Raw genomic sequence first — 124,446 nt, 5'->3', positions numbered from 1 at the left:
TGTATCAATTCATTCCCACCAACAGTGCAAGAGGGTTCCTTTTCTCCACACCCTCTCCAGCATTTATTGTTTGTAGATTTTCTGATGATGCCCATTCCAACAGGTGTGAGGTGATACCTCATTGTAGTTTTGATTTGCATTTCTCTAATAATTCGTGATGTTGAGCAGCTTTTCATGTGCGTCTTCGCCATGTCTATGTCTTCTTGGAAGAAATGTCTATTTAGATCTTCTGCCCATTTTTGTATTCGGTTGTTTGTTTTTTTTAACATTGAGCTGCACGAGCTGTTTATATATATTGGAGATTAATCCTTTGTCCATTGATTCGTTTGCAAATATTTTCTCCCATTCTGAGGGTTGTCTTTTCGTCTTGTTTGTAGTTTCCATTGCTTTGCAAAAGCTTTTACGTTTCATTAGGTCCCATTGGTTTAGTTTTCTTTTTTATGGCATTACTCTAGGAGGTGGATCAAAAAAGATCTTGCTGTGATTTATGTTAGAGTATTCTTCCTATGTTTTCCTCTAAGAGTTTTATACTGTCTGGTCTTACATTAAGGTCTCTAATCCGTTTTGAATTTATTTTTCTGTATGGTGTTAGGGGTGTTCTAATTTCATTCTTTTACATGTAGCTGTCCATTTTTCCCAGCACCACTGATTGAAGACACTGCCTTTTCTCCATTGTATAGTCTTGCCTACTTTGTCATAGATTAGTTGACCATTGGTGTGTAGGTTTATCCCTGGGCTTGCTTTCTTTTTTTTTTCCTTTTACACCTTTATTGGAGTATAATTGTTTTACAATGGAGTGTTAGTTTCTGCTGTATAACAAAGTGAATCAATTATACATATACATATATCACCATATCCCCTCCCTCTTGCATCTCCCTCCCACCCTCTGTATCCCACCCCTTTAGGTGGTCACAAAGCACCAAGCTGATCTCCCTGTGCTATGTGGCTGCTTCCCAGTAGCTATCGATGTTACATTTGGTAATGTATATATGTCCATGGCACTCTCTCACTTCGTCCCAGCTTACCCTTCCCCCTCCCCGTGTCCTCAAGTCGTTTATCTACGTCTGTGTCCTTAATCCTGTCCTGCCCCTAGGTTCTTCATAAACTTTGTTTTCTTTAGATTCCATATATCTCTGTTAGCATACGGTATTTATTTTTCTCTTTCTGACTTACTTCACTGTGTAGGACAGGCTCTAAGTCCATCCACCTCACTACAAATAACTCAGTTTTGTTTCTTTTTATGGCTGAGTAATATTCCATTGTATATATGTGCCAGATCTTCTTTATCCATTCATCTGTCGATGGACACTTAGGTTGCTTCCATGTCCTGGCTACTGTAAATAGAGCTGCAATGAACATTGTTGTACATAACTCTTTTTCAATTATGGTTTTCTCAGAGCAAATGCCCAGTAGTTGGATTGCTGGGTCGTATGGTACTTCTATTTTTAGTTTTTTAAGGAACCTCTATACTGTTATCCCTAGTGGCTATACCAATTTACATTCCCAGCAACAGTGCAAGAGCATTCCCTTTTCTCCAGTAAATGCCTCTCCAGCATTTATTGTTTGTAGATTTTTTGATGATTGCCATTCTGACTACTGTGAGGTGATACCTCACTGTAGTTTTGATTTGCATTTCTCTAATGATTAGTGATGTTCAGCATCCTTTCATGTGTTTGTTGGCAATCTGTATATCTTCTTTGGAGAAATGTCTCTTTAGGTCTTCTGCCCATTTTTGGATTGGGTTGTTTGTTTTTGTGATATTGAGCTACATGAGCTGCTTGTAAAATTTGGAGATTAATCCTTTATCATTTGCTTCATTTGAAAACATTTTCTCCCATTCTGAGGGTTGTCTTTTATTATTGTTTATGTTTTCCTTTGCTGTGCAAAAGCTTGGAAGTTTCATTAGGTCCCATTTGTTTATTTTTGTTTTTATTTCCACTTCTCTAGGAGGTGGGTCAAAAAGGATCTTGCTGTGATTTATGTCATAGAGTGTTCTGCCTATGTTTTCCTCTAAGAGTTTTATAGTGTCTTGTCTAACATTTAGATGTCTAATCCTTTTTGAGTTTATTTTTGTGTATGGTGTTATGGAGTGTTCTAATTTCATTCTTTTACGTGTAGTTGTCCAGTTTTCCCAGCACCACTTACTGAAGAGACTGTCTTTTCTCCATTGTATATCTTTGCCTCCTTTGTCATAGATGAGTTAGCCATAGGTAAGTAGGTTTATCTCTGGGCTTTCTATCTTGTTCAGTTGATCTGTATTTCTGTTTTTGTGCCAGTACCATATAGTCTTGATTACTGTAGCTTTGTAGTATAGTCTGAAGTCAGGAAGTCTGATTCTTCCAGCTCTTTTAATTTCCCTCAAGACTGCTTTGGCTATTGGGGGTCTCTTGTGTCTCCACACAAATTTTAAGATTTTGTTTGTTCTAGTTCTGTAGAAAAAGCCACTGGTAATTTGATAGGGATTGCATTGAATCTGTAGATTGCTTTGGGTAGTATAGTCATTTTCACAATATTGATTCTTCTAATCCAAGAACATGGTTTATACCTCCATCTGTTTATATCATCTTTGATTTCTTTCAGCAGTGTCTTATAGTTTTCTGAGTACAGGTCTTTTACCTCCTTAGGTAGGCTCATTCCTACGTATTTTATTCTTTTTGTTGCAATGGTGATTGGGATTGTTTCCTTCATTTCTCTTTCTGATCTTTCATTGTTAGTGTATAGGAATGCAAGAGATTTCTGTGCATTAATTTTGTATCCTGCAACTTTACCAAATTAATTGATTAGCTCAAGTAGTTTTCTGGTGGCATCTTTAGGATTCACTATGTGTAGTATCGTGTCATTTGCAAACAGTGACAATTTTACTTCTTCTTTTCCAATTTGTATTCCTTTTCTTTCTTTTTCTTCTCTGATTGCTGTGTCTAGGACTTCCAAAACTATGTTGAGTAATAGTGGTGAGAATGGACATCCTTGTCTTGTTCCTGATCTTAGAGGAAATGCTTTTAGTTTTTCACTATTGAAAATGATGGGGCTTCCCTGGTGGCGCAGTGGGTGAGAGTCCGCCTGCCGATGCAGGGGACACGGGTTTGTGCCCCGGTCTGGGAGGATCCCACATGCCGCGGAGCGGCTGGGCCCATGAGCCATCCGCTGAGCCTGCGCGTCCGGAGCCTGTGCTCTGCAACGAGAGAGGCACAACAGTGAGAGGCCTGCATACCGCAAAATAAATAAATAAATAAATAAAAATTTAAAAAAAAGAAAATGATGTTTGCTGTGGGTTTGTCATATACTGCCTTTATTATGTTGAGGTAGATTCCCTCTATGCCCACTTTTTGGAGACTTTTAATATAAATGGGTGTTGAATTTTGTCGAAAGCTTTTCCTGCATCTATTGGGATGATCATATTTTTATTCTACAATTTTTTAATATGGTGTGTCACATTGATTGATTTGTGTATATTGAAGAATTCTTGCATTCCTGGGATAAACCCCACCTGATCATGGTGCGTGATCCTTTAAATGTGTTGTTCAATTCTGTTTCCTAGTATTTTGTTGAGGATTTTTACATCTATATTAATCAGTGATGTTGGTCTCTAATTTTCATTTTCTGTAGTATCTTTGTCTGGTTTCGGTATCAGGGTGATGGTGGCCTCATATAATGAGTCTGGGAGTGTTCCTTTCCCTGAAAATTTCTGAAGAGTTTGAGAAGATTGGGTGTTAGCTCTTGTCTAAATGTTTGATAGAATTCACCTCTGATGCCATCTGGTTCTGGACTTTTGTTTGTTGGAAGATTTTTTTTTTTTTTTTTTTTTTATTTATTTTTGGCTGTGTAGGGTCTTCGTTTCTGTGCGAGGGCTTTCTCTAGTTGCGGCGAGCGGGGGCCACTCTTCATCGCCGTGCACGGGCCTCTCACTGTCGTGGCCTCTCTTGTTGCGGAGCACAGGCTCCAGACACACAGGCTCAGTAGTTGTGGCTCACGGGCCCAGTCGCTCCGTGGCATGTGGGATCTTCCCAGACCAGGGCTCGAACCCGTGTCCCCTGCATTGGCAGGCAGATTCTCAACCACTGCGCCACCAGGGAAGCCCTGTTTGTTGGAAGATTTTTAATCACAGTTTCAAATCCGTTACTTGTGATTGGTCTGTTCATATTTTCTATTTTTTCCTGGTTCAGTCTTGGAAGGTTATACCTTTCTAAAAATTTGTCCATTTCTTCCAGGTTGTCCATTTGATTGGCATAGAGTTGCTTGTAGAGGTCTCTTAGGATGCTTCGTATTTCTGCAGTGTCTGCTGTAACTTCTCCTTTTTCATTTCTAATTTTATTGATTTGAGTCCTCTCTTTTACTTCAGTCTGGCTAAAGGTTTATCATTTTTGTTTATCTTCTCAAAGAACCAGCTTTTACTTTTATTGATCTTTGCTATTGTTTTTATTTCATTTATTTCTGCTCTGATCTTTATGATTTCTTTCCTTCTATTAACTTTGGGTTTTGTTCTTCTTTCTCTAGTTCCTTTAGGTGTAAGGTTAGATTGTTCATTTTTCTTGTTTCTTGAGGTAGGCTTTTATTGCTATAAACTTCCCTCTTAGAACAGTTTTTGCTGCGTCCCATAGGTTTTGGATCATCGTGTTTTTGTTGTCATTTGTCTCTAGGTAGTTTTTGATTTCCTTTTATTTCTTCAATGATCTCTTGGTTATTTAGAAACGTATTGTTTAGCCTCCATGTGTTTGTGTTTTTTACGTTATTTTCCCTGTAATTGATTTCCAATTTCATAGCATTGTGGTCGGAACAGCTGCTTGATATTTCAATTTTCTTATATTTACTGATGCTTTATTTGTGACCCAAGATGTGATCTATCCCAGAGAATGTTCCATGTGCCATTGAGAAGAACTTGTAATCTGCTGTTTTTGGATGGAATGTCCTATAAATATCCATTAAATCTATCTGGTCTCTTGTGTCATTTAAAGCTTGTGTTTCCTTATTAATTTTCTGTCTGGATGATCTCCATTGGTGTAAGTGAGGTGCTAAAGTCCCCTGCTATTATTGTGTTACTGCTGATTTCCTCTTTTATATCTGTTAGCAGTTGCCTTATATATTGAGGTGTTCCTATGTTGGGTACATATATATTTATAATTGTTATATCTTCTTGGATTGATCCCTTGATCATTATGTAGTTTCCTTCCTTGTCTCTTGTAACATTCTTTATTTTAAAATCTATTTTATTTGATATGAGTATTGCTACTCCAGCTTTCTTTTGATTTTTATTTGCATGGAATATATTTTTCCATCCCCTCACTTTCAGTCTGTATGTGTCCCTAGGTCTGAAATGGGTCTCTTGTAGACAGCATATATATGGGTCTTGTTTTTGTATCCATTCAGTGAGCCTGTGTCTTTTGGTTGGAGCATTTAATCCATTCACGTTTAAGGTAATTATTGATATGTATGTTCCTATTATTATTTTCTTAATTGTTGTGGGTTTGTCTTGGTGGGTCCTTTTCTCATCTTGTGTTTCCCACTTAGAGAAGTTCCTTTAGCATTTGTTGTAGAGCTGGTTTCGTGGTGCTGAATTCTCTTAGCTTTTGCTTGTCTGTAAAGCTTTTGATTTCTCCCTCAAAGCTGGATGAGATCCTTGCTGGGTGGAGTGCTCTTGGTCGTAGGTTCTTCCCCTTCATCACTTTAAATTTATCATGCCACTCCCTTCTGGCTTGTAGATTTCCTGCTGAGAAATCAGCTGTTAACCTTATGGGAGTTCCATTGTATGTTGTCATTTTTCCCTTGTTGCTTTCAATAATTTTTCTTTGTCTTTAATTTTTTCAGTTTGATTACTGTGTGTCTCAGCATTTTTCTCCTTTGGTTTATCCTGCCTGAGACTCTCTGCGCTTCGTGGACTTCGGTGGCTATTTCTGTTCCCATGCTAGGGAAGTTTTCGACTATAATCTCTTAAAATATTTTCTCAGGTCCTTTCTCTCTATGTTCTCCATCTGGGACCCCTGTAATGCGAATGTTGTTGCGTTTAATGTTGTCCTAGAAGTCTCTTAGGGTGTCTTCATTTATTTTCATTCTTTTTCTTTATTCTTGTTCCATGGCAGTGACTTCCACCTTTCTGTCTTCCAGGGCACTTATCCGTTCTTCTGCCACAGTTATTCTGCTACTGATTCCTTCTAGTGTATTTTTCATTTCAGTTATTGTATTGTTCATCTGTTTGTTTGTTCTTTAATTCTTCTAGGTGTCTGTTCCTTAATTCTTCTAGGTCTTTGTTAAGCATTTCTTGCATCTTGTCGATCTTTGCCTCCATTCTTTTTCCAAGGTCTTGGATCATCTTCACTATCATTATTCTGAATTCTTTTACTGGAAGGTTGCCTATCCCCAACTCATTTCGTTGTTTTTCTGAGGATTTATCTTGTTCCTTGATCTGGTATAAAATCCTCTGCCTTTTCATTTTCTCTATCTTTCTGTGAATGTGGTTTTCCTTCCACAGGCTGCAGAATTGTGGGTCTTCTTGCTTCTGCTGTCTGCTCTCCAGTGATTGAGTCTATTTTAGAGGCTTGTGCAAGCTTCCTTATGGGAGGGACTGGTGGTGGGTAGAGCTGGGTGTTGTTCTGGTGGGCAGAGCTTTAATCTGCTTGTCTGTGGATTAAATAAAAGTTTAATAAATTTGTCGGCTGATGCATGGGGCTGGGTTCCCTCCCTGTTGGTTGTTTGGCCTGAGGCGACCCAGCACTGGAGCCTACCTTGCTCTTGGTGGGGCTAATGGTGGACTCTGGGAGAGTTCATACCAAGGAGTATTTCCCAGAACTTCTGCTGCCAGTGTCGTCCCCATGGTCAGCCGCAGCCACACCCCGCCTCTGCAGGAGACCCTCTAAAACTAGCAGTTAGGTATGATCATTCACCTACGGGGTGACTTGTCCTTGCCCTGGGTCCTGATGTGCACACTACTTTGTGTGTGTCCTCCAAGAGTGGAGTCTCTGTTGAGACTCTGAGTCTCTGAGTGCAGTTGAGACTCTGAGACTCGGCGTGGAGTCACAGACTCTGGGTCCTGTGAAGCTTCGATGCTTTTTGGTTCTAGAAATCCTATAGGAGACAGTCCACAGCAGGTGAAGCTAATGCTGTCATAGAGGTGGTGAAGCCAAAGATCTGCAGTTCCCACTAGAGGTGCTGATGTACATACAGGACAAAGGTCATCTCGTGTGAATGTAGTTCAGGCACGTTTAAGATGAATGCAGTCATGTTAATGCCTAACATCTTCTATCTTGTGCCTCTCCTCAGGGACCCCCTCCTCAGTTCCTGAGGCTCCTGTAAGTCATGTAGAGGGGAATGGAGAGTGGGCTCTGTCCAGTCTGAGCCCTGAGTTACCCTGTGTGTATGTTAGGATACTTTGTATTTCTGTGGTGGCTGTTGTAACATCATCTCTTTCATTTCTGAGTTATTTGGGCCCTCTCTTTTTTTAAAAAAATGCTACTGTTGTCTTGTTCTTTACAAAAGTTTAATAAGTGTTTGATCTACTACCCTTACTCTATGTATTCTTTTTGCCGTGAGATTTTTACTTTTGTTTTCTTGTTACTGTCAATAATTAGTGAGACTTCTTTTAAGCTACATTCAACCTTGCTTATAAAGCTGCTATATTAGTAATGACAGAGCTTTAATGGAAGTCGTGTTCTGGTTGTAAATTAGAATGCAGTGTGCCAGCAAAAAGGCCCTTAAGTGTATGTCTCATTACTTCTTGTTCTTTTTTTTCTTGTTCTTTTTTTAATTTTAATTTTTTATCAGAGCAAATTTGATTAAAATGTTTTGTTTGTTCTAGGTGTGTACGATATGGTTCTTTTACACATATACATGTATCTATACTTCTTCAGATCGTTTTCTCATGTAGGTTATGACAGAATGTTGAGTAGTCTTCTCTTGGTATTCCATAGGTCTTTGGTGATTATATATTTCACACGTGTTTCTATATCTATGTTAACCCCAATATCCTAATGTATCCAGTCCTCACACCTTTCCATTTGGTGAACCATAACTTTGTTTAATGAATCTGTGATTGCCTTTGTGGAAATATCTTCATTGGTATCAGTTTTTAGCTAACACCTATAAGTGATATTATAGGATATGTGTCTTTTGCTGTCTGACTTAGTACAATTTGCCTGATTACCTCTAGAATCACCTACGGTGCTGCAAATGGCTTTGTTTTATTTTTTTCCGGAGCTAATATTCCATCTGTATATGTACCAGTTCTTCTTTGTGCACTCACCTCTTGATGGACTTTTTGGTTGCCTCCATGTCTTGGCTATTGTAATACTGCTGCACTGCACATTTGCCTGCCTGTGTCTCTCCAATTCTGTCTTCTTATGTTATAGGCCCAGTAGTGGGCCTCCTGTATCATATGGTATCTCAGGGTTTACCGTTTAAATGCACCACGATTCTGTGCTCATTAGTGGCTCTTTCCAAGTTACATCCCACTTAAAGTTGAGGGTATGCATTTCTCCACAACACCTTCAGCATTTATTTATTTATTTTTAACATCTTTATTGGAGTATAACTGCTTTACAATGGTGTGTTAGCTTGTGCTTTACAACAAAATGAATCAATTATACATATACATATGTTCCCATATCACTTCCCTCTTGCATCTCCCTCCCTCTCACCCTCCCTATCTCACCCCTCCAGGCGGTCACAAAGCACCGAGCTGATCTCCCTGTGCTATGCTGCTGCTTCCCAATAGCTATCTACCTTACGTTTGGTAGTGTATATATGTCCATGCCTCTCTCTCCCTTTGTCACAGCTTACCCTTCCCCCTCCCCATATCCTCAAGTCCATTCTCTAGTAGGTCTGTGTCTTTATTCCTGTTTTACCCCTAGGTTCTTCATGACATTTTTTTTTCTTAAATTCCATGTATATGTGTTAGCATACGGTATTTGTCTCTCTCTTTCTGACTTCACTCTGTATGACAGACTCTAGGTCTATCCACCTCATTACAAATAGCTCAATTTCGTTTCTTTTTATGGCTTCAGCATTTATTGTTTGTAGTTTTCTTGCTGATGGATATTCTGACTGGTGTGAGCTGATACCTCTTTGTGTTTGAATTTGCATATGACTCATAATCCTTTGACATTGAGCTTTAAGGCATGTCCTTTTTATTTTTCAAACTGTGATTACAGCTTAGCTCTTCAAAGTGTTTTCTTAAAGTATGTGTTACATTTTGAAATTTATTTGCCATTACCTCCCTCAAAACATTTTGAGGGCAGGTTTCATTTACAGCCCTGCAGTACTTGTTCACATGAAGTGACCATTAGCACAGGCTTTAAAGCTGCTTTTGCAGGTAATGGCCAGATTGCAGCAGCCTTTCTTTGTTCCCCATGCTGGTACTAGGGAAACAGACCTTCCGGCCAGTGGTCTTCCTCGGTTATAAATTAGCCTGCCATGTGCCCGGATAAACCCCCAAAAGCTTATGTCTCCTTACTCATGTTTGTTTTCTGAATTCATATTTTCTAGTGGAGTAATATTCCATTGTGTACATGGACCACTTCTTGGTGCATTCCTCTGTTGATGGACATTTTCGTTGCTTCCAAGTGTTGGCTATATTAAATATTGCTGGAGTGCAAGATTGTCATCCTGTGACTTTTTGATTTTTTTCAGGTGATAGGCCCAGCAGTGGGTGTGACTGATTGACTAGTAGCTCAATGTTTACCTTTTCAAAGCACCTCCATTGTGTTTTCATTAGTGGCTCTTACCACGCCCCCCTTAAAACCAAGGATATGAATTTCTCCACAATCCCTTCAGCATTTATAGTTTGCAGCATTTTTGCTAATGGACAGTCTGACTGCTGTGACCTGATACGTTTTTGTAATTTGGGTTTGCATAACTTTAAAAATTCCTAAAATTCATCATTTGCCACGCCTTTTTCCTTTCTGTTAAAAATAAAGTGTGAGTACAGTATATCTCTTGAAGCTGTCTTCTTGGAAGGTTGCCCTCTTTTGAATTTTTGGTTGATATTCGAACCCAGGATTTTTTTGGAGGGCAGATGTCATTACAGAACTGCAAGTTTGGTGAATATTTAGCGACCATTAGCACTGGGTTTAAAGCTGCTGTTGTGGGAAACGGCCACAAGGAGGCAGCATTTGTCCTTTCCCAAATCTGGGTACTAGGGCAGCAGAGCCTTTCTGGAAGTCCTGGTCCTAGGTTGTAAGTTAGAATGGAATGTGCTAGGAGGAATGCCCATAAGTTTATGTCTCATTACTTCTTCTTGGTTTTTAAAATTTATTTAATCGGGGTAATGATTATTGTTTGTCCAGATGTACACAATCTAGTTCATTTGTACAATATATACATCTATTCATGTTCAGATCCTCTTCCCATGTAAAATATTACAGAGTGTTCCGTAGACCTCCCTTGCTATATGGTCCGTCTTTTTGATATATGTTTATAATATGTATTTGTATACGTATGGTAACGCTAATCTTAATTTATCCATTCTGCCCACCTTTCCTTTTAGATTAGCATACTTAATTTCTAAGTGTGAGTGTCTTTCTCTGTGAAAATATGTTCATTTGTGTTAGTTATTAGATAACACCTATAAGTGATATCATAGGATATAGGTCTTTTGCTTTCTGACTTACCTCATATTCTGTGATTATCTCCAAGCTCATCTATGGTGCCTCACATAGCAGTGTTTCATTGTTTTCCATGGCTAATATTCTATTGTGAACGTGGACCACTTCTTCTTCATCCATACATCTGTTGATGGACAGTTTGGTTGCTTCACCGTCTTGGCTATTGTGAATAAGGCTGCAGTGCAGCTTTTGCAGCCCAGGTCTTCTCAACTCTGGTCTTCTCAGGTGAGAGAGACCCAGTAGTGTGACTGCTGGATTGAATGGTACCTTAATTTTTACTTTTAATCGTAGCTCCTTTCTGTTCTTATTGGCTGTTACCACTTTACATCTCACCAGCAGCTAGAAGGTACACAGTTCTCTAAAACCCCTTCAGAATTGATTGTGTGTAGACCTTTTGCTGATGGTCAGTCGACTGGTGTGAGTTGAAACCTTTTTGTTGATTAGATTTGCATGAGTCTAATAATTCCTGAGGTTGAGCTTTCACCCATTTTCCTTTTTTTAAAACAGAGAGTGAGTCAAACTTACCTCTTCATACTTGTCTTGAAAAATTTGCCAGTTTTGAATTTTATTGTCCATTCCCTACCTCAGCACAGTTGTTTAGGGCAGGTGTCCTTTGCAGCCCTGAGTCCTTGTGAATGTTAAGAGACCATTAGCTGTGGGCTTAAAGCCGCTCTTACGGAAACGGCCACAAGGCAGCAGAATTTCTACATTTCCAACTCTGGGTTTTTGGGCAGCAGAGCCTTCCTGGAAATCGTGTTAGTAGGCTGAAAATTAGAGTGGAATGTGCCAGGGCACATCCCCAAGGGCTTATATCCCCTTACTTCTTGTGTGTGTTATAAATTTAATTTTTATTAATTATCAGAGCAAACTTGATAAAAATATTTTGTTTCTTCTTTGTGTACAGAATCTGGTTCATTATATCAATGTATCTGTCATTTATCTCTGGATTCTTTACCATGTAAGTCATTACAGAGTGTTGTGTAGACCTCTCTTGGTATTCCATAGGTATTTTGTGATTATATATTTCATAGGTATTAGTACATGTCTGTTAACCCCCATATCCTAATTCACACATTCCTTACACATTTCCATTTGGTTAAACATAATTTTTTTTAATCCATGCTTTTCCTTCTCTTGGAAATAAGTTCATGAGTATCAACTTTTAGGTAACACCTAGGAGTGATGTCATAGGATATCTTTCAGTTTCTTCCTTACTTCAAGTGGGGTGGTTATCTCTAGGTCCTTATATGGTGGTGCAAACGGCACTGTTTCATTGTTTTCCACGGCTAATATTCCATTGTTGACATGGACCACTTCCTCTTTGTGAATTTTTCTGTTGCTGGACATTTTGGTTTCTTCCAAGTCTTGGCTATATTAAATGTTTCTGCCGTGCAGGATTGCCAGCCTGTGTCTCTTCCATTCTGCTCTGCTCGGGTGATAGGCGCATCAAAGGACCTACCAGATCACATGGTAGCTCAGTTTTTACCCTTAACCGCACCTCCATTATGTTCTCACTACTGGCTGTTAACCAGTTTACATCCCCCCCAGCAGGTAGAGGGTACACAGTTTTCTGAAACCCCTTCAGCGTTTATTCTTTGTAGACTTTTTGCTGAAGATCATTCTGACGGCTGTGAGGTGAACATTTCTGTAGATTGGATTTGCATGGCTTTATTAATTGCTGATGTTGACCATTTTAAAATTCCCTTTTATCTTAAGGAGAAAAAAAGAAAAGACAAAATGTGCATAAAACATGCCTCTTGAAATTGTCTTCTTGAAATGTTGACGTCTTTTGAATTTTCTGGTCGATTTACGACCTCAGGACATTTTTTGATGGCAGGTGTCATTTACAGGCCTGCAATTATTTTGAATATTAAGTGACCATTACCGCTGTTGTGTGAAACGATCAGAAGGCGGCAGCACTTCTTACCAAATCTGGTTACTAGGGCAACAGAGCCATAATGGAAGTTGTGGTGTAGGTTGTAAATTAGAATGCAATGTGCCAGGAAAAGCCCCTTAAGATTATGTCTCATTACTTCTTGTTCGTTTCTTTAATTTAATTTTTATTCTTTATCACAGCAAATTAGATTACAATGTTTTGTTTGTTCTAGGTGTACAAGATGTGGTTCTTTTACACATATACATATATCTATTCTTCTTCAGATCTTTTTCCCATGTAGGTTATGACACAATGTTGAGTAGTCTTCTCTTGGTATGCTGTAGGTTTTTGGTGATTATATATTTCACATGTGTTTGTATATCTCTGTTAACCCCAATATCGTAATATATCCAATCCTCACACCTTTCAATTTGGTGAACCATAAGTTTGTTTAATGAATCTGTGGTTGCCTTTCGCTCTGGAAATATCTTCATAGGTATCAATTTTTAGGTAACACCCATAAGTGATATGATAGGATAGGTGTCTTTCGCTTTCTCACTTACTGCCAGTTGCATGATTACCTCTAGACTCCTCTATGGTCCTGCAAGTGGCATTGTTTCATTTTTTTCCTTGGCTAATAAATATTCCATCTGTACATGTACCAGTTCTTTGTCCACTCATCTCTTGATGGACGTTTTGGTTGCTTCCATGTCTTGGCTATTGTAATACTTCTGCAGTGCAGATTTGCCTGCCTGTGTCTTTCCAATTCTGTCTTCTTAGGATTGATCCAGAAGACCCACCCCCGAGAAGTGGACCTGGTGGATCATATAGTATCTCAAGATTTACCTTTTAAAGGCACCTCTATTCTGTTCCCATTAGTGGCTCTTAGCAGGTTACGTCCCACTTCAAATTGAGGGTATGCATTTCTCCAAAAGCTCTTCAGCATTGATCGTTTGTAGTTTTTTTGCTGATGGTTATTCTGACTGGTGTGAGTTGATAGCTCTTTGTGGTTGGATTTGCATGTGTCTCATAATCCCTTGAAATTGAGCTTTCAGGCATGTCCTTTTATTTTTCAAGCTGTTATTACAGGTGACTTCTTCAAATTGTTTTCTTGAAGTATGTGCCACACTTTGAAATGTTTTGGCCTTTAGCTCCCTCAAGACATTTTAAGAGCAGGTTTCATTGGCAGCCCTGCAGTACTTGTGCATATGAAGTGCCCCTTAGCACAGATTTCAAAGCTGCTGTTGCAGGTATCGGCCAGAGGTCGGCAGCATTTCTACGTTGCCCACACTGGTACCTAGGGAGACAGACCTTCCTGGCAGTGGTGTTCCTCAGATACCAATTAGACTGCCATGTGCCCTGATAAACCCCCAAAAGCTTATGTCTCCTTACTCATGTTTGTTTTTTTAATTCATATTTTCTAGTGGAGTAATATTCCATTGTGTACATGGACCGCTCCTTCTTGGTGCACTCCTCTGTTGATGGACATTTTCGTTGCTTCCAAGTGTTGGCTATGGTAAGTATTGCTGGAGTGCAGGATTGCCAGCCTGTGCCTTTTGATTCTCATTTTCTCAGGTGATAGGCCCAACAGTGGGTATGATTCATTGACTGGTAGCTCAGTGTTTACCTTTTGAAAGTACCTGCATTGTGTTTTCGTTAGTGGATCTTGCCACGTCCCAATTAACACCGAGGGTACACATTTTTCCACAACCCATTCAGTATTTATTGTTTTTAGAATGTCTGCTCATGGCTATTCTGACTGGTGTGAGCTGATTGATAGGTTTTTGTAATTTGGATTTGCATGTCTTTAATAATTCCTAATATTCAGCATTTTCCCACAGCTTTCTCTTTTATTTAGAATAAAACGTGTGAGTACAATATACCTTTTGAAATTGTCTTCTTGGAAGGTTGCCCTCTTTTGAATTTTGTGGTCGATTTTCGACCCCAGTATTTTTTTGGACAGCAGATGTCATTTATAGGCCTGCAATGATTGTGAATATTTAGTGACCATTAGCACTGGGTTTAAAGCTGGTGTTGTGGGAAACGGCCACAAGGCGGCAGCATTTCTCCATTCACAAGTCTGTTTACTAGGGCAGCACAGCCTTTCTGGAAGTCCTGTTACTAGGCTGTAAATTAGAATGGAATGTGCCAGGAAAAAGCCCCTGAAGTTTATGTCTCATTACTTCTTGTTCATTGTTTTAATCGGAGTAATGATTAGAATACAGTTTGTCCTAGGTGTACACCATCTGGTTCATTTGTACATCTTATGTATCCATGTACAGATCCTTTTCCCATATAAAGGATTACAGAGTGTTCTGTAGACCTCCCTTGCTATGTGCTCGGGCTTTTTGATATATGTACTTAATCTGTATTTGTATAGGTATGGTAAACCTAATCTTAATTTATCCATTGCCACCACCTTTCCTTTCAGATAAGCATAGTTTGTTTTCTAAGTCTGTGTGTGTCTTTCTCTGTGGAAATACGTCCATTTTTGTCAGTTGTTAGGTAACAGCTATAAGTGATATCATAGGATATATGTCTTTTGCTTTCCAACATACCTCATGTTCTTTGATTATATATAGGCTCATCTATGGTACCTCAAAGAGCAGTGTTTCATTGTTTTCCATGGCTAATATTCCATTGTGTACATGGACCACTTCTTTATCCTTTCATGTGTTGATGGACAGTTTGGTAGCTTCACCGTCTTGGCTATTGTGAATAAGGCTGCAGTGCAGCTTTTGCAGCCTCTGTCTTCCGGATTCTGGTCTTCTCAGGTGAGAGGCCCAGCGGTGGGCCTGCTGCATCGAATGGTAGCTCAACTTTTACGTTTAAACGCAGCTCCTTTCTGTTCTCATTATTGGCTGTTATCACTTTACATCTCACCAGCAGCTAGAGGGTACACAGTTCTCAGAAAACACTTCAGCATTTATTATTTGTAGACTTTTTGTTGATGGTCAGTCGACCTGTGTGAGTTGAAACCTTTTTGCAGACTACATTTGCATGAGTGTAATAATTCCTGAGGTTGAGCTTTTATCCATTTTCCTCTTTTTTAGAAGGCAGTGAGTAAAACTTACGTCTTCATACTATCTTCTTGAAAAATTTGCCTGTTTTGAATTTTGTTGGCCATTCCCTACCTCAGGACAGTTTTTGAGGGCAGGTGTCCTTTACCGGCCCGAGTCCTTGTGAATGTTAAGTGACCATTAGCTGTGGGTTTAAAGCCGCTCTTGCGGGAAATGGCCACAAGGCGGCAGCATTTCTACATTTCCAACTCTGGGTTTTTGGGCAACAGAGCCTTCCTGGAAATCGTGTTAATAGGCTGCAAATTAGAGTGGAATGTGCCAGTGCAAACCCCCAAGAGCTTATTATCTCCTTACTTGTTTGTTTCTTTAATTTTTATTAGGTATCAGAGCAAATTTGATAAAAATGTTGTTTCTCCTAGGTGTACAGAATCTGGTTCATCATATCAATGTATCTGTCTATTCATCTTCGGGTCCTTTCCCGTGTAGGTTATTATAGAGTGTTGAGTAGACCTCTTGGCATTCCATACGTATTTAGTGATTCTATATTTCATATGTCTTAGTACATGTCTGTTAACCCCCATATCATAATTCATTCATTCCTTACACCTTTCCAATTGGTTAAACGTAATTTTATTTTCTTAGTCCATGCATTTCCTTCTCTTGGAAATAAGTTCATGGGTGTCAATTTTTAGGTAACACCTAGAAGTGATGTCATAGGATATCTGTCTTTCAGTTTCTTCCTTACTTCAAGTTGGGTGATTATCTCTAGGTCCTTATATGGTGGTGCAAACGGCACTGTTTCATTGTTTTCCATGGCTAATATTCCATTGTGTACATAGACCACTTCCTCTTTGTGCATTTTTCTGTTGCTGGACATTTTGGTTTCTTCCAAGTCTTGGCTATGTTAAATGTTCTTTTAGTGCAGTTTTGACAGCCTGTGTCTTTTACATTCGGGTCTGCTCAGGTGATAGGCACATCAAAGGACCTACCAGATCACATGGTAGCTCAATTTTTACCTTTAAATGCACCTCTATTATGTTCTCACTACTGACTGTTACCAGTTTACATCCCCCCGGCAGCTAGAGGGTGCACAGTTCTCTCAAACCACATCAGCCTTTATTCTTTGTAGACTTTTTGCTGATGGTCATTCAACTGGTGAGTTGAAACCTTTTTGTAGATTACATTTTGCATGAGTCTAGTAATTCCTGAGGTTGAGCTTCTATCCATTTTCCTTTTTTTAACAAGAGAGTAAGTCAAACTTACCGCTTCATACTACCTTCTTGAAAATTGTCTTTTTTGAATTTTTTTGGCCATCCCTCACCTCAGTACATTTTTTGAGGGCAGGTGTCCTTTACAGCCCTGAGTCCTTGTGAATGTTAAGTGGCCATTAGCTGTGGGTTTAAAGACGCTCTTGCGGGAAACGGCCACAAGGTGGCAGCATTTCTACATTTCCAACTCGGTTTTTGGGCAACAGAGCCTTCATGGAAATCGTGTTAGTAGGCTGCAAATTAGAGTGGAATGTGCCAGGGCACACCCCCAAGAGCTTATATCTCCTTACCTCTTGTTTGTTTTTTATCAAATTTGCTCTGATAATAAATAAAAATTAAATTTAAAAATGTTGTGTTTGTTCTAGGTGTACAGAATCTGGTTCAGTATATCTATGTATCTATCTGTTCATCTTTGGTTCCTTTCCCGTGTAAGTTATTACAGAGTGATGAGCTCAATTTTTAACTTTAAGCGCACTGCCATTCTCTTCTCACTACTGGCTGTTACCAGTTTACATCCCAGCAGCAGCTAGAGGGTACAGAGTTCTCTAAAAGCCTTTCAACATTCATGTTTTGTAGACTATTTTGCTGATGATCATTCTGACGGTGGTATGGTGAACGTTTTTGTAGATTGCATTTGCATGGCTTTATTAGTTCCTGATATTGAGCATTATTCCATGCATTTTTTTTAAACAAAAAGAAAAAGACAAAATGTGTGCAAAATATGCCTCTTGACATTGTCTTTTTGAAATGTTGACGTCTTTTGAGTTTTCTGGTCGATTTACGACCCCAGGAATTTTTTGAGGCCTGGTGTCCTTTACAGTCCTGCACATATTTTGAATATGAAGTGACCATTACCTCTTGGTTTAAAGCTGCTGTTGTGTGAAACAGCCACAAGGCGGCAGCATTTCTCCTCTACCAAATCTGGTTACCAGGGCAACAGAGCCTTAATGGAAGTCCTGTTCTAGGTTGAAAATTAGAATGGAATGTGCCAGGAAAAATTCCTTTATGTCTCATTATTTCTTGTTCATATTTTTAATTTAATTTTTATTTTTTATCGCAGCAAATTTGATTACAATGTTTTTTTTGTTCTAGGTGTGCAAGATGTGCTTCTTTCACACATATACATATATCTATTCTTCTTTGGATCCTTTTCCCAGGTAGCTTATGACACAATGTTGAGTAGTCTCCTCTTGGTATTCCATAGGTCTTTGGTGATTATATATTTCACATGTTTTTGTATATCTCTGTTAACCCCAATATCGTAATGTATCCAATCCTCACACCTTTTGATTTGGGGAACCATAAGTTTGTTCAATGAATCTGTGATTGCCTTTCTCTGTGGAAATATCTTCATTGTTATCAATTTTTAGGTAACACCTATAGGTGATATACGTTAGGTGTCTTTCACTTTCTCACTTACTACAAGTTGCATGATTACCTCTAGACTCATCTATGGTGCTGCAAATGGCATTGTTTCATTTTTTTCCTGAGCTAATATTCCATCTCTACATGTACCAGTTCTTCTTTGTCCACTCATCTGTTGATGGACTTTTGGTTGCTTCCATGTCTTGGCTATTGTAATACTGCTGCAGTACAGATTTGCCTGCCTGTGTCTTTCCAATTATGTCTTCTTATGTTATAGGCCCAGGAATGGGCCTGCTGGATCATATAGTAGCTCAATGTTTACCTTTTAAAGGCACCTCCACTCTGTTCCCATTAGTGGCTCTTACCAGGTTACGTCCCACTTCAAATTAAGGGTATGCATTTCTCCACAACCTCTTCAGCATTGATCGTTTGTAGTTTCTTTCCTGATGGTTATTCTAAATGGTGTGAGCTGATACCTCTGTGTAGTTGGATTTGCATGTGTCTCATAATCCTTTGAAATTGAGCTTTCAGGCATGTCCTTTTATTTTTCAAGCGGTTATTACAGCTTAGTTCTTCAAATGGTTTTCTTGAAATATGTGCCACATTTTGAAATACTTTGGCCTTTACCTCCCTCAAGACATGATGAGGGCAGGTTTCCTTTACAGCCCTGCAGGACTTGTTCATATGAAGTGACAATTAGCATAGGTTTTAAAGCCGCTTTTGCAGGTAATGGCCAGAGGGTGGAGCATTTCATAATTCTATGAAATGTAACTGAACACACAATATATATTTTTTCTTTTAAATTTGCATTGTTACTTTTTAAAAGTACAATTATAATTCAGGTTCTTTGTAACAAGTGAAATTTAAAAAATTAAAGGAAAAGATAATACTTTACCACTTGCCATCCTTTCCCACTCCCTGAAACGACCAGCATAATGTGTAGCTTTCTCGTTTCATCCAGGTGTTCCTTACATCTGGAACATCATGTTTCTCACTGTAGAAATACAGATTTAGCTCTCACACTTTTTATAGGCTACGTAACAGTCCATGGAACGTAAGTACCAAGTATTTCAGACTTAGCTTTTTGAGGGACACACAGGTTACTTTCTGTTTTATTTTGTTGTTCTTTTTGCGGGGGGAGGTAGGAGTTTATTATTTATTTATTTATTTTTGTTGTGTTGGGTCTGAGTTTCTGTGTGAGGGCTTTCTCTAGTTGTGGCAAGTGGGGGGCCACCCTTCATCTCGGTGTGTGGGCTTCTCACTATCGCGGCCTCTCTTGTTGCCGAGCACAGGCTCCAGATGCGAGGGCTCACTGGTTGTGGCTTATGGGCCTAGTTGCTCCACAGCATGTGGGATCCTCCCAACCAGTGGCTTATGGGCCTAGTTGCTCCACGGCATGTGGGATCCTCCCAGACCAGGGCTCGAACCTGTGTCCCCTGCATTAGCAGGCAGATTCTCAACCACTGCACCACCAGGGAAGCCCCCTATTTTGTTGTTCTGCTAATTTGTTTCAACCCAAGAAAATATTTTTTTTAAATACAAAAAAAATTAAGCTAGGGGTAAGGATTAGGGTTTAGGGTAAGGTTTAGGGTTAGGATACGGGTTAGGATTATCGTACGGCTTAGAGTATGGTTTAGGGTTAGGGTTATGGTACGGGTTAGGATTAGGGGATGGGTTAGGGTAAGGCTTTGGGTTAGGGTTAGGGGATGGGGACGGTTTAGGGTACAGGTTAGGGTACAACAACAGTTTAGGGTTAGCGTACGTGTTAGGGTACGGGTTAGTGTTAGTGTACAGGTTAGGATTAGGGGACGGGTTAGGGTAAGGCTTCAGGTAAGTTTTAGGATTAGGGTTAGGGAATGACAATGGTTTAGGGTTAGGGTATGTGTTAGGGTACAGGTTAGTGTTAGCGTACGTGTTAGGATTGGGGATGGATTACGGTAAGTCTTTGGGTAAGGGTTAGGGTTAGGGAACAAGGACGGTTTAGGGTACAGGTTAGGGTGTGACAATGGGTTAGTGTTAGCATACGGGTTAGGAGTAGGGGACGGGTTATGGTAAGGCTTTGTGTAAGGCTTAGAGTTAGGGTTAGGGGACGGGGACAGTTTAGAGTACAGGTTAGGGTACGACAATGGTTTAGGGTTAGCATATGTGTTAGGGGACGGGTTAGTGTTAGCATATGCATTAGGATTAGGGGACGGGTTAGAGCAAGGCTTTGGATTAGGGGACAGTTTAGGGTACAGGTTAGGGTACAATAGTTTAGGGTTAGCGTACGTGTTAGGGTACAGGTTAGTGTTAGTGTACGGGTTAGGGTTAGGCGACGGGTTATAGAGTAAGGCTTCAGGTAAGGTTTAGGGTTAGGGAACGGGGACAGTTTAGGGTACACGTTAGGGTACGACAACGGTTTAGGGTTAGTGTTACGCGTTAGGATACGGGTTAGTTGTAGTGTACGGGTTAGGATTAGGGGAAGGGTTAGGGTAAGGCTTCTGGTAAGGGTTAGGGAACAGAGACGGTTTAGGGTACAGTTTATGGTACGACAACGGTTTAGGGTTAGCGTACATGTTAGGGTACGTGTTAGTGTATGGGTTAGGATTAGGGGAGGGGTTAGGGTAAGGCTTCGGGTAAGTGTTAGGGTTACGGTTAGAGTTAGGTTTAGGGTTTGGGAATGGGGACAGTTTAGGTTACAGGTTAGGGTACAACAAAGTTTGAGGGTTAGTGTACGTGTTAGGGTACGGGTTAGTGTTAGTGTACGGGTTAGGATTAGGGAACGGGGACGGTTTAGGGTTAGGGTATGACAACGGTTTAGGGTTAGTGTATGGGTTAGGATTACGGGACAGGTTAGGGTAAGGCTTCGGGTAATGGTTAGTGTTAGGGAACCGGTATGGTTTTGGGTACAGGTTAGGGTACGACAACGCTTTAGGGTTAGCGTACGTGTTAGGGTATGGGTTAGTGTAATGTATGGGTTAGGATTAGGCTACGCGTTTGAGTAGGGCATCGGGTAAGGGTTAGGGTTAGGGATAAGTTTAGGGAACGGGTACGGTACAGGTTAGGGTGTGACGTTTTAGGGTTAGCGTATGTGTTAGGGTACAGGTTAGGATTATGGTACGGTTAGGGTAAGGCTTCGGGTTAGGGATGGGGTAGCGTTAGGGAATGTTTACGGTTTCAGGTACAGGTTAGGGTACGATAACAGGTTAGTGTTAGTGTACGGGTTAGGTTATGGGTTAGTGTTAGTGTACGGGTTAGGATTAGGGTGTGGATTAGGGTAAGGTTTAGGGCTATGTTTAGGGTTAGGGAATGGGTATGGATTAGGGCACAGGTTAGCATATGACAACGGGTTAGGCTTAGGGTACCTGTTATCGTTAGGGTTACTGTTAGTGTACGGGTTACGATTAGGACATGGGTGAGTTTAAGGTTTATGGTTAGGGTTAGGGTTAGTGTACTACAACAGGTTACGGTTAGGGTACGTGTTAGTGTATGGGTTATTATTAGTGTACGGGTTAGTATAATGGTGAGGGTTAAGATTAAGTTTAGGGAACGTGTACGGGTTAGGGTACAGTTTAGTGTATGACAACATCAGCCTTTGGGGGTTTATCCGGGCACATTCCCCTCTAGTGTATAAACGAGGAACACCACTGGCAGGAAGGTGTGTTTCCCTAGTTACCATAGTGGGTAAAGAAGAAATGCTGCCTCCCAATGTCCGTTACATGCAGCAGCAACAACCTGTGCTAACCGACACTTAATATGCACAAGTACTGCAGGGCTGTAAATCAAACCTGCCCTGAAAATATCTTCAGGGAGGTAATGGCCAAAATATTTCAAAATGTGGCACATACTTCAAGAAAACCATTTGCAGAGGTAAGATTTACTCACAGCTTGAAGAAAAAAACGACATGCCTGAAAGCTCAATTTCAAGGGATTATGAGACGCCTGCAAATCCAACCACAAAGAGGTATCAGCTCACACCAGTCAGAATAAAAATTAGCAGAAAAACTACAAACAATAGATGTTGAAGGGATTGTGTAGAAGTGCATTCCCTCAACTTTGAGTGGGACGTAACCTGGTAAGAGCCACTAATGAGAACAGAATGGAGGTGCCTTTACAAGATAAACATTTGGCTACTGTATGATCCAGCAGGCCCACTCCTGGGCCTATAACCGAAGGAGACAGAATTGGAAAGACACAGGCAGGCAAATGTGCATTCCAGCAGTATTACAATAGGAAAGACATGGAAGCAACCAAAAAGTCCATCAACAGATGAGTGCACAAAGAAGAACTGGTACATGTACAGATGGAATATTAGCCAAGGAAAAAAATGACACAATGCAATTTGCAGCACTGTAGACGACTACAGAAGTAATCACGCAACTTGTAGTAAGTCAGAAAGCGAAAGACACATATCCTACGATATCACTTAGAGGTGTTACCTAAAAATTGATACCAGTGAAGATATTTCCACAAAGAAAGGCAATCACAGATTCATTAAGCAAACTTATGGTTCACCAATGGAAAGGTGTGAGGATTGGATACATAGGGTTACTGGGGTTAACAGAGATATACAAACACATGTGAAATATATAATCACCAAAGACCTACAGAATACCAAGAGAAGACTCCTCAACATTGTGTCATAACCTACATGGGAAAAGAATCTGAAGAAGAATAGATATATTTATATGTGTAAAAGAACCACATCTCCCACACCGAGAACAAGCAAAACATAGTAATCAAAGTTGCTGTGATAAAACATAAAAATTAAATTTAAAAAAACGAACAATAGTGAGCCATAAACTTAAGGGGCTTTTTCCTGGCACATTCCATTCTAATTTACAACCTAGAACACGAATTCCCTTAAGGCTCTGTTGACCTCGTAACCAAATTTGTTAAGGAGAACTGCTGCCACCTTGTGCCCGTTTCACACAACAGCAGCTCTAAACCCAGCGCTAATCTTTACTTGATATTCAAAATGATTCCAGGCCTGTAAATGACACCTGCCCTCTAAACAAACTTTTGGGTCATAAATCGAGCAAAAAACTCAAAAAACGTGCACATTTCAAAACGACGATTTCAAGAGGCATATTTTATGCACATTCCTTCTTTTTCTTTCATTTTTTTTCTGTTAAAAAAGGGGGCATGGAAAAATGCTAAACATCAGAATTAATAAAGCCATGCATATCCAATCTACAAAAACTTTCACCTCACAGCCATCAGGATGATCATCAGCAAAAAAAAGCCTACAAAGAATAAATGCTGAAGGGGTTTCAGAGAACTGCGTACCCTCTAGCTGCTGCTGGGATGTAACCTGGTAACAGCCAGTAGTGAGAACAGAATGGAGGTGCATTTAAAGGTAGAAATTCAGCTACCATGTATCTGGTAGGCCCACTGATGGGCCTATGTCCTGAGTAGACCAGAATCAAAAGCACACAGGCTGGCAATCCTGCACTCTAGCAACATGTACCATAGCCAAGACTTGGAAGAAACCAAAATGTGCATCAAGAGAAAAATGCAACAAGAAGAAGTGGTCGATGTACACAATAGAATATTAGCCATGGAAAACTATGAAACAGTGCCGTTGGCAGCACCATACTAGGATCTAGACATGATCAATCGCCCAACTTGAAGTAAGAAGGAAACCAAAAGACAGATATCCTACGACATCACTTATAGGAGTTACCTAAAACTTGATACCCATGAAATTACTGCCAAGAGAAGGACATGCATGGATTCAGGAAACAAAATTATGTTTAACCAAATGGAAAGGTGTAAGGAATATATGAATTAGGATATGGGGGTTAACTGACATGTACTAATACATATGAAATATATAATCACAAAATACCTATGGAAGACCAAGAGGGGTTTACTCAACACTCCGTAATAACCTACACAGGAAAGGATCCAAAGATGAATAGTTAGATACATAGATATAATGAACCAGATTCTGCACACCTAGAACAAACACAATATTTTTATCAAATCTGCTGTGATAATAAATAAAAATTAAATTTAAAGAACAAACAAGAAGTATGGAGATATAAGCTCTTGGGTGTTTGCCCTGGCACATTCCACTGTAACTTGCAGCCTACTAACACGATTTCCAGGAAGGCTCTGTTGCCCAAAAACCCGGAGTTGGAAATGTAGAAATACTGCCGCCTTGTGGCCATTTCCCACAAGAGCGGCTTAAAACCCACAGCTAACGGTCACTTAACATTCACAAGGACTCAGGGTTGTAAAGGACACCTGCCCTCAAAAAATGTTCTGAGGTAGGGAATGGCCAAAAAAATTCAAAACAGTCAAATGTTTCAAGGAGATAGTATGAAGTAGTAAGTTGTACTCACTCTTTTTCAAAAAAAGGAAAATGGATAAAAGCTCAACATCAGGAATTATTACACTCATGCAAATCTAATCTACAAAGATGTTTCAACTCACACAAGTCAACTACCATCAGCAAAAAGTCAACAAACAATAAATGCTGAAGGAAATTTTAGAGAAGTGTGTACCCTCTAGCTGCTGGTGAGATGTAAAGTGGTAACAGCCAATAATGAGAACAGAAAGGAGCTGCATTTAAAAGTAAAAATTGAGCCAGCATTCCATCCAGCAGGCCCACTGGTGAGCTTCTCACCTGAGAAGACCAGAATCGAGAAGACACAGGCTGCAACAGTAGCACTGCAGCCATTTTCACAATAGCCAAGACACAGAAGCAACTAAGATGTCCATCAACAGATGAATGGAAAATGAAGAAGTGGTCCATGTACACGATGGTATATTAGCCATGGAAAACAATGAAACACTGCTCTTTGTGGCACCTTAAATGAGCCTAGGGATAATCACAGAACATGAGGTAAATCAGAAAGTGAAGACATATATCCTATGATATCACTTATAGGCATTATCTAACAACTGACACATATGAACATATTTCCACAGAGAAAGACACTCACAGACTTAGAAAAAAAACTGTGCTTATCTAAAATGAAAGATGGGGGGAATGGATAAATTAAGATCAGGTTTACCATACGTGTACAAATACATATTATATACATATATTAAAAAGACCGACCATATAGCAAGGGAGGTCTACGGAACACTCTGCAGTAATTTACATGGGAAGAGGATCTGTACATGAATATATATATATATATATATATATATACAGTGTACAAATGAACCAGATTGTGTACACCTAAGACAAACAATATTGTAATCATTACCCCGATTAATAAAATTAAAACAACGAACAAGAAGTAATGTGACATAAACTTATGGGTTTTTTCCTGGCTCATTCCATTCTAATTTACAACCTGGGAACACGACTTGCAGAAAGGCTCTGCTGCCCTGGTAACCAGATTTGGGAATGGAGAAATGCTTCCCCCTTGCGGCTGTTTCCCACAACAGCTAAAATCAGTGCTAATGGTCACTAAATATTCACAATCATTGCAGGCCTGTAAATGACACCTGCTCTCAAAAAAAAAAAAAAAAATCCTGGGGTCGAAAATCGACCAAAAAATTCAAAAGAGGGCAACCTTCCAAGGAGACAATTTCAAGAGGTTTATTGTACTCACAGTATTTTTTCTTTTTTAACAGAAATAAAAAATGGCATGGAAAAATGCTGATCATTAGGAATTATTAAAGACATGCAAATCCAAATTACAAAAACCTATCAGCTCACACCAATCAGAATGGCCATCAGCAAAAATTCTGCAAACAATAAAGACTGAAGGGGTTGTGGAGAAATGCTTACCATTGGTTCTAAGTCGGATGTGGTTAGAGCCAGTAATGAAAACACAATGGAGGTGCCTTGAAAAGGTAAACATTGAGCTACCATTCAATCAAGCATACCCACTGCTGGTCCTATCGCCTGAGAGGATAAGAATCAAAAAGACACAGGCTGGCAATCCTGCACTCCAGCCATATTTACTATAGCCGACACTTGAAAGCAATGAAAATGTCCATCAACAGAGGAATGCAGAAAGAAGAAGTGGTCCATGTACACAATGGAATATTACTCCAATAAAAAATATAAATTCAATTTTAGAAAAACATAAGGAGACATTAGCTTTGGGGGGTTTATCCGGGCACATTCCACTCTAATTTATAACCGAGGAAAACCACTGGCAGGAAGGTCTCTTTCCCTAGTTACCAGAGTGGGGAAAGCAGGAATGCTGCCGGCCTCCGGCCATTACCTGCAACAGCAGCTTTAAAACCTGTGCTAATCGTCACTTCATATGCACAAGTACTGGAGGGCTGTAAATGTAACCTACCCTCAAATTTTCTTGAGGGAGGTAATGGCCAAAATACTTCCAAATGTGGCACAGACTTCAAAAAACAATTTGGAGAGGTAAGCTGTACTCACTGTTTGAAAACAAAGGACATGCCTGAAAGCTCAATTTGAAGGGTTTATGAGACTCATGCAAGTGCAACCACAAAGAGGTATCAGCTCACACCAGTCAGAATAACGATCAGCAAAAAAAACTAAAAACAGTAAATGCTGAAGGGGTTGTGGAGAAATGCATACCCTCAACTTTAACTGGGACTTAACCTGGTAAGAGCCACTAATGAGAACAGAATGGAGGTGCCTTTACAAGGTAAACATTGAGCTACGATATGATCCAGGAGGCCCACTCCTAGGCCTATAACCTAAGAAGACAGAATTGGAAAGACACAGGCAGGAAATCTGCACTGCAGCAGTATTACAATAGCCAAGACATGGAAGCAACCAAAAGTCCATCAACAGATGAGTGGACAAAGAAGAACTGGTACATGTACAGATGGAATATTAGCCAAGGAAAAAAATAGCACAATGCCATTTGCAGCACCATACATGAGTCTAGAGGTGATCACGCAACTTGTAGTAAGTGAGAAAGCGAAAGACACATATCCTATCATATCACTTATAGGTGTAACCTAAAAATTGATACCAGTGAAGATATTTCCACAGAGAAAGGCAATCACAGATTCATTAAGCAAACTTATGGTTCACCAAACGGAAAGGTGTGAGGATTGGACACATTAGGATATTGGCGTTAACAGAGATATACAAACACAGGTGAAATATATAATCACCAGATATCTACGGAATACCAAGAGAAGACTACCAACATTGTATCGTAACCTACATGGGAAAAGGATCCGAGGAAGAACAGATATATGTATATGTGTAAAAGAACCACATCTTGCACAGGCGGAACAAAGAAACCATTGTAATCATACATGCTGTGATAAAAAATAAAAATTAAATTAATAAAACGAACAAGAATTAGTGAGACATAAACTCAAGGGCCATTTTCCTGGCACATTCCATTCTTTTTTACAACCTAGAACAGGACTTCCCTTAAGGCTCTGTTGCCCTAGTAACCAAATTTTTTAAGGAGAAATGCTGCTGCCTTGTGGCCGTTTCACACAACAGCAGCTTTAAACTCAGCGCTAATGGTCACTTAATAGTCAAAACAACTGCAGGCCTGTAAATGACACCTGCCCTCAAAACAAATCTGGGGTTGTAAATCGACCAAGAATTTCAAAAGACCTCCACATTTCAAGAACACAATTTTATGCACAGTTTGTCTTTTCCTTCTTTTTTTAATTTTTTTTAAAAAAGAGGGTATGAAATAATGCTGAGCATCAGGAATTAATAAAGCCACGCAAATCCAATCTACAGAAACGTTCACCTCACAGCTGTCAGAATGATCATCAGCAAAAAGTCTACGAAGAATAAATGCTGAAGGGGTTTTAGAGAACTGTGTACCCTCCAACTTCTGGAGGGATGTAAACTGGTAACATCCAGTAGTGAAAACATAATTGAGGTGCGTTTAAATAGTAAAAATTGAGCTACCATGTGATCTGGTAGGCCCTTTGATGCGCCTATCACCTGAGCAGACCAGAATCAAAAAGACACAGGCTGGCAATCCTGCTCTGCAGCAACATTTAACATAGCCAAGACTTGGAAGAAACCAAAATGTCCATCAACAGAAAAATGCACAACGAATAACTGGTCCATGTACACATGGAATATTAGCCATGGAAAAGAATGAAACAGTGCCATGTGCACCACCATAGAAGGACCTACAGATAAACACCCAATTTGAAGTAAGGAAGAAACTGAAAAACAGATATCCTATGATATCACTTATAGGTGTTACCTAAAAATTGATACCCATGAAATTATTTCCAAGAGAAGGAAAATCATGGATTAAGAAAACCAAAGTATGTTTAACCACATGGAAAAGTGTAAGGAATGGATGAACTAGGATATGGGGGTTAACAGACATGTACTAATACATAATATATCACAAAATACCTGAGGAATACCAAGAGAGGTGTACTCAACACTGTAATAACCTACACAGGAAAGGATCCAAAGATGAATAGTTAGATACATAGATATAATGAATCAGATTCTGTACACCTAAAACAAACAACATTTTTATCAAATTTGCTGTGACAATAAATAAAAATTAAATTTAAAAAACAAACAAGAAGTAAGAAGATATAAGCTCTTGGGTGTTTGCCCTGGCACATTCCACTGTAACTTGCAGCCTACTAACACCATTTCCAGGAAGGCTCTGTTGCCCAAAAACCCAGAGTTGGAAATGTAGAAATGCTGCCGCCTTGTGGCCGTTTCCCGCAAGAGCGGCTTTAAACCCACATCTAACGGTCACTTAACATTCACAAGGGCTGTAAAGCACACCTGCCCTCAAAAAATGTCCTGAGGTAGGGAATGGCCAAAAAATTCACAACTGGCAAATTTTTCAAAAAGATAGTATGAAGAGGTAAGTTTTACACCTTCTTTTTTTCAAAAAAGGAAAATGCATAAAAGTTCAACATCAGGAATTATTAGACTCATGCAAATCTAATCTACAAAAAGTTTTCGAGTCACATCAATTGAATGACCATCAGCAAAATGTCTACAAACAATAAATCCTGAAAGGGTTTTAGAGAACTGTGTACCCTCTAGCTGCTGCTGAGATGTAAAGTGGTAAGAGCCAGTAATGAGAACAGAAAGGAGATGCATTTAAAAGTAAAAATTGAGATGCCATTTGATCCAGCATGCCCACCACTGGGCCTGTCACCTAAGAGCCGAATCAAGAAGACACAGGCCGACAAAGCTGTCCTGCAGCAATATTCAAAATAGGCAAGATATGGAAGCAGCCAAAATGTCAATCAACAGATGAATGGACAAAGAATAAGTGGTACATGTACCTAATGGAAGATTAGCTTTCGAAAAAAATGAACAATGCCATTCTCAGGACTACAGGTGAGTCTAGAAATAATCATATTACGTTAAGTCGAAAGTACATGATATATATCCTGTAATATAATTTATAGATGTTATCTTAAGATTCGTACCAATGAACATATTTCCAAAGGAAAAGACACTCAGAGACGTATAAAACAAACTAATGGTTAACCAAAAGGAAAGGTGGATAAATTAGGATTATGGGGTTAACATACATACACTAATGTATGTTATATATATATAAACTTATAAAAAATATAAATTATATAATCACTAATATATATAAATTACATAATCACCAAACACGTACCAAATACCAAGGGAGGTCTACTCAACACTCTGTAATAACCTACATGGTAACATGATCCAAAGATGAACAGATATATGTATGAAAAATTGATCAAAATCGGTACACCCAGAGAATCACAACACCCTAATAAAATTTACTCCGATATGGCCTTCCCTGGTGGCCCAGTGGTTGAGAATCTGTCTGCCAATGCAGGGGACACGGGTTCGAGCCCTGGTCTGGGAGGATCCCACATGCCGCAGAGCAACTAGGCCCGTGAGCCACAACTACTGAGCCAGCGTGTCTGGAGCCTGTGCTCCGCAGCAAAAGAGGCCGCGACAGTGAGAGGCCTGTGCACCGCAATGAAGAGTGGCCCCCGCTTGCCGCAACTAGAGAAAGCCCTCGCACAGAAACGAAAACCCAACACAGCCATAAATAAGTAAATAAATATTAAAGGCAAAGAAGAAAGGGGTAATTGTAGATAGAGTAAGGATCTAGTTTAAAAAAACATTACTCCGATGAAAAACATAAAATGAATCTAAAAAACAAACATAAGTAGGAGACAGAAGCTTTTGGGAGTTTGTCCTGGAACATTCCACTACAATTTGCAACCTAGGAACACAACTTCCAGGAAGGCTCTCCTGCCCTTGTAACCAAAGATGGGAATGTAGAAATCTGCCGCCTTGTGGCCAATTCCCGCAACAGCAGCTTTAATCCCAGTGCTATTGGTCACTCAATATTCACAAGGACTGCAGGGCTTTAAATGACACCTGCCCTCAAAAAATATCCTGCGGTCAGGAATAGACATTGATATGCAAAACAGTAGAAAATCTGGAAAAGACAGTTCAAGAGGTAAATTTCCTCACAGTGTTTTTTGTTTAAAGGACATGAAAAAATGTTCAACATCAAGAATTATTAGGGAAATGCAAATTTAAATTACAAAAAGGCATCACCTCACAATAGTCTGAATGGCCATCAGAAAAAAATGTCTGCAAACAATAAATGCTGAATGGGTTTCCGAGAATGGATACACCCCTATGCTGTTGCTGGGATGTAAACTCGTAATAGCCACTAATCAGAACAGAATGAAGGTGCCTTTAAAAGTTAACAATTGAGCTACTATGTGATCCTGCCAAACCACTAATGGTTACCTATTTCAATAGGTAAATTTTACACTGTTTAAAAGAAAAGCACTTGAAAAGATGCTCTAATTCCTGTATTATTAGCCTCAGGGAAATCAAAACTCCAATGAGGGATCACTTCACATGAGTAAGAACAGCCATCATCGAAAAGTCTACAAACAATAAATGCTTGAGAGGTTGTAGAAAAAAGGAAACCCTCCTATGCTGCTGTTTGGATCTAATGTGGTAACAGCCACTATAAATAACAGTATGGAGGTGCCTTTACAAGGTAAAATTAGAGGCACCATATGATCCAGCAGTCCCACTCCCAGGCGTATAACAGGAGAAAACCAGAATTGGAAAACACACATGCAACCATATGTGTACCGCAGCACAATTTACAATGTCTAAGACATGGAAGTAACCCAAATATCCATCAGCAGATGGATGGATAAAGAAGTGGTACATGTTCACAGTGAAATATTACTCAGAAATGAAAAAGAATGAAGGAATGCCCTTTGCAGCATCATGGATAGAATTAGAGATAATCATACTAAGTGAAGTAAGTCAGAAAGAGAAAGTCAAATATCATATGATACTACTTATAGCTGAAATTTAAAAATTGATACAAATGAACTGATTTACAAGAGAGAAGCAGGGACTTTCCAGGTTGTCCAATGGTTAAGAATCCGAGCTTCCACTTCAGGGGGCATGGGTTTGATCCCTGGTGTTGGGAGAACTAATATCACACATGCCTCACAGTACAGCCAAACAAATAAAAGAGAGAGAAACAGACTCACAGACTTAGAAACAAGGTTATGGTTACCCAATGGGAAAGGTGGGTGGAAGGAATAAATCAGGAGGCTGGGAAAAATATTTACACTAATACATATAAAATAGATTATCAACAAGGACCTACTGTATAACAAAGGGAAATCTATTCAACACTGTCTAATAACCTATATGGAAAAAGAATCTGAAGATGAATAGACATATGAATATACATAACTGAACAAGATTCTGTATGCCTACCACAAACAATATTTTAAATCAACTTCAATAAAAAAGAAAAATTAAAACAAAAACAAGAAGTAACAAAACAGAAGATTTTGGGTGTTTGTTCTGCCACAGCCCACACTAATTTACAATCCAGGAGCCCGTCTTCCACAGTGGGTCTGGTTACCCAAGTAACCAGAGAGGGGCATGAAGGAAATCCTACCGCCTGTGCCCATTTCCACAACAGCAACTTTAAAACATGTGCTTATGGGCACTTAATATTCACAAGGACTGCCAGGGTGTAAATGATACCTGCCCTTTAACAAATGTCCTGTGGTAGTTATCGAACAAAAATTCACAATAGACTTCCAAAAAGCCAATGTCAACTGTAACTTTTTCTCACAGTGTTTAAAAAAAACATGCAAAGATGCTCAACATCTCGAATTATTAGACACATGCAAATCAAAACCACAACAAGGTATCACCTTGCACAGTCAGAATGGCCATCATGAAAAAGTTTACAAACCATAAATGCTGGAGAGGACATGGAGAAAAGGGAACCCTCCTATGCTGTTGGTGAGATGTAAGCTGGTAAGAGCCACTATAAAGCACAGTATGGAGATACCTTTATAAAGTCAAAATAGAGCTACCATATCATCCAGCAGTCCTACCTCTGGGCATACATCTGCAGAAAGCCAGAATTCAAAAAGACAAATGCACCCAAACCCAAACATTCACTGCAGCACTATTTACAATAGCCAAGACATGGAGGCAACCAAAATGTCCATCAACAGATGAATGGATAATGAAAAAGTGGTACATGTACACAATCAAATATTACTCAGAAATGAAAAAGCATGATCATCTCTAGGTCCGTTCCTGTTGCTGCAAATGGCATTATTTCATTCTAAGGGAAGTAAGTCAGATAGAAAAGGAAATATCATATGATATCACTTACAGTGGAGTCTAAAAAGTGACAGAAATGAACAAATTTATAAAACAGAAACAAACCAACAGACTTCAGATATCCTTCAGGGAGAAAAAATTTTAAATGTTTCCAGTCACTAAATGTCAACCTGAAAAATGTAAGCAATAAATAACATTGTAAAGGTATTAATTCTCCCCAAATTAACCTATACCAGGCATTAGCAAACTAAACCTGGAGATCACATCCAGCCTATCACCTTCTTTTGTAAATTAAATTTAATGAATGACCCACAAGAAAACCCATAATGAGACATCAGGTCACACCTCTCAACGTGGCTATTATTCCAAAGTCTACAAATATGAAATGTTGTTCATGACATGGAGAAGGGAATCCTAGTACACTGTTGGTGGGATTGTAAGTTGGTACACCCACTATGAAAAGAATATGGAGGTCCTGATAAAAGCTAAAAGTAGAAGTATCATATTAGCCAGCAATTCCACTGCTTGGTATATGTCCAAAGAAAATGAAGACACCAATTTGACAAGATACATGCATCCCAATGTTCATAGCAGCATTATTTACAATTGCCAACATATGGAAGCAAACTAAATGTCCATCAACAGATGAGTGGATAAAGAAGACGTGGTATGTATACACAATAGACTATTACTCAGCCATTAAAAAGGATCAAATTCTGTCATTTGCAACAACGTGGATAGGCCTAGAATATTTATACCTACTTAAGTTAGAGACAAATACACTATGTTCTCACTTCTCTGTAGAATCTAAAAATGCAAGAAAGGTATGTATATAACAAAACAGAAATAGACTCACAGAGAACAAATTAGTGGTTACTGGTGGGGCGAGTAAAAGGGGGAGGGAAAAACAGTAGTTTGTTTCTCTAAATCCAGTACCCCTATGTATGAAATAAACAAACAAGGATATATAGTACAACACAGGGAAATACAGCCATTATTGTGTAATCACTTTAGTGGAGCATGATCTATAAAAATATTCAATCCATATGTTGTACCCCTGAGACTAATGTAATATTGTAAATCAACTATACTTCAATTTAAATAATCCATAGGGTGGCTGAATGGATTAAAGAAAGTTCAATTATACTGTGTACAAGATATTCATGTTAACTTCTAATCCATATATAGCATAAAATTGAAAGATTGGGAAAAAAATACTCCATGAAAATGATACTTGACTGACTAGTCTATTATGAGGTAAAAAAGACTTGAAGTCAAACCTCTCAAAGGAAAGAAGGTTATCATATAATGATAAATGGATTAATTCATCAAGAAATCATGACAATTATAAATATGTATGTATCCAGCTTTGGAGCCTCTCAACATATAAAGAACATATTAACCCACCTGAAGGGGAAAATGTGCAGAGATAAAAATAATGGTAAGAAACATCGATACCCAACTTTCAACGCTGTATAGATCATCCGGACAATATCAATCAGGAAACACTGAACTTGAACACACACTTGATATCAAATGAACCTAACATACATCTACAGTATGTTCCACTCAACAGCAGCAAACTTTCCATTGTTCTTAAGTACACATAGAACATTGCCTAGGGTAGATCTTATGTTAAGCCACAAAACAAGCCTTCAAAAATCCAAGAATATTGAAATCATATCAAGGATCATTTCCAACCACAATGGTATGAAACTGAAATTCAATAGTAAAAAGAATAATTGAAAATTCAAGAACACTTAGAAATTGAACAATAAGCTCCTGAATAGCCAATGCATACAGGAATAAATCAAAAGGGAAATGTAAAAGAAATCTTACAGCAAACAAAATTGGAAACACAAAGTACCTAAATTTATGGAATACAGGAACAAGACTGCAATTCAAAGAGTTATGTTTACAGTAATAAATGCATATATTTTCAAAGAATTCTTGAGAAGGGATCAAGAAGATAGAGTAGGAAGATACTGAGCTCCCCTACTGCCACGGACACACCCAAATTACAACTTACACGGAAATTATCTCTGAAGACTAGCAGGGAACATTTTCCACAACTAAAGATATAAGGAAGGAGAAAACACAAGGCAGGTAGGAGGACTGGAAACACAGTCTAATTGGAACCCACACATGGAGCAGTGACCCACAGCTGGAAGATATCACAATTGCACAGGTCCTCCACATGGAGGGAAGGGTCTGAGCCTGGCATCAGGCTGCTCAGCCCAGGGTTCCTGCACTGGAAGAAAAGAACACAGCAGGTCTGGCTTTGAAATCCTGCAGGGCTTATTTTCTGGAAAGCTGGGAGGCTAAAGAAAACAGACTTTGCTCTCATAGGGCACACACAAATCTCACATGTTCTCAGTCCCTGTGCAGAGCCAATAGTGTGAAAGACACGTGTGTCAGACCCACTTGCTAATCTCGGAGAGCTTCTTGGAAAGGCAAGAGGCAGCTGGGACTCCCGCTAGGAACTGAGACATTGGCAAGCAACATTTTAGAGTCTTCCCTGGAGCTGATTAGAATCAGGGGCCTGCTCCATTTACCACCAGGCCCATAGCACTCCTGCACCAGAGGCCTCACAACCAGACACACTGGGGGCCTACCCTGTCCGCCTGTGCACCTGGAGCACCACAAAGCCACCCATAACGGAAGGCTGCCTTGGTTATCAGCACACCCACGGCAATCACATACAGGGGCTCACAGCCATTTAGGCCAGGGTCCAACACCACCTACCAGCTTGTCTACAGCAGTTGGCCTTGCCGTAAGAGAAAGGTGTGTGCAGCCCACACAGGGGACACCCCTGGAGCATGTGGCTCTGCTGGCCAGAGGACAATGTGCTGCTGGGCTCTATCAGTCATCTCCTATATCAGGCCACTTCTCTGAGACCCGGGAATGTAACAACCTGAACCTAATGAATAGAAATGCACAGAGAATTAGGAAACATAAGGAAACAGAGGAATATGTTACAAATGAAGTAACAAGACACGACATCAGAAAAAGAACTGAATAAAACAGGGACAAGCATTCTACCCGATAAAAAGTGTTCACAGTAATGATTATAAAGATGCTCACCCAAGTCAGGAGAAGAATAGATGGACATAGCGAGAATTTCAACAAAGAGTAATAACATGTCAAAAAGAACCAAACAGTGAACAATACAATAAAAGAACTTAAAACACACACACACACACACACACACACACAAGAGAAGTCACATTATACTATATGATACAGAAGAACAGGTCAGTGAAATGGAAAACAGAGTGGTGAAAATCACCCAAACAGAATAGTACAAAGAAAAAACAATTAAGACTATAGGTAAAGGGACCTCTGAGACAACATCAAGAATATTAACATGAACATTACAGGGTCCCAGAACGACGAGAAGAGAGAAACGGGCAGAGAACTTATTAGAGGATATAGTAACTGATAACTTTCCTAACCTGGGAAAGGAAACACACATCCAGGTCCAGGAAACACAGAGTCCCAAACAAGATGAAGACAAACAGGTTCACACCAAGACACATTATAAAGCACCAAAAATTTAAAATTTTAAGAGGGATCACAGAAGCAGTGAAATAAAAGGGTCTAGTTATGTTCAAGGTATTCCCTATAAGACTGTCAGATGACTTCTCAGCAGAATTTGCAGACTAGGAAGGAATGATAGGATATATTCAATGGGCTAAAAAGAAAAAAAGTCTACAACAGGAATACCCTACCAGCAAGATTATGATTCAGAATTGAAGGAGAGGGCTTCCCTGATGGCACAGTGGTTGAGAATCTGCTTGCCAATGTAGGGAACACAGGTTCGAGCCCTGATCCAGGAAGATCCCACATGCCACAGAGTAACTAAGCCTGTGTGCCACAACTACTGAGCCTGTGCTCTAGAGCCCATGAGCCACAACTACTGAGCCCACGAGCCACAACTACTGAAGCCTGAGCACCTAGAGCCCATGTTCCTCAACAAGAAGAGCCACCAAAATGAGAAGCCCCTGCACAACAATGAAGAGTAGCCTCCACTTGCCACAACTAGAGAAGAGCCCACGAACTACAATGAAGAGCTAATGCAGCCAAAAATAAATAAATAAATAAATTTATGGAAAAAGAGAAGAATTGAAGGAGAGATCAAGAGTTTCCCAGACTAGCAAAAGCTAAAACAGTTCATCACTAATAAACCAGCTTTATAGGCAATGTTGAAGGAATTTACTTAAGCTTAAAAGAAGTCTCACTAATTATTGATAGTAACAAGAAAACAAACAAAAGTAAAAATCTCATTGCAAAAAGTATACATAGAGGGTAGTAGATCAAACATTTATTAAGCTTCTGTAAAGAATAAAAGACAATAGTAGTATGTTTTTTATAAAAAGAGAGGACCCAAATCAGAAATGAAAGTGATGATGTTACAACAGACACCACAGAAATACAAAGTATCCTAAGATACACACAGGGTAACTCAGGGCTCAGATTGGACAGAGCCCACTCTCCATTCCCCTGTACATGACTTACAGGAGCCTCAGGAACTGAGGAGGGGGTCGCTGAGGGGAGGCACAAGATAGAAGATGTTAGGCATTAACATGACTGTATTTATGTTAAACGTGCTTGAACTACATTCACATGAGATGGTTTTGTCGTGTATGTACATCAGCAATTTTAGTCTGAACTGCAGATCTTTGGTTTCACCACCTCCACTGACAGCATTAGCTTCACCTGCTGTGGACCGTCTCCTATAGGATTTCCACAACCACAAAGCATCGAAGCTTCACAGGACCAGGAGTCTGTGAGACTCCACTCACGAGTCCCAGAGTCTCAACTCCACTCAGAGACGTAGAGTCACAACAGAGACTCCACTGTTGGAGGGCACACAACAGTAGTGTGCACATAAGGACCCAAGGAAAGGAGCAGTGACCCCATAGGAGACTGATCAGACCTACCTTCTAGTTTTAGAGGGTCTCCTGCAGAGGTGGGGAGTGGCTGTGGCTCACCATGGGGACAAGGACACTGGCAGCAGAAGTTCTGGGAAGTCCTCCTTGGCATGAGCCCTCCCAGAGTCCGCCACTAGCCCCACCAAAGAGCCAGGTAGGCTCCAGTGTTCGGTTGCCTCAGGCCAAAAACCAACAGAGAGGGTATTCAGCCCCATGCATCAGCAGACAAGCAGATTAAAGTTTTATTGAGCTCTGCCCACCACCAGTCCCTCACATCAGGAAGGTTGCACAAGCCTCTAAGATAGACTCATACACCAGAGGGCAGACAGCAGAAGAAGAACTACAATTCTGCAGCCTGTGGAAGGAAAACCACATTCACAGAAAGACAGACAAAATGAAAAGGCAGAGGACTTTGTACCAGATGAAGGAACAAGATAAAACTCCAGAAAAACAACTAAATGAGGTGGAGATAGGCAACCTTCCAGAAAAATAATTCAGAATAATGATAGTGAAGATGATCCAAGACCTTGGAAAAAGAACGGAGACAAAGATCAAGAAGACGCAAGAAATGCTTAACAAAGACCTACAAGAATTAAAGAACAAACAAACAGAGATGAACAAGACAATAACTGAAATGAAAAATACACTAGAGGGCTTCCCTGGTGGCGCAGTTGTTGAGAGTCTGCCTGCCAATGCAGGGACACATGTTTGTGCCCCGGTTTGGGAAGATCCCACATGCCGCGGAGCAGCTGGGCCCACGAGCCATGGCCGCTGAGCCTGCGCGTCTGGAGCCTGTGCTCTGCAACAGGAGAGGCCACAACAGTGAGAGCCCGGCGTACCACACACACAAAAAAAATACACTAGAAGGAATCAACAACAGAATAACTGAGGCAGAAGAACGGATAAGTGACCTGGAAGAGAGAAAGGTGAAATTCACTGCCGTAGAACAGAATAAAGAAAAAAGAATGAAAAGAAATGAAGACAGCCTAAGAGACCTCTGGGATAACATTAAAGGCAACAACAATCGCCTTATAGGGGTCCCAGAAGGAGACGAGCGAGAGAAAGGACCCAAGAAAATATTTGAAGAGATTATAGTCGAAAACTTCCCTAGCATGGGAAAGGAAATAGCCACCCAAGTCCAGGAAGTGCAGAGAGTCCCAGGCAGGATAAACCAAAGGAGAAAAATGGTGAGGCACATAGCAATCAAATTGACAAAAATTAAAGACAAAGAAAAATTACTGAAAGCAACAAGGGAAAAATGGCAAATAACATACAAGGGAACTCCCATAAGGTTAACAGCTGATTTCTCAGCAGAAACTCTAAAAACCAGAAGGGAGTGGCATGATATATTTAAAGTGATGAAAGGGAAGAACCTACAACCAAGAGAACTCTACCCAGCAAGGATCTCATTCAGATTTGATGGAGAAATCAAAAGCTTACAAACAAGCAAAAGCTAAGAGAACTCAGCACCACCAAACCAGCTCTACAACAAATGCTAAAGAAACCTCTCTAAGTGGGAAACACAAAAGAAAAGGATATATAAAAACAAACCCATAACAATTAAGAAAATAGTAATAGGAACATACATATAGATATTTACCTTAAATGTGAATGGATTAAATGATCCAACCAAAAGACGCAGGCTTGCTGAATGGATACAAAAATAAGATCCATATATATGCTGTCTATAAGAGACCCATTTCAGACCTAGAGACACATACACACGGAAAGTGAGGGGATGGAAAATGATATTCCATGCAAATGAAAATCAAGGGAAAGCTGGAGTAGCAATACTCATATCAGATAAAATAGACTTTAAAATAAAGAATGTTACAAGAGGCAAGGAAGGACACTACATAATGATCAAGGGATCAATCCAAGAAGAAGATACAACAATTATAAATATATATGTACCCAACATAGGAGCACCTCAATACATAAGGCAACTGCTAACAGCTGTAAAAGAGGAAATCGACAGTGACACAAGAATAGCAGGGGACTTTAACACTTTACTTACACCAATGGAGATCATCCAGTCAGAAAATTAATAAGGAAACACAAGCTTTAAATGACACAATACACCAAAGAGATTTAATTGATTATTATAGGACATTCCATCCGAAAACATCAGATTACACATTCTTCTCAACTGCACACAGAACATTCTCCAGGATAGATCACATCTTGGGTCACAAATAAAGCCTCAGTAAATTTAAGAAAACTGAAATCATATCAAGCATCTGTTCCAACAACAAGGCTATGAGATTAGAAATCAATTACAGGGGGAAAAATGTAAAAAACACAAACACATGGAGGCTAAACAATACGTTACTAAATAACCAAGAGATCACTGAAGAAATAAAAGAGGAAATCAAAAGCTACCTAGAGACAAATGACAACAAAAACATGATGATCCAAAACCTATGGGATGCAGCAAAAACAGTTCTAAGAGGGAAGTTTACAGCAATACAAGCCTACCTCAAGAAACAAGAAAAATCTCAAATAAACAATCTAACGTTACACCTAAAGAAACTAGAGAAAGAAGAACAAAACCCAAAGTTAGTAGAAGGAAAGAAATCATAAAGATCAGAGCAGAAATAAATGAAATAGAAACAAAGAGAACAATAACAAAGATCAATAAAACTAAAAGCTGGTTCTTTAAGAAGATAAACAAAAATGATAAACCTTTAGCCAGACTCAAGAAAAAGAGGGAGAGGGCTTCCGTGGTGGCACAGTGGTTGACAGTCTGCCTGCCGATGCAGGGGACACGGGTTCGTGCCCTGGTCTGGGAAGATCCCACATGCAGCGGAGCGGCTGGGCCTGTGAGCCATGGCTGCTGAGACTGCGTGTCTGGAGCCTGTGCTCTGCAATGGGAGAGGCCACAGCAGTGAGAGGCCTGCATACCACAAAAAAAAAAAAGAAAGAAAGAAAAAGGGGGAGAGGACTGAAATCAGTAAAATTAGAAATGAAAAAGGAGAAGTTGCAACACACACCACAGAAATACAAAGCATCCTAACAGACTACTACAAGCAACTCTATGCCAATAAAATGGACAACCTGGAAGAAATGGACAAATTCTTAGAAAGGTATAAGCTTCTAAGACTGAAACAGGAAGAAACAGAAAATATGAACAGACCAAGCACAAGTAATGAAATTGAAACTGTGATTAAAAATCTTCCAACAAACAAAAGTCCAGAACCAGATTGCATCAGAGGTGAATTCTATCAGATATTTAGAAAAAAGCTAACACCCAACCTTCTCAAAGTCTTCAGAAATTTGCAGGGAAAGGAACACTCCCAAACTCATTCTATGAGGCTGCCATCACCCTGATACCAAAACCAGACAAAGATACTGCAGAAAAAGAAAATTAGAGACCAATATCACTGATGAATATAGATGTAAAAATCCTCAACAAAATACTAGGAAACAGAATTGAACAACACACTAAAAGGATCATACAACATGATCAGGTGGGGTTTATCCCAGGAATGCAAGGATTCTTCAATATACACAAATTAATCAATCTGATACACCATATTAACAAATTGTAGAATAAAAATATGATCATCCCAATAGATGCAGGAAAAGCTTTTGACAAAATTCAACACCAATTTATGATAAAAAGTCTCCTAAAAAGTGGGCATAGAGGGAATCTACCTCAATATAATAAACGCCGTATATGACAAACCCACAGCAAACATCATTCTCAATGGTGAAAAATTAAAAGCATTTCCTCCAAGATCAGGAACAAGACAAGGATGTCCACTCTCACCACTATTATTCAACATAGTTTTGGAAGTCCTAGACACAGCAGTCAGAGAAGAAAAAGAAATACAAATTTGAAAAGAACAAGTAAAATTGTCACTGTTTGCAAATGACACGATACTATACATAGTGAATCCTAAAAATGCCACCAGAAAACTACTAGAGCTAATCAATGAATTTGGTAAAGTTGCAGGATACAAAATTAATGCACAGAAATCTCTTGCATTCCTCTACACTAACAATGAAAGATCAGAAAGAGAAATTAAGGAAACAATCCCATTCACCATTGCAACAAAAATAATAAAATACGTAGGAATGAACCTACCTAAGGAGGTAAAAGACCTGTACTCAGAAATCTATAAGACACTGCTGAAAGAAATCAAAGATGATATAAACAGATGGAGGTATAATCCATGTTCTTGGATTAGAAGAATCAATATTGTGAAAATGACTATACTACCCAAAGCAATCTACAGATTCAATGCAATCCCTATCAAATTACCAGTGGAATTTTCTACAGAACTAGAACAAAAAAATCTTAAAATTTGTATGGAGACACAAAAGACCCCCAATAGCCAAAGCAATCTTGAGGGAATTAAAAGAGCTGGAGAAATCAGACTTCCTGACTTCAGACTATACTACAAAGCTACAGTAATCGAGACTATATGGTACTGGCACAAAAACAGAAATATAGATCAATGGAACAAAATAGAACGCCAGAGATAATCCTACGTACCTATGGCTAACTCATCTATGACAAAGGAGGCAAGGATATACAATGGAGAAAAGACAGTCTCTTCAGTAAGTGGTGCTGGGAAAACTGGACAGCTACACGTAAAAGAATGAAATTAGAACACTCCATAACACCATACACAAAAATAAACTCAAAATGGATTAGAGATCTAAATGTAAGACAAGACACTATAAAACTTAGAGGAAAACATAGGCAGAACACTCTATGACATAAATGACAGCAAGATCCTTTTTGACCCACCTCCTTGAGAAATGGAAATAAAAACAAAACTAAACAAATGGGACCGAATGAAACTTAAAAGCTTTTGCACAGCAAAGGAAAACATAAACAAGACCAAAAGACAACCCTCAGAATGGGAGAAAATATTTGCAAATGAAGCAAATGACGAAGGATTAATCTCCAAAATTTACAAGCAGCTCATGTAGCTCAATATCACAAAACAAACAACCCAATCCAAAAATGGGCAGAGAACTAAATAGACATTTCTCCAAAGAAGATATACAGATTGCCAACAAACACATGAAAGGATGCTGAGCATCACTAATCATTAGAGAAATGCAAATCAAAACTACAATGCTTTATCACCTCACAGCAGTCAGAATGGCAATCATCAAAAATCTACAAACAATAAATGCTGGAGGGGTATTTATTGGAGAAAAGGGAACCCTCTTGCACTGTTGGTGGGAATGTAAATTGAAATAGCCACTAGGGAGAACAGTATGGAGGTTCCTTAAAAAACTAAAAATAGAAGTACCATAGACCCAGCAATCCAACTACTGGGCATTTTCCCTGAGAAAACCATAATTCAAAAACAGTTATGTACAACAATGTTCATTGCAGCTCTATTTACGATAGCCAGGACATGGAAGCAACCTAAGTGTCCATCAACAGATGAATGGATAAAGAAGATCTGGCACATATATACAATGGAATATTACTCAGCCATAAAAAGAAACAAAACTGAGTTATTTGTAGTGAGGTGGATGGACTTAGAGCCTGTCCTACACAGTGAAGTAAGTCAGAAAGAAAAATAAATACCGTATGCTAACAGAGATATATGGAATCCAAAGAAAACAAAGTTTATGAAGAACCTAGGGGCAGGACAGGATTAAGGACACAGACGTAGATAAAGGACTTGAGGACACGGGGAGGGGGAAGGGTAAGCTGGGACGAAGTGAGAGAGTGGCATGGACATATATACATTACCAAATGTAACATCAATAGCTACTGGGAAGCAGCCACATAGCACAGGGAGATCAGCTTAGTGCTTTGTGACCACCTAAAGGGGTGGGATATGGAGGGTGGGAGGGAGATGCAAGAGGGAGGGGATATGGTGATATATGTATATGTATAATTGATTCACTTTGTTATACAGCAGAAACTAACACTCCATTGTAAAACAATTATACTCCAATAAAGGTGTAAAAGGAAAAAAAAAAAGAAAGCAAGCCCAGAGATAAACCTACACACCTACGGTCAACTAATCTATGACAAAGTAGGCAAGACTATACAATGGAGAAAAGGCAGTGTCTTCAATCAGTGGTGCTGGGAAAAATGGACAGCTACATGTAAAAGAATGAAATTAGAACACCCCCTAACACCATACAGAAAAATAAATTCAAAACGGATTAGAGACCTTAATGTAAGACCAGACAGTATAAAACTCTTAGAGGAAAACATAGGAAGAATATTCTAACATAAATCACAGCAAGATCTTTTTTGATCCACCTCCTAGAGTAATGCCATAAAAAAGAAAACTAAACAAATGGGACCTAATGAAACGTAAAAGCTTTTGCAAAGCAATGGAAACTACAAACAAGACGAAAAGACAACCCTCAGAATGGGAGAAAATATTTGCAAACAAATCAATGGACAAAGGATTAATCTCCAATATATATAAACAGCTCATGTAGCTCAATGTTAAAAAAAACAAACAACCCAATACAAAAATGGGCAGAAGACCTAAATAGACATTTCTTCCAAGAAGACATAGAGATGGCCAAGACGCACATGAAAAGCTGCTCAACATCACGAATTATTAGAGAAATGCAAATCAAAACTACAATGAGGTATCACCTCACACCTGTTGGAATGGGCATCATCAGAAAATCTACAAACAACAAATGCTGGAGAGGCTTTGGAGAAAAGGAACCCTCTTCCACTATTGGTGGGAATGTAAATTGATACAGTCACTATGGAGAACAGTATGGAGGTTCCTTAAAAACTAAAAATAGAATTATCATATGATCCAGCAATCCCACTACTGGGCATATACCCAGAGAAAACCATAAATCAAAAAGACACATTCACCACAATGTTCATTGCAGCACTATTTACAATAGCCAGGTAATGGAAGCAACCTAAATGCCCACCGACAGACGAATGGATAACGATGTGGTACATAGATAAAATGGAATATTACTCGGAATGAAATTGGGTCATTTGTAGAGACGTCGATGGATCTAGAGACTGTCATACAGAGTGAAGTCAGAAAGAGAAAAACAAATATTGTACATTAATGCGTATATGTGGAACCTAGAAAAGTGGTACAGATGAGCCGGACTGCAGGTTAGAAATAGAGACACAGATGTAGAGAACAAACGTATGGACACCAAGGGGGGAAAGCCATGGGGGTATGGTGGTGGGATGAATTGCGAGACTGTGATTGACATGTATACACTTATATGTATAAAATAGATAACCAATAAGAACCTGCGGTATAAAAAATAAAATTCAGAAATTAAAAATAAATAAAAATAAAACAGAAAAAAGTTCTTTCCTTCGCATCGATGTATTTATATGAATGAATTATTTCCATGATTATATCTATAAATACAAAAAAGAGGAATAAAATCCACCTTGAACCAAGAAAGAAAAAAAAAACAGAACCCACCAGTTATACAGAGGAAAACCTTATCAGGGCATTTGCTCCAGTGGTAAACAATTCTGAAGTTGGTCAGACGTTGGGAATCATCTCCCATGCAGCCAGCAGCCCCTGCACCCCCTGCGCAAGGAGCATCCTCATTGCAAGGGGGACCGTGCCGAGGCGTCTCTGAGTAAACGTGAGCTGAGCCCCAGGCCAGCTGCTGCTGAACTTTTCCCACCCTTCCCAGGTAAAACACCTGAATGTGTGCAAGGACTTGAAAGCCTAGAGGAAGGGCTGTGGAGCCCCACCAGTGACAGCACGCAGGCCAACTTGGTGCCTGCAGGCCAACCAGGATGGTCCTGGCCCCAGGTGTACTTCTGGAAGCTTTCCATTTCCCTGCCTGAGATACCCTTCCTGTCCCGGCCCCCACTGATTTTTTCCTTCCTCACCTCTGCACAGGGAGAAATTCCAGTGGCAGGTATGGGTGACACATCCTCTTCTTTAGCAGGTGGCAGCCCGGCAATTCCTGCAGAAAGTCCAGCAGAGCCCCACTCACACCGGGCCACCCACAGAGCCGTGGCGCCTCCCTCCCTCCCACCAGCCCAGCCCCGCGACTCCTGACGGGGCAGAGATTTTGGCGTCAGGCACAGCTGCAGGGGATCTTGCTGCCTGGAGGAGTGTTTATATTGACCTCAACTCAGGCACACCTTGGGGAGGGTAGGCGGGCAGGGTCAGGCTGCCCAGGTCAGCCAATCCTCGCCCCTCAAGGGCTCACAGTTGCAGAAAATGGACCTTGCTGAACCGGCCAGGTCCAAGGAACAGGTGTGGGGTCCTGATAGTCAGGATAGACAAGGGGTTGTAGCTCTGGCTTTCTAATCATTTTATCTGGCCCATGAGTGGGAGACAACTTCAAGAACACCCTCTCCTAATGAAGGGAACCCAGGAGTCAGGGAGACGAGGGGTGGTGGGTGGAGACAGAGGCCTGGTGCCCCAGCTGCAGTGGAAGACCAGGTGGAGGGAGGCCGCACAGAGTAATGCCCAGGGTCACAGACCTGTCGGAGCTGCTGTTTGTTATTTCAAGTCCTGCTCTGAGGTGCTCTGTGTCAGCTCTGACCAACAGGTGAGCTGGGGGTGCTCTTCAATGAGGGCTATGTGCACGGTTCCTGTTTGCCCAGGCTTGCTGGGTGCCTGCTCAGGTGAGCTCCATTCCCGGGGAGGGGCCTGACCACGACAGCCCCGTGGGCTGCTGGGTACCTACACAGGTGAGCTCCATATCCTGGTAGGGGCCTGACCATGAGAGCCCTGTGGGCTGCTGGGTACCTGCCGGGTGAGCTCCAAATCCTGGGAGGGGCCTGACCACGAGAGACCCGTGGGCTACTGGGTACCTGGTAAAAGACGTCAGGACCGTCAGTGAAGCCACTGAGGATATACATCCAGTAGTTCCTAATTCCTACACCCTGATGGTAATTCTACCATCCACAAGGACATGGTATTCTGTATTACAGTTAGATGATGCCTTCTTCTGTATTCCATTAGTCCCAGAGTCACAAGAAATTTTGGCTTGTGATTGGCAGGACTCAACATACAACGAAGACAATACTGCTGGGGCCGTCGTGCCCCAAGGACTCAAAAATTCCCACACCACCTTTGGGGAAACTTAACTAAAACCTAAAAGTTCTACCTCTGGAGAAGGGAACCCTCCTTCAATATGCAGATGACATTCTGATCGCCAGCCCTACTAAGGAGGCCTCTGAACTACCTAGCCAATAAAGGATAGAAGGTGTCCAAGAAAAAGCTCAAATAGCACAGACTACGGTGACCTGCCTGGGCTTCATTCTCACAGAAGGTCGGAGAAGCCGATCCCAGGAAAGGGAAGAAGCCATTTGCAGACTTACCCCTTCTAAAACTAGAAGATAGCTTAGGGGTTCCTGGGGAGGTCGGGGTTTGCCACATCTGGATCCAGAACTACAGTCTAATAGCTGGGCCTCTATATGAAACATTGAAAGGAAAAGATGATGATCCTTTCGAATAGAATCCAGAAGTGGTCTTTCAAGAATGGAAAGAGCAGTTAATTCAGATCCTTGCCCTGGACCTCCCTAATTTAGCTAAACCCTTTGACCTTTACATTCCAGGTAGAAGGTGAACCGCCCTTGGAGTATTAGCACAAAAACTGGGACCACTTGAACTGGAACAACTCAAGTATGCCATCCAGGTAGGAGAAGCTACTGTCACCAAGGGCTTGGCCAGCTGCCCCATCCGGCAAGGATACTGGGAGTATCTAAAAACCTGGAAATCAGCAGCCCACAAGGCCAGCTCCCTCCTAAGGGAAAAGGACCCCACGTGGTGATCCTAACCACCTACCAAGCCCTGAAGTTGCAGGGGTCGCTCCGTGGGCACACTGACCTCGAGTGAGGAGGCCCTCCAACTCCAACCTTCAGAGAGACAACCGGAGGCAACGGGCCCCCATGACGACTCGTGTTACCATCACTTGACCTGGAGTTTCTCTCAGAAAACAACAAGAGTGTGCCCCAAAAGAGCAGACTACTGCTTGCAGGACTTACTGCACCGAGAGGGGAGCTAATAAGCTTGGCGGGGGAACCGTATATCACGCTGTCACCATAGAAAAGCCTACAGACACCGCAGTGATGGCAGCCAATGAGACTGGCTGGACTCCTGGCTACTTCAAAAGACCGTTGACTCAGTGGCCGTCATGGTCCTGGATTACCACTGGCCCTGGACTGTCTGGGAGTTGAGCGGGCAGGGCTCTGACATCTGGTGCTGTTTGTACGTTAATTCAGGGGCCTAACTGAAGAAAGTGCGGACTACTGGTCAGAGCATCTAGGCTGGCAGAAACCGTCAGCCTAAGGTGGCCGAACAAATGTGGAGCGGGGTAAAACCGGACCCCCCAGCGTCTCTGCACATCTCTTTCCTGGACCCTTAAAGGTCATTAGAATCTATAACACTTCCAATGCTGGCGCTCAGGCGGACGAGCAGTGAGGCAGGAGGCCTGGGGACAACCAACCTCACCTGGAGGCTGCTGGGGAGAAGTTCTGCCCGTACCCCTGAGTATGAGGACTCAGCATGAAGCAGTTACAGAAGAGGGGTCTGCGCCCACACCGCCCCAAGAATGAGCAATGAGACAAAAGGCAGAGGAGGGGTTTGTCACCGGCAAAGCCCAGGAAAAATTCCTGGGAGATAAAAATAGAATCTGGGCAATAAAATAAAGTCTAACCGTTTTTTCCTTTGTGCTTTGTCTAATTTCAGGTGCTCCTAGGGTTCCGCATGCAGAGGTCCCACACCTGGCACTTCAGACCCGATTTCCTAATGCAGAATGGCTGGGTCGACAATTCAGCTCCCAGGGCCCCATGCAGACTCCGCGACATAGAGCCTGAGCTGCAGCCAACCCGGCCCTCGAGAGCTCCGCCCCTCCTCCCGGCTGATGCTGCTGGGATCCCTACACAGCAGCCCAGCCCACAGCCTGCGCGGGAGCCCACGCTCTCACCTTGCATTCTCTGATCAGAATATAAAGTTTCCTTTGCTTGAACCAAACTCAGTCTCAGTCTGTTGACTCCAATGACACTGGGCAGGGGGACCCTTGTTGGGGCCCACTCTGGAGGATCAGTAACAGAAATTGAGAACATTGTAACTTCAGTGAACAGATGTGTGAGCCAAACTGTAAGGAATGCAGAGCAGTGTATAAGGCTCGGGTAAAATAAGATGTTTCGAACAGTTCCATTTGTTATTTCCATCACTTTATTATAAGCAAGGTCAGTGGAGGGTTATTGTCTTATTTGTCAGGTCAAGTTTAGAGAAATTAAATGATTGTTTTCCAAGAATGTACATCTAATGATCTTGGCTGAAGCTTCAATCTTCTTTTGAATGCTTTTCCATTGAAAATGATACCATTCTTTTAGCTCCCCCATTTCTGAGAAACATAAAATCTTTTAATTTATTGTTACCAAAGGGGAAAGGGGCGGGGAGGGGTAATTTAAGATTTTGGGATTAACACATACACAATGCTATGTATAAAATGGATAATCAACAAGGGCCTACTGTATAGCACAGGAAACTACACTCAATATTTTGTAATAACCTATAAAGGGAAAGAACCAAGGCCAGATAAAATGTAATTTAAGGGAGGCCAATGGTGACCACTTCTGACCCTCAATCATCTAAAGCTTGGACTCTGCCTACTGCCCAAGGCCCTTCATGAACATACATGCATGTACCCGTAGCTTAAAACTTCCCCAGTTTTGGGGTTCTTGGAGACACGGATTTGAAAAGACCCCTGGTGTTCCCCTTACTTGCAGGGGACCCTTCCTACTGCTGAAACATGCCTGTCACACCCAGAGGATGGTACACCGTATGATCGGGAAGAGTTTGGAAAAGGCACCTCATCTCCTCATCTCCAGGTGCTCGGGTTCCCCCCACCAGCCTCGTTCTGAACAATCTCCCCACTTAACGAAGTCAGCACCTTCAACATCCAGTTTCACACAGTTTGGAATTTGTCCAGAGGATGAAGCGGAAGGGGGAGGACCATGAGAGACAAGCCCTAGGTGTTTGGGCAGGAAAATGCCACTTTAATTTCCATTTAGTAAGAGGAATTAACCAAAGGTTCACCTTGCCCCGGAACCAGAATAGGGCTTGAAGCAATCCTGCTGTTTTGTTGCTGTATCTCAAAGAAACAAGTTGAAAAATGGAGGTCAGGAGCACTGTAATTCACAAACCTGCAGGGTTTAAAATGATACCTATCATCGAAAAATGTCTTCAGGTAAGACATGGTATAGGATTTTAACGAAAGGCAGAATTGCAGGAAAGGAATTTCAAGAGGTAGATTGAACTAGCCATTAAAGCACATGAAAAAGCGGCTGAACTTCACCAATAACGCAGTTGGCCAAAAAGGGCTGGCAATGCAAATCAACACTACAAAGAGGTATCAATTCGAATCAGTCAGAAGGGCTAGCCTCACAAAATGTAGAAACCAGAAATGCAGGACAAGGTTTGGAGAAAATGGAACCCTGCTACACTGATGGTGGGAATGTAAATTGCCAACGGCCAGCCTGCAGAAGTGTATTGTGTTTCCCACAAAATTTAAAAAACAGAGATACAGAGCATACGACACTTGCACTCATGGGCGTAAATCCTGTGAAAACCAAAAATCTACAGGACACAAGCATCCCAACGTTTATTGCTGCTCTGTTTACAAGAGCCTCGAACTGGATACAACATAAATGTCCTTGGGGAAGAAAAATGGATAAAGAAGAAGTGGTACTTACAGACAATGGAATATACCTCAGCCAGGTAATCAATGAAATATGGCCAGTTGGAGCAACTCGTGTGGACTTAGGTAAGATCATTCTAAGTGACATAAGTCAGACAGAAAAAGAGACTTATCATGAGATATCACTTATAGGTGGAATCTAAAAATGGCTACACATGAACTAAATTACAAAACAGAAACAGAGTCACACATTTAGAAACCACACTTATGGCTGCCAAAGGTGAAAGGTGGGGTGGGGTGAGGCATAAACCATGAGGTTGAAATTAGCACAGATATGGTTCCAAACCAAATAGCTAATCAACAAGACCTACTCTATAGCTCAAAGAACTGGACTCACAACACTCTAGTCACTGGAAAAGAATATATACGCCTGGTAAGGATCTAAAAAAGAATTTATTGAGGTCTCTCATTAAGTGAATCAAGAAGATGTACAGCAACAAGAAACACAACACTGAAAACCAGCTGTACCCCATTATAAAAATAAATTACAGGGGCTTCCCTGGTGGCGCAGTGGTTGAGAATCTGCCTGCTAATGCAGGGGACACGGGTTCGAGCCCTGGTCTGGGAAGATCCCACATGCCGCGGAGCAACTAGGCCCGTGAGCCACAACTACTGAGCCTGCGCATCTGGAGCCTGTGCTCCTCAACAAGAGAGGCCGCGACAGTGAGAGGCCCGCGCACCGCGATGAAGAGTGGCCCCCACTCGCCGCAATTGGAGAAAGCCCTCGCACAGAAACGAAGACCCAACACAGCCAAAAATAAATAAATAAATTAAAAAAATAAAAATAAAAAAAATAAATTACAAAAAAATTTTTAAAAAGACAGTGAGAGAGAGAAATTCCTACAGAATTCCTTCAGGGTCTCTGATGCAACCTGGATTGACTACATCTAGACCCACAGAGAGATGGGACTTAAGGATGGACACTCGTGGAGTGAGAAAATTGGTGAGGATGGGCCAGCAAATGCAGCACCTTTAGAATAATACTGCCTGGCCCCATTCCAAGGGTCCCAAATCTCCAGGTGCAGGGGAACCTTCCTAGAGCTAAAATATGCATGGGACACACAGAGGATGGTACACTGTCTGATCGGGAAGAGTTTGGAGAAGGCACCTCATCTCCTCATCTCCTGGTGCTCGGGTCCCAACTCCAGCCTCTTTTCTAACAATCTACTCACCAGGGGAAGTCAGCACCTTCAACATCCTGTTTCGCACAGTTTGGAATTTGTCTGGAGGATGAAGGGGAAGAGGGGGAACCATGAGAGACAAGCCCGAGGTGTCTGAACAGGGGCATGCCACTCTAATTTCCAATCAGGAAGAGGAATTGACCAAAGGCTCAGCTTGCCACTGAAACCAGAATAGGGCTGGAAGCAATCCTGGAAAAATGCCTTGAGGTAAGTCATGAAAAAGGACAAGAAAACAAGGCAGAATTGCAGGAAGGGGTTTTCAAGTGGTAGATTGCACTCGCCATGAAAGCAAATGGAAAGGGATAGAACTTCTTCAATGATGCCATTGGCCAAAAAGGGCATATGCATTTTTCCTGAACATATTCAGGAAAAACACATATGCACCTTTTCAACAACCAAAGAGGCGTGCAGTGCAAATCAACACTACGAAGAGATATCACATCACTCCGAAGGCCATCCTCACAAAGTGTAAAAACCAGAAATGCAGCATAGGGCATGGAGAAAAGGGAGCCTTTTCACGGTGATTGTGGGATGGTAAATTGCCAATGGCGCTGTAGAGAAGTGTATTGTGTTTCCAAAAAAATTTCAGAAACAAAGCTATAGAGCATACGGCACTTCCACTCATGGGCGTATATCTTGGGAAAAGCAACACTCGACAGGACACAGGCACCACAACGTTTAGTGCTGGTCTGTTTACAAGAGCCTCGACTTGGATACAACCGAAATCTCCTTGGAAGGAAAACATGGATAAAGAAGATGTGATACTTATGTACAATGGAATATAACTCAGCCATGAAATCAATGAAATAAGGCCAGTTGCAGCAACTCAGCTGTACTTAGGTACGATCATTCTCAGTGACATAAGTCAGACAGAAAAAGAGACTTATCATAAGATATCAGTTATAGGTGGAATATCAACATTGCTACACATGAACTAAATGACAAAAGAGACACAGAATCACACATTTAGAAAACACACTTATGGTTGCTAGAGTGCAAATGTCAGTTGAAGTGAGACATAAACCAGGAGTTTGAAATGAGCATATACTGTTCCATAGACCAAATAGGGAATCAACAAGACTTATTCTAAAGCTCAAAGGACTGGACTTAGCACAATCTACACACTGAAAAAGATTATATACGACTGGTAAGAATCTGAAAAAGAATTTATCGATGTCTCTCTGTAAGTCAATCAAGTGGATGTACAGCAGCAAGAAACACAGCACTGAAAATCAGCTACACCCCCTTATAAAAATAAATTTTAAAAAAGACACTGAGTAAGAGATAAATTCCTACAGAATTCGTTCATGGGCTGGGATGCAAGCTGAATTGAGCATATCTAAACACACAGCTGGATGGGACCTAAGGCTGGACATTCGTGGGGCTGAGAGGCTTGGTGAGCATGAGTCAGCAAATGCAGCTCCTTTAGAGTAATACTGCCTGGTCCTGATTCCATGGGTCCCAAATCTCCAGCTGCAGGCCACCCTTCGTACAGCTAAAACATGCATGGGACACCCAGAGGATGGTACACCATCGGATCGGGAAGAGTTTGAGAAAACCACCTCATCTCCTCATCTCCTAGCGGTCAGGTTCCCACCTCCAGCCTCTTTCCTGGCAATCGCCCCACTTGGGGAAGTCAGCACCTTCAACACCCTCTTTCACACACTTTGCAATTTGTCCGGAGGATGAACTGGAATGGGGGGAACAATGAGAGAACGCCTAGGTGTTTGGACAGGCATATGCCACTCTAATTTCCAATGAGGAAGAGGAATTGACCAAAGGCTCAGCTTGCCCTCGGAACCAGAATAGGGCTTGAAGCAATCCTGCTGTTTGGTGGCCAGTTCCCAAAGAAACAAGTTGAAAAATGGAGCTCAGGGTCACTGCAATTCACAATCCTGCAGCATGGTAAAAGATACCTAACGTGGAAAAATGCCTTGAGGTAAGTCACGAAAAAGGACTTGAAAGCAAGGCAGAATAGCAGGAACGGGATTTCAAGAGGTAGACTGGACTCGCAGTTAAAGCACATGAAAAGCGGCTGAACTACGCCAATGATCCATTTGGCCAAAAAGGGTGTATGCGTTTTTTCTGAATATATTCAGGAAAAATGCACACGCCCTTTTCCACCAACCAAACAGGAGGGCAATGAAAATCAACACTTCGTATCAGTCAGATTGGCCATCATCACAAAGTGTAAAAACCAGAAAAGCAGGACAGGGCGTGGAGAAAAGGGAGCCCTGTTTCGCTGATGCTAGGAACATAAATTTCCAACGGCAACTCTGGAGAAATGTATTGTGTTTCCTAAAAAATCTAAAAAACAGAGCTACAGAGCATATGGCACTTCCACTCATGGGCGTATGTCTTGGGAAAAACAAAATTCGACAGGACACAGCGAACCCAACTTTTAGTGCATCTCTGTTTACAAGAGCCTCGACTTCAATACAACCTAATTGTACTTGGAAGGAAAAACGGATAAAGAAGATGTGGTACTTATGTACAGTGGAATGTTAAACAGCCATAAAATCAATGAAATAAGGCCAGCTGCAGCAACTCGGGTGGACGTAGGGACGATCATTCTAAGTGACATAAGTCAGACAGAAAAAGAGACTTATCATAATATATCACTTAGAGGTAGAATCTAAAAATGGCTACACATGAACTAATTAAAGAAGAGAAATGGAGTCACACATTTAGGGCTTCCCTGGTGGCGCAGTGGTTAAGAATTCACCAGTCAACCAGGGGAAACAGGTTCGAGCCCTGGTCCGAAAAGGTCCCACATGCCACAGAGCCACTACGCCCGTGCACCACAAATACTGAGCCAGCATTCTCGAGCTCGCAAGCCACAACTACTGAGCCCACGTGCCACAACTACTGAAGCCCGCACACCAGCGCGTGTGTGTGGCAACAAGAGAAGCCACCCAATGAGTAGCCTGTGCACCGCAACCAAACCCAAGGCAGCCAATTAATTAATTTAAAAAAACCAAGTTGCCCTCTGACTTAGTGTATGGTGAGGGCCAAATTTCTGGTTCATAATGTGGGTCTTCTGGTTCTGCAATTAAATGATGTAATGGGCATAAGATCTTTTGTGTGCTACATTTATTAGGTCACTAATCCCATATTTGAGGTCTCTGGCCTCATGACCTAATCACCTCCCAAAAGCCCCACCTCCTAATACCATCAACAAGGGAGCTGGTTTTCAAAGTTTGAAAATTAGAGGCACAAAATGTTTATAGCATAACAGGGACCACACAGTTAATTTATTTTTCCTTTCATGTTAAAGGTTTTGCACATATCTATTTATTATATAATCTTGAAACCCTTGTTTTTTTTTAAGATTCTTTTCCCATATAGGCCAGTACAGAGCACTGACTAGAGTTCCCTGTGCTATACAGCAGGTCCATACCAATACTTATTTATTTTATATATAGTAGTGTGTATATGTCAGGCTCAATCTCCCAATTTATCCCTCCCCGACTTATCCCCTGGTCACCATAATTTTATTTTCTATATCCATGACTCTATTTCTGTTTTGTAAATAAGTTCTTTCCTACCGTTTTTTTTTTAGATTCCACATGTAAGCAATATCAAATGATATCTGTCTTTCTGTGTCTGACTTGCTTCACTCAGTATAACAATCTCTAAGTCCATCCATGTTGCTGAGAAACCCTTAACTGTTAAGGATAACTCTCAATTTTTTCCAGTGTCATCAGCAATTCTTTCTGGCAGACATTTGATAACACTTTTTAAACAGGGATATTGAGACCAAGGCTCCTGACCTGCAAACAAACAAAACATCACTCATATAGTGAAAACTTTGCACGTCAAAGGATGAAAGCACTTGGTCTAAATCCCTTTGCACCCACTGCTGACAGAGGGCAGAGGAGTTTGACTCACTAATCTTCCTTACGTGCACTTCTTCCTAATGGGGTATTCCATCTAAAACTTCTAAGAAGCGGGAATGCATCATGGAACACACCAATCTCTACTACAGATTCTGAAGCAGCAAAAAAACAAAAACAAAAACATGATGAATCCTTCCAAATGGTTCTGTCCACATTGTTACAATAGTTTCCCTGGCACAGTGAACCCTTTTCAAACCCTATCACTTGAACCTACTTTCATTTTTTTCAGCAAAAATAATGTTAATCTGAAGTTACACGCTCCAGTAATATCCCTTGTGCAAGGATGTAGGGATTCGAGGAGCTATGGGAGGCTATCATGAGAGCTTGCATAGAGTAATTAGGACATTTCATTTAATGTTGGCTCTTCTCCCTAAGATGCCTGCTGTCCTCTTCTTTTTGTAGCTACTAGCACTGAGAAACTGACCAAGATAAGGCCCTTCTCTTTTACTGCCCATGAATGCAGCTGTGATTAACCCCACAGACCTTGGTGCTTCCAGAATCCCCTGAACCTACTGACCCTCCATGCATGGCATGACATAGATAAGGATGGTGACCTGTATATTTGCATAGAGCATGCTATAAAATTTTCGAGTCTTCCCTTCCTCATAATTCCAAAGAATAGATTTCTTTGGATTTCTGCTTAATGCTACTGGAGTTGGTACATAAGTTGAGGGAGGTATCAGGGCATACCAAAAGAGAGGGTATCTGCACAGAAAATACAAGCAGGTATATTTCTGTGTAGTTTCAAGCAGCTTATTTGCTATATCAACCATGGTGACATGCTGAGCCTTCCTCTTTCTACTAGTAGTACAGCAAACATAAAGGATATTTAGGCTGCTTGTTTTATCCCCACCTCTCTCAATTGACCTGCATTCACATATAGGACAATGAAGGGCCCTTTCTACCATCTTAACCAATACTTGAGAACTAGAAAATGTCCAGATTTTTCCAGGGATTATTTTCGTATTCCCCAATCAGGCCTATGAAGGAATCTTACCTATTGTGTTTAATGAAGTCATATCTCTGACGGCATCCCATTATCAACAAAACTGGAAAGAGATCTGAAGGGTCTTAGATTTTACCATATTCGAAATTCCAATATTTTAGCCTGACAGGTTTTTGGATTTTAGAAAAAAATATTTTAAATGAGACAAAAAATCATTTTTATGACACAAAAAGACAGCAATAGTTTCATATTTTTATCTGTTCCACTTGCACACAAATGTCTCATGGGGTTACGTAAAGCAGTCCTGTTGGGTGCTGTGCATGGTGCAAGTATGGATTAAAGCTTAGGAATCTTAAGCTACAGTCACCTGAAACTTTTAAAGTAGGATGCAAGCAATCCTGTCCAACATTTGAGCAGAGCAAGACACTGTCTTTATTTTATTTGTCAGGTAATTAATCTGTCTTTTGCCCCAAGGAGAGAAACAACTGGCATCTTCCATCAATGTGTTGTACAAAAATCTTTGAACACAGAGTGCAAGCAGAGGCTGATACAAGATGTGAAAAATAAAATGAGAGACCCTTGTGGCACTTTCTCCTAACTTATTGCAATCTCCCAGTTAAAATGTGGGAATAATCAACCTTCTGAGGAAAAAGGCCCAAGGAAGGTTTTTGCTTTTGTGGAATAATGGGATTGCTAAAGATTTCAGGAGGTAAGAAGAATTGGTGGGAATGACCATGAGACATGAGAGAAAAGTCAGATCAATGGATGAAGTGATGTTTACCTCTGTGAATCAATGAGAGGTAGGAGCAAATGAAAGTTGAATACAACATTTTCTGAATAAATGTAAGCTTCCAGCTGTCCTAGAAAAAATTAATTTTTACTATGATACAACATATTTACTTTAGAAAGTTAACTTAAATTTAAAGCTTAATAATTACATTTATTGAAGAAACCAAAACATCTTTCTGGTTTAGAATAAATAATGTGCTATGCTACAGATAAAAAGACTACATAAATAAATAGAAATATGACTAAATAATAAACAGGAAAATAACAAATTAGATGTTATTAACATTAAAAACTGACAATCATCTAAAGAAAGAGAAGGAGTGACAGAGAGAAGAACTCATATCAAGCGTATATAAAAAAACTCCTAAATAAGAAGTCTTAAGATGTTTAAAAAAAAAGTCTTCAATAAGAAGATAATGTAAGAGCAAAAATGGGGAAAATATACCAAAAGATATTTCAAAAAAGAGAGAATAGAATGTTAAGTAAACATATCAAAAGATGCTTGGCTTCTTAGCAGTCAATTAAATGAAACAAAAGCAATCCTTGGAATTATCACTCACGAACCAGAAAGTTCAAATGAAAACGACAGGTATTATCAAGTTTGACAAGAATGTGTCTAATTCTTGATTCTCATTCACTGCTGCTGAGCATGAAAATTCATACAAATGTTTTGAAAATATTTAGAAGTATCTAAAAAGATAAACACATGAGGGCTTCCCTGGTGGTGCACGGGTTGAGAGTCCGCCTGCCGATGCAGGGGACACGGGTTCGTGCCCCGGTCTGGGAAGATCCCACATGCCGCGGAGCGGCTAGGCCCGTGAGCCATGGCCTCTGAGCCTGCGCGTCCGGAGCCTGTGCTCCACAATGGGAGAGGTCACAACAGTGAGAGGCCCACATACCGCAAAAAAAAAAAAAAAAAAGATAAACACATGAAAGCTATGAGTCGAAAATTTTACTACTACATGTATACTGAACAATAATTTATACACATACCACCAAAGCTCAAGTTCTAGAATTTATATACCAGTGCTATTCTCAACAGACACAAACTAAAAATCACTCATATTTTAATACACATTGGAATAAATTACTTAGTAGTTAAATGTTTACACTATGGAATCCTATGCAACAGTGTCCATACATGATCACAACAGGCAACCATATAGGGAGGTTCACAAACAACATAAGGAATAAAAAGCCCTGTCCAAAAGTGCTTATACTGTGTCATAACATTTATATAAAATGCAAAATACAGGTAAAGTGATATTTTTGTTACATACCAGAACAATTGTAAACCTTAAGGGAAGCCACTAGAATGGGACCAGGGGGCCTCTGAGTGTCTGGAAATTTTCTGTGTCTTTATCTAGAAGCTAGGTATAGAGTGTACTCAGATTCTGAATTTTCTGAAATTTGTCATTTTCTTACAAACCGTGCATGTTTTTAGTTGTTTTTTATACATAACGAAAAGTAAAAAATATAGACTAGGGAAGGTAATTATATTAGCACTTTAATATCCATGCTTTTCAAGGTGGAAGTGAAAGATATTAAACACTTGACATTGTGATTACTTCTTAAAAGTAAGCTGAAAATTTGAGATTAATAAATAAGACCTATTTCTTCATATATAATACTCAAAGAGGAGGGGTAGAAAGGAGTATTATTTTCTTAATTTAATACAGAATAGTTAAGACAGAAAATAAAGAAAACAGACTAGGTTTAAAAAGGAGCACACTGGACTTCCTTGGTGGCACAGTGGATAAGAATTTGCCTGCCAATGCAGGGGACAGGGGTTCAAACCCTGGTCTGGGAAGATCCCACATGCTGCAGAGCAACTAAGCCCGTGTGCCACAACTACTGACCCCGTGCTCTAGAGCCCGCAAGCCACAACTATTGAGCCTGCATGACACAACTACTGAAGCCCATGCACCTAGAGCCCATACTCCACAAGAAGAGAAAGTACCGCAAGGAGAAGCCCGTGTACTGCAATGATGAATAGCCCCCGCTCGACACAACTAGAGAAAGCTCTGTGCAGCAACGAAGACCCAACGCAATGAAAAATAAATAAAATTAAATCTTTTGACTTATGAGATGACTTACTAACGTGGCTGCAGTTGGAGACCTCAGTTTCTTGCCACATGGATTTCTCCTTAGGGCTGCCTGAGTGTCCTCATGACATGGCAGCTGGCTTACACCAGGATGAGCGATCTAGCAGAAAACAAATCAGAAGCTGCAATGTCTTTTATGACCCACCTTTGGAAGCTGCACTTTGTCATTTCTGCAACGTCTTAATAGTTAAACACTCAACACTTTGCAAGTGTGAGGGGCCACGCAGGTGCATGAAGATTGGGAGATACTTAGGGGATGATTAGGGCCATCTTGGAGGCTGGCTACCAAAGTGGCTGACTAGCCAAAGACTGAATTTTGTTTTCTTCACATCTGGAGAGAAAATGGTCAGTGAATCCCATTGGTGGTCTTGAGGTGTACGAAAGTTACCTCTTGCTCTCACCTCCAGCCGTGTGGCTGAAGGGTCTTGGTGCTCCAGCTGGGTGTCAGGCCTGTGCCTCTGAGGTGGGAGAGCCAAGTTCAGGACATTGGTGTACCAGAGACCTCCGGTGCCATGAAATATCAAAAGGCAAAAGCTCTCCCAGCGATCTCCATCTCAATGCTAAAACCCAGCTCCCCTCAAAGACCAACAAGCACCTGTGGTGGACACCCTATGGCAAACAACTAGCAAGTCAGGAACACAGCCCCACTCATTATCAGAGAGGCTGCCTAAAATCATAATAAGGTCACAGGCACCCCAAAACACACAACCGGATGTGGACCTGCCCACCAGAAAGACAAGATCCAGCCCAACCCACCAGAACACAGGCACCAGTACCCTCCACCAGGAAGCTTACACAACCCACTGAACCAAACTTTGCCACTGGAGGCAGACACCAAAAACAACGGGACACTACGAAACAGCAGCCGGCAAAAAGGAGGCCCCAAACACAGTAAGTTAAGCAAAATGGGAAGACAGAGAAACACACAGCAGATGAAGGAGCAAGGTAAAAACCCACCATACCAAACAAGTGAAGAGGAAATAGGCAGTCTACCTGAAAAAGAATTCAGAGTAATGATAGTAAAAATGATCCCAAATCTTGGAACTAGCATGGAGAAGATACAAGAAACGTTTAACAAGGACCCAGAAGAACGAAAAAGCAAACAATGATGAACAACACAATAAATGGAATTAAAAATTTTCCAGAAGGAAACAATACCAGAATAACTGAGGCAGAAGAATGGATAAATGACCCGGAAGATAAAATAGTGGAAATAACTATCACAGAGCAGAATGAAGCAAAAAGAATGAAAAGAATTGAGGACAATCTGAGACACCCCTGGGACAACATTAAATGCAACAACATTTGAATTATAGGGGTCCCAGAAGAAGAAGAGAAAAAGAAAGGGACTGAGAAAGTATTGGAAGAGATTATAGTTGAAAACTTCCCGAATATGGGAAAGGAAAGAGTTAATCAAGTCCAGGAAACTCAGAGAGTCCCATACAGGATAAATCCAAGGAGAAATATGCCAAGACACATATTAATCAAACTATCAAAAATTAAATACAAAGAAAAAATATTAAAAGCAGCAAGGGAAAAACAACAAATATCATACAAGGGAATCCCCATAAAGCTAACAGCTGATCTTTCAGCAGAAACTCTGCAAGCCAGAAGGGACTGGCAGGACATACTTAAAGTGATGAAAGGGAAAAACCTACAACCAGGATTACTTACCAAGCAAGAATCTTTTTCAGATTTGATGGAGAAATTAAAAACTTTACAGACAAGCAAAAGCTAAGAGATTCAGCACCAACAAACCAGTTATACAACAAATGCTAAAGGAACTTCTCTAGGCAGAAAACACAAGAGAAGGAAAATACCTACAATAACAAACGCAAAACAATTAAGAAAATGACAATAGGAACATACATATCGATAATTACCTTAAATGTAAATGGATTAAATGCTCTTGACAAAAAGCTTTTGACAAAATTAAACACCCATTTATGATAAAAACCCTCCAGAAAGTAGGCATAGAGGGAACTTTCCTCAACACCATACAGGCCATATATGACAAACCCACAGCCAACATCATTCTCAATGGTGAAAGCATGAAACCATTTCCACCAAGATCAGGAACAAGACAAGGTTGCCCACTCTCACCACTAAAATTCAACACAGTTTTGGAAGTTTTAGCCACAGGAATCAGAGAAGAAAAAGAAATAAAAGGAATCCAAATCGGAAAAGAAGACGTTAAGCTCTCGCTGTTTGCAGATGACATGATACTATACATAGAGAATCGAAAAGAGGCTACCAGAAAACTACTGGAGCCAATCAATGAATTTGGTAAAATAGCAGGATACAACATTACTGCACAGATATCTCTTTCATTCCTATACACTAAAGAAGAAAACTTTTAAACAGAAATTACAGAAACACTCCCACTTACCACTGCAACAAAAAGAATAAAATACCTAGGAAAAAACCTACCTAAGGAGACAAAAGACTTGTACTCAGAAAACTGTAAGACACTGATGGAATAAAATCATAGATGACACAAAAAGCTGAAGAGATATACCATGTTCTTGGATTGGAAAAATCAACATTGTGAAAATGACTATACTACCCAAAGCAATCTACAGGTTCAATGCAATCCCTATCAAACAACCAATGGCATTTTTCAGAGAAACAGAACAAAAAAATTCACAATTTGTATGAAACACAGAAGACCACGAATAGACAAAGCAATCTTGAGAAGAAAAACAGAGCTGGAGGAATCAGGCTCCCTGACTTCAGACTATACTTCAAAGCTGCAGTACTCAAGACAGTATGGTACTGGCACAAAAACAGAAATATAGATCAATGGAACATGAGGGAAAGCCCAGGGATAAACCCACGCACATATGGTCACCTTATTTTTGATAAGGGAGGCAAGAATATACAATGGAGAAAAGAGAGCCTCTTCAATAAGTGGTTCTGGGATAACTGAGCAGCTACAAAGAGAATGAAATTAGAAGACACCCTAACACCATACACAAATATGAACTCAAAATGGACTAAAACCTAAATGTAAGGCCAGACACTATAAAAGTCTTAGAGAAAAACATACGCAGAACACTCTATGACATCAATCAGAGCAAGATCATTTTTGACCCACCTCCTAGAGAAATGGAAATAAAAATAAAAATTTAAAAATGGGACCCAGTGAAACTTAAATGCTTTTGCACAGCAAAAGGAAAACAAAAACAAGACAAAAAGACAACACTCAGAACAGGAGAAACTATTTGCCAATGAAGCAACTGACAGAGGATTAATCTCCAAAATTTACAAGCAGCTCATGCAGCTCAATATAAAAAAAAAAAAACAACTCAATCCATAAATGGGCAGAACTAAATACATGTTTCTCCAAAGAAGATACACAGATTGCCAACAAATGCATGAAAGAATGCTCAACATCACTAATCATTAGAGAAATGCAAATCAAAACTACAATGAGGTATAATCTCACAAAGATAAGAACGGCCATCATAAAAAAAATCTACAAACTATAAATGCTGCAGAGGTGTGGAGAAAAGGGAACACTCTTGCACTGTTGGTGGGAATGTTAATTGATACAGCCACTATGGAGAACAGTATGGAGGTTCCCTAAAATCTAAAAATAGAACTACCATATGACCCAGCAATCCCACTACTGGGCATATACATTGAGAAACCATGATTCAAAAAGAGTCATGTTCCACAATGTAAGCCACCTAAGTGTCCATCAACCGATGAATGGATAAAGAAGATGTCACACATCTTCAATATACAATGGAACACTACTTAGCCATAAAATGAAATGAAATTGAGTTATCTGTAGTGAGGTGGATGGACCTAGAGTCTGTCATACAGAATGAAGCAAGTCAGAAAGAGAAAAACAAATACTGTATGCTAACACATATATACGGAATCTAAAAAAACTGAAAAGAAAATGATTGTGAAGAACCTGGGGCAGGACAGGAATAAAGACGCAGACGTAGAGAATGGACTTGAGGACGCGGAGAGGGGGAAGGGTAAGCTGGGATGAAGTGAGAGAGTGGCATGAACTTATATATACTACCAAATGTAAAATAGATAGGTAGTGGGAAACAGCCACATAGCACAGGGAGATCATCTTGGTGCTTTGTTACCACCTAGAGAGGTGGGACAGGGAGGATGGCTGGGAGACGCAAGAGGGAGGAGATATGAGGATATATGTATATGTATAGGTGATTTACTTTGTTATAAAGCAGAAACTAACACACCGTTGTAAAGCAATTACACACTAATAAAGACATTAAAAATAGATAATTATATAATTTACTTTTTAAAAAGCAAAATTAAATCATTTAAAGAAATAAATAAATGAGAGCACAAATTAACATGGTAACTCTAAACCTAAGTATTTTCAGTACTATCCTAAATGTAAATGGATTAATATCTCCTATTAAAGTGTAATTTTTTTATATTATGTGCAACTAAATTGTTTTTAACAATATACAGGTAAAATAAAAGAATTAAATTAAAAAGGAGAATACATTCCATGGATTTAAAAACAATAAAACAATTAGCATATAGTATGAATATGAGATAAAGTAGTCTTTAAGTTTAGAACAGTTTCTCATTATTATAATTAGTATTATTATCCCAATTTCTTAAATAATATTTCAGTATTTTTTTCTATATGAAAAAATATTTTAATACTTTTTTCTTTGCTTTCTCGTGGTCTAATACATGGCAAGTATTTAGGTGCTAACATAATCTAAAAATGTATGTTCTTTTCTTACAGCCAACAAAAACTGAATCAAGAAGAAATAGATAACTTGAACAGACTGATCACTAAAAGTGAAATAGAATCTGTAATTTAAAAAAATTCCCTACCAACAAAAGTCCAGGATCAGATGGTTTCACATGCAAATTCTACCAAATATACAAAGAAGAACTTACACTGATTGTTCTCAAACTCTTCCAAAAGATTGAAGAGTAAGGAATACTTCCAAAGACATTCTATGAAGTCACCATCACCCTGCTATCAAAACCATATGCGGGGGGACTTCCCTGATGGCACAGTGGTTAAGAATCTGCCTGCCAATGCAGGATACACGGGTTCGAGCCCTGGTCCATGAAGATCCCATATGCTGGTTAGCAACTAAGCCTGTGCGCCACAACTACTGAGCCTGCGCTCTTGAGCTCGGGAGCCACAACTACTGAGCCTGAGAGCCACAACTACTGAAGCCCGTGTGCCTAGAGCCCATGCTCGGCAACAAGAGAAGCCACCAAAATGAGAAGCCCACGCACCACAACGAAGAGTAGCCCTCGCTCGCCGCAACTAGAGAAAGCCCACGCACAGCAACGGACACCCAATGCAGCCAAAAATAAATAAATAAATAAATTTATTAACAAACAAACAAAAACAGATGGGGACTTTTCTGGCAGTCCAGCAGTTAAGATTTCACCTTCCAGTGCAGGGGGTGCGGGTGGTTCAATTCCTGGTCAGGGACCTAAGATCCCATACACCTCACAAACAAGAAACCAAAACATAAAACAGAAGCAATATTGTAACAAATTCAGTAAAGACTTAAAAAAAAACACAGAGAAAGACACTACCAAAAAAGAAAATTACAGGCCAATATCTTTGATAAATATAGATGCAAAAATTCTCAACAGAATATTAGAAAACTGAATCTGACAACACATAATAAGATCATACACCATGACGAAATTTGATTCACCCCAGGGTCACAAAGTTGTTTCAACATATGCAAATCAATCAAAGTGATACACCCCATCAACAAAGTAAAAAGAAAAAAAACAAATGATCATCTCAATAGAGGCCAAAAAAAGCACTTGAAAAACTTCAACAGCTATTCATGGTAAAAAACGCTTACCAAAGGGGCTATAGAGGGAACATATCTCAACATAATAAAAGCTACTTATGACAAACCCACAGCCAATATAATACTCAATGTTCATAAGCTGAAAGCCTTCTTGCTAAAATCTGGAACAAGACAAGTATGCCCACTCTCACCTCTTCTCTTCAACACAGTATTGGAAGTCCTAGCCACAACAGTCAGACAAGAAAAAGAAATAAATTCTAACCAAATTGAAAGGTAAAAGGTATAATTGACACTATATGCAGATTACATGATAATACATATAAAGGAAACCCTAAGAATTCCATACAAAAACAACTACAACCGATAAACGAATTCAGCAAAGTAGCAGGATACAAGATTAACATACATAAATTGGCTGCATTTCTTTCTTTTTTGTCTTTAAATATATTTTGGCTGCATTGGGTCTTCATTGCTGTGCACGAGCTTTCTCTAGTTGTGGCCAGTGGGGGCTACTCTTCCTTGCGGTGCACAGGCTTCTCATTGCAGTGGCTTCTCTTGTTGCAGAGCACAGGCTCTAGGCAGGCGGGCTTCAGTAGTTGTGGCACATGGGCTCGGTAGTGATGGCTCACGGGCTCTAGAGTGCAGGCTAAGTAGTTGTGGTGCACAGGTTTAGTTGCTCTACAGCATGTGGGATCTTCCTGGACCAGGGCTCAAACCCATATCCCCTGTATTGGCAGGTAGATTCTCAACCATGGAGCCACCAGGGAAGTCCCTGGTGGCATTTCTTTATACTAACAATGAAATATCAGGAAGCGAATGTAAACAAGCAATCCCTTTTAAAATGGCATCAAAAAAATAAAATACACAGGAGTAAACCTCACCAAGGAGGTGAAAGACTTAAATGCTGAGAACTACAAAACATTAGTAAAGTAAACTGAAGATGATTCAAAGAAATGGAAAGACATCTCACGTTCTTGGACAGCAAGATATAATAGTGTTAAAATGGCCATACTACCCAGGGCAATCTACAGGTTTAATGTGATCCCTATCAAATTACCCATGACATTTTCCCCAGAACAAGAACAAATAATCCTAAAATGTTTATGGAATCATAAAAATCCAGAATAGTCAACACAATCCTGAGGAAAAAGAACAAAGCAGGAGGCATAACCCTCCCTGACTTCAGACAATACTACAAAGTTACAGTAAGCAAAACCACAAGGTATTGGCACAGAAGGAGATATATGGATCAATGGACTAGAATAGAGAGCCCAGAAATAAACCCACACACCTATGGTCAATTAACCTTCGACAAAGGAGGCAAGAATATACAATGGGGAAAAGACAGTCTCTTCAGGAAGTGGCGTTTTGAAAGTTGGACAGCCGTATGCAAATCAGTGAAGTCAGAATAAACATAGCTAATCGGCAGTAAAATACAAATCAAAACTGTGAGATATCACCTCACTCGTGTCAGAATGGCTGTCATCAAAAAGATCACAAATAACAAAGGTCAGTGAGGATGTGGAGAAAAGGAAACTCTTGTACACTGTTGATGTGAATGTGAATTAGTGCAGCTACTGTGGAAAGCAGAATGGAGGTTCCACAAAAAAAACTAAAAATAGAACTACCATAATATCCAGCAATTTCACTCGGGTATATATCAGAAGAAAACAAAAACACTATTTCAAAAAAATAACTGCACCCCAAAGTTCAAAACAGTGTTATTTGCCATAGACAAGATATAGAGTCAAACTAAGTGCTCGTCAATAGGTTACTGGATTTAAAAAAAGATTTTTTATGGTGACTTCAAAAAAATGAAATTTTGCCATTTGCAAGAACGTGGATGGACTTGGAGGGTTTCATGCTTAGTAGTGTAAGTCTCAGAGAAAACAAGCCTGGTATGATATCATTTACACGTGGCATCTAAACGACCGAATACAACAACAACAACACAACAGACTCACAGATTAAAGAACAGACTAGTGGTTACCAGCAGGGAGAGAGAGGGTGGAGGAGCAAAATAGTGGTAGGAGATTCTGAGGAAGAATCCACTATGTACAAAATCAATAATCTAAAGTGACGTACTGTATAGCATGGGGAATAGAGCCACTCTTTTATAATAAGTATAAATGGAGAAGAACCTAAACATTTATGAATCACTATGTTGTACCTCTGAAACTGATATAATAATGTAAATTAACTATAATTCAATAAAATATAAAGTAAGAAACAATAAAGGGGAGACACAGATTATTAGATAGAAATCAATTAAATAAACACAAGTTTTGGAAATCAAGAAAATAAAAAACAACATGTAAGAAATAACATTGGCATTTAAAGTGTACAATCTATTCATTTAACAGAAATCATTTAAGTGGTAAAATATGTTACCCATTCTCACAATTTTGTATATCTAGGGTAAATTATTATCTACAAAAATATGTTACAAATATTCACTCAAAAAGAAAGAGAAAATTTGGATTAACCAATTTTAGTGTAGAAATTTAACATCAAAGACTCTATCTAAAATTGATTTGAATTAGTTCTGTCAACGTTGAATAAGTTCCGTTAGCCACTTCTAGTCTCTTTGTGATGTAAAATCTTTTAAAGCATAAAAATCAGCCTTTCTACATTATTCCATTAGACATACATAGAAGTTAAAAGAAATGAGAAGACAGAAGAATCAACTAAGAAGGTGAATTTACTGAGAAACAGTCATTCTTTCTCCCTCTTCCTTTTCTTTTCCTCCTTTTCCAGGTCTCTTTCGGTTTCAATCAAGAGAAGTCTTGAGAGTTCTGAGAATATTTCTTTAAGGGCTTCAAATCACCATACCTATGTCCTCTGCCACAACTACACACACGGGAACAAAAATAAACCTCTGCTATCTACTCATGTAGGAGGGATTCATGCAAAATAAACTCCTACATGGAGACCAACAGGTGAGTTTTCTACCTGTTCTTTATAATGTCCTTCCATTACAGTAAATCCCACACATTATGAGGCAGAAGGGGTTATGTGAGCTTTTCCTTGAAGTCAAAAAACTTGCAGTCATTTCAAGTACCAGGTGATCATAGGGTACAGCCAGGGAAGATGCCATCCCCCTTGGGGGGGAGGTCGGTGAATGGGCTCCCGCAACCATGCACCTCCTGATGTACAGATTCTGGAGGAACAAAGGGCGGTCCCATCGCAGACAGCCTTTCAGGCTGTCCGGCCACTGGGCAACCCGACCAGCCGGGAAGTGCCCCACCAGCTGTTGAAAGCAAAACTCTGTCACCCCTGTGAAGCCAGGCAATTTGGGCCACAGAGTCAGATTAGACCGGTAATCAACCCCTCCTCTCTGCTCACCTCCTTGGGGTTACAGCAACCCCATCTCCAAACCCAAATCTGACCCCTGCAGTGCCAAACTGGGAGCGGCAGGTGGGCTCTGCCGGTGCTTCAGCGCCCTCTGGAGGTTGTCTGCTCTAATGGCAACACTCAGCCCTTCCTCCTCCTTCCCTAGTCCCGGGGGCTGCCTTGCCCTCTGCAGCTGCTGGCCTGATTTCATTCTTCTTTTTTCTCCAATTACAATGAAGTGTCCTACAGAGGTTTGGAATCTCTTGAAGAAGGAGGATCTTTTAGTCAATACACCTTAACCGTGAGAAGCTGGTTTCAAGTGGGTGCAGTTTTTAGCACCCACTCCTCATGTCATATGACTGGATTTAATCAATCAGATGCCACTGGTTTTTAAATCACATGACCCAGCTTTAAATCAATCAGCTGCTTACCTCTAACTCATGTGACCTGGCTTTGAATAGACATGCAGAGGTATAAAAATGATGTTCTGAACAATAAATGGAAAAACAACATCTTATAAACTTTTTTTCTTTTCTAATGGACGATTCATTGCATACAGAGTAAAGGATTCTCTTCTGGATTTCTTGAACTGTAAACACATACAATGTCTCCGTTGGCGTGGTTGACTTAGTTACTTTGTTTTTTTCGTTACTGTTAACATCTTTATTGGAGTAAAATTGCTTTACCGTGTTGTGTTAGGTCCTGCTGTATAACAAAGTGAATCAGCTATTCATATACATATATCCCCATATCCCTGCCCTCTTGCGTCTCCCTCCCACCCTCCCTATCCCAACCCTCTAGGTGCTCACGAAGCGCTGAGCTGATCTCCCTGTGCTATGTGGCTGCTTCCCTCTAGCTATCTATTTCACCTTTGGTAGTGTATACATGTCCATGCCACTCTCTCACTTCGTCCCAGCTTACCCCTCCCCCTCCCCGGGTCCTCAAGTCCAGTCTCTATGTCTGCGTCTTTATCCCTCAGCAGGGACTCCTGCGAGAGGTGGATACTTCCTTTTATGCTCAGGGGATATCCCCTAGTTTGAATATGATTTGAGTTTGATCCTGTGAAACCATCAGAACTTCCCACCAGAGATAAATGAGGAGATTCTGGCCTTTATTAGTATGCGCAATGAACACGGGTGTCCTGGTTGTACTTGCCAACCCTCCTATTTTACCCATCTATTTTTATCCACCTTCCACCCCGTGAGTACTTTTGACCAACCCTGAGCTCAGACCCCTGACTTATTAGAGTGACTTTTTCACACTTTCTTTAAAAATGGACAGGTAATAGAAAGAATTTAACCTAGAAGCAGCAGCTCACTAAGGGAAATAAAATCACCAGAAGTTATATAATCACAGCCACAGCCATCCAGGGCTCTTGTCTTATCTGCTGGGTCATAAGAATGTGACCTTCCTAAATTTGAAGGGCATCCAATCAAATAAGTAAAGGTGTTGCTCACCTCTGGCTCTTGGAGGGATTGCTAGGCAGTCTACCCAGGGTATACTAACTGCAAAACACTCTCATGGTTTTGAAACACCTATGTCCCAGGAAAGCTTTTTGGGGTGCATGGGGAAGTTTTATTTAATTTTTTGACATGAAGCAAAAAATAAATCACCAAGCTCTTTGTACACAGGACATCTTAAGAGGGCAGTAGAAGGAAGGAATGGGCAGAAAAGACGATCTCCTCTGAAGTGAAGGTAGTTTTTCCAAAAGAGTAGGATTTAGTCTCAGTTTAAGGAGAACACTTTTAAATAGCTGGGACAACTCCAAACTGCAGTTGAAGGAACGAGTGCTTCAAAACAACAGTGCTTTAAAAGTCCTGGCAAGGCAGCAAGAGGATGAAGAGTTGGTTTTGCATAGTTTTGAACACAGGAGTAAAGAAGCAGAGGCATCTCTGACTAAAAGGCCCTGAGATCCTGTAGCATCAGTGGGTCAGTTGCAGGGGGCAGGGGGTGTGGGGGGCGATATTTCTCTCTCAACGTCTCCCAGGGCAGCCACCCCTCCCTACCCCACCCCCCTACTCCCTTCACCCTTCCTCCCGCCACTGTTGGGTCCCCAGGGACAGCACTTCTTAAGCTGGAGTGCTCAGGCACCATCTCTGCAATTTGGATTCTTCCTGGAGCCTGGCAAGTTCTGGGACAGAAAGGCAGGTCTGCAAGGCCGCTGGGGTGCAGTCGGACCTGGAGGGGAACTGGAGCCCTGAAGCCCACCCACGTCCTTGAAGCCGAGGGAGGAACGCATCCTCCTAACAGTACTTCTCAGGGGTCAGCGTGCTCCCCACCCGATGGTGATCCATACTCACTTGAGCCAGCAAGGATTGCCTCTAACTGGTCCCCTTGATTCCGCCTTAAGGGTCCTCACACATGTGTGATAGCGAAGGCCCCGGCTCTCTTTAGTCAGCTGAGGCCAGTGCTGCCAGGGTCCCTCCAGTCCCATCCCCCAGCCCCTCCCTCTCGGACAGTATCTAATAGAAGAAAGAGCACAGAGGAATTGGCTGAATCAAGGGACCTGGGAGCCTGGGTATGAGTTTGAAGACCGAGAACCTAAGGCGCAATTACAAATTATTGGAAACTCTTGTGGGGTGTGTGGGGGGAGGTTAGGAGGCTGAGAGGCTGAGTCGACCTGGTGAGTGCAGCCCCAGGACATCACAGAGCCCCGCCCACCCTTCCCTGCCATCAGAGAAGGGGTGCTGCAACTCCAGCCGGGACTCTGCACTTCCCCGTCCCTGATTCTCCTCAAGACGAGCAGGTTGCCCCCCTCTGAGGGCAGGGGTAAGACAACGGACCAAGTCTCCGTCGACTAAGGTGCTGCTGGAAGCTCTTCCTGAACAGCAGTACTGGCTTGGAGTGAACCCGTGTACTGCCAAATTCGGTCTCGTCCTGCAGCTGAGGGATGCAGGCTTTAAGTCAGCTGCCCTGGCTTTAAATCAATCAGCCCCACTTTAAGTCAGGTGACCCGACTTAAATCACTGTCTGCCCCTCAAGCCTGCAACTTGAAAAGCTGGGAACTTCACGTTGATCCCAGCAGCTCACATAGCTGAACGCACACTGTAGTCACCCCCAAGCCTGGCTTAGAGGCAGGATATAAGGTAAGGGGATGGGCGTGCACTCATGGTGATGAGGGTGTACTTCATGTACCAGAACGGTCTAGGCACTCTGGGGTACAGCAAGCAGTGCACGATACAGCAGCTCCCTGGCAAAGCTGGTGAGGCACAGGGAGAGCAGGCACACCCAGGCATGAAGAGGTTCCAGGGCGGGAACTGGGGCACAGCCAGCTGGTAGGGTGTGAAAGCGGAGGATCTGAGCCTTCTTGAGAACGGCAGACACCGAGGATGGATGAGAAAAAAGACCAGATGAAACATGGATTTGAAAAACACACCCTGCTCTTGAAATTGGGGTGGGGGACACCCCAGATTTGAATCCTCTTACTCCCCAGTTGCTACTGCTTTGGCAGTTGCCCAGTTACTTAAAATATGTGACTGATAATATCTAACCCATATAATACTGCATTTGTAGTAGTTTTGCGTCTTTACGTTTCTATAGTGGAATAAACTTTTCTACAAGAAAAAAGTATATTTTCTGAAATAAATTAAAACCTCTTTTGAAAAAGTAATATATAGGACTTCCCTGGTGGCACAGTAGTTAAGAATATGCCTGCCAATGCAGGGGACATGGGCTCGAGCCCTGGTCAGGGAATATCCCACATGCCGCGGATCAGCTAAGCCCATGCGCCACAACTACTGAGCCTGCAGCCCACAACTACTGAAGCCCGCGTGCCTAGAGCCAGTGCTCCACAGCAAGCGCAGCAAGAGAAGCCACTGCAGTGAGAAGCCCGCGCACCAAAACAAAGAGTAACCCCGGCTCGCTGCAACTTGAGAAAGCCCACGCGCAGCAACGAAGACAAAACGCAGCCAAAAATAAATTAATTTTTTTAAAAAGTACTATATCCTTCTGTACATGTTCTCTGGGAAGAACAGAAAGAAGGAGTGGGAGAGTGAAAAAGACCAATACTTAGTGCACATTCCTAATGCAGATGCTCTGCTGGCTCAGATAGTTTTATCCCCACTTTTACAAAGGAGGAAATAAGCTCAGAGAGGTTTAGTAATTTTACCAAAGCCAAACAGCTATTGTGTGGCAGAACCAGGACCTGAACCAAGTCTATTACCTTCAAAGCCTAAGCCATCATAACAACAAAACTCAATTAATATTTACATTTATCGAATTACATTGCAACCTGGGGAGTTCTTGGCACAATCTTGAATAAGAGTGAGAAAGAAATAGCATTGTACATACAGACAACCAAAATTTTTGGAGCAGCTGCTAGATGCCTGGCCCTGTTTGGCATTCAGCAGTGATCAAGACAGGAAGAGCCCAGCTTTCATGAAGCATGTAGTGGGGAGGAGAGATGGGTGCAACTTGGGTGAGGGATTTCACCTTGCTGGGCCTCTGTTTTCTCATCTGGAAAATAGGATGGGGTGTTTCTCATTTTGTGGGATTGTCCAGCCCTCACATTCTCTGATTCCATAAGAAGCATTTGTTTTCCTGTTTCTTTAAAATTCAATCAGGCCATGAGCTGTGGTGAATGTCTTAGCTGCTCCCCAAATCACTCTATTTCCACCCATTTCCTGGGATCAGGTCCTTCCACCAACATGACTCACAATCAATCAAGTCACAGAAGCTAAGGGGCACCCAGCACAAGAATTCCAGCCTGGCTCCCCAGGAGCTCTGCGGTCTACCTGGCCAGGTAAACTTAACTCACCTGGCACAAGGTGGCCATCCCTAGTTTCGCATCAACATGATCTCAGGCACAAACCTCCTCGTTTTTCCACTTTGTCTTTAAGTTACTTGTTGAAATAACTGCACAAGTATGAGAAAGATATAAAATCATGCATCCTGTGCCCCCAGTGCCTACTAGTAAATGATTTTCTGCCACCTTAATGATAAAGAGAGAACAGTTCAGCATTCTCCTGCCCGTATTATTTTTCATTTTTGTTGATATTTGTACTGAATACATCTTTCAATATTCTAACAACGGAACATTTATTGTTCCACACACAGCCTTTAGTGGTAAGGGTTTTGTTGTTATATTTCTATTATGTTTCCTTTAAAAATCATTATCCTTTTTAAGTGGATTAAGTCAATTTATGGGCATTTATCATATGATATTGATGAAATTAATATATAGAGGGCAGTGGTACAGGTTGATTGGACTTGAGAGCCTCTCAGCACAGTTAAATATAAATATTATATATATATATATATATATATATAAGCTAAATTACATGCCGAGTGAGATTCTCCTACTCTTTTCACTCTGTGCCCCCAAGCCTGTGAGAAATGGAATATTTCTTGCCATCTCAGTAAACAAAGGACGTCCCAGTCATCAGCACTTGCAGCCCCCCAGTGTGAGCCGCGGGCCCTACGGAACTCCGGATATGCAAATACAGAATGCAGGCCCCAGAGAGCTGAGGTGCAAATGAAAGGCAGGATTTCAGTGAGCCCAGACTCTGGCATCTTCGCATACAAAGAAAAGCGCTACATTCCTCACGTTGGGAGAGCTGGTTTTCCTTAGTTAACAATCACCTTTTAATGTTCCCCAATACCTGCCTCAGTCCCCTGCCCTTTCCCTTCCCCCCGGTACTTTAGCTCAGGGAGGAAGGAGCGCAGAGGGACTTGGCTGACTACGGGGCCTGCGAGCCTCGGGAGGAGATTTCAGCCGCTTTCCCCGCAGTCAGGTGGAGGGGCGCTGACGCTGCCGACTGACCGTGCGCCTCCCTTGAACCGTTTCCCCTCAGGACGCTCAGGCCGACCCCCTCCCCACGCCCCCCAGGCCCCGCAAGCCAGGCCGAGGGCAGGGGCGAGAGGAGGGACCGAAGTTCCCCGGGACCAGGCGCTGAGGGCCGCTCTTTCTACACAGCAGCGGCGGGTGGCAGCGAACCCCTGCCCCTCAGAAGCTGGTCTTGCGCTGCCGCCCGGGCACCGGACCAGGCGGAGGGGTCGGCGCCCACTTACCGGCCCGCCGTCCCCACGACTGTCGCGGCTTCGGCCGCCGGGGCCCCTCCAGAGCCGGCAGCCTCAGTGAGGCCGCCCTCCCCTCGGCTTCCGGGTCAGTTCCGTGACGGCGGAAGGAAGAGACCCCGAGCCGGGAGTTCAAGCTCGGAGTTCAAGCTCTGCGGAAACGCGGGCTCCGTTCTAGGCGCAGTGGGTGGGACCGCTCTGCCCCGAGGCCTGCCGGGAGGGAGGGAGGGGGGCGCCGGGGGAAGAAGCAGCCAGGAGCGCAGGGCCCCAACGGGGGTCCTGGAGGGGCGGCCCGGCCTGGGGGCTCCGCCCACTGTGACCGCAGCCCAGGCCTTTTTCCTGGAATCCTACACAAAACAGTTAGAAAGATACACGGTCTACAGTAAATATTCACAAATGATTGTTGCTGCTGTGCTTAGTATCCTATTAAAGGTGTAAAATCCATAAAACACTTTAAGTTCAAAGTTAACTATGAATTTTTACCTGACCTTATTATGTCTCTGTTATTCCCAATTGCGGTTAATGAATCAGAGACTGTGGCATCACTAGTTAAAAATGAGCTTCTTAAAAAATAGAACTCAGGCCCACCGGACCTACTGAATCAGAATCTGCACTTTTACAATCTTCCCAGTGTACTTGTGTACACATGAATAGTTGAAAGGTACATTCCCACCTCGACATACCTTTTCTGTCTGAGAAATACACACATTTTATCCAGTTTGATATAAATAAAGCACTCAAAAATGCATATGCCTGTGTTGAAACCATCATTTTATCATTTCTTTTCCAGATAAGTATAGTCTCTGTACTGGTTTTGTGGATCACATGCCATACTCTTTTCTTGTAGTAAGAAATAAGATAGAGAAACTTACTGCGTAAAAAAAATACATACATACATACATATATATATATATATATATATATATATATATAAGTGAATATTTCAAGACACTCTTCTAAATTAAAACCAGTTCTCTTAACTTGCTGATTTCTTCTTGGGTCACATTATGAACTCTTCCCGTGGCCACACGATATGTGTACTTTTAGTTTCAGGGACTGCTGACATTCCAGGATGTGCCCATAGATTTCTCTCAAGAGGAGTGAGAATGCCTGGACCAAGATCAGTGGGAATTGTTACAGGGATGTGATATTAGACAAGTATAGGAACCTACTCTCCTTGGGTGAGGATACCTTCCTTCCAGAATTCCTTATCCACCCACAGGGTTTAGAGTCCTTCATTTGTAGAATGTCTCCTGGAATCTTCTGCTTCCTACAATAGGGTTTCTGGTTGCAACGTTTCAGTAAAGATTGGGAGTTTGTGGGTATAATTTATCTTATTCTTTAAAACTGCAGCCTCCCTTTTAATATACTTTGTAACTGCTTGGGATGTGTCTATATGAACTGTGTACTATTTGCTTCTGTTATAGTCCTTACAATATTTTATTGTCTTACTTTCTATAACAATAAAAACTTTGACACATGCTCTCTACTGGCATGTTTTTAACAATCTAAGAATGAGCCTTTGATAGTTCATGGGCCCAACAATCAAATGATCCCTGGGACATTGAGTTCTGTGCTTAAGGACCCCTCAGCGGTCATACTCAAAGGTCAACCATGCAAAGACCAGCACATTCAGGCACAAATGAGGCCCCAGCACAGGTGGGACACCCCTCCTCCACAGAGGCCACATATTTAAACAGAGAAAAACATATATGTTGAAAGTGAGGGAGGGCACTAATTCCACTCCTACACGTATATACACAAGAGAAATGAGTGCCTGTCTCCATAAAATACCCAAACTGGAAACAACCCAAATGTCCTTCCACAGGAGAGTGGATAAACAAATTACAGTTTATTCATAAAATGGGATACTATACAGCAAGAACAAAGTACCGCTATAAACAACAACATTCTGTTGTGCAAAAGTAGCCATATATAAAAGAGCACATATTGTATGATTCCATTTACATGAAACTCCAGTACAGGCAAAACTAACCTATGATGACAGATTACCTATGAGAGGGGGAATGACTGGGAAAAGGCATGATGGAACTTTCTAGAGGGATAGAAATAAAATTGATCTGGATGATGCTTACAGAGGTACGCACTTACATTAAAAAAATTATCAAGCCATACAATTATGACTTCAACATTTTACTCTATGTAAATCGCACCTGAAAATGAATAAATTTTTTAAAGGAGGAGGGATAAAGAAAAATGTATTCTAAAAGAAGTGGATGAGAGAGGTATAGAGAAGAAAGGGAAGAGGGATTTTAAAAGATTCTTCTTCTACATGTACAGTAAATGAATTAAATAATAACTAACTAAATAAAAGAAAAAGAGGAACAAACCCAAAAAGCCACGGGGCCTGGTTAGGTACATTTACGGGTGCCAACAAATTTCAGCCCCAGAGCTGCAAAGCCCAGGCATCTTCTTAACGATGGGGTGGCCGGACTGCCTGGTATTTTTCCTTTGAGAAATTGAGACAATACAGAGTTGCGGGTGGATACTGAATCCCCCAACTTTAGGGGATCAGGTTCATCTGGGACACTGATTAAGGATCCGATAAATGAATCAAGAAAATGCTTAAGGTAAGCTCTCTGACAGTGGTAACACTGGCATAAAGGTACACAAATAAACAACGGGATGCCACAAGATTACCCAATTCAGTCTGGGGACAAATGATTCTTAAGCCAAATAAGGCATGTGTAAACCCACTTCCAAAACGGTGAACTTATGCCAATACGATTATTATTACCTAAAGATGTATTTTCAGCTTCTAGAACTCTCTATGGCAGTGTTCTTTATTGTTAAACTCTACGGCCTCCACCTACTGGATTTTCAATAACAGGCCTAAAACATTCCCAGTGGGTGAAGACTTGAAGATAGACTCAGCCATCCGAAAGAAGAGAAGTTTCTTTTTCTGCCAAGTCTAACAGCCACAAGTGGTACAGCCCCAGCCGGTCCTGCCACATCCTTTCTGGCCCAGGTGGAACAAGCACCTCCCAAGCATGAGACTTCCCCGCCCTGGAGGTGCTCTAGCCGAGGTGAGACAAGTGTTAGGCAAGGGCAGGGGCTTCCAGGCCAGGGGAGAGGGTCCCTTCCTTCACCACAGGGACAGCGGCACACTCGGAAGGTGGCCGGCCACATGCTAAGTGATTTCCACGCACTGTCTCCTCTAATCCTCAGACTAGCCTGATGAGGTAGTCGGGCTCGGGAGGGGGGAGAAACCCAGATGGCACACTCGAGTTAGGTAATCTGAGGTGGGATTAATAAAGAGACTTTTACAAAGTAGGTGAGGTAGAGAGACGCTCCGGGGAGGCAGCTGAGGGCTAGAGACAAGGGAGCCCCAGGCCTGCCGGGATGAGGGGAAAGGAACATAGAGAAGAAAGGGACTTGATGGGAGCAGCCACCATCTGGCAGAGGGACACAGGCAGACCCAGGCAAGCCTAGAGCGGGGAGCCGGCGGGATAACCCCTGACCTTGCTGGCCTCCCTCCCGCCATCTCCCACCAGCCTCCCCTTGAGACAAAGCGCGTGGGCCACCGTGGGGCAGGATCTGCTGCCGTGGCCCACGCTGGCCAGCCCAAGGCCGAGCGAATGGAGCGGGCTGGATAGAGGTCCTGGCGGTGAAGCACATCACCCCGCCCTGGTCACAGTGACGAGCTCCTGTTCCCCGGCGCTCCCGGGGCTCTTCCCGCACTGCCCTCCCTGCCCTGGCCTCCACAAACGCTTATGGTGCCCCGGCCCTGAGCAAAGGCCAACCTCGAGGTTTCAGCGGCTGTGGATCTGTGGTTTGGAATAAGCCAACAGGACACATTAAAGGCTTCCAAGGCGGGGCCCACCTTCTAAACTGGAGTTGGAGTCCCTTCTCCTTCCCACGGTCCTCCCCTCTCACTCCTTCCTCCTTCATCTTCACTGAAAGCTTTGCCTCTTTTATCCAGAAAAGTCCCCCTTCCAACCCAGAATTTGGCTCAACTTCAAGGATGGTCCTTGCCCCCAAATTGGGGATTTTGTTTGGAAGGGCAAAAGAATTCACCCTCATTTACACATCAGTAGACTCAACCCAAGGGGACCCAGATGTGAGACTTTCCTCCTCTTAAAATGGGAGAGAGAGGGCTGCCAGGTTCAACTGTAGTCCAAGAAAAAATGTCTGTCCTCCCACGACTGTTCACAGAAAGCAAGGTTTATCAGCATGTAACCCACAAAACTCTCCCCAGCTTTCTGCACACCAAGAAGAAAGGACAAGGAAAAAGTTAGCAGGATCCTCTGAGGCAAGATCCTGAAGAAAGATGAAACTGGCTTTCTATTTGTTCTAGACTGGGGGCGGGGTACCGGTAGAGGGCCCAGGGGGTGAAGCCTGGAGCATATCACTGTTCTTCCTCAACAACCCCCTTCCATAAAACCCTCCCACGTAGCCCACACGGCTCTTTAAGGGGGGCACCTGCTTCTCTGGGCCCAGCGTCCCCTACACCACCTGCCCCCTATGGCCCCAGGTCTCAGGCATGGTCTGGTGCCACCGGAACTACAGCAGGGGCCCCGGGGATTCCTGCACACAGCTCTCCCCACCAAGAACAGGCCCATCTGGCCCAGCGCTGGGCAGGAAGGATACAGTCCAGGGACTTTTTAGACCCACTTGGTATTTCCCTCTGGGATCAGCCTGCAGGTGATTTCCCGCCCCCCCCTCCTTTTTTAACCTAATTCCCACTATTATTTACAACTGTGTGGTATGAAGTTTCTTAACATGACTGAGTTACATTTTTTGTAATTAACCCTTCTGCAAAGAGCATAATTTTCAAAACCTTACTGAAAAAATAGATTTTACTCAATGCTTCATGGCCATAAAGGGGAAAAAGAAAATAATACTGCTCCTATCAGGAAAGCAATATGTTACAAAGCTAGAAACATGGCATAATTGGAATTCTGCATTTAGTTTGACTGCTACTTGATTTAAGTGGTCAAAACTGAGTTTCACCTCCATTTTGAATGGAATGGTAAAGGGCAAGAGTCTTTGAAACTATCAAAGCATAAAAAAAGTCCACAAATAAAACAATTTGACATTTTTCCAGCATTTTCTAAGTGATACACAGTTTGGAAAGAGAACATTCCGGGCCTTAAGAAAGTGATTTCAAAACAAGTATCCCCCGATATGAAGGGCAAAGCTATACGTGCTCCTCTTGACACAGCATACAAGAGGTCAAGCTGTCAACTCATCCTCTTAAAGAGTCCCATGAAATTCCTCCTCAAGTGCCGCCACAGCTTTGGGCAGTAGAACCCACACAGGAGACAGGAAAAGGGTTTCGCTTTGTACTCACTCTTACAAAGTTGTCAGGGAACAAACCTCTCCTGCCATTGATCTGTCCCTCCCACCAGCCTCCATCCGCCTTCCTGATGTTGGTGATGATCTCACCCACGGTGATCGTCAGCTCATCGTCGTGCTGGGCCTGGTAGTCAAACTCCACCATGGCCTCCACTGGAAGGAACAGGGACCAAACAAAAACAAGAACAAATCAAAACAAAACAGCACTTTAGATCAGATGTTGGAGAAGTCCAAAGCCCAGCAGCCCTGGAAGGCCAGGAAAGTCACATTCAAGGGGCTTCCCCTCTACCAATGCTTAAAATAACAGGGCCACACACGGTTGCCCGACCTTGGTTAACCTGAGGCCTGTAGCACAGAAACCACAAAGTGCTGGTCTGCGGTCAGGCACAGGCAGAGTGGCCTACAGGTCTCAGGGCCAGCAGGGGCTTCAGAGGGGAAACCACACAATGACAGAAGGCCAACGACACTTGTGCACCACCCCGCCCCCAGACGGAGTCCAGCAACATTTCCCCAAGTGCAGAGGTGGCAGATAACTACAGGTGCAGGTTCGGCTCTCAGATGCCCTCTCCTTCACCAAGACTAGGTGATGCTAACCTCTCTGGGCCTCAGTTGTGCAAAATGTGGGTGATGATCATTCCCACCCTACAGAGATAATGCCCGCCTCTCAGCAACAACTCGTGTGAACACAGCCGATAACAGAGGGCCCCGCCAGCCCAACCAACAACTCAGACCGCTCACAGCTGTGGGCACAACTGCCTTCACAACAGATGGCTTCTTAGGCAGCAATACCATTTTAAACTGTTCTCCCAATCCAGGGTGATTTTGTATACCTGGTAATAGGTGGAGGCAACAGATGAGGCAGACGGGTCTTCTGGTACCGATGCAAATTAGCAGAGCCAACCAATCCAGAGGCTGGTTAGTTTATCTATACATGGATTAAAGAACTCATGTGTCTTTCGGCCTCGCCTCATGCCCACCTCAATCAGTCAATCTCCTGTCCTTTTCCTTTTGTATTTGCAGCTTAATATGAATGAATGGATGGACGGACGGACGGATGGACAAAGGGAGAATGAATAAATACAAGGGTAGTGAAAATTAGGTGTAACCCCAAGCAGCGAATTAGCAACTTAGAAATTACAGTAAAAGAATGGAAGTGGAAAAGTTAAGTGAGCTCTATAAAGAACACATACGCAAAAGTGAACTCAAAATGGATCATACGCCTGAATGTAAGAGCTAAAACTGCAACATTTTTATAAGAAAGCATACGAGAAAATCTTAGTGATCTTGGGTTTGGCAAAGATTTCTCCAATGGGGCTTTGGTGGCGCAGTGGTTAAGAATCTGTCTGCCAATGCAGGCGACACGGGTTTGAGCCCTCGTCTGGGAAGATCCCACATGCCACGGAGCAACTAAGTCCGTGCGCCACAACTACTGGGTCTGCACTCTAGAGCTCGCATACCACAACTACTGAGCCCACGTGCTGCAACTGCTGAAGCCTGCGTGCCTAGAGCCCGCGCTCCGCAACAAGTGAAGCCACCGCAATGAGAAGCCCACACACCACAACGAAGAGTAGGCCCCGCTCACCGCAACTAGAGAAAGCCCATGTGCAGCAATAAAGACCCAACGCAGCCAAAAATAAATAAATAATTTTTTTAAAAAAGTCTACAGAAACAAATGGCATTCTAAGAAATGTGAGTGAAAGTTAAAACAGTCCTATTTAAAGGTAAAATGACATCTTTCCTACACACCAGTACCAAACTTCCCGAATTCTACCTTTGCAACTGTAATAAATTCCTTTTAAAAAAGGGGTGGGGGAGGGAAGATGCTTCCTAGATAATCTGAAACAAAGAATCAAAGGCCAGAAAAATAAATCAGAGTCACAGAGCTAAAGGAAAATTATATAGTTCAGACCTCGCTTCAAAATAAAAAGTCTCTAAAGAGGCAGACTTCACTCCAAAGCTTTTCTCATTCAAGATCAAAAGTTCTCAATGATTTCTTAGGTATTCCATCATCACATCCTAACACATTCCACATAGGTTGTGGCAGGTCCCAAGAATTCATGCAATAAAGCAAAAATATATTGAATAATTATGATCGGAATAAATACAGTTAAAATGTGAAGAGCCAGGAAAAGTTAAGGTATCAGTAGGTATGATATATGACAACGTATAGAGACCTACCGCTTGGTCAAGCCAATTTGGCTTTGAGTTTCCTAAGAGCCAAATCAAAAAGGGAAACATGATCAATTACATGGTTTACAGTGTTCATGGGGTGGGGGTGGCAGAACCCATAGAAAAAGGAAAACAAACTGGCACAAAGAACTTCACATGTGGGCCTTCATATAGCACTGTGTTTTCAAGCCAAGGGCAATCACAATAGGCTTTTTTTTTTTAATGGGACAGTGCTGAATCAAAAATATCAGAGTACATTTCACGTAGCAGAAGTAAATGCTTTCTGTGAGATGAGTATTTCAATCGTAACTAAGGATGAGTGTGTGCACCAGGTTGCAATGTAAAATACACTTCTTACTGGGAGACATGGTCACAAAAATCTGAAAAAAGAGCAAGAGGAGATAGTAAGTGGACTTAATTTCCAGCCCGGCCCACGCCTGTTCCCTCCTGCCTGGCTCCGGGTGGTAAGGAATGAACCGCCCCTACTGCACCGCATCATGGTCCTGACCCATCCTCCACCGGTCCTTCCCCTCGGCCATTGGCTCTGTCCAGTGGTCCTGCTTGGAACCTTCTAGACCCTCCCCCAGTGGCGGCACCTTTGGGCAAGTAGGACAGTCTGGCTCCCTCTCTCCTGCTGGCCCCTCAGCCTTCTGGCATCCATCTCTGAATACCCCTCCCTCTCACTGCCCCGCCCCACCCCAATCTCTCTTTCTTCTGTGGAAGCCTTCATCCCACAGGGCACGATGGGAGAAACAGAAGAGTAACTTTTCCTGCCAGCTCCAGTCTGTATCTTTCTCAGTTTCTCCACATTCCTTTTGAAAATGTGAACCAATTACTTATACACCCATGTTTATAGCAGCAGTATTCACAACACCCAAAGGTGGAAGCAAGTGTCCATGAACAGATGAATGGATGAGCAAAATGTAGTCTCTCCACACAAAGGAATGACGTTCTGACACGTGCTACAACATGAATGACCCTTGAGGACATTAGGTAAGTGAAAGAAACCAATGACAAATGGACAAATACTATATGATTCCACTTATATGAGGTACCTAGAACAGGCAAAATCAGAGACAGAAAGTAGAAGAGAGGTTATCAGGGGCTGGGGGGAGGGGTAATGGAGAATAACTGCTTAATTAGTTTGTGTTTGGGATGATGAAAAAGTTCTGGAGATAGAGAATGGCGATGGTGTCACAACATCATGGATGTACTTGATGCCACTGGAGTGTATGGTTGAAATGGTAACCATTATGTCATAGATATTTTACCACCATAAAAAAATACATGACCTCAGTCCAATCATGAGAAAATCCAATGTGAGGGACGTTCAACAAAAGTGTCAAGGTCATGAGAGACAAGGGAAGACTGAGGGACTGTCAACAGATCACAGGACACGAAGGAGAAATAACAACTGAGTGCAAGATGGGACCCTGAGTAGGATCCTAGAACCAAAAAAAGGACATTAGTGGAAAACTGGTGAAATTAAATAAAATCCTTAATAGGGAGTATTACACCAATGTTGATTTCCTGGTTCTGATACCAGTACTATGATCATGTAAGAGGTTAACATTAGGGGAAGCTGAGTGAGGGATCTATGGAAACTCTCCATACTATTTTTGTATCTTTTCCTTAAGTCTAAAGGGAAATTAAAAGTAAAAAACAAGTTTTTAAATCAATCTATCCTTTAAAAGAAATAAATAGTGTAACATACAGATGTACAGTCATTAATCCTTACCCTGAAGGTGGTCAGTTCCTATGTGAAGAACCCAAATCAGAAAAGAACACTCCAAGGATGGGGGGATGGGTGGGCAGCATTTGAAAGATTAAGCAGAGTCCATCTGCATGGGAGTTGGTCAGTTAGCATAATGGAACCCAGCAATTATCTCCTTGTTCTCTGGATGGAGTGAAACATTGTGCTGGCATCTCCACCTTAGCAAGAACCATGCAGAATATTCTAAGAAGACCAGCAGTCCACCCACTTCACGGGGGAGGGGGCCAGGACTCCGTCGGGGCGCATGGTCGGCCATGAAAGGAGGGCCCTGTCCCCCCCCCAGGGGGCTGGTGGAATCCTCCCACTGGAGCACCATCACATCTGCCTTGACTGTCTCTCGCTTGGCCAGACAGCTCGAGCCTAAGGAACAGGAGGAGGGCTCTCCCCGTGCCTGCCTGCTAACAGGTGGCTGCGTGAGTGGCCCAAACTGGTCTGAGACTTGCTCTCCCTGTCACATACCTCCCAGCCGTGGGACTGTGGGAAAGAACGCACAAAGCTCCCACCAACTGTTTCCCAGAATAATCTGACAATTCTTCAAACGTCAAACCAGTTTAGGTCAGTTCACAACAGCTCATTTCTTAGGATTCCTGAGAACACATTTGCCGCTCTGTGAGCATGCGCCAGGCCGGGGCTACACTCTCCAAAGCGGAGCCCTCCTGGGACGGGGTCTCGAGCTGGGCTGCTGCTCCCTCCAGAGAGCACCGTTTGGGCAGTGACGAGCCTCCCCTGGGCCACCAAGTGTCCACACCGAACCCCTCGGGCTTGTTGGGGCTGGAGTGTACTGGATGCCCAAAACGTGACCCAGGTCCCCAAGTTGACTCAACAGTGAAATCAATCACAAAGCACACGACAAAAAAGCCTAAGCTTCTGTTTTCTTTGGGGCCAGATGTAATCAACCCCATCTTCTATTTTCTTCCTCCCAAGGGGCAAATTTGTCTGTCATTTCCTGTCCCCGTCCCCCTGCTTCCTCATTCCTCTCTTGCCGCTCAGCCCATGCTGTTCCCAGCCATCCCGAATCCCTGCTCTCCTTCAACGCCACCCCAGACCCCAGCAGCCCTGGGAGGGGAGCCCTCGGTGACAGACCCAGCTGGGATCATCAAGACTCCAGGACGGGCCTACAAAGAAACAAGGTATCTGACAAACTTCACAGTCTGCCAGGCTGAGGGAAACCTTCTCAACTTCCTCAAATTCTGCAAAGATGGAAGCTGTCTCCCACGCAGACTGCCACCTAAACGACTGCTCCTTTGGCCCTACCTGACATGGAGATCAAGAAAAACAATGTCCCCAGTGTGGTCGGCAGAGCAGTGCCCACCCTCCCGCAGATGCTCACATCGTTATCCCCAGAACCTGTGAATACATGGCAAAGGGACATGAAAGTTGCAGATGGAATTAAGGTTGCTAATCAGCTGACCTTAAAATAGAGTCATTAGCCCGGATTAACCAGGTAGACCTAACGTAATCCTGAAGTTCCTTAGAAATCTAAGTTGGGGGCAAAGAAAGGGTGAGAGTGATGCAGTGTGAGAGGGACAGGACCCACTTCAAAGCTGCAGGCTTTGAAGATGGAGGAAGGGGGCCATGAGCCAAGGAAGACGAGCAGCCTCTAGATGCTGGAAAAGGCAAGGGAATGACATTTTCCCTAGAGTTCCCAGAAAGGAGCTGGAAACACATTGATTTTAGTCCAGGGAGAGCCACATCACACTTCTGACCTACAGGACAGTAAGACAATAAATTTGGGTAGTTTTAAGCCAGTAATTTTGTGGAAATTTATTATGGCAGCAATAGGAAATGAAGACAACTGGTTATCAAATGTTATAATAGTAGCTTGTTTCAGACCTAATGAATATGTGATTCTTACCTAAGTAAACCTGTCTATGCAAAGTCCACAGCACTTCTAGTTGCCTCTCTTGAAGGTCTGGCTCCATGCCACTGGCTGCCATTGGCCTCCATTCTCTCAGGCCTTCCCTCCAAAGAAACCAGTGCCCGGGGACGGCAAGCACACGTGGTTTCGTGTCACAGGGCAATTCTAAATAGAACAGTTTGCCTGTGCCATTTTTATGAGGTATCTACTTGACACAGATCTTTAAAAAGAAAACCCACTCAGAGTTATTTCTGTAACTGAAGGTGGGCAAGAATGGGGATAGTAAAATGAGATTATTACTTATGAAATGAGCAATGGAAGTTAAGCCTATTCTTACCTAACTTTGAATTCATCAATTCGCAACTAAGTATAGTGATGACAATTTCCATTTGAGACCACCCCAATCCCACAGTGTGTGGGTGTGAGTCTCACTGTGGTTCTCCCCGATGGCCTCGAAACTGGTGCATTCCAATCTGTTCCGGTTTTTGGTTTGACCAGTGCTATAAACTGAGCCAGATTTCACTCTTTTCGACCTATTTTTCCTGCAGCAAGTACCCTAAACGCAAGCGGAATTCTCCCAAATAGAGGATGGGGGTAAAGAAGGGGAGCCACATGGCGGTCAGCCTCTATCTTTCCATGGATTTGGATCCTCTTTCCAACTGGCTGGGAATGAAGGTTCAAACTGTAACTGCATCCAACTGACTACGGTCTTGCTCAGTGATTCTTCTTCCCCAGGCTTGAAAATAATTGGGGCTAACAAAGCCTGGCCTAAAAATAAAAAGGCATGCTTTCCAGTGCCAGAATAGTGAGGCCATTTAAGCTCTGTTTTTAGCAAGTCTCAGTTACCTGGGCAGCAGCATATGGCTCCTATAATTCTCCAAAGCATGAAAGCATTAAGAGATTAAAGTGCCTGCCAAAAGTGGGCTGGGCCCCCAATGAGTGTTCACATGCTCGACCCCATCGGCTTCCACAGGGACTGGCCACCACGCTGCCATCTCGTCCCCATTAACCACGGTCAAACGATGAAGCCAAATGACAGGCATTTCCACTACCAAATTATGATACTGGAGACTTTATGTTTTTGACAGGAGGGCATTTTCTAAGCAATTACTCCGTAGAGAGGAAGAAAAGCATCCTGAAGCAAAACGCCGGGGACTGGGGTCGGGCTAACGAAAAAGTCCAGCAAGAGGAAAAGCAAAGAAAAACATCCCGCGGCTCAGGGTGCACAGGGGACCGGCGACACTTCCCTAAAACGCAGGATGAGAGCCCTGCAGAAACGAGCCCGCAGGCTCCCTTATCGCAGCTCTACTCTGCACAGCCCAGGGCACAGGCACGCGCTTCATCATGTCCCCGGGCGGAAGTGTGGCAAGCCTGAACGCGGACCACAACTGAGAAAGATCAAGGAGAAGATTTCTTCTGTGGTGGGCCCAGGGCAAGGAACCTTGGAGGAGCCGTAAAGCAAGCCAGCCTGCCAGCTGCCCTAATGACAGAGCGCGCCCCACACCAGGAGCCACCACTGGTCTTCTCTTGACAAGTTCAGTGTGACACAAATGTCGCTAATGGCTGATCAAGAGCCACAGTAAGATTCCTGTGTGTGCAGTCGAAGGGGTCTGGGCACAAGTGCTGCTGTGCTGGCAAAATTCTACGGAGACCGCGTCATGGATCATTTTGATCCATTTCTTGAGGTCTTTCAAAAGACATATGCTTTCAAACGTGAATACACCTTACAAAACGACGGGCCAATGGCAGGGAAGACTCTGAGAGGCGTTGACTCTCTCCCTGGCTCCTGCCGATGTGCAGTGTGTGCAGGAGATGTGAATAAGCGATACCATTAAAGATGAATTTCCGGCCCAGTTTGGGGAAACGAGACTCTGGCTTGAGAGTCATACATCATCCGTTGTTTATACTCATTCAACAAATATTTGTTCTTTTGCTGCTCATTCTGGCTGAGACACCAGGCCAGGTGCAGGGGTGCCAGCGTGGAGGAGACGGCCATGGTCTTTACCTTGGCGCCAAAGGAACTACAGTCTACGGAGCATGATTTCTGGGGTCCTTGTGGTCCCTGGTGGGGCTTCCTGAGCCAGCACGTGCCCTGTGCCCTCTCCTCAAGCGGTGACCCTTCTTCTCCGGCACACCTGGAAGCATTCACATCCGAGTTAGGAGTGGGGAGGGAGGGAGGAAAGGGAAGGGGGATGATGTCTGGCTACAACAAATCGGATTTCCTTGTGTCTTCCAGCAGACCAAGTAAAGCGAAGATAAATAAGATGTCTCATGATCTCTCCAAGAATAAATTACTCATCCCCAATTGGCGGTTTCTTCCCGTTCATAACTACAAACTCTGGGAAGTGAACTTATGACGGCAGCGTGCATGAATTATTCCAGCCCAGCGTGCTCTTCCCTTCCACCTCCTAAGCAAGAACTTGTCAGCTCCAGGCTGAGAGCCAAGATTTCCCAGGACAGGGCCTGGGACAACATGGACAGAAGGGACCACACAAAGACCTAGCAGAGCCCAAGGAGGGCAGGGAAGTGATGGGAAGGCGCCCAGGATGGCACTGTTGGAGCCAGCAGACTAAGTATCATGGGGCCATGAGACTTGGAGACTTCGAAGTCATCACCACAGAAAGTTTTCCCTACTTTACATACCAAAATCGGCGCACAGAAATTTGGCAAATTATCGACTTAGCACACACACCCCACCCCCACGCCCCGTTATCAGAAGGAAGCAATCGATGGCAGAAAAAAAACAAAGAAGATTCCTAAAACGAGCTGCCAGCTGAGGGGGGCTGAGCTAACACAGAAATCAGATGAGGCCCTGCTCCACCCCCCACCCCTCCCCCCTGCACCCCGACCTGCCCCCCACCTCCTCAACAAGCATGGGAACTTGCTTTCCCACAGCACTCCCCAAACTGGCCCTGGTTTTACTTCTCTATATCCCACCCTAAATGGATTGATTCAGAACTCTCCAGTCACGCTGTGCCTTTAAATATCTTTTCCTACCACAGAAGGTCCACCACCTGGGTGCTCTTGATAGGACAATCTATTTTAAAACAGCGGCTCCCAAGGCACATTCAGCCAAGAGCCAACACACACGGGTCAGCAGCCAATGTCAACAATGGTCTAAAGAAACTGCAGCAGACACTGGTGGTGTTTGGTGCTCAAGTTAAATCTCAGGTGAGTGGGGAGAGCCTGGGATATTGGCAACTACTGGTATTCCTTACTCGTGGGCCAGGCACACACATGGTGGGCCCAAGGGTATCAGATGAAAACCAACATATCAACACTGCTGGGTGGTGTGATGGGACATTCAAAGGAGAGTGGCCTGGGGTCCATCATTAAAGAGCACTTCCACCTAGAGGCTCACATAGTCCTGGTGACCTGCAAATTTTCAGCAACCCCCTCTGTAAGAATGATTCAGCCCCACCAAGTAGAGACAACCTGGTTGTAATTTCACGAAAGAATTCAAACTCTTGAGGTTAGGGGTGTTTGAAAGCCCACTCAATGGTCTCCTGAGGGCACCCAAGAGGGTAAGGAGATCTGTAAACAACGGCACGAGCCTGATTATCTCTACCAACTGGCTGTCAGTCCTGGCTTATGTCTGGGAGGCAAAAGGGCATGGTAGAGAACATGGCAAACTGAACCCACATGCTCGCCATGTGAACAGAGCTGCCACCACTGCAGCCAAGCAGGAACGGCAACCCAAGCTTTCCACAAGACACGGCATTTCAGAGCAGCCAGGGATGTAAAATGTTATGTGAGGACTTCCCTGGTGGCGCAGCGGTTAAGAATCTGCCTGCCAATGCAGGGGACACGGGATCGAGCCCTGGTCCAGGAAGATCCCACATGCCGCGGAGCAGCTAAACCCATGCACCACAACTACTGAGCCTGCGCTCTAGAGCCCGCGAGCCACAACTACTGAAGCCTGCGCACCACAACTACTGAAACCCGCGCGCCTAGAGCCCATGCTCTGCAACAAGAGAAGCCACTGCAGCGAGAAGCCCACGCACCACAACGAAGAGTAGCCCCCACTCGCCGCAACTAGAGAAAGCCCACGTGCAGCACCGAAGACCCAAGGCAGCCAAAAATAAATAAATAAATAAAATATTATGTGAAAGCTCAATCTGATTCTCAAACATGAGTGGTTCCAGATCTGTAAAACACCTCGGGCCACTTTGAGACAGCTGGTGTGGCTCTCACAGCCCCTAATGATCCTAAGATTATTTTCTACACTGAATTTCCAGGACATTCCCCACAGCAAAGACCCTTCCCACAACCTTGTTACTCACAAGCCCAGTGTTCTCAGCCCCCACTCTCAGTCCACACAACTGAGTCCAGCACACCATTTTTAGATGCTCTGAATTCACTGGAGAGATAAGTATTGATTTGTTTTTATGTTATTCTACATTCTGACAGAAGAAGACTTTTATCATTTCAGATGATTCAAACTGGGTTATTTTCCGAAACTTCTGTGTATCTCTTAACAGTGATATAAAAATTTGCAGCCTTCCACCAAAGAGATAAATTCAGGGACTGGCAAATAGATCCCACCATAGTTCTCCTGGTTCCCCCTTCTCTCCATGCTGTCTTAGTCAGTTTGGGGTGCTAGAACAAGAATACCATAGACTAGGTGACCTAAACAAACATGTATTCCTTACAGTTCTGGAGGGTTACGCTTCAAGATCAGGGTGCCAGCATGTCAGGTTCTGGTGAGAACCTTTTCCTGGTTCCCTCATATGGTGGGATGAGTAGGGGGAAGGAGGGGTGGGAGAGAGGTGGGCGGGGGAGGAAGAGGGAGAGGGAGAGAGGAAGCAAGCTCTCTCCTGTCTCTTCTTGAAAGGGCACTAATCCCATTATGAGGGTTCCAGCCTCATGACCTAATAACCTTCCAAAAGCCCTGCCTCCAAATACCATCACATTTGGGATTTAGGGTTTCAACATATGAATTTTATAGGAACAAAAACATTCAACATTCAGTTCATAGCACATGCCAAGAAAATCTGTGAGTGTATGTGTGTGTATGTTTTTGTCTCTGTCTGCTTCTCTCTGTATCTCTCTCTCTCTCACACACACACACACACACACACACACACACACACACACACAGAAAGCAGATGAACACACAAGATGGAGGGTCAAAAGGTACGGGGAAGGTATTTGATCAGTGCACCTACTGTGTGCATAAAATGTATGATGAGGGGGGCTTTATACATGAGGGGGTTCTGGCAGTGTGCCAGTGTGGCCTTTTGTTGTTATATATGTGTAACTCATTTGAGCCCCTACTCTGTGCCAATAAATACACTCACCATTTATTTAATCCTAGTGATGCTTCTGGCTCTGTTAGCTTCTCCGAGGAAACTACAAGCAGAACAGCACTTGGAAATGGCCTTCAGGAAAGGAATGCGGCCAACGGAAGATGCACAGAGGACACTCACTCGTGACAAAGGATGTAGGTCTCAAAAATAGTTTGCGTCGGACTTCCCTAGTGGCAGAGTGGTTAAGAATCCACCTGCCAATGCAGGGGACACAGGTTTGAGCCCTGGTCCGGGAAGATCCCACATGTCGCAGAGCAACAAAGCCTGTGCGCCACAACCACTGAGCCTGCGCTCTAGAGTCCATGAATCATAACTACTGAGCCCACATGCCGCAACTACTGAAACCCACGCACTTAGAGCTCATGCTCCACAACAAGAGAAGCCACCGCAATGAGAAGCCCGTGCACCGCAATGAAGACCCAACAGAGCCGTAAATAAATAAATGTATTTTTTAAAAAAATAGTTTGCTTTTGTGATTATTTAGACATGTGAACCCCAAGAACCACAAAGTATGAGAAAACAAAGTCCCATCTTCAGCAAGTTCGCCAGCTCTGACAATTTAATACTTTTAAAATCTATCCACAGGCATGAGATGGGCAAAAACACAGTCATATAATACAGCAGAGACTAATCATTATCTCCCAGTATCGCCTTCCTCCTTTTAGAAATGGAACGCTTCCCTCCCTCCATGGTAGACGTAATAATGCCTCCCCCCCCCACAATATGCCCACATTTTAATTCCCAGAACCTGTGAGTATGTGACCTAACCTGGCAAAAGGGACTATGCAGATGCGATTAAGTTGAGGATCTTGAGATGAGGAGATTATCCTGGATTACCTGGGTGAGCCCAGTGTAATCACAAGGATCTTTAAAAGATGGAAGAGGGAGGCTGAAGAGCCAGAAAAGGAGACATGACGACAGAGGCAGGGACACCAAATGCTGGGCAGAATGGGAGCAGCAGAAATGTTTACACTCTGGGAACACACATTGTGAAAACCAATTAGGCATTCTCTTCTAAAGCTCACATCCTCTCTCCTTCAATGAATACAGCGTTCTCTCCTTCATTCATTAGTTTATTCGTCCACTCCTTTGTTGGGAACATGCTGGTACAACCACTTTGGAAATCCAGCAATTTGCAACCCAGCAAAATCACTCCTTGTCATACACCTTTCAAAAACGTATTTCACATGGGCACCTGGAGACATTGACCAGCATGGTGATAGGACGTCCATTCATAGTAGCAAAAATGGGAAACAATGCAAAAGTCCATCACCAGGGGAAAGGAAAAAGATACAATGGCACATTCAAACAATGGAAGATCAGACAGGGAAAAGAAATGAAGTACAAAATGAGAGACAGCAAGTCACAAGTCTCTGTGTGGTGTGGATGCCGGTTATATAAAACTAAAACCAAGCAAAACCAGACAATATGTTTTTAGGAGATACATATGGAAATGATCAAACTATTTCTTAAAAAGAAGGAAAAGATGATTTTTTAAAAGGCTCCTGATGCTTGTGTCCTCCAGAGAAGGCAGGAGGAGAGGACGGAGCCAGAGCACATGTTGAGGGATGGGTGCCTGAGTACGTATTTTATACTGATGCTACACACTGTCCACAGGACATGTGGTCTGTGTGTATCAAATATCCTATCAGCTTTCAAAACCGGTTCTAATGCACAGCACCTCCGTGAAAAGGTCTCAGAGAGCACTGTGTGAAGGAAGGATTCTCACATTGGTTCGAATAGAGAAGAGACGAGACAACCAAGTGAACTCAAAAGACTGCACCACAGCATGTGTGCCTTGCCGCCTCGTCAGCAACAATGGCATCACTGAAGCATGTCATTGTGTCTCTTATTAGTGTTGATTTGAGCTTTATTGGGTTAATTTATCCTTAATTTGTGAATCTGTTACAGGTTTATACTTCCAAATGAGCTAAAAGCAAAAGGAGTCTGTATCTAGTTAAGTGCCTATTTTTCAAGAAGCATCATTATTGAAAAGTTTAAGGTAATTAAAAAAGAATGAAATTCTGGCACACGCTTCAACATGAATGAACCTTGAAGACACCACGCTAGGTGAAATAAGCCAGACACAAAAGCACAAACACTGTATGAGTCCACTTAAATGAGGTCCCTGGAGTCAAGCTCATAGAGACAGAAAGGAGAATGCTGGTTGCCAAGGGCTGGGGGGAGAGGCAAACGGGGAGTTGCTATTTAAGGGATACGGAGTCTCTGCTTTGCCAGATGGAAAGAGTTCTGTGGATGGATGGTGGTGATGGCTGTACAACAATGTGAATGTACTTTATGCCACTGAACTGTCCACTTAAAAATGGTTAAGATGGTAAATTTTAGGTTCCATATATGTTACCACAATAAAAAAAAAAGACTTCAGTGGTAAATTTTCTGTTATGTATATTTTACTGCAATTAAGTAAATAAATAAATAAAAGCTAATAAACATTTTTTAAAGTTCAAGGCAAAAGAAGGTTTCTTGGTAAATACTTCCCTGGTGAAGGGAACTTCAGCCTTACTCATTTGAGAAAGACTGTTCTCTTTGGTTTCTCTAGACCTGCAGTGAGGAGGGAGTTTCAGAGACACTGACTAACAACTGTTATCTCAGAGAGCTGTCTTCTAACTGGATGTGTGTTCCTCAAATGGATATCTTTCCTTCTTTGGGGAGAAACAAAACTTGTTCAAACGAACACCCTTTGGTTTAACTGCTTATTTCATCGTGTGGTTCCTGAAATGATCACATCACAATCTCCCACGCGACTAGGGAAATGAAAGTTAGCGAAAATGTGTCATTGAGGGGAGCTTTAGATATCTCCAAGTCCCTCAGGTTATCGGATCTCACACCTAACAGGCGCTCAATAAAGACTTGTAGAATCTAACTGAATTCCAATATACGGCAGTACTGAATCAAGTGTCTTGTTTGTCTTGCCAGTGCAGGCCAGTTATGTTCATAATTTGAAACTGAAACAAAGGGAGAAAGGATACGGTACCCTTTAGCTACCAAGGTTTCCTAACACGTGTTATTATAAAGTTTAAAAGTTTCACAGACACTTGGCCTTGAAAGGGCATCATAAATATTCAGCTCCTTTGTGGCCAGGTACACGAGCAGGCATTTGACATGCACGTGGTGGTTGAGGAACGAATGCTTTACACAGTGCTGTGCATTAACAAAACTGATGCGTCAAGAAGGCAGGCTTCGAGATGGTTCTCCCAGCCTGGATCCTGGGGTTCTAGCCACCCTTATCTGATGCCCTTTGAAGCCAAAAGCCCAATTTTTTCAGGGGAGTGTATCACAATGACACAAAGCTAAGCTAGGAAATCACAGGACGGTTATCACAGCCACGACCTTTCCCTCGTCAGCATGGGAGTTGGACCCATATCCCAGCCAAACGTGAAGTCCCATTGAGGACACAGGGCCTTTGGGACGCAATTCTCCCTGTGGTTCTGGAAAACAAAATCCCTTTAAAATGCCAGTCTGGGTGTGAAGTGGAAGGAGGGAGGGAGGGAAGGGGGAAAGAAAGAGAAGAGAAGGAACCAAGTCCTTGAGGGTTTTACCTTTCACTGTGTATTCCCTATTCTCATGCCTGAGCACTGAACCAGGATTAATCATCTCAGAATGGCGTGATGAATACGAACGCGTTGTGGAATAGGAAAGCCCCACCAGCAGTCTCCTTCAGAGATGTCTCCCTCTCTCCCCTCTCTCTCTGTCTCTGTCACTCACACACACACGAGCGCGCGCGCACACACACATACACATACACACACACACACACACACACACACACACACAGCATAGAAGGGATGATAAGCCATATGAGCAGAGTTTCTTGAACTAAAACTGAAAGCAAACACAGGAATGGCAAGTACCCTGCCAATGCACATGTAATGACTCTCATGGACTTACCATCATATTCATCAGCATGGGCCATTCCAGTCATTTGGAGGCTACGGAAACAAAGAATGGATGTGGAATGTCACCCTGTGTACAACCTGATTTCCTTAAAGGATAAAAAGGAAAATAGTGTCCACGCATCCTTACTTATAATATCAAGATTATGGAAGCAACCTAAATACTCAGATGGTAGGGAAATGGTTACATAAGTTAAGATTCAGGAACTCACATATTCAGCTACTACAAACACTAGCTTTGGAGATGACTATGAAGTAAAAACGAACAAACAAACAAAAGAACCAGGATGTACAATTATATATACTACATATATTAATATTATCCATATATTACATTATCTTCAAGTATATAGTAATAAGTCTAAAAAGACATACACCAAAATAAAATGAAAGTGGTTGTACTGGGGTACTGTATGAGGGCTTGATTTAAATTCTCTTGCTTCCAGACTCCTTTGACTTTGCAGGGCTCTTAGGCATCGACATGGCCACCACCATGACCTCCCCTTAATACTCTGCCGTGTGGCTGGGACCAGAAGACATTATTTAAAGAGGATTTTACTGAGTCTAGAGGGTAGCAGGAAGGGAAGAACTAGGCATACAACAAAAAATAATAATAATAAATTTTCCCACTTCCTATTTTCTAAACTCTATTATAGAGTCACTATATATTTATAACAACAATTTTTTTCAAGGTTAGAGAATATTGGAACTAGAATAAGACACACCCATCCTAGAATCTGCCCCTCCCCTCGGTCAGGGATGGAGCCCTCTATGCCATCGTAGGAGAAGAGGTTATCCTTTAAGACAACCGCCCTCAATGGCAGGGTAGCTGGTCACCCGGTCCCTGAGGGGTGGGCAGAAGCCCTTCCCGCACATCCTCATGTGGCCATCTTGACCTTAGACTGCACTGAATACACGAGCTTCACCCAGCTCCAGCAGCGCAAAGGAGGTGGTGCTATCAGCTGAAGATGCTGAGGCAGGGGCAGACCATGTGGGCAGGGCTTAGAGGGAGAAATGGGAGGGCTGTGAGGCAGGGGGGATTTCAGGAGAGAAAGGGGCTTGAGGGAGAGAGTGTAGGCAGAGGGGGGCAAGAGACCACAGAGAGGGAAGGGGGGTGTTCAAGAGAGAGAGCTGAGGGAGGAAGAGATGGGGGAGAGGAGAGAAGAGAGAGGGATTGAGGGAAAGAAAGAGGAGGAGAGAGGGGGAGTTTGGGGACAGAGGGGGATGGGGAGGTGGAGGGGTGGGAAGACAGGGAGGAGAAAGAGGAGGAAGAGGAGGGACTTAGTAGGAAGGGGGAGGAGCAAGTGGGGGTGAGGAGGAGGGACTTAGTAGGAAGCGGGAAGAGCAAGCAGGGGGTGAGGCGGGGAGAAGGTGTGGACAGAGGGACCTGGAGGAGAAGGGGGACAGACACGGGAATGGGAGAGGAGGGGTGGGGAGGAGGGGGGAGGGTGTGAGAAAGAGAGAGTGAAGGAGAGGGGGGAGGGGCAAAAACGGGGGGGGGGTGCCGAAGGGAAGTGGAGAGAGAAAGAGCAGGAGGGAGGGTCAGGCATGGGTGGGTGGGCAGTGAGGGGAGAGAGAAGGCTGGAGGGAAGAGAAAGTTGGGGAGAAATGGAAAGTGGGGGTACAGAGGTGTGGGGAGGGGGGGAGGGGAGGGGACAGAGGAGAAAAAGAGAAGAGAGAAGGCGGGAGGGCGGAGAGAGGCGGACAGCGGACACAGCAGCCACAGTCCCCTGCCCCCTTCACCGACATCACCCGGCTCCAGCGTTTAACTCACCAGGCCAGGCGGTGGCTGTTTTTCACGTCTTCATCTTTTCCTCCATTTAAAAACCCACAGGCTCCCTAAAAGAGCTAGACAATGTCACAAATGCACCCTGCCCCCTGTCACAAATGCATCGACCCCTCCAAGTGCCCCCAAAGTCACATCCACACTTTTTTAAGTGCTGCCAACTCAAAAGAAAAAACCAAGATCAGTCACACGACTCAGGGTCTCAAAGGGTAAAAACAGCCGTGATTTGCTCGGAAGCATATCAGTGCCCAGCAAGGCCAGGAGCCGCCCCTCAGGGGAGCCTTGTGAGGGGGACTCCAAAGGTGGCCAGATCACCCTTGAAGGATCACCCTTGAAGGCACCACCTCACACCAACCGCCCCTTTGTCAAGAGAAAGCCAGGAAAAGTGGGCACAGGGCACCTTCAGGTATGCTGGCTTATGGCTTTCAAGCATCCGCATGTATCGCACCTGCCCCAGGAGTGGCCCCCAGACATCCCCATCCCCGAGGGACAGGGCTGCGTTCTGGTCAGGACTGTCCCAGCACCTAGCATTCACCTGGCACCGAGGAGGCCCTCCTTAAACACTGACACAGGACTGGAACCGGGCAGTCCCTTGCCTCACAGATGTGGGAGAACAGCAGCCACTTGTGTGTCTCCAGGGGGTGACACCCTCCATGGGGCTCGGAGTCACCCTAATGGGAATCTGGAACTGGGATCGAATCAAGTAACTCTGAACAAGAGGTTGGAACTGTGGCACGTACCCCATGAGTGACTGCACAAAGAAAGGGGACAGTGGGCTTCCCTGGTGGTGCAGTGGTTGAGAGTCCGCCTGCCGATGCAGGGGACACGGGTTCGTGCCCCGGTCCGGGAAGATCCCACACGCCGTGGAGCGGCTGGGCCCGTGAGCCATGGCCGTTGAGCCTGCGCGTCCGGAGCCTGTGCTCCGCAACGGGAGAGACCACAACAGTGAGGGGCCCACGTACCGCAAAAAAATAAAGAAAAAAAGAAAGGGGACAGGGGCAGGGAGGAGAGATGGCAGAAGGGCACACCGGGCAGCTGGCCCATCCCTGGTTCTGGGACTCCTTGGGACCTTTGGGCTACACGAGAGGCCCCTGTGGCCCCAGAATAAGCCCCTTTTTCAGATTAGCAGGCTCTGCTTGGCTTCCTCACTTGAAGAAAGTCCTTACTACACACACGACATCAAAGTGGGAAGACATCTCCTAACTCAGTTCAGAAGTGAGGTCGAGATCGTGTAAGATCCAGGATCAAGTTTCTACCGGTTCAGCACCCAGCTCAGTTGAGATCAGGAGTGCACGGCAGAATTTCCTGGAGAACGCTTCCACAATCCACCTGTCTCCCCACCAAAGTTGGATGGGGAGAACCCAGGCACGGGGTTCCCATGCACATCCCCAGGGGAAAAGATCACCAGCTAGAAAGTCCTCCCATCGTCAATTAATCAAGAAGTGAAGTGGAGGGGGCGGGAGGATAACAGAAATACCTATCTGCTGGTATAGGCACCAAGTCTCCCTGGAAGAATTCACGGGAAATATCAACAGTATATGGGGAGAGTCACTGGATAGCCGGAGGACTGGGATGGGAAGGAGACTTTTTAGTGACCACCGTTCACCTTGTGAATTTTGAGTCATGTGGATGTATAACCTATTCTAAAAACTAACTCTAAAAAACAATTTAAACACTTCTCCGGCAAGCAGCTGCAGTGTCTCTGCCCAGCAAACATGAAACAGGGCAAACTGCAGCCCCTTTCAAATTGTTTCTTCAACTGGTGACACACCTACCTGCCTTCTCCCCTCTCAACGCCACCCCCAACCAAAGCTAATTACTTTCATTTCATTTCATTCCCGACAAAGGTAGCAATTAAGCCAAAAAAAAGAAAAAAAAGGTCACTGTCAATTAACAAACACGTTGCCCAACCTGCCTTAGGTACCACTGATGAGCTAATTGACGGACGTCTTTGGGTTTGCACCTCTGTGCTCCATCTAATATTTTATTGAGAACAAAGGGCCACTGAGAAATCACTGGTTAAATGGTGAAAACTGTCCCATTTTGTTCAAGTTGTCAAGAGGTTTTGTGTGTGTGTGTGTGTGTGTGTGTGTGTGTGTGTGTTTAATGATCAAAATAGGAGAAAGGCAAAGCCCGTTTACAAAGTTATTCATGACCAGTGAATTTCGCCAAGTAAGCACGGAAACTACTCAAGCAGAAGGTAGCCAAAGGTAGCATCCAGAAGGGTCTGGCGCAGAAGATGCGGATCCATGGAGAAGCTGGCTGTGGGGCGGGGGGAAAAGCGAAGCCAGGGCAGACTTTCCCAGCTCTCATCCCAAACAAGCTTCAAGCACCTCCTTCTAGCCCCAGGCGCAAAACTGAGAACTAGCTGGAATAATTAGAAAGGACCTAAACTAATTAAAGACTTTTCACACAGGGAGTGGGCGTGCCATGGATAAAACTGGTGCAGCCCCACAGGACCAGACCTAGAACTGGGTCCCAAGTTCTCCAAGTCTAGAAGAGTCCAGAAAAATCCGGCAAAAACACAAGGGCTGATGTTTGAACACTGACTGGTAGGAAGTTGAAGTTTAAAGAGCTGGTATTTTCAACTGTTTATACATGCTGCACTTGGGTGCTTAAGGACTTAGACTTGTTATGCAAAATGAGTAATTAATCAGTACTAAAATATTTATAGTATTTAATCCAAGACACTGAGGAAGAACCAGCAGCATGAATTGGATAGCACTTCATCTTGCCGCTCTGTCCCCTGAGCCTGGGGACAGACTAGACTCCTGCAGTGGCCCAACCACTTCCCAGGCCACTGGAAGGAAATAAGCTGAGGCTTTTACTGGGCTTTTCTTGCCAACTGAATACCATTCAGGAAGGACAAATATCCCAGGATTCTTTGCTGTTGTTGTTATCAGTGTTTTTTCCTCCTGAGCCTAACCGTAAGCATAGTTTACTAGTGAGGTAAGGTCCACGAGCTCCATTTGGCTTTGTTTAAGTGTCCCCTAATGTACAGGACTGCCTGTAAGATGTTTACCCATAAAAGAACAATCTAGTTGAAAACCAAGCGCTCATCACCAACCAGTTGCCGGTGTACCTTTGCCAGCTGAAGGAACAGAAGCAAAGAAACGTGGCACTCCATCAAGTCTCCACGTGTGGATTCCAGAGACCAGTTTGGCACCGCAGTCTTTTCTCCCACACTTGAGATATTCTTAATGGAGCCCAGTAACTGCCAAGGAAGTTGCCCAAGCAACTAACTCACAAGTGCTTCAGGATGTAGAAAGAAAATCAGAATTCCCCCACAGGATGAAAGGGATGGAACCAACGGAGCTGTGTGGAGGGACAGAGCAAAAATGAAGTACCGCCCCAGAGGAAACATCAGCGAAAACCATTAAAAAACAACAAAACCATACTTTCTCTTTTCCTGTATTCCTTTGGAATCTTAACTGGGATCCTTGGGCTTCTACCATGTGTTCCCCAAAATGGCTGAGTGGTCCAGGAACCCCTCCAGGGGACACGGATCCTAACCTTCCAGTTAGAAACTCACAGGGAGGGGTGATGAAAAAGTTTTCGAAATAGATAGTGGCGCTGGTTGCACAACGCTGGGAATGTACGTCATGCCACTAAGCTGTGCACTTAAAAATGGTTAGAATGGCAAATTCTGTTATGTATGTTTTACCATAATTTTAAACATGAATGTGGGGAAGATCCCACATGCAGCAGAGCAACTAAGCCCGTGCACCACAACTACTGAGCCTGCGCTCTAGAGCCCGCGAGCCACAACTACTGAGCCCACATGCTGCAACTACTGAAGTCCGCCTAGAGCCCGTGCTCTGCAACAAGAGAAGCCACTGCAATGAGAAGCCCACACACCGCAATGAAGAGTAGCCCCCGCTCGCCACAACTAGAGAAAAGCCCGCGCGCAGCAACGAAGACCCAACGCAGCCAAAAATAAATAAATATTTAAAAATAAAAATGAATGTGATATACAAAAAAACATTGAATTGCACACTTTAGATGGGTGAACTGTATGATATCTGAGTAATATCTCAATAAAGCTGTTTAAAAAAACTTACCAGGGGAACAGGCTGCAGAAAGCACCTCACTGGGGGGAAGCGGGAGCCTGATAATTATTGAGCACCTATACAGGTGGCTGGTTCTCTCATATTGAAAGGGAGCTGGGCTCTGCAGCTGGGGGCTCATGTCACTTTGCCTCTCTGAGTCTCAGTTCCATCACCTGATGGTGTGGGCCATGACTGCCAAGGGCCCTACCAGCATTTCGGTTCCAGGGACCCATGCGTGGGTGGCAAAAGGACTCATCATCTGTCACCCAGCATATAAGCACATCCCACTAGGAAGGCAAAACATCAGGGGAGCCACACATGCAAGAAGCAAGTTCAACAACTTCACGACCCAGGTATGGACAGAAGGGGATCAAGAGCTGTATTAAGACACTTTCTACTCAAAGGACAAAACGGTGATGGTGAAGAAGTGCCAAAGAGTCCTGCTCTCCAGCGACTTCTTGGTTCATTCATAAAACAAAGGCTGTGGCCACAGGGGAAAACCTTATGTTCCAGAGCAGCTGAGGATGAAGGAAGGAAACAATGCTTTGACCATCTGTGTAACGCCCAGAGCAGGTTTCCCCAGCACTCGGGGTCGGATAACCGTGGTGGGGCTACCTGTGCCTTGCAGGACGTGGAGCAGCGTCCCTGGCCTCTGCCCACCAGATGCCAGTAGGCTGCCCCTTCCCCACCAGCTGCCACCTCCAGACACTGCCAAATGTCCCCCTGGGAGGGGGGAGCAGAATTGCCCCTGGTTGAGAATCACTGCCAGAGAGAATTTGCTATCTTAAACTTGTAGCTCTTTGTTGAAGCCATGTGGCACATGTGGCACTACCCTTCTCACCCACTGCAGTGCAGGCCACCATGAACTGTCAGCAAACAGACCTTGTCATCACGCTCTGCCTGGGGGATTTTACAGAAGTGCACACACACTCCTGGCGGCCAATAGCCTCAGAGAATTTCAAACAGCAACTGTACTTGGGTGAAAGGGTTATTCATTCATTCATTCATTCATTAACATATGGCACTTACCGTATGCCAGGCAATGAGCCAGGGCAGTGTAGTTGGGGACACCCAGTCAGAGATGAACAGACTTAATACAAGACGAAGTGTTGTACAGAAACCTTTGGAACAGGCCTCAAAAGATGAATAAGGGGTGTGGTAGGCTGAATAATACCCGCAAAATGTCCACATACTAGTCCCCAGAACCTGTGAATATGCTACCCTCCGTGGCAAAAGGGACCTTGCAGATGTGACTAAGGGTCTTCAGATGGGGAGGGTGTCCTGGATTATCCGGGTGGGCCCAGTATAATACAACAGTCCTTATAAAATGAAGGCAAGAGGGTCAGAGTAAGAGAGAAGGAGATGTGAGGACAGAAGCAGAGGCTAGAGTGATGAGGCCACAAGCCAAGGAATGCAGGCTGCCTTTAGAAGCTGGAAAAGGCAAGGAAATGATTTCTCCCCTGGAGCCTCCAGAAGGAAACACATCCCTGCCAACACTTTGATACCATCCCAGTAAAACGCATTTTAGATCTCTGACTCCCAGAAGTGTAAGATTATAAATTTATGTTGTTTTAAGCCACTGGGTTTGTAGTCATGTTAAAGCAGAAAGAGGAAACTAATACACGGACACTACAAGGCAGAGAAGAGAGTGAAATCTATTCCCCATCAAGAGAATGACATGGGAGAGGCTCAGAGGCCTGAACAAGCATGGCACAGAAGAAGGCAAGCGTGACTACTCAGCTTCATGAAACCTTTGCTAAGGCATTCAGGATGGAAAGCATCTGCAGAACAGTCAAGGCATGGGGTCAATTCCAGAAACATTTGGGACTTGACTGCCCTTTGGAAGGGGCTGAGATAGGGGCAGGGGGAAGGAAGAAGAGGCAAGGCAATGAGCAGATACCGATGGAAATGACAGGATAGGTGGTAATACCCGCAACGACATGGGGAATGAATGAGTCAGGATGGGTGTTATGGAGGAGAAATGCTGAGCTCAGTTTGCAGCAGGCTCTGTTTGAGATGTCTAGGACACACCTGGGGGAAGTTAGCTAGGTGGTCAAGAATAATAATGAACTCAACCAATCTTAATTTTAGGCTTACCATGAGCCAGGCACAGGGACACAATGACCAAACAAATGCAGCTCATACCCTCCTTAAACGTGGAAGAGAGAGGCAGAAGAATCAGTATCAGAGTGATACACTGAGAGAGACGTGACTGGCCCATTGCTAGCGTGGGAGGTGGAAGGGAGCCATGAGCCAAGCAATGTGGGCAGACTCTAGAAACTGGAAAAAAAAAACAACAGAAAAGGGGCTCTCCCCCAGGCCTCCAGAAGGAAGGCAGTCCTGCCAACATCTAGATTTTAGCCTGATGAAACCTTGCTGGACTCTGAACTCCAGAACTTCAAGATAATAAACCTGTGGTGTTTTAGGCACCAAGTTTGCGGTAATTTGTTACAGCAGCAATTGGAAGCTAATACAGGCAACCAGGTATAGAAAATCACAAACAAATATCAAAAACCCTCATAATGCTAATAATATATTTTTAATGCCCCTTGTAAAGATGACGGAGGGGGAAAAAGGGATGATGGGAAACACCTGTGTGATACTCCAAGTGACTAACACTGAGATGGGCCAGCTAGCGTCACTAATGCCCAGGTGCTGGAGGTGGTTTGGCTTGGACTGGATTCATGGATGAATCAACACTGAACTGTTCTAGTAACTCCAGGAGAGGCTTGTTCTGAACTAGGAGCACATTTTTCTCCTTCTCTGAGGTCTTATGTCACTTATAACAGCATCTTATTTTATGACCAGAGTGCCCATGTACCCGCGCCCTCTGGACCTCAGCTTTCTCATCTGCAAGGCAATGAGGTTCTATACTTGACCTTGACCACGCACCAGAACCCTCTGGAGGGCTCCTGAATACACAGATTTCTGGGCTCCACCCTCAGAGTTGCCCACTCAGTGGGTAGAATTGGGGCCAGAGAACTGGTATCTCTAACAGGATCCGGGGAGGCTGAAGCAGCTGACCAGGGGACCACATTCTGAGAACCACAGCGTTAGAGACCCTCCTTCTCTCACACTGAAAGGATTCCAGTACTTTGCTGCCCTGCACCTTTCCCATTAAGGGCCGTGCTGCTTCTTGGTTTTCAGCAGCTTGTTCTGTTCCTCTGGATCTATCCCGGGTAGAGCGTGTGAGCTGTCCATTCTCTGAATGCTGGGAACAACAGTCCCCAGACTGGAGCTGGCCGATGTTAAGGAAGTCACCCCCGAATATACCTAGATAGCCACTCTCCCCACCCTACCACCTCCTACTCGCTGCCCCCACTCATCGCATACTTGACAAGACCACTCCGTAATCATGTCAAAACACGGACAAAGCAGGAACTTGTCCAAACCACCAAAGTCACCCCAACGTCCCTGGGTCCTGGCTCCTAGAAGAGACTGCTGCTTCTTCACCAATCCCAGCCTTTGTCTGGTTTTCCCCGCTTCTCGGGTAAGAAGATCAAGACGCCTGATCAGGACTCACCCCTGCTTCCTGAGAGCATCCAATCCAGAGCGACACCCGGCTTCCTTAAACACTCCCCAAAGCACCAGACACAGGCCCCACTGCTACGTGTGGTCCTTCCTGACCCCCTCTCGCTGTGATGCCCCGCGGGTCCCCATGGTACACGGCTGTTCCACTGCAGGTGCTCCTGAGTGGGGGGGGGGGGGGAGATGGAGGGCAGTGATGGCTCCTAGCCAACTTGCACAGTTCAACTCAAACACAGTCTCCTCAAAGACACTGTCCTTACCCCTCTGCAGCCTAAGTCAGATACCCCCTCTCTAATCTCCTTTCAGGAGACCCACCTGGGCTTATAATTACACATCGTTGTAAGTACTGCACTCAAGCCCACCTCTCCCACTAGACTGAGAAGCCCAAGCTGGCAGGTCTGTGTGTGCTGTGCGCCTGCCGCTGGCACAACACTGGGCACAAAGCAGGAGGTCAATAAATATTGGACGGATAGATGGATAAATGGATGAATACTGACCACTGTGTACAACCGACTTTAAAACAATTACAGGGACTTCCCTGGTGGTGCAGTGGTTAAGAATCCGCCTGCCGATGCAGGGGACATGGGTTCGAGCCCTGGCCCAGGAAGATCTCACATGCCACGGAGCAACTAAGCCCGTGCACCACAACTACTGAGCCTGCGCTCTAGAGCCCGCAAGCCACAACTACTGAGCCCGTGTGCCACAACTACTGAAGCCCACGCGCCTAGAGCCCATGCTCTGCAACAAGAGAAGCCACCACAATGAGAAGCCTGAGCACTGCAACGAAGAGTAGCCCCCGCTCGCTGCAACTAGAGAAAGCCTGCGTGCAGCAACAAAGACCCAACGCAGCCAAAAATAAATATATATTTTTTAAAAAAAACAACAATTACAAATACGAAGGTTAATCAGAGAATGTCAGTAACACAAGAAGAACTGAAGCCGTCTGAGAAGAAATAAGCAAGGTCTGTGCAACCAGGAGGGTAGCAAGGCTTTGCCCCAGCCATGATGGATGGAAGGTAGTAAAGTAAAGGTCATGATTGATAAAGGTGGAGTCTTTTCTTCCATTTCTAACTGGAGCCTGTTTGTGGAGGCAAACGTTATACTCATTTTAGTTTTAGCTGATTTAGCATAAAGCAGTCTAGCACCACCAATACGATACAGTGCTAACGACAGTCCAAACTTTGTTGTTACTCTGGAATTCTTTCAATGGAAATCCTTCGCTGGGTTTGCACATCCTCCACAACTCACAAATTTCACTGGTAATAATATTTGTGCAGCTGTAGTTACAAGACCCTTTCCCTGCATCTGGCACTGAAGGCATCTTCCCGCAAACTCAGATGGCACATTCTGACTGGGCTTTCGTAAGAGGCCATTTCACAGCTAACTGGCTTCATTTCAGTGTTAGAGATTTGATACTTTGCAGTTGTTTTTCAGATCAAAGACTATGTAATACAGCTTTACTGTGTTATCCATCAAGGGAAAAATCCTTATCAGATCCGGTAAGAATGGAAGTATATCAAATTGATAAACTGGACAAATCTTCTGAAAACCAAAGAGATACGGGAGACTGGGGAAGGGGAGTGTGCCTGTGTGTACACACACACCTGCTTCAGAAACAGCACTGTTAGGTGTCTCCACTGGAAGACATACAGAATAAATTGTTAAATACCTGTACTTCATCACAAATACACTGCTGAAGATGCTTAAGAAAACAGCACGTGATCTTTAGCCCCCAAACTACTACCAGCATCTCAAATCCCACTCTAAACATTTTAATGAACTAAAAGACGGCATCCATTTTACTCTTAGCGCCTCAAAGTATTAACACCTGAAATAAATGAAAATCACTTTCGGCGCCCCCCCCCCCCACACACACACTTTGTAATAGTTACAGTAAAAAAGACTAAGCCGGGCTTCCCTGGTGGTGCAGTGGTTGAGGGTCCGCCTGCCGGCGCAGGGGACGCGGGTTCGTGCCCCGGTCTGGGAGGATCCCACGTGCCGCGGAGCGGCTGGGCCCATGGGCCATGGCCGCTGAGTCTGCGCGTCCGGAGCCTGTGCTCCGCAATGGGAGAGGCCACAACAGTGAGAGGCCTGCGTACCGCAAAAAAAAAAAAAAAAGATTAAGCCTGAAACGACTATAAACTGCAGAAGCACTTTCTAATTTTCCTAGGAGGTTCTTGATAATGAAAACAGTTCAGACTTGAATGATAAACAGGTCTGTTTCTTCTTAAACAGAACTCCGTCCTCTCCCCCACTGAGATACAGAAAACAGAGTCCAGCCACGGGAGAAGACATTTGGATCTAACATCTTTTTTTGTGTGCAGCCCTTTAGGTGACCCACCCAAAACGAAAGGTGATCAAAACAGCATTTTTGGTCACCTCAGGAGAAACCAATCTGTTGTGAAAGTAACGGGTGATGTTTAAAGTATATACTTCGTTAATGAACTAAATCATCTTATTAGGTGCCAAAGCAAAACAAGAGCGCCAAGCTAAGTGTTCTGCCTTCCATAGAGTAGGAGGGTTTCCTACCTCCTCATTCATTCACTCATTCATTCATTGATTCAATAAATATCTATTTAGGGCCTGCTGTGTGCCAGGTACCAAAGAAAACAGTGCTGAGCAAAATAGTGCAACACAGCAATGTCCCCATGGTCATGGAGCTTACAGTAGGAGACAGAAATGTTAAACTCAAATAAATATGTAATACTGCCAATTTTTTTTAAGGAGAAAGGGTAACAGAAAGGAACTGATTTATACTGGGAGTGGTGCAGCGATCAGAGAAGGGCACTGAGAAATAAGTGACATTGAAGTTGAGAGGCCGTCAGATCGTCACCACTTTGGAAAAGGAAAACGATTTATGGCAAATGACCACAAATGGGATTTGAACTTTGCCTGTCAACAACTGACAGGGTTAAACCTCCCCACTTCCAGTGCATCTGTCTTCACGAGCCTCCCAAGACTGCTGGCCGATCACTGTCTGACTCGCCTACCTAAATCCTATGACCTGAACACAGAAAGGTCTCACTTCACTATGATTTATTATAATCTACAGTCTTCCTATGCTTGGCCTAGAAACACCCTAAAGTAATCTGCCAGAGGCATGAAAACAGATTGGCTGCCAGCAAGAATATTACCTGGGTGAGCCAAACATTAGCCCTGGCACTCACAAGCCCATTGCCCAATAAAGTGCCAGGTCCTCTGGGCAACGTGGCTCCAATACTCCTGGGTCTATACCAGATGGGACCCAGGGGGCCTCATAGTTAGTTGCCTACTTGGAACTGATCTTCGACCAGTAAATCAAGGACTAAATCACCGTTTCCAGTTCCCCAAGCCTGCAGACTTAGAGGATGTGGGAAGTGGCCTTTGAGCATCACCGAGCGGAGAGCTTGCCAGGCTGGAGGAATGCAGGCTGGCAGAGAGGGGGTCAGGGCTGGGAGGAAGAGGGACGCTAAGGGAGGCGGGTCAGGCGCTCCGGACCCGAGGACCGCACGCCAGGCCGGGTACTGGGGCGTTTCCCGCCCCCCACCACGTCATCCCCCCGCAAAGGCACCCGGCCCCCGGCCGCCCCGAGACCCCGCGATTCCGGCTTCCCCTGCGGCGAGGCCAGGCGGGCACATCAAGCCCTGCGCAGGGCCGGAGCCCACCAGCTCCTGGTACCTGCGTCCCCAACGCAGAGAAAGGCACGCCGGGGGCGAAAAAATGGCCAAAACTCTCCCCGCCCACCCGAAAAGCCAACCACACCCCCCGCATCCCTCAGCCCCAGCCGCCCCGGGCCGGTCCCCGCGATCCTCCGCCCAAGCCCCCGCGGGGTTCCCGTCGGCGCCGCTCAGGGACGCGGGCGCGAGTGGGAGTGAATGGGGGCTGCGCGACGCAGGCAGGGTGCCCACAGCGGTGTCACCAGCTGGGGCCCTGCTCCCGGGGCGCCCTCCTCGGCTCCGCGGTCCCGGGACAGGCGCGCCGCCCCCAGGCTGAGGTGGGCACCCGGGCGCCCCCCACTCACCCATTGGCGTCGAGCCGGGCCTGGCCGCCGAGGCAGCGTGAAAGTTAGCGGAGGCGGACGCGGGGGTCGGGGCGCCGGGACCTGGGCGCGGGAATCGGGGAACCGGGATGTGGGCGCAGGGATAGGGACGCGGCGGCGTCTGGGCCGGCTTCTTCCTTAGTAGCCGCGGCCGCGGGGGCTCAGCGCCGCCCGCTGCTGCCTCTGCTGCTGCCGCTGCTGGCCCGGGGCGACTCCTGCTGCTGCTGTATCGCGGCCCGCTGCGCCCGGCTGCGCCGGGTTTCCTGCTCCCCGCCAGTGGAAATTGCGAAAGAAAAAAAAAAAAAAAACGCCGCCCAGTCCAGCGGCCGGCAGCCGCGGCCGCGCCGCCCGCACTCCCCTCCTCCTCGTCGTCGTCGTCGTCGTCGTCCCCGTCCTCGTCGTAGTCGTCGTCGCCGCCGCCGCCGCCGCCGCCGGCGCGACGCTCCTGCGGCTCCGCCTGCCGGGGACGCGCGGTCGCCGGGGCGGGGGCGGGGCCTTGGGGCGGGGCCTTCTAGGGGCGGGGCCTTCTAGGGCGGGGCTGGCGCCCGGGGCGTCCCTGTGACTGCTGCGCTCCGGCGCCCCCCTTGCCGCCCAGTGGGGAGGGACCCAGCTCTGCGAGGCCGCCCCCGACCCTCGGCGGCTCGTCTAACGCCCCGGGAAATGCCGCGAGACTCCTCGAGACCAGAGGAGGGGAGGGATAGGAGCGAGGGGAGCGAGGGGGAGGAGGGCGCGTCCGAGTGTAGTGGTGGCACGTGGGAAAGGAGGTGGAAGGAGCCGACCCCGAAGGTGCGATGTGAAGTGGAGGACAGGCTGGGGGAGGAGAAACCATGGGAAGGTGAGGGGTCGAACACCTGCTGAGTGTGCTAACAGGTAACCCCGGGGTGTCGAGGCAACCCAGAAGAAGGCTTCACAGAGGGGGCTGTTGGGAAGGAGAAGGGGTTCATCCCATGGAGGGAGAGAAACGCTATTTCCCTTCAGTGCAGCGTGGGTACGGCAGGCCAGGTGCGAGTTCGGCTTGTAGGAGGTGGTGGGATGGAGATGCAGAAAGAGAAACGAAGCCGGTGGGCTGCATCGCCCCACACCGACCTTCATAGGGACCCCTAACCCCGCACCCGGATGCCTGGGTCAGGTGGGGTTCATTGCTCAGTGATGTTCCCAGGCTCTCATGTTCCGAGGAATCCACTGAGGCGGTTCCTCCCCAACAGGCATCACTGTGCCATATTGACCCCCAGACCTGGGCTGGCTACCCTTGAGTGGGCACTAAAATAAAAACGGAATTCGTGGTAATTCACGGGTAACTCACAAGCTCCTTTTGGGGTCCATTCACTACCACACTTTTCACCATACTCTGACAGCCACCACATTCATTTACTGTCTCGTTATTTCCTTTTCCCTTTCCACCATCTGGTGGTAGGAAGAGATAGTGAAATAGATGGGAGACATTCAGGAAGAGAGAAAATAAAGACAATAAAGAAATTAAATTTTTTAAAGAAATTAAATTATTAGCCCCTGAAAAATGGAGGAGGCTGAAGGTTAGTGGATCCACAAGTGACAAATAAAAGCTGACCCCTTACCCAATATACGCTGTCTCCATGCCTCACCTATAATGTTGGGGCAACTCTTGTAAATTGGTTACATCCTGGGATTTCTGCAAAAAGGTGTACTTATAATTGTTTCATTAGCTTAAAAAAATATTCAAAGTCAGGGTCTTTACCAACGAGAGATCAGTAGCATCATCTTTCTAAATACTTTGTGTGTGTGTCAGAGCAATCTAAACAAGAGACTAATCAAGGGGCAGAAGACCCATCCAACACGGCTCCTGAGAAAGTGGTAGTGACATCACTGACAGACTCCTATGGAAGGGATTAAAGAACATGGAAATTAAGAATCTGAAGCGTTGAAGGCACAGATGAATGCTCAGCTAGACTTGCTCCAGGCGCCATGGCACCTCACTCATTACATGCCTTGCATATCAGGGCGATGAGACCTTGTGATATGATCTTAGAGCTGACAGACACTGAAACTCATAGAGCCTGGCTAAGGCCCACTGTTACTGGGACTTTTGTTCCTTGAACCCCACCCTAAAACAGCAAACTGGTGGCTGAACTCTGTAGGGAAAAAAACAAAAACACATCAGCAGCGTGTCTTATGTCCTGTCTTAATCTGATTCACCTCTGTCCTACTTGGAGAAGACAATCTTCTTTACTTGTTCTCCCAGCTTCAGACCGGCAAAGACAGACGACCTGAACTTTTGTGTCTTGTTTTGGCTCTGGTCTATTTCAGAACATATGTTTTCCTTCTTGACCCAGAGTCCTGTGTCCCTACTCCTTGATCTGGGTATGCTTCCTACATGGACAAATTTGTCATTTTATCACAGAAGAAAAACTGACAGCGACAATATTTTTGAAAATTCCTGAGCTGTGCTCTCATTTTAATGCCTTAAGTAAACTAAGTTGTATCAGTTCTATCCATAACACTATAGACTTTTTTCATTTTGAATTGCTCTAAATTATAAAGATGGACATTCCTTCCCCTCCACCCCGCCCCCCACTTATTGTTTGGTTCTTCTGAATTATTCCTATTGTCCTTTCATTTCTCCTTTGAGAAACTTTTGCTGACTAGCACAGGAAAGTTAAAATCAAGATTCAAATCCAGCTGCTGATAAGAGTAGATGTATAATTCCTCATCCTGCCTCCCTCTTATGAAAGTATCTTTTAACAGAAATAATTAGTGCACTATTTCAAATTATGTGAATTCATCTCATGAATATGACTAGAGAAATACAATCATATTTAATACCACATCTTTGTCCCACTGAACTCCTATTTCTACCAGAGTAAATGAGGCATTTGGGGGAATGGAGAGTAGCTGAACTGTCACACTTAAAAACGCCGTCACATGAAAAGGCCCCACTGTGTCACTCAGTGGGGATAACATTTTGGGTGCAGTGGAAGGCATTGAGCCTCTGCCTGTGTAGCGCTCACAGCCTATCACACTCTCGCTCTTGGACTTGACATCTGTAATTTGCATGTGATGAATGATAATTTGCTTTGATAACCTTTAATATCATCTTTACATTAATATAAATTACATGCGGAGTGCTTTACAAAAGACAGTCATTATCTGGTGCTTCTGACGAGCTTTATGGAGAAATGTAGAAACCTCATGGTGCCAGAAAATAGGAGGTGATCAATAAAAATGACGGGGCAAGTCAAAAGGGCATCAAAAGAGCTCCCAAAGGCCAAAGCTGGAACAACCCAAGGAATAAAATAAATAATGATTTTATTGGATTATAACCCAAAGAATAAAAGTCCTGTCCCTGTGGATATAAATAAATAATTGACTAAATAAGTAAATACGTCAGGGAGAGGGGCCAAGTCTTCCTTACTGAGGAATTCCAATTAATAAATAGAAAGAAATGAGGGAAAGAGAAAATCACCATTGAGAACACCACAGTAATGTTTAATGTGGACATGACGCCCCTCAAATTCTCAAACGGGTGGGTGCAAGTTTAAGGAGAAACCCTGCAGACAGCGTGTTGAGCAAGCGGTCAAGGCTCCGTGCTCACAGTTTTGAGGCCGGCTTTTCCCGCCTTCCTTTGCATCATGCATACTGGGTTAAAGGTCACCTGCCCAGATCAAGCCACAGAGATAACTTCTCGCTCGCTCTATCCGGTTGACTCCGCTTGATAAACACTCATAGAATGACCCACTCATCGCCCATTTTATCTTTTTCATTGAATCCTTCGCAATACATCTAAGAAAACTGGTTTTACCAGCTCTACGGAGACAAAAACTAATCAACTCAGAGAAGCAGATTGTTTAAAAAACTAAACTATGATTATTTTTACAAAGTTTGTAGGAAAGGCTTGCTTTGTAAAGGAAAACACAAAGGAAGTAAGTAGGAGATGAAATGTGCTCTCCCACCAGACCATAAAACAGGAATAGGCGTTCTTGTTAACAAATCGAAAGAATGCCTGAGTAACTGACTTCAAAGTTGATCAGTCAGAGGAACTTGCCTCTAAAACATACAACAAGAGCCCCAGTGTACAGGCTAACTTGCCAAGAACATTTTCCATCCTTTTCACAACACTGCTTTGTCTAAGAAAATAGGAAATTGGGAGAACAGTCCTAGGAGATTAACAAACAACATGGTTTCTACTATTTTCTACCTACTCTACCTGGCCTCCTTCCCCCCAAGGTTACAAGGGGTCCTGTGCAAAGAAGGGCATTTTCACAATTAAAAGGTGAATCAAGTGATATTCCCAAAAAACTTCCAAAAGCATTGGACATTAATTTAAGATCATGTGTGTGAAATATGCATTGTAATAAATATACACAACTTTAAATAGAGTAATTGGCGTTTAACATCAGAATAAACCATCCCGACAGGCCAATTTTTTTAAACAGGAGCTAATCAACAATAGGGGGCTTTATGCCATTTGCAGCAACATGCATGGACCTAGATATTGTCATACTGAGTGACGTAAGTCAGACAGAGAAAAACAAATATATGCAGATTCTAAACAACAAATGATAACAAATGAACTTATTTACAAAACAGAAACAGCCTCACAGACTTACAGAACCGACTTATGGTTACCAGAGGGGAAGGGTGGGGGGCAGGGAGGGAGGGATAAACTGGGAGTTTGGGATTGACATGTACACACTGCTATATTTAAAATAGATAACCAACAAGGACCTACTGTATAGCACAGGGAACTCTGCTCAATATTATGTAACAACCTAAATGGGAAAAGAATTTGAAAAAGAATAGATACATGTATGCGTATAACTGAATCACTTTGCTGTACACCTGAAGCTAACACAGCATGGTTAATCAACTATACTCCAATATAAAATAAAAAGTTTAGGGCTTCCCTGGTGGCGCAGTGGTTGAGAGTCTGCCTGCCGATGCAGGGGACATGGGTTCGTGCCCCGGTCCGGGAAGAGGCACAACAGTGAGAGGCCCGCATACCACAAAAAAAAAAAAAAAAAAAAAAAAAAAGTTTAAAAAAAAAACCAATAGGGAGCTTTTGATCTTACCAGTAACGAAGATTTAAAAGTAGGGATTTCTCAGAGGCCCCATCACAGACTGGTGTTCTGTTGGAGCCCCGGCACTCCAGACAGAAGGAAGGACACGTGAGAATGCTCAGAGTCTGGGGAACAGATGATCTTGCAAGGCAGCTTGTGTGGAAAGGGTGGGAGTGTGGCCAAAAGTCTGATTGGAGGAGGTCTCTGCACCAGGCCCAGTGTGAACAAGACCCTGCCGGCCATGGGAGGAGCACAGGTTTCCAAGCAGACTGATTTCAGGAAGGTAACTGATCACCCCACAGAAGCGGGACTGGAGGAAGGAGAGCCTGAAAACAGGAGGCCATGGACAAGCCAGAGATATTAAAGGCAAGAAACGTGATGGCATTGACACTGACTGCAAGAAGAGGTCACGTTCTAGAGTTGTTTGTGAACCACATTTGACAGATCTGGTGAGGCAGTGGATTTGGAGAGAGGGTAGGGAACACAGATGGAGGATTTGAAAGAAAGATTTTGTTAGCTGGTTTGGAAGCTGAGTAGACGGAGAGATCAATCAAGTGGAGGAGGAAGCCATTGCGGGTGGGGAGGAGATACTGAGTTCAAAACTGAATCTTCTTAAGAGTGAATACAAAAGGGAATGAAGCAGTGATCCATGCTACAGCATGGATAATCCTTGAAAACCTGATGCTAATTGAAAGAAGCCAGATATAAAAGGACACATAATCATGTGATTCTGTTAACATGAGATGTCTAGAACAGGCAAATCTAAAGAGACAGAAAGATGATGAGGGGCTGGGGGAGAGGACTGGGGGAATTGGGGAGTGACTGCTAATGGGTACAGAGTTTCCTTTGGGAGTAACAAAAACGTTTTAAAATTGATTGTGGTCATAGTTGTACAACTCTAGGAAGACACTAGAAAACTAGATTAGATTATACACCTTAAAATAGGTGAATTGATAGTATGTGAACTATATCTCAACAAAGACTGTTGTATATTTGAAAAGAGTGGGACCTCCCTGGCGGTCCAGTGGTTAAGACTCTGCTTCCGCTGCAGGCGGCTCAGGTTCGATCCCTGGTCTGGGAACTAAGATCCCCGCATGTCACTTGGTGCGGCCTATAAGTAAATAAATAAATAAAATAAAAGAGTGATAATGGGGGCAGAGTTTCAGTTTGGGAAGATGAGAAAGTTCCAGAGATGGATGGAACAATGTGAATGTACACTACATTCACATTGTTCCATCTGAACTATGCACTTAAAGATGGTTGCAATGTTAAATTTTATGTTTATCTTACCACAATAAAAAAAGAGAGAGTTACTGCGTTTGTGGGGCCTGGTGGGGATGGTTTTCCCTGTGTTTTGCCCCCTCCATTAACAGCCCCACATTACTTCCCAAACAGGACATCAGTATTGCAATAACTGCTACCCCATCACCCTCAGTGTCACCTCTTCAGGATTCAAGAGAAACCACAGCCAGTGACCTGAGCTGAGGGTGATGAGCCACGGCCACACCCCAGGTTGTGAACACAGCCAACCCAGATGGGTCCTCAAGCCCCAGACACCACAGGACTTAATTGAAAAGCCTCTGAACCAGGCGCCCAGTTACAGGTGTACCTCGTTTTACTGCACTTTGCTTTATTGCACTTCACAGATACTGCATTTCTTACAAATTGAAGGTCTGTGGCAACCCCGCCTCGAGCCAAGTCCATTTACCCCCTATTCCCAACAGCATTTGCTCACTTCATGTCTCTGTGTCATGTCTGTGTAATTCTCACAATATGTGAAACTTTTCCATTATTATTATATTTATTATGGTGATCTTTGATGTGACTAGGACTTGCTGGAGGCTGATGGTTGGCATTTTTTAGCAATAATGCGATAGCACACTTAATAGACTACAGTATAGTGTAAACGTAAGTCTTATATGCACTAGGAAACCAAAAAATGTCTGTGACTCATTTGATTGAGATATTTGCCTTATTGCTGTGGTCTGGAACCCAACCAGCAATATCTGTGAGGTCTGCCTGTAATAAGGTAGCGTGAAACCCTTTTCTGGCACAACTTCTTGTTATATAGAGCCAGTCAAATCAAGTTCCTCTCCTCAAAAATAATTACAGGCCAGCCGGAGGCAAAAGTGGGAAGTAAATCAAGTTCATCTTTGTTTGGCTTTTTGTCTGTTTGTTTGTTTCTACTTTTTTCACTTTTTTATTGAAGTATAGTTGGTTTACAATGTTGGGTTACTTTCAGGTATACAGCAAAGTGATTCAGTTATATATACATATTTTTTCAGATTATTTTCCATTATAGATTATTACAAGGTACTGAATATAGTTCTCTGTGCTATATAGTAGACCCTTGTCGTTTATCTATTTTATGTATAGTAGTTTGTATCTGTTAACCCCATACTCCTAATTTATCCCTCCCCCCCTCCCCTTCCCCTTTGGTTACCATAAGTTTGTTTTCTATATCTTTGAGTCTGTTTCTGTAAGTGGTGTTGGGAAGGCTGGACAGCCTCATGTAAATCAATGATATTAGAACACTCCCTCACACCATATACAAAAATAACTCAAAATGGTTTAAAAACCTAAATTTAAGACATGACACCATAAAACTCCCAGAAGAGAACATAGGCAAAACATTCTCCGATGTAAATCGCAGCAATATTTTCTTAGATCAGTCTCCCAAGGCAAAAGAAATAAAAGCAAACATAAACAAATGGGACCTAATCAAACTTAAAAGCTTTTGCACAGCAAAGGAAACCATCAAGAAAACAAAAAGCCAACCAATGGAACGGGTGAAAATATTTGCAAATGATGCAAATTTCCAAAATATACAAACAGCTCACACAACTCAATATTGAAAAACACAACCCAATCAAAAAATGGGCAGAAGGGCTTCCCTGGTGGCGCAGTGGTTGAGAGTCCGCCTGCTGATGCAGGAGACACGGGTTTGTGCCCCGGTTTGGGAAGATCCCACATGCCGCAGAGCGGCTAGGCTCGTGAGCCATGGCCGTTGAGCCTGCGTGTCGGGAGCCTGTGCTCCGCAACGGGAGAGGCCACAGCAGTGAGAGGCCCGCGTACCGCAAAAAAAAAAAAAAAAAGGGCAGAAGACCTAAACAGACATTTCTCCAAAGAAGACATACAGACGGCACATGAAAAAAATAATCGCTAATTATTAGAGAAATGCAAATCAAAACCACAATGAGGTACCACCTCACATGGGTCAAATCGCCATCATCAACAAGTCCACAAATAATACATGCTAGAGAGGGTGTGGAGGGACTGCACTGTTAGTTGGAATGTAAATTGGTGCAGCCACTATGGAGAACAGCATGGAGGTTCCTCAAAACATTAAAGACAGAGCTACTGTATGATTCAGCAATCCCACTCCTGGGCATATATCCGGAAATGAAAACTCTAATTTCAAAAGACACATGCAGGACTTCCCTGGGGGCACAGTGGTTAAGAATCCGCCTGCCAATGCAGGGGACACGGGTTCGAGCCCTGATCCAGGAAGATCCCACATGCTGCAGAGCAGCTAAGCCCGTGCGCCACAACTACAGAGCCTGCGCTCTAGAGCCCACGAGCCACAACTACTGAGCCCGTGTGTCACAACCACTGAAGCCTTCACACTTAGAGCCCATGCTCTGCAACAAGAGAAGCCCCTGCTTACTGCAGCAACGAAGACCCAATGCAGCCTAAATAAATAAATTTTATATAAATATAAATAAATAAATTTATTTTAAAAAAAGATGCATGCACCCTAATGTTCATAGCAGCACTAGTTACAATAGCCAAGACATGGAAACAACCCAAGTGCCCATCAACAGACAACTGGTTTAAGATGTGAAAGAAAAAAAAAAAAAAAAAAATATATATATATATATATATATAAATAATGGAATGGAATACTACTCAGCCATAAAAAATGAAATAACGCCATTTGCAGCAACATGAATGGACCTAGAAATTATCATACCAAGTGAAGTAAGTCAGACAAAGACAAATATTATATCACTTATATGTAGAATCTAAAAAAATAAGACAAATGAGTCTATGTACATGTTTGTTCGACTTTGAGTCCCCTGTTCGTTTTTTTCCCTGGGCTACAGGGGTTCTTAAAGTGTGGTCCCCAGAGCAGCAGCTGCTACAGCGGCACGTGGGAACTTAGCAATGCACACTGTGGACCCCTCCCCAGGCCTTTTGAATCTGGAACTCTGTGGGGGCCCCAGTGATCCAAGTTTGAACCAGCCCTCTAGGGAATTATGATCTAGCTCAAGTGTGAGAACCTCGCTGGACCTCAGCTCCCTGGAGCCCAGATGACCTGTGTGGTCATCTGAGAAACTGGTTGATCCTTGAAAAGGGTCTCAAGGGAGCTACCGGCGACACACACCTCTGAGCCGGGAAAACGGATATGGTGTTTATTATTATTACAAAAGTAATAACTGTTCATTATTTTTTTATTTTTAAAAATAAAACAAAGATATAGTATAGGAGGTAAAAATCTTCCATAAGTTCACAATTATTGGTTATTACAGAGATAATTGATAATCACTATTAACTTCTGATGGAATATTCTTTCAGGCATTTTCTAAATGTGTAATGATACTAAGATATATGAAGATTTCCACACACTATAATTGTATTTTTTTTTTTTTTTAGTTTGTGACTCTCTTTGGTGCTCTAATGATAGAAAATGAGAACCTTGGGGAGGAAGGACTTTTGTCTTGGAGGATTCCCAAAACACCTTTTCCTTTTCTCATAAATTCGATTGTGAAATATTAAACCTGTCTGGAACAGAACTCTTTGAGAACATTACTTCATAACCTTCTGGGAATAAATTAGAATTCCTGATAAAAATGCTTAAGGAATTCTCTGACGCTCTTTAATGAGGCAAAGCTCCTTTCAGGAAACTAGCTATACCTCCCCAGCCGCCCACTCTCTCAGCTGACCTCAGGTCGTAAGTGTAGTGATCTTTAGCCTGACATTCTTCTCCCCCGTCACCCCCGCATGATCTAAGGACGATCATCTATCTAACCAGTCGCTTCTCAGAAAATGTCCTGAACAAAAGGGAATCTTTAAAGGAACATTGCCATGTGTTCATAATTAAATTTTTGGAGAAGTTTTATATATGCCTCAGTCTTTCCTAACTGGACAACACCAGTAGCCTATCAAGTAGAGACCAGACCTTTTCTCAGCGGCCAAATAAAGGAGTAAAAAGGTTGAACCTTACACAAAAACACAGCGTGTTACCTATCTTTTGAAAATCTACCTTAAGATAATCACTACCGTTTATGGAGAAGCAGGGAACTCTGATACTCTTCTATCCTCGTTTACATTCTCATGACAACAGTGTAAGATGTTACTATCCCCATTTTACAAGTGAGGAGACTCAAGTTCAGAGAAGCTAAATGCCCCATGTCCCTCAGCAGGGAGGTCTGGCAAGGTAAAGACAGCTGTGTCTGATCCCATTAGAAACTACAGAGTTGTCTGAAGTTGAACAAAGCAATCCAATTTTTTTTCATGGTTTAAAATTCCTATTCAGTGACCTTAATATAAAATGTAAATGGATCCTTAAGAGTGTTTTGCTTGGTATGAAATTTGTATATATACAAAATGTTTATGACATAACACCAAGTGATAAAACACAGAATACATATCTTCACATACCCTATACTTAAAATTGCCTTTTAACTTAGAAAATACATTAAAAACTATGGCAGCAAATACTCCAAAAGGTTAAAAGGCCATCTTGGAATCACGTGGCTGTATTTGGTCATTTTTCCTTCTATTTTCTGAACGAGCAGAGGATGTGGCTGCAGCCACTGGCCTGGGAATGAACGATTCAGGCTTTACCCGGGACTAACTGGCTCCCGGTCTTGGGAGCTTTCTGAACCTTTCTGTGCCTCAGGTTCCTCACCTGGAAAATCGATTGGCCTGAGGCCATAATGGACTAATGCTTGCAAAGTGCTTAGCTAGTGTCTGGCACTATTCCAGATTTTCTTTAATGAGCATCATTTTAGTAACAAAAAAGGTTGTTTTTAAAGGTTGTTATACGATTTCATAGTTTTCTTTATTTGAATACCTTAGAATAAATAATGACTATAATTGAACAAATAAACATTCCAAAATTATCATTACAGGACCTTAAAGTGAGCATCTAATTTGACAATTTGTAGCAGTCTTAAGAAATACGCGCTTCTAGTTCATCCAAGCACACTGGCTACATGTGTCACCATCTTTCCCTCTCAAATCCCAGGAAAATGATGATAAAGGAATAAGGAGGGACTCCACCCACAAGGACAAGAACAGGAGAGGAAACAGCACAGGACTAGACATTTCAAGGCGCTGGTGGGGTTCAAACAGCAGCCTGGGAGGGGTATCAGGCTTAGCAGGAAGCTGCCAAATAGAGGTCTTCAGCGGACCCCGGGAAGCGAGCACTTTGGATGAGCAGAATTCAGGCGAGAGTGTCGCCGTCTGCACACTGAGTGGCTGGACCCTCGGTCCTCTCCTGACCCTGCCCCGCCAGACAGGAACCCCGACAGGATCCAGTTCCTGGAACCCTAGTGACCAAGCCTGGTGCTCCTCCCTGCCACGGGTGGGGAATGGGAGGCTCCTTCTCCAGAAAACCAAGGGGGCCGAGAGGAAAGATCCCCGGATGCAGACGTGCAAGAAAATGAAACCAAACACTAGTTCCCTGGAGGTTGTGGAAACCAGACACGTGGGCGGATGGGATTCACAGCGGCTTCCCGTTAAGCTTTTGAGAACACTTTGCCACTGTAAACTGGGGCGATTGGTGGGAGAATCTTCTCAGAGATTCTTGAGAATTGCCGCAGCATGCAATTCTGGAGCTTTGGGCCAAGGCGTTCAAGTGTCAGCTCTTCTGACCTTTTGGGCAGCAACTCTGACCTCTATCCTCACCACCCACTCCAGCTCTTCCAACCCCCAAGCAAGCCCCTAATTCTACATTCGACTTTTTATACCTGAAACATGCAGAGTGGCTTCTGTTCTCCTGACAGACCCAGACTGATACAGGCTGTGAAGGAGGCCTTCCTCTTCCATCCTTGGTCCTCCTCCAGCCCACTCTGGGCACTAGAAGTATGGATGGCTTTGTGTCAAGTTCATCCAGTGGACGGCACTGGCAGGGATGAACAGCAGGAGGAGAGAGAAGTCAGGGCATATAATTCCCTTCACGCCCTCCCTTCCGTGTCACCGACCGGCTGTGTTCTTGTGCTGAAGACCACAGCTCCTGACCCCTGCCCTCCCGTGTGGAGACCCTCAGGGAGTTCCAAACATGACTCCCTCCTTCTGCCCTTTGGGCCACAGCATACTGATCTAATCTTTGCTCTTCCCCCTGAACCCTGCCCACATCTTCATAAATGATCCCTTATTAAACCTTTCTCCATGGCCCAGTTTAAGTGCAGCATCTGTTTCCTGCCAGGCCACAACTGACACACTGCTCCATCACCCCTCACCAGAGTCCCTGCCAGCCTCACAGGATGGCCAAAAGGCTTGTAGGTGTCTTGGTGTTCAATACCAACAGTCAAAGGTCACCAGACATTTGAGAAACATTTCATGTGAAGGAAAGCGACAAATACATACCAAAAAAAGGAACTAAGGGAAAAAAACAAGTATACAGGGAACAAAAGAAGACTTCATCAAAAACCAAACACTAAAAGGTTGAAACAACCTAAGTGCCCATCAGCAGATGAATGGATAAAGAAGATGCAGTATGTGTGTGTGTGTACACACACACACACACACACACACACACACACAAAATGGAATACTATTCAGCCAGAATAAAGAATGAAATCTTGCCATTTGTGACAACATGGATGAGACCTTGAGGGTATTATGCTAAGTGAAATAAGTCAGACAGAGAAGGACAAATACAGTATGATTTAACTGATATGTGGAATCTAAAAAAAGAAAAGAAAAACAAAATAAGTGAATTAAACCTAAACCAAAACAAACACTCAGATACAGAAAACAGAGTAGTGGTTACCAGAGTGGGAGAGGGGGAGGGTGAAATGGGTAAAGGGGGTCAACTGTATGGTGATCCATGGAGCACGTTGTAGGGTATACACGAGTCGAAATACAATGTTGTACACAGGAAACTTATATAATGTTATAAACTAATGTTACCTCAATTAAAATGTTTTTAATAAAATAAAATAAATACTACATAAGGAGAAAAAAAAACAAACACTAAAAGATTCTCAAAATGTGAAGAGACGATATTGTATCCATGAAACAAGGACAGGACACAAATAAAAAATAGAGAGAGAGAGAGAGAAAGAGGGAGATAAAGAGAGAAAGGGAGGGGGGAGGAGGGAGAAGAGGAGGCAAAGTTGTTGCAATCAAGAGGATGAGAAAGATCTTGGAATACAAAATATTATAGCCAAAATTTAAAAAGCTGAATGAAAGAGTTGTTATATAAAGTCAAGGAAATCTCCCAGGAGGTAAAATAAAAGACAGTGAAATAGAAAATAGAACAGAAGGGATAGGAAATATAGAGGATCGTTCCAGAAGGTCAAATATCCAACTTATATGTAGTCCAGGAAACAAGTAAATAAATGGAAGGACTGAAATTATCAAATTAATAATACAAAAAAAAGTCCCTAAATTGAAGGCCAATTGTCTCCACATGGAAGGGGCCCATCAGGTGTCCAAGACAATGAATAAAAAAAGATTCACACCAGGACATAGTCTCATGAAATTCAGAATACCAGTGATAAATCCTAAAATCTTCCGGAGAGAACAAGCAAGTTGCTTAACAAAGGGATTGGGGATCAGAATAGTATAAGACGTCTCAATCAGGTCTCTAGAAGTCGGGAGATAACAGAGCAATACCTTCCACATTCTGAGAGTTAATGACCCTCAACCTAGAATTCTACACTCAACCAAACCATCAATCAAATATGAAAGTGGAAGAATGACATTTCCAGACATGCGAGGACTCCAAATGCATGCCTCCCATGTACTCTTCCTTCAGAAACGTCAGAAGGATGTGCCCCAGCAGAGAAAGGAGTACACTAAGAATACGGAAGATACGAGACCCAGGAAACTAAGGGTGCCACCCAAGGGAGCAGTGACAGGACGATCCCTGGATGACGCTGTGTAGCAAGACCAGAGGGCAATCGGTTCAGCTGAAACAACACGGAGAACTCGAGGAGGGAGTTCTGATTTCATTGACTATGCGGAACATGTTATTCATTACCTTTGGCAGATCTGGTGGATGACGTGGTAGGGAGAATAATGCCCCCCGCAGCCAAAGATGCCCACATCCTAATTCCTGGAACCTGTAAATATGTTAGGTTAGATGGAAAAGAGAAATTAAGGTTGCAGATGGAATTAACGTTGCTCATCAGCCAACCCCGGGAAGGGGCGAGGAGGCTGGATTATCCAGGTGGGCCCAATGTAATCACAACGGTCCTTAAATATGCAACAGGGAGGCAGAAAAAGAGTCAGAGTGGTGCAGCGTGAGAAAGACGGGACCAGCTGTAACCAACGTGGAAGATGGAAGGGGCCAAGGAATGCAGGCAACCTTTGAAAGCTGGAAAAACAAGGGAATGGCTTTTCCCCTAGAGCTTCCAGAAGGAATGCAGCCCTGCCAACACCTTGATTTTAGCCCAGTGAGACCCATTTTAGACTTCTGGCCTTATTATAGCAGCAATAGGAAACTAATACAGAGGATTTGAATGAGGCCTAAAAACTCAGCAAATAAGAAAGTCAGTTATTAACATCAGGAGAAACAAGTTGTAAAAAAAAAAAAAAGGAAAACAATCTATAGTATAAACTATGTGGTTCATTTAACAAACAATATGTGGTCATAAAATGTAAAGCAATTAATATATTGATTAACCAAAAAATATGATAATAATATAGTGGGTGACTTTGGGGTGAGAAGTTGGGAAGGGTAATGGAGGTGATTCTAAGAGGAGCTCAATAGATAGTGCCTAAAATTAATGTCAAGAAATAGCAGTATAGGCATGTTATTTATTTGTTTATTTTTGGCTGCACTGGGTCTTCATTGCCGTGCGCGGGCTTTCTCTAGTTGCGAGCGAGGGCTACTCTTCATTGCGGAGCGTGGGCTCTAGGTGGGCGGGCCTCAGTAGTTGTGGCACACAGGCTCAGTAGTTGTGGCTCGTGGGCTCTAGAGCACAGGCTCAGTAGTTGTGGCACACGGGCTTAGTTGCTCCGCGGCATGTGGGTTCTTCCTGAACCAGGGCTTGAACCCGTGTCCCCTGCATTGTCAGGTGGATTCTTAACCACTGCCCCACCAGGGAAGCCCAGGTATGTTATTTAGATATAAGGAGGTAAATCCAGAAGACAGAGGTATAAGATTTGAAAGTGGATCCCCCTGGGGAATGGAACTGAGGAATACAAGGGAGGAAAGCAGGGGTCCACGCATAGCGAGAGAAGCCTTATTTAGGACAATTGTTTACAATGTGTGTAGAGCACTTTCCCGTCCCCGCTGTAACAAATTATTACGAACGGAGTGGCTTAAAGCAACACAAATTTATCTTACCATTCCAGAAGTCAGAAGTCCAAAATGGGGGTCACTGGGCTGAAATGAAGGTGTTGGCCTGGCTGAACTCCCTCCAGAGGCTCTACGGGAGAACCCATTTCCTTGCCTTTTCCAGTTCTAGAGACTCGAGGCTGCTGGCGTTCCGGACTTCGTGGCCCTTTTTCCGTCAGCAATTACATCTCTCCGAACTCTGCTTCCATCATCACAGCTCCTTCTGTAACTACCTTGTCTCCCTGTTTTGCTAATAAAACCCCTTGTGATTAGATTGGCCCACCTGGATAATCCAGAACAATCTCCCCAGTGCAAGATCATTAACTTAATCACACCTGCAAATTTCCTTTTGCCAGGTAACATAGTCACACTTTCCAGGGATGAGGACGTGGACATCTTTGGTGCAGTGGCGTTATTATGCTTACCCCAAGGCGTCTATGTTTAATTTAATTAAAAAAAATTTTTTTTTGGCCACGTGGCTGGCGGGATCTTAGTTCTCCAACCAGGGATGGAATCCGTGGCCCCTGCAGAGGAAGCGCCAAGTCCTAACCACAGGACCACCTGGGAATTCCCTAAAAATATTTTTTAAAACATGCACTCTTTGACCCAACAATTCTCCTTCTAGGAATTAATGCTAGTGAAATAATTAGTCATATGTACAGAAATTTATGTTCATAGACACTGTTCATGATGCTGAAAAATTATAAACAAATACATGTTCATGATAAAAAGGTTTAAGGTACAGCTATAAAGACTACTACGTAGCAATTAACTACCATGCTATAGAGCTTTATGATGAATAGCAAAAGATGTTCACTGTATGTTGTGAAAAAAGAAAAAGACAAAATAGTAAGTT

The 124,446-nt window shown here is 43.3% G+C and overlaps 2 protein-coding genes across 5 annotated transcripts; both read right to left on the bottom strand.

Annotated features, from left to right (window-relative positions):
- Positions 1–6,065: 6,065 nt before the first annotated feature.
- LOC116747772 (SH3 domain-containing kinase-binding protein 1-like) lies at positions 6,066–109,383 on the bottom strand. Its single transcript, XM_032620310.1, has 4 exons — positions 109,342–109,383; positions 108,021–108,549; positions 79,629–79,786; positions 6,066–6,612 (listed from the first exon to the last, which is right to left on the bottom strand). Exons 1-4 carry the CDS (start codon positions 109,381–109,383, stop codon positions 6,523–6,525), a joined length of 819 nt encoding a protein of 272 aa, XP_032476201.1. The 3' UTR covers positions 6,066–6,522.
- LOC116746979 lies at positions 16,975–74,773 on the bottom strand. 4 transcript variants are annotated; one of them, XM_032618767.1, is made up of 4 exons: positions 74,309–74,773; positions 59,164–59,271; positions 48,473–48,643; positions 44,929–45,496 (listed from the first exon to the last, which is right to left on the bottom strand). In XM_032618767.1, exons 2-4 carry the CDS (start codon positions 59,201–59,203, stop codon positions 45,126–45,128), a joined length of 582 nt encoding a protein of 193 aa, XP_032474658.1. In that variant the 5' UTR covers positions 59,204–59,271; positions 74,309–74,773; the 3' UTR covers positions 44,929–45,125. The 4 variants fall into 4 exon arrangements, 3 of the variants coding, with proteins under 3 accessions (XP_032474658.1, XP_032474659.1, XP_032474657.1); XM_032618768.1 differs by lacking the exon at positions 74,309–74,773 and adding an exon at positions 72,590–73,292; XR_004347938.1 differs by lacking the exons at positions 59,164–59,271; positions 74,309–74,773 and adding an exon at positions 16,975–19,112 and having other exon boundaries at positions 45,420–45,496; positions 48,473–48,551.
- Positions 109,384–124,446: the final 15,063 nt, after the last annotated feature.

The sequence above is a fragment of the Phocoena sinus genome, chromosome X (assembly GCF_008692025.1).
Source record: "Phocoena sinus isolate mPhoSin1 chromosome X, mPhoSin1.pri, whole genome shotgun sequence".
Taxonomy (NCBI): domain Eukaryota; kingdom Metazoa; phylum Chordata; class Mammalia; order Artiodactyla; family Phocoenidae; genus Phocoena; species Phocoena sinus.
This window is presented reverse-complemented; position numbering and strand designations above follow the sequence as displayed.

Coding starts and splice junctions, on each gene's coding strand:
- LOC116746979 (XM_032618766.1), bottom strand. CDS start 48,719: ATGGAAATAACAAATGGAACTGTTCGAAACATCTTATTTTACCCGAGC. Junction 45,497..48,472: donor TTCTGATCAGAGAATGCAAG/GTGAGAGCGTGG, acceptor GACTTTCTGCAG/GAATTGCCGGGCTGCCACCT.
- LOC116747772 (XM_032620310.1), bottom strand. CDS start 109,383: ATGGTGAAAAGTGTGGTAGTGAATGGACCCCAAAAGGAGCTT. Junction 79,787..108,020: donor GCCCGGCTCGACGCCAATGG/GTGAGTGGGGGG, acceptor TGTTCCTTCCAG/TGGAGGCCATGGTGGAGTTT. Junction 6,613..79,628: donor TCCCTGACAACTTTGTAAGA/GTGAGTACAAAG, acceptor TTTAATCCACAG/ACAAGCAGATTAAAGCTCTG.